The 121,011-nt window shown below is 39.8% G+C and overlaps 3 protein-coding genes across 4 annotated transcripts; 2 read left to right on the top strand and 1 right to left on the bottom strand.

Moving 5' to 3' along the window:
* Positions 1–9,572: 9,572 nt before the first annotated feature.
* On the bottom strand, positions 9,573–114,503 carry MYOM1 (myomesin 1). Its single transcript, XM_077184563.1, has 39 exons — positions 114,228–114,503; positions 111,693–111,774; positions 73,971–74,462; positions 65,837–65,974; positions 61,432–61,642; positions 60,337–60,494; positions 56,691–56,783; positions 55,712–55,800; positions 55,532–55,591; positions 53,961–54,125; positions 53,217–53,378; positions 49,914–50,055; positions 47,535–47,734; positions 45,939–45,995; positions 45,444–45,568; positions 43,642–43,825; positions 42,448–42,622; positions 40,065–40,186; positions 38,879–39,145; positions 37,082–37,278; positions 36,204–36,330; positions 35,312–35,496; positions 34,463–34,577; positions 29,856–30,012; positions 28,799–28,905; positions 28,629–28,673; positions 24,941–25,077; positions 23,961–24,105; positions 23,356–23,415; positions 23,038–23,105; positions 22,347–22,460; positions 21,700–21,787; positions 20,967–21,005; positions 20,768–20,873; positions 18,808–18,971; positions 17,230–17,266; positions 16,892–16,914; positions 15,253–15,308; positions 9,573–10,540 (listed from the first exon to the last, which is right to left on the bottom strand). The coding sequence occupies exons 1-39, from the start codon at positions 114,262–114,264 to the stop codon at positions 10,268–10,270; spliced, it is 5,202 nt and encodes a 1,733-aa protein (XP_077040678.1). The 5' UTR covers positions 114,265–114,503; the 3' UTR covers positions 9,573–10,267.
* Positions 98,045–105,055, top strand: LOC129121802 (myosin regulatory light chain 2, smooth muscle minor isoform). 2 transcript variants are annotated; one of them, XM_054635307.2, is made up of 5 exons: positions 98,079–98,199; positions 99,037–99,072; positions 103,062–103,259; positions 103,426–103,587; positions 104,553–105,055. In XM_054635307.2, the coding sequence occupies exons 3-5, from the start codon at positions 103,076–103,078 to the stop codon at positions 104,723–104,725; spliced, it is 519 nt and encodes a 172-aa protein (XP_054491282.1). In that variant the 5' UTR covers positions 98,079–98,199; positions 99,037–99,072; positions 103,062–103,075; the 3' UTR covers positions 104,726–105,055. The 2 variants fall into 2 exon arrangements, with proteins under 2 accessions (XP_054491291.2, XP_054491282.1); XM_054635316.2 differs by lacking the exon at positions 99,037–99,072 and having other exon boundaries at positions 98,045–98,199.
* A 143-nt stretch (positions 114,504–114,646) lies between the features above and the next one.
* LOC129123956 (myosin regulatory light chain 2, smooth muscle minor isoform-like) lies at positions 114,647–120,119 on the top strand. The gene is made up of 4 exons (XM_054638611.2): positions 114,647–114,789; positions 115,054–115,252; positions 115,445–115,606; positions 119,309–120,119. The coding sequence occupies exons 2-4, from the start codon at positions 115,069–115,071 to the stop codon at positions 119,479–119,481; spliced, it is 519 nt and encodes a 172-aa protein (XP_054494586.1). The 5' UTR covers positions 114,647–114,789; positions 115,054–115,068; the 3' UTR covers positions 119,482–120,119.
* The last annotated feature ends 892 nt before the right edge of the window (positions 120,120–121,011 follow it).

Raw genomic sequence — 121,011 nt, 5'->3', positions numbered from 1 at the left:
CAGCATTTACCACCCCGCGACAGCGCGGCGGAAAAGACGCGCTGCCCTCACGGTGTTTGCCACTTCATACGTCCCTCGCTGCATCCTTCTGAAAGTTACCGGCCCACCCACAGGAGGAGGGAAATTTTAATTTTTTTCGTATACATGTACATATCCTTATACATACATACAGACATAAGTCATATATGCGTTCTGCCGTAGTATATCTATATCTATCTATATCTCTATATCTATATATTTATATCTGTGTCATCTATCTATATCTCATAGTCCCAAGCTGTGCCCGAGGAGGTTTCAGATGGACATTAGAAGGATTTTTTCACAGGAAGGGTGGTTAGACGTTGGAATGTCTAACCCGGGGAGGTGGCAGAGTCACCATCCCTGGAGGTGTTTAAGGAAAGACTGGACAGTGGCACTCATGCCATCCATGGTCTGGTTGAGACAATGATATTTTGGAGGTTGTAGTCGATCTTAGAGGTCTTTTCCAACATAATTTATTTAGTGATTCTGTTTTATATTTATTTTGTAATGAAAGTGTAGAATTGCAAAATCAGAACATGTCCAGCAGGCTGTGTATGCATTTCAGGACAGCAGCTTCATTTGCCCACTGCTTTTATGATTCACACCACTGCTTGCTGCAGTCGGTTTGGTGATGTGTTATTATTTACCTGAGTCACGCTATTGCCCAGAGGCCCCAGATGATGCCGTGACATAATATGTACTAAACCATGGTAAAATTCTCACTTCAAACAACTTGCACCATAAAAAAGGGTAAAGAAAAGGAGAGGCAGCATAATTGGAAATACAATTTGGGTTTCACAAATGTGAATTTTTATCACTATCCATGTTGCTTCTTTATTTTATTCTTCCATTTTTCTACCAACTACTACTTCCTCCACCAGACTGTTGACAAAAGTTTTGTTAAAAGTGGGGCTTTGCCCCACTTGGTGTTAGAGCCATTTTAGGTTTTCACATAGGTTTCATGTCGTTGTCACATAATGAGAAATCAGGCTGGTCAGCAGAGCATTCAGGGCAACTGACAGAAAGGCATCTTAGCATGCAAAGGGATATATAGACAAAATTTATTGTGATAGTCTATGTATCTCATAAAAGATGCCTGACAATCTTTTTTTTATCAGTCCTACACAGAGATAAGATCTGTTTATTCATCTGTACCTCCTGGGACAAGCTGCCTAAAAGATTATAGCCAGTGAGTTTGCTTATTTGTAGATAATATATTTAAATCCATTTGAGCATGAAACTAATACAAATCTATCCTTGCATAATGTGCAGGCTAGGTTTTTGAGGAAACTGGTTCATGGAAGAAGGCACAAACACAGAATTACATGGATAGGGTGACTGTATTATGGATATGTAAAAAGGGAGGTCAGATTTCACACCTGCCCATTTAGATGATGTTATTGTCATGTCAGGAATTCTGAGTCAATCTTGGAACACTTTCCAGGACTCAGGATACATGGAAGCAACAAAGAGTAATGGAGCAATTTGCCACCCTTCAGCACTACCATTTTTCAGCTGCAGCAGTTTTCTGAGAGGCCTCCTGTCTGAGTATAACATTGCAATAATAATTACCTAGCCACATTAGCATAACATCTGTCACAAACACACAGTCTGCAGAGCATTTCCCTGCTTTGCCGAGTTCCTTATTTGGCATCTTTGTTTCACAGTTTGGGAGGGAAACCTCTCCAGCAATTGCTCTAAGAGAGTATTTTCATTTGTATTTCTGTGATCTTATCTTTGCTGGTCGTAACAAGAAGTTATTTTTTTATTGGATGGGATTCTCCTTTTCAACACCAGGCAGCCCTGTTCACAGGGAGATAAGAGGGGACTAAATCTGTTCTATGTCCTCAAATATTGACATTAAGCTAAATGCTATTATAAAAATAAGCCATAAAAATCTTTCCTTGAAAAGGGGTAACAAATGGGTAGTTCATACTTTTCTATTTCAAACCTGGAATAAGTTCTTCTGAGTAAAGAGCATTTATTTGAAAACACAGTGTCTTTCTTCCCTTTAGGTAACATTTATCATTCCAAAATTATCACCTCTGCACAATCAGGACTACTGAAGCAGGCGTCCCTCAGTATTCTCCTTTTGTATTCTTTGCTCTTTTGCACTTACACATAGAAGATTACAATCAAGCTGTATAATGGTTTTCATTTTCCACAGCTGTATCTATAAGTGGGATTGGTTTCTGTTGTGAATGTGTGAAGTGGTGTAGCCAGGAGCTCTCTACATCGAGGCACCATTTGTGCTCCTTGTTGAACCAGCTCACTGCTGGTTAATCCAGGGCCTCCAGGGCACAGGTAACCTGCTACCTCACTTGTGTTCATTTTGCCTTTTCACCACAAATGTCACTATTGTTTCCCCCATCCGGGAGAGGGGAGGGTGTGATGAGAGCAGCTGCTTACTGGTGTGGTTATTTTGGTGGAGGGGAAGCAATTTGAAAGTGCCATATGTAAATCAGTGGCTCTCTGGCTCTTCAGCTGGGGATCCTGTCTGGCAGCAGCAGTGTGTGAGAGGGGTAGCCTGCTGAGGGCTACCTGCCCATAAGGCAGAAAAAGAGCTGGCATTAGTGATGAGTTATAGTTCTGTCATTTTGCCTGTTTGTATGCATACAACACAGAAAGAAACCACTCTCTGGAGCAGTCATTTATTCCATACCCACCATCAGCCCTGCTCATAACTACAGCAGACAGGATGATATCTTACCCTGTAAACCTATGAGAATCCTTATCTTTGCCTCTTAGTCACGACCAACACATGTCCCTCATGATGACATTATGACAGGATGTTATGATTTAGTGAAGTTTAGTTTTATTTTTAAAAAACAAACAAACAAAAAAAAAGGAGGTAAGTTAATAGCAAGGATTCAGGGCTGTAAGGAACTGTATCCTGATGCACCAAAATTTTGAAGCACATCAATAGTCCCAAAAGTTGACGGACTTTTGTGTAGAGTTAACATATTTGGTTAAGCCAGCACACTCAAATCAAGTCTCATATAAGCAATATTTCTCCATTTTTTGTCAACCATTAGCAAGTGTTTTACAAACCACTTTCTGATAATAGATAATGATAGGATTTCAGGCCTTCTGTTAAGAAGTTCCTTATCCTTGCCAAAATCATAGCCTAATTAAGCAGGAGGTTTTATTCTGGTCCTGTTAGGATAAGTGATGAAATGGTGAATGGAAATAACTGTGTCAAATTGGATGGTAGAAGATGCAAGATTGGGAAAGAAGGAAGGAAAGGTGTTTCATTTGAAAGCTTGCAGAAGGAGATTGCAGGAAAGAGCTCTCCCATAATGAAATGGGAAGTGAGACAAGGGCAAAAGTCAGCAGAAGATTGCACCCAAATCTGGGGCCTTCCTTCTTCTCCATCAGCCCCCTATTGTCTCTCCCACAATACCTTTATAAGACTTTACCTTTAGAAGCCCTTGTGAAACTAGAGTTTTTTCTAACGTTTTTCTCTTTACAGCTTTTGTGGCTCTTTTCCCTGGACAACATTTTGCTTCAATTCTTAAAACTTAATGTCCCTTTAGCAAGACCAAAACACACAAACAATCAAACAAAAAATGTGGGGAAAGACTTGTTGCAGGCGTCTGTCCCCTATAAGTGCAGATTAAATGGGATGTCATTAATGCATTTACCTTATAGTAGCTGTTCAAGGGCAAAGAGCAGAAGTGCAGTCTATGCTAGTTTAAGGATGATCTCAGTTTACATCCAGCTGCTTCAAAGATTATGGCTTAATATATTACCAAATTATGTCTGTCAGTCTCAGAGCACAGACAGATCTTCCTCAATAATTGGCTAACAAATCCAGAAGAATTCAAGGGCAGCTGGAATCACAGTGCCTTTACTGCAGTGGAAGTCAAAGCCTATTCTTCTCCTCCTTTTTCATCTTCAAAAATCATCCTTTCTGGTTTTAGAAGGTGACTGGATAATATAGCTTATTGCAACACTTTCCCTTGTTGTTAAATACAGTTATTATTACACGAGAACATAAATTTCTGAAAGAGTTATAAACTTGAATATAAAGAGTAATGTGTGCTGAAAGGGAACGTGTAGTTGAGAAATAAGAAAATAAAGAGAAGTGCACTTCAGATAAACATGGTATCCAGTGCCTGAGTTTAAATGTAGTCAAATGATTCTGTGTATTTGATAAGAGCTCCTGTTGCTACAGAAATAATTTGCACTCTATCGTTGTGTAGTGCACAGAGACTGAAACAATTTTTCATACTTATAATGGAGAATAGAATATAAATAATACATTTAAAATGCAAGAAAGAAATTATTCAACCACAGTAATATAATAAGCTTTAGCATACTCAACAGTTTTGTTAATAATAATTTTGAATATTTTGTTACATAATTGTGAACCACCACCACAGCTTAAATAATCGAAATAAAAAAGGGAGGGTAATCTTTTGTATGTTTATCTCATTACTGTGCATAACTACACTATTCTTCTGGATAGCAAATGTATTCCTGTAGAACAATACTGATGTGATTCCATTTCCAGCTTTATGAGGAACAAAAAAGCCCCTAACTCTAGTGCATTTTAGTTTAAAATTTTAAAGCTATTTCCAGTAGGTTTAATTGAAATATCAGGAAAACGGTGATTTTTCTTGCAGCAAAAAGCTAAGACCTGATTCTGCTACAATGACACAAAAGAGAAATCTGCTATTGGCTTCATGGTGAGAAAAATGGGCTTTGTAATCTGAGATTTGGGACATTTTTAGAACATTCTTCTGAGATCTAGCTAGATTTCTATTAAAGCTAATGCAGAGACCCCTGCGGCATTCTGCAAGAATTGGATCAGGCTCTCAGTGGTACAGTCTGTTCTATTTATAACTTACTCACTGCTGCTGGTGTTCATGGCAGACAGGCTCCCCACCCCAAGGAGCTGTGCGAGGTGATGGATCTTTACAGATGGAAGGCAGCTTGAAATAATTGCCAATGCAAAATGCGTGTGTGAAATTGTGTGAAACAACCTGCAGCTTTGTGCTGCTTTTGAAGGGCCACTCTGTAACTCTGACAGAGTGCTAGAATTGCACATCTCTAGATGTTTATCATTTTGCTGTAATAATTGCATAAGAAACTACATGCATTGGGGTGTCCTGCCATGGAGATGCTCCTTACTGCATTTCTCTGAAGGACCTATGTCCTTCACTGCAGGGCTATAATACATAGATTTAGAAAAAGATGTGATGGAGAACTGAGTCAAGCTCAATGTCAAACACTACCTAAGTGTAGTTGGATGATTTTAGTTGTAGTTCAGCATGCTTTTAAGTTTCTCCCAACACCATTTTGTGTAGATGTCATCATTTTGATTTCTACAATTTTTTTTCTCTGTTGCATCCTGCATCCTTCTGTCACTCACTATGGACCATCCAAGTTATTTAAACCCTTTACATTATTTACAGGAACATTATTACCCTACTTGCCTACATATAAGTGTTCTATCCAGTATTTCAACCAGCCAGAAAATTTCTGTTGGTTTTAAAAAGAGTTGAATAGAATCCTATTGGAATTCTGCTAGAAAGAAATTAATTTCTTCTCATCTGGGATATCAGTGTCCTGACTTCTGTGCATTTACATGCTATTGAGACTCTTCGCTTTCTCATGCTAACAGTTCTGTAAGGATGGATTAGAAACTGGTATTTCTTGTGTTTTCACACAAGAAATGTGTGTTTCTACACACATTTCTATTTCTACATTAGTAATAGATCCAGCACCTAGAAATACCAGTGGAATTCAGTGCCCTTTCATCAATAATCCCTCTGGAAAAAGACAATACAATATGATCGAGTCTTCTTAGAGTTGAAAGCAATATGAATATCTTCCTAGTAATTAAAATATTTTATTTTAATTTCTTAGGTTTTATAACTTCTGGTCACTTTAAAGTGGAACTTATCTTGCATAGCAACAAAATAAATTCTGACCTTTATTTTTATTGGTTTGTTTTTCAGCTTGAACTCTGCTTCTTTCATGGTATCTAAGCATTTGCAAATGAGTCATATTTTCCTATATCCTCAGTACATAAACATGTGAATGAACACAGTAATGAACGTGGATGAGCACAGCAATGATTTAATGCAGAGATTCTTGCCTTGCATTTATTCCTTGCTTACATGACCGTGAAGCTACATTCTCTTATAAGAAACCAGTGGATTTGATGATAGGGAGTGGATGAAGGGATAGTCTTGGGCAGAGCCACTGAGGAAGAGGAGCAGTGGGTTTATCAGAAATCTGAGTGCTGTGGCAAAAATTGTGGAGGAAAATTAGCATTTGGGGGCAGCTGATACTTCATGGGTAAATGATTTATCCACAGTAACTCATGAAGGCTTTAATGGAGAGGACTGGAAAGCAATCATGTGAGTCTTGGTGATAAGAAATGGCCAGATGTGGTCCTGGTCCACCTGATGAAAAAGATTTGCAGGGAAGAAACTTGGATCAAAAGAAAATTACTTATGCTCCCCTGCATTCATAGGAGATAGTTCTGTTTCTGGAGTTCTTCCACTGTGTCCAGACTGGTCATGGGGAAAAGTAGAGCCCCCATGGCATGAAGAGGACTGTATATATCATTTCCTTGAAAAAGTAAGCAGCATCTGCCTCAAGCTGTGATGGCCTATAAATATTGATTAACACATCTGTGTAAATGATACCAATATTCCTTTACACTGTAGTAAATGTGTCAGTTCTAGACAGGATTTGCTGTAATGAACTCTGCTTATAATGGACATTTTTTAGTAATTAAATTCACATTGACAGTACATGAATCATTATTCAGATACTTAGAAATTCCTGCAGTGCAGTGCAGTTGTCTGGTACTGAAACATAAGTGCCCATCTACTATGCATTTAAATTTAAAGTTAGGAAATATTACAAATGCTACACAAAAAACCCTATTATTAAACTTCTGTGTTAAAATATTATGGTTAAGATACCACTCACGAAATCTCAGGTTGAACTTATTATCCTGCTGGTGACAGGATCACATTCTTCATTCAAGTTCAGTGGGGCTTACTCAAGGCTGCTTTTTCTGGTGTTTTCTTTCCCTGCTTATCTAGAATTTCTGTGGGTTGAGGAACCTTTTCTGCTACTCCTGCCTTTCCAGCAGTCTTCTTTGCTGCTTGCTGGTTGCTTTTTGTATCCTTTTCTGTTTCCACAGGGGGTACTTCATTTGGATCAGGTGTCTCTTCTGTAGCAGTAATTTCTTCTACATGTGGCTTAATTAAATCTGATTTAGGAGAAGTAATAAAATTTCTGAGTAATCCTAAGTAACAATATTTACTGTGCTCAGCAACATTTCTTTCACATTGGTTATGACCGTATCATGTTCCTTTCTTCTTTCCCTACCCATATAAAGAGGTTCAGTATCACACACAATATTATTATTTATTTTGGAACCAAAACCAAGCCCAAGTCTTTATGTCTCTAATTAAAACTATTTAGAGGTAGATACTGGAAAACATTTACAGGTACAGAAATAATTGTTTCCTGCTTAAGTCACCTAATTTACAGGACTGCTCAGAACAGCCTACCATACCAGTAAGGCAAGAGAGGAAGGAAATGCTGTAAAATATTTGTTCTTGCCTTAGGAGCAAAAAAGTGGGGGAAATAAAAGTACAAAAATGTTCTGTTAGAAATTATATAACATGTATACACCCTGTATACAAAGAAAAAATACTTAGGCAAAAATATGTAAAAAAAAGTTCTGATATTGTCAGAACTTAAGACTGATTTGGAGCTAAAATGCTGTATATGGGAGAGATGTAATTGTGAAGAATAAATCCTTGTCCAAATAGCAATTCTACAGGTAGATTCTAAAAGTACAGTAAAATAATATACAAGTAATACATGAGAATGCTGAATCATCAGAGAGCTTTTAATTTTCTACTCTTCCTATAAATGAGACCAAAAATGGTCACTTATAACTCCAACTTTACCATTCAATATGGACATAAAATGGGGAGAGAATAATTTATTAATCCCAAGTAGTGGCTAAACAGTCAGGGTTTTCTAAAAGGCTTAGGCACTTAGGGTCCCTGAATCAGCAAGGCCTTATTTTTGGTGAAATATTAAACATCTAGCTGCTGAAATGAGTCTCACTTTGGAAAATAACACCATCTGTGTATGTATACATGCTTACAAAGTCTTTCCTCTGCATCCAGAAATTTAGAAGTGTTTATTATGACTTTAAAATCTTCCATCATCCAGGTTAGTCAAGGTGACAACTTGCAGTGGAAGTAGAAAAGGTAGTTTGAAAATATTGATTTAAATCTCTCTCATTTAGGCCTAACCTGGTAATTCATAATTTGCATCTGTTGTTGATTAAGAGCATCTGTACTGTAACCTGGATTGATTGGGACCTATGAAATATTGATTGGAACAGACAATTAACTCTGTAACAATTTAACAATTTTTTCATTAGAACAGAAGACTCCAACAGTGAAGGCACTCTTACCTTTCTTTCCCCCTTCCTTCTGTTTGCTTGCTGGCATTGCTTTTTTCTTTTTAGATACAGTTTTATTATTTTGATTGTGTCCTTGGACTGTGTCAGTCTGTCCTGACACAGGCATCACAATCACCTGAAGCAAAGCAAGAACAAAACGTGCACAAGCGAGACATGTGGATGCATCACAGATTCAGCCTGAAATCCCTATAACTGAATCCCTGGAAGTGATCCCTTTTGAAGCAACTTATTACTCTAACTTTCAGGGACACATACATCTGCCAAAGCAAAGTAAAATAGAATCCAGCCTATTATCTGGGAGGTGACCCACTTGTATTCTCTGCCTGTTCTGCCAAAAGCAGGGAGGCAGGAGGACAGATTTTTGAAAATGAAGTAGTAGAAAAAAACTGTTGTCAAAATCCAATTGCTATTAAAAATAATACTGAGTAATAAACATTGGTTATTGCAAAGAGCAGGTCATATTCTTGTTTGCACTCTGGAGGATGGAAGAACTGTGACTCTGTTGTTTGTATGTTGTATGTCATGGGACAAAGATGGAGCCACCTGCATATCAAACTTGAATTGGCTTCATGTCCTACTAAGCAAAATTGTAACATAATTTTGCATTAGACCTTCAAACTCAGGAAGCTTGCTCTATTTCAAATTACAGATCTTATCGTGATTATATCTTGAAATTTAAAAATTAATTCTTGTTACTGTTTTGCTGTTTTACTTAGCTGCTGTGACTAGATAATCTGAACTTTTTTTGGTAACAGATGTTGATTTTTCTATCTAACAAAATACTTACATATCACCCTTAAATCACAATTCATGCCCCGGTGCATTGAAAAGCATAGGACTACTCCTGTGACAGGATTTGCAAAAATACCTTGTTGACTTAAGGTGTGAATCAGTGAAGGTCTGGACAGAGAGGTGTGAAGAGATGCCATTGTGGTTTTGTTGCAAACAGCAAAGAGAAGATTAACAGGGATCTAAAGGAAGCTGGAGGTAATTACAGTGGTGAAAGCATTAAGACACTAACATACTGTGCATAACTACATGAGCGGTGACTAATAAAACAAGACACAGTGAAACAAGCTTGTGATTGAAGGAAAGAAGTGAATTCAGTTTATTTGTGAACATAGAGCAGAGTTCATACACTTTTATATAGACACACACACACACACATATTATCATCCTGGCCTCCTAAGCCTTATTTTCATTTATGTTACAGTACTGTTACCCTGTTTGGGCAGATTAAACAATTTTTAGAGCTGTAAATGACACCCATATTAAGGCCTCACTAAATTAACACAGCAATACAAAGGGGCCTTAACAAAGACAAAAGGCAGCACTCATTTCTCTGTGATCTAACATTTATTTAGCTTTACCAAAGCTGGAACAAATCCTAACTCTGCTGCTCAAGTATGCCCCGATCTTTTTGATCTTTCCATCTACCTCATTAGTTGCTTCCACTGAAACAATTCTTGACCCTTTCCTTCCAGATGCTCCAGGAAGAGGATGAAATGGTGAGCATGTGTTTACAGACAGCATGCACTTGGCCTTGCTTAAAATGCTACAATTAGTTTCTGTGAAGTTAGCATTAAGAAAACATTCAGGAAAGGCCCTGTTTTCCCTGGGATAAATAAGTGTATTAGAAGCAAATGTGAAGTGAATGGAAAAATCCAAGGCTGCCTGCTGAAACAGAAAGCCATTTACACACATGGATTATATCAGCCTAACATCCAAAATCTCCTCTGTACTTCTGCCTTCTAGACTTAAATTTGTTTTATCCTACTGCTTTTTCTCTTGCTCAGACTGTCTCTCCTCCTCAGGTATGTACACACTTACAGTGACGTCGCTGGTCTCTGTACCGTACTTGTTCTTCACCACAATGCTGTATTTCCCAGAGTCTTGTGTGGACACAGTAGAAATGGAAAAGCTGACATTTTTTCCAGATTCAAACCTCAGGATGCAATTGGCATCTGATACAAATGACTTTTCATTCTTCAGCCATGAGACCTCTGGGGTGGGATCTCCCCAGACAGTGCAAGAAAGATTAAGTGCCTACAGAAAAAGTACAAAGGAATTATGAGATTATGAGTCAGTGAACATTTGCTGTGGTTTTTGATGCCTGACTCTCCAAATATTCCAGCTGCCCATTTAGCTTCCTGCTTTTAGTAAAGGGATCCATACCATCATCAGTAATCAATCAGTCACTCTTCTCTATCATAAAGGAAAAGAAGGAACTCAGTTAATTCAAGAATGGATCTTCTTCTCAACTCTCATAATCTTAAGTAGAGGTTTCTCCATGCATATTTTTAATATAAAATTGGATATTATCTGCCTTTGTGTGTTAGACATGAAATGAGATTTTAATGAACTCTCAGATGATTTTGTTCACATTAAACTCACCATATATATATATATATATATATATATGTATATATATCCCATAAGTAAAGAAAGTGTGGCTGCCTTTATAGATAACTAAGAACAAAGTAGCCCTGGAATATTTTGTTTCATTTGGGATCTTTTTAAAGTGTGCCCTGACAGCTCTTCTAACAGACTTGAAGTGTTTTATGCACTTCTGTAAAACTATATTTAACTGAAATCAAGACAGGCTTTACTCATTCTTTAGTGTTCATCTAAGTATTTCCCTTGGATGTTAACACTGTTCCTAAGGACTGAATTCAGTCCCATCAGCCTGTAGGAAGTATCTTCACTGCTAGAGAATCATCTTGTTGGAGAGGTCACTGGCAGCTTCTTGTACCTTCAGCAGGCTGCTGAGTCTCTTGAGCACACTCTGTACAGGCCTCCCTTTTTTCTTGTCAGCTAATTCATTTTTGGGAGATATTGATACATGTAAATGATCCCCTCCTCCAGTCACAGTGCTATGGCAATCTTCTCAAAAATATTTGCAAAAGTGAGTCTCATGTAGAGAGTCAAATGTGAAAAAAGTTCACATGACAATTCAGTGGTACATAGGCCTTTCTCTGGAGCTTTATTTAGGAAGGAATTTATTTCTATATATGCCATTTAAAGGGGAATCTAACTGGACTGGAAATTGAAGAACTTTTACTGCAAAGAAAAGTCTTCAGTGCTTCATTAGGAATGGACCAAGTGATAATAAAGGAGTAGACAAGATTTCACTTGACTGGAATCAAGTATCTCTTCCAACCTTCCCTCCAACTCATTGCTTCTTATCCAGTAGTGTGACAGTGGAAGATGGGACAGAAGAGAAATGCCTAGAGGGCTGTTGAAATGAATGGATAGAAAAATTGACACCTCTATAAAAATGAGAGGTGTTGATATCTCTGAGAACAAAAAAAAAAAAAAAGTTCCCCATGTGCCCAACCTGAGGATCCAAATGAGAGCAAAATGGAAGGGGAAATCTTTCCTATATCAGCAACATGCAATTCTTGGTACTGAAGGAGGGCATGTTCCAAGTGAGAGGTGGTTATGGCATGGTGGAAATGGCCTCTATCTGATTTCCTGCAGCACCTACAGCTGGTGGCCATGTGGGGCTGTTGACTCCCTTCTCTCGTAGCCCACTGGTGTGAATGTGGTTTTGGTTGCCATATCAGTCCATCTTTTTTAAAAACAAGTGGGAAATGAGGTTTTATGTTTCCCCCTCTTCCTTCTCACTCTGGATACAAACATGCCCTCAGCCTTAGCCAGGCAATGCATATGGTTCAGGTGCTCAATATTTCATTATTGTCTTCTGATTCTCAGGCAAGCAAGAGCTGAGCACCAAGTGGCTCCAGCTGCCACTCCACCACAGTGCTAATGAGCTGATGTCCATGTCCACACAGCTCCATTAGTGGCATTACTCAAAGCTGGGGTGTTTGAAGTGCTGTCATACTTCATAATTCAAAGAGATTCAAGCTGCAGTGATGATTCTTTTCTTCTTCTAAACCATTCCTTAAAATAGCTGCATTTTCCTTAACCTTGCATCACTCGCTCCTGTTTGATATGAGTGACTCTTTAAATGTTCCCAACTCTTTCTGTTTATTTTCCAGCTACTAATGTGCAGAGATGCATCTTATAACTCACTATATAGATGGTGAGATCTTGGTTTTCTGGAAGGCAATTCCATACCCAAGGAGAAACAACTGCTCACTGTGACTGCACCTATCTGTTTCAGATTTCTGTTCTTTGGGCAAGAGATTGTCTTTGCTTATGTATATATATATATATATATATATATGTATATATATATATACATAAGCATATATATATATATACACATATATATATATATGTATACATAAGCATATATATATATATATATACTCAGCTGAAACACTTGATTATAGTACTGTGTTCAACCTGATATTATTATGGTAAAAAAAGTGTGCCTTGTACTCCTGGGCCCAGGGCACTGAGGAATGTCCACTTGAAGCAACCAGCAGCTGCAAGTCCAGACCCTTTGTGCCCCTCGCTACCTCTTCTGCCTTTAACTGCAGGTTATCATGAGTAGTGTAGTAGAGGTGGCAGAGAGAAGTGTGTCATTGTATTTCTTTGTAATTGAATCTTCTTTCACATTAGCACAGTGTCATAGTTGTGGATGGTTTGGGGCGTGGATTGAAGCAGCTCAGTTAAGGAAATCAGCTCCCTTCCTCCAGCCTATCTGTGAGGATCTACACCCCTGGCAGAAGGGTAGAATAGTGAGTTGGTGGGAAGAAGGATGTTACGTGTTGCTTCTATGTCTGAAAGTGCCTCTCAGAATCCTAAGCCTCTTCACTCATTTACAGGCCTTCATTAAAACAGCCACTTAGGTTAAGTTGCCCAGCTGGACACAAAACTTACGCTAGCATTCTCTGTCAGGTCAGATTCCTCCCTAATGTGAACTGACACTTAGCCTTTTCCAATTATACCACACTGCTGAGGAGCATTTATGTCTATCAGTGGAAGCCTCTTAGGCCATCTGGAATGCTATTTGATTAACACTTGGTAAACACTGGTTCATTCCTTCTCACCCATACCCTTCAGCTCACATATAAAAAGCCAATAAATGGCATTACAGTCACAATGTTAAGTTTAAATTTGAGATATGCATGTGCTTGGAAGTTCAATCTTGGGATACCAATCTGTTCATATAGGTCTGCGGTTATGGTGGCACTAGAATTCACAATCAAAGCTTGCCACACCTCTGCTACCTCATTTGCTGTTTTACAAAATCCTCAATGATTGTGCAATTTGCATGAGTTACACAACAGAGAATTGCATTCTTCTCTCTCCAGCATATATGCAAACAACAGACAGATGAGCCAACACCACCCAAACCAGCTCTGTTTTCCCTGATCACTCTGTGTCCCTCTCAAAACGATCCTCTACTGAATCAAGAAACGTAAGGTCAAGGATATTTGTCTCGAGTTCTGGGAGTATTTCAGCCATGTATTCAAACGTTACAAATGTCCTTGCTGTCAAGGACAACATGAGTCTGGGTAAGATTTTGCAACTCATTTTTACAAACTCGTTTTATAAACACTGCACATTTTGTGTCAGTGAACTCATACACAATTTCATGTCAACTTTCTTTTGTCTGAAAGCTTAAAACTGCTAAAGGTTTACACCCAAGTTTACACCCTGCCAAAGCATCATGAGAATCTCGCCTCCAAGCACTGATTAGCTGAGACTCTGCTAATTCATTCTGTTCCTTTGTCTTCTATCTACAGTTACAATGTTCACATGAGTGCTTCTTACTTTACAGCATTTCTCAAACTGCTATATCTGTTAAAGAATTTTATTTTGTAATGTTAACATACTTGATTTTCCCAGAACTGCTGCAGTGTACTCTCTTGTTGGCTATATCTCATGTTGTTAAGTGGTTCAGAATAAGATTTTAGATTCTTAACACTTCTGCTGAGCTTGTAATCAAATTCTTTTAACCCAGCTGACCTACTGACAGATAAAGCCAGAAATACCAGGGAGCTGCCTTACTGTCGTTGTCACATTGCAGGTTTTCAGTGACATTCACATGCCCTATTTCACTGTTTGAACACACTGTGAAGAGGAACTGGCTGGTGGCAGAGCAGCAGGAAGTGAAGAGCAGGCACTTCTTGGTCTCAGTACTATTAAAAAGCAAGCTGTAGAAGCAGTGTGCTGGGAAAAAGTTGTGAGACTGATAACTCAGTTTCTGGGTCATCTGTTCTGTGCTCAAGCATCAATGTTCCTCTGGGAGTGCCTTACCATAATCTTTCAGCTAAACTCTCCTAATATAATCCAGTATAACACCAGTGACTTATTTTGACTTTCTTCTCCTTTACCCTGAGGAAACAGAGAATTTTTTCTCCTATTGGCTGGATGAGAATTGAGTTATTTTGGTTTACTACTTTTACACCATTTAAAACCCAGCCTCTACAGGTGGCCAGCCTCTACTGGCCACATTGCAAAGAATTTAACTGCAGAAGGCATAAAATGACTGGCTCCCATGTGAAAAAAAGAATTAAACTTTCCTGATACAAGAAAAAAATATCTAACTGTGAAACCTGTGCATGAATTTTTAAAGAGCTGGTTATATAAGGAGTTTTAGTCCCAACTCACATTGTCATTTCACTTTTATCTAATTCTTAAGAAAAGACACTGCCCTGAATACATAAACCCATCTGTGCAAGTCCATTGAATTATGTACAGAAGGAAGAGGATGAATAAATAATGTAGCAGATTTTAAAGATGGCATCTTAAAAAAAAAAAAAAGGGTGAATGTTTTGCCATCATTGAAAGGCATTCAAGCTGTTGGGATGTTTTGTAAAGCTTCGGTTAATTTACTGTACCTTGCCCTCCTGGATGGTGACAACATCGGGCAAACCTCCAAGTACCCGTGCACGATCTGGAAATAAAGAAGATTAATTTTCTTTAGTGTCTCCAAATCAACTGTGTGCCGAATCCTGTTTCTCTTCTAGTTCTTTCCTTTTGTCTTATTTATGTACAACTTGTCTCTGATATCTGTGCTAGCAGAGAACTATCCAGCATTTTTAGCACACCATTTGGACTTTAAAATATGTTTAATTCACAGCAAAAGATGTGTTAATAGTTGGTGTCAATCACTTACACAGACAAATTAAAGTACACGTGCAGTGTCCGGCAGACTTTGATATCAATTGAGTTTTAATTCTGAGTGCACAAAATGATTTACACTTTTGAGATCTGGTGCTCAAAATTTTTACTGTAGTAAACTAAAAACATTGGGTATCCAAAGGGAAATGAATGACACCTGGTAAAGTGCTGGAGACTGGCTTTTAATCTAAATCCAAAGACAGACTTCAGCCTCAGTGGCAACAATGAAGTTCCACCACTTGTGTGTAGCTGTGTGTAAATAAGACTGGTACCTGATTGATCTAGCTTTAAACTCAAGAGTCCCATAGTAGTTTTAGACAAATACAAATAAGCCAATCACACACAGGCTTCAGTGCACTTCTCCTGGAATATGGATTTTGTTCGTTACATGTCTGGGTGGAGCCTGGCGGAGGAAGGAAATGACTGTACAGAATGTTCCCCTCTAGTGTGCTCTGTAAAAGATGTGCTCTGGAGCCCAGAGATAACAGCCTTAGGAGAGCAGGAAAGGCACTGTGCTGTGACAGTTGACGTGCCAGTGCCTTATGGGCAGTTCAGGGTCAGAAATGAAAGGGCAGGGAAATCACTGACCCCTTTGTGCTGTCTCAGCCAGGACTTGTGGGGGTCACTGTTCATATCCAAGCCCTGCTCTATCTCTCTGCACATTTTTCTCAAATAACTTTGCAAATGCCAGTTCTGCCCTCATTTTTATGCAGGTCTGAAAGTAATTTGAGATAAATTTGAACAGTTCATTTTTCCATGGCATCTTCTGTAAGTAGGGAGGATGATGAGTTTAATAATTCAAGCTGAAGGCTAATAACTTACTCCTTAAGTAGTTAATACACACTTCTGTTTTAGTTGTTCTGTTGGAATTGATATACAGGCAAAAGTGTGAGGAGCTTCTAAGCAATTCTGATTGCTTAAAAGCTGCTGCTGATTTCTTACCCATTTCTGTAAGTAATACAGAGCCATTCGACGTTTTAGAGCATTCAAAATTAGCCCAATTATTTTCTCGATCTTTGAAAACAAAGAGACTTTTGTGCAGAGAACATGCATGAGAGATCCCAGCAATAAAGTTTATTTTTAGAGAAGGCTAACTGATACTGAGAACAGGAGCTTGGATGAGAAAAATCAACCTAACCCATAAGAATAATATGATTAGCTGCAAAGTGCATCAATGTTAGATCAACAAAAGGTCACTTACTTCTCCTTGGTGTAAGGACAAACTCGTTTTAGGATGAGCACATGCATATAAACATGCCTATATTCCCTCTCTTTCCCAACACACAACCTTCCTGGAGAGGAAGAAAAGCTTCATAAACAGTTTCTTGCTATCATTGTCAAAGAAGGCCTACTTACTTTTCTCTGCAATCGCAGCTTGCCTGGAGTTGAAAGAAACAAAGGGAAAGTCCAATTTCAGTTAAGGTTTACTTAGAGTGATTAAAAAATAGATTATCTTTTTAACTGCTTTTAATCCATTAAGGAAAATCTCTCTCATAGCTTGGCAATAGAACTTTTTCTTTGCTACCTGACTGTTATATAAGAATTGCACCAAAGAAGTCACATGCCAAACTCCTACGGGCTTCTGTATGACTAGGACTTGTTTCATAAGATAAAGTTATCTCCAGCACAAAACAAACAAATACTGTTATTATTTTATGGCTGCCATTACTGTATTTAGATGGCATAATACTTACTTTAGTCTCTGGAACTCAGCAAAGGCTTCATCAAAGGCTTTGTAAAGAGGAAAAAAGTACATTTAGAGAGAAATAATCACACAAGTTTAAACTTAAAATTAATAAATAAATTTAAAATGTAGATGTAATAAATTTAAAATGTAAAATTTAAAATGCATGCATGTGTACTGTACAAACACTAAAATGCTGAATGGTTTGACTGATAAAGGCCATCTGGTAAATGGCAGCTATTAAATGTACATATGAATGCATAAACACACTTTTTTCTTCCAGAAATCAGGCTTTAAGACAGAGGTCAAGAAAGTAGTAGCTGAAGTAATTTCACAAAAGAGAGAAAGAAATGCACAATACATCACCTAAATGAGGGATTGTGACAGTGACCCTCCAAACTTTTTATATTGTACATCCCTATATAAAATTATTTTGAGCATGCACTCCCTATATATAAATTTATTTATAGATTATGTAGATGTAAACAAGTGAAGTACACTTGGTCATCTTGCGCACACACTTCAGAGACCACTGGGTTATGGAATACAAAAGAGATGATTTTCCAAGGTTTTTTCACATCTGCTTGAAGCATCACACTGATGGCTACGAGCAAAGCAAACAACAAATTGTTGTCTCCTTTGTAAATTCAGGCTAAGCTGCCATCATGGGGGAGGTCAACCTCTCCTACTTTGAAAGGGAAGAAGAAAATGTCTTTTCCTAGAAAGTGGAGATACAGTACAGAAGGAGCAGCATGGAGATGATTAAAATGTTATCACCCTTAAACAGAGCTTGCAAACAAAAAGTGAAGTTTTAGGCATGGGAACAGCTGGGAATGGAAAGAGCAGTTTGGAAGGAGTTAATCTGTTCTCTAGGATCTGAGAGGTCTCTCAGAGTAAAAGCTTCCAACAGTCAATCCAAATTTTTTCCCTAACAGTCCTTCCTCATGCTGATGAGAGGTCTTGGCATCTCTGAAGAATGAGGAGTTTTATTACACCCATCAAAGAAATAGGGTAGGAAAGTATCAGAACAAACTTGTCCCTCACTTCCTCCTGGAAATATTCCTTGGAAGAGAGACACACAGAAGGCATTCAGTGCTACAACTCATATTTAAAACTGCCAATCAATGCCAGCAACACAAGGGGTTTTGTAAAATAGCTCAGAAACTGCGCTGGCATCTCAGTAGGCAGACTGTAAGTGGGTATTTAGATTAGGAAAAAGTGGTTTGTATTTTATTATTTGAGAGCACAGGTTGGGGAAAACAAATGGTGTGGTCTGGGGAGAACAAATCACATAATCACAGAGTAAGCTGAGTTGGAAGGAACCCACAAGGATCATCAAGTCCAACTCCCAATCCCACCCAGCACCATCCCCTAGAGCTGCATTGTATGCCTGAGAGTATTGTCCAAAAATGCTTCTTAACTCTGTCAGGCTTGTTGACACAGTCCCTACAAAAAAAGCCAGACTGGTGGGTGCACACACAGACCCCAAAGGGTGACAGGTCTGTGGCAAGATGCTGCTGTAGATGCTGCCACACTGCCACAGCACACTGCCCACACAGAAATGATGTTAGCAGAGGGAATGGCCTACCTTGTCCAGAAAGATCCACTGTCTTTTTGTGCGTTGTGTTGCCATCAAAGAGTTCCATTATGTATCTGCCTTTGTCCTGTGGAGTTGGCTCATTGATCTGCAACCAGATCTGCTCCCCAGTGACACCAGTCCTCATCCGGTCCGTGAACTTAATCTGGGTATCACTGAAAAGCACAAAACAATGTTACCTTTTGGTTTTACTGCAGTATTAAAGGGTTTGCTCGTGTTGAGCCACTGAGCACACCTGGAGTTACTAAATGATTTCCAAGACACTATGGTGTGCCACCATATTCTGAAACCTTTGAGGTCAAACCCTTGCTAGAGTTGTGAGCCAGCTGTTGAACCTTTCACTGTTCAAGGTCCAGCTATCCTCAGAGCTTGCAGAAGAATTATGCATCTCAGTCTGCAACCTGAGCCATAGAAAAGCTGTACAAGTCTAAAAACCAGATCTCTGAAGGGTAGCCCAGGCATCCACAAATATTGCTGTTCTCTTTTTAGCATTTCTGCTTGGACAAAACAAAAGTATACAGGGCTGTGTCTACAAAAAAATCCCCACTTTTGTCAGAAATGGTGTTTGCCCATCTGGAATGATTTCTGATGCTCTACTATGTTTGGAATTTAAACACACTTTGACATAAGCTTATCTTCTTCCATTAAAAGAACAGAAAACAAAAGAAAAAACAAAAAAACCCAACACCCCCCTCCCTCACCCCCCAAAATCAATTTCTTAGCTTTCTAGCTAAGCAGTTAATTTCCCTGGACGAGGCAAAAGATATTTGCCAAATAAGCTACTAATTTCCTTGTTATCTTTAAACTGATAACTTTGAATGCACTGGAGGGAAAAAAAACCACCTAGATTAATTTGACATGCTTCAAGATGAAACAAGTTTCTAAAAATGAAATGGAGAAAGAGAGAGAGGGGGGGAAAAACCCTACAATACTTCATATTCTCTTGCACTTATTTGAAATACTTGGGACTTTTGATGACACCAGGTCAGAATGAGTGCCAAGAAACAAGAAGGCCTCCAATGGCTTTCATTTCTCTGACAGGGTGCTGGTTAACATCAGTGTCAATAATTACAGCAAGCCTGGTACAGCACATCCTGGGTATTCTGTGCCTCATTTACATGAGTTTTATTGAGAGATCAGTAATTCAGATTCCATCATACAGACTAACTACTACCATGTCCACAGGAAGTGAAACAGCAAAAATAGTAACAATGGATTTGAAGTGATCTAAGTTGTTTACTTCTCTTATTTACTTCTCTAGGTTTTCCAGTGCAAGCTGTTTGTGTGGGCTGAGAACTCAAAGCTGTCTCATAGATTTGGATGAGCAACTCCCATTAATTTTATGGGGAGCTGGGCATTCAAATTCTTTTTTGAAATCTCAGTTCTTCTGTCTGTCTTGGTTACGTTTGTAGTGCCTGCAGGAGGGGCTGTCTGGATTTTACTGCCTCAGGCACATGCTGGAATTTGCTTTGCCTCCTAAAAATGAAGCCATGCATTAAGAGGATATGCCTGCTTGTCCCAGTTCCACTGAATTGTGGCTTCTAGACAAGCAGACCTCCAGGGCAGGTATCTCTGAACCCGTGGTGCTGGCCTCTTTTGAGGCCTGACGGTCTCTTGGGTTATATTTGCATCACTCCATAAAACTGAGTCAGGGAAAGATGCAGCTCCCACTGGGGAGGTGGGAAGTGCTCTGAAGCAGCTCCATCCTGCTGGCATCCTGTGGCATGGGACTGTCTTTCATGAGAGAAACAACAGGAGGGCTTGGAACCACCACACCTGACTCTCATACTGATTTCCTGTGAATGTAATTGACTGAAACAAACTCATATGAGATAAGGACTCATGGGAGAGGAGGGGAAACCTGGGCCTCATCTCTCCTGCAAATCCAGGTTCTTTCTGGATCTATGAAACCAAAATGCCACTGGGTTGTGCAAAGCTCTTGTGTACTTACTTGTGCACCCAGCCTACTCTCAAATCTTCTACATAGTAAGTAACATAGGAGTACAGTCTGATACCCTCAGCTGTGCTCTGGATTTTCAGGTCTGTTGCAGATAAAGCTGAAAGAAGAGCACATGGTTTTATGCAGCCATACAGCCATTCATTGAGTGCCACAATGAGTCATTCATTTGAAAAAAGAATTAAGCGCTTACCAATCCTTCTGCATACTTCATTCATCAGATCAGCAAAAGCTGTGGAAATAAAATCCAGAGACTAAGACTCTGTGTCTGCAGTTCAAGCACAGTCAACAGTAGGACAAGTACTGGCTCTGAAATATTCTCCCCAGAAGGTTTGAAAAACCAGTCTTTGAAAAAGCTACCTTTTCAAGCACATTGGAAATCTGAGTAATGCAGAAATTTAGCCTGTTATTTTACAGTTTCCAGACTTTATTTAAGTGCAGCCTTGATGAATACTGCTGAACAAGACAACGTTCTATTTATTATTTTTTTTTGTAAATGACACTGCTCAGCTGGAATGCTAACCCATTTATATACATTCTAATGGATAGAAGTGGAATGTTTAGAACATAGTAATCACAGCAAGTGGAAAGGCCTCTAAGTAGTTGACAAAATATAATAAAAATATTTTTAAATTATCTAGTTATGTAATTTTTTCTATACTTGTAGGTTTATTTATATAGCCCCCTGAGGAAATCTGTTGTAATTTTGCTTAGTGGTAATCACTGTATGCTCCCAAAATTATACAGAATCCAGAAGCAATAAGCTGTATTCAAATGTTATTTGAACTGAAAAATCTCCGTTTTTCTAATCAGATGGTCTTGTATGCATGAGGAACAAAGCCACAGGAAGGCAACATGTGCAGATGCCTGTATTACCCTGAACCCACTTCAGTCCTGGTATCTGCTGAGCACAGCCAGGCTCTGACCTGTGTCCTTGAGCTTCAGCTCACTGGAGTCCTTTCCTCTGTCGTCCTTCAGAATGACTTCATATGTGCCAGCATCTTTCTTAGAAAACTGCAATATTGTAATGATAAAACCAGTTTTCAGAACCGGTAGAAAAATATAGATTTTACTTGTGAACCCAGCACATATCCTGTCCCTGTCCCCAGCAGGTACCCGGTGCCTGAGGCTGCCCCCTGCCCCCCAGCTGCCCTACCCCTGGCTGGGTTGCTGGGATGGGCTTTGGCAGGAAGGCCTGGTATGCAGGACCTTGTCCTAGCCCAGATCTGCTGCAAGGCTGGGTATGAACCAGACCCCTCTGGTGACTCTGAAAGCCTGAGTGACAAGCACTTTCCAAATGCTATTCAGAATGGAAATGTGGTCTCAATCTGTTGCTAAATTGACATGCAAAGGAAGTGACAAGCTTATTATCTCTTCTGTCATCATTTCCTGAAAATCTGAACAAGCAGTTACAGACAGACATTTGCTTTAGTGAAAACACAGACGCCTTGTGAGCTTTTCCATTTTTAAAACCCACTTCCTTTTTCAATTGTTCTGCTGGAGTACCAGATTAGATCAAATAACTCATCTGAACTCTAATTTCAACTGAAGGCTAGTGAAGACAGTCACTCACCTCTGATATCAGCAGAGTACACACACCATCCTTAAAGTCATGTTCTTCATCTACCATTATCTCCCTGTCATCTTTGTACCACACAATGTGTGTTTCCTTCTTAATATTAGCCACCTAAAATGGATGAAAACCACACTGCAATTATTCACTTCATCTGAGCCAGGGGAGCTCAGTGTGTAATTTGGGTTAGCTTGTTCCATGGGTTAGTGTGTTCAGGTCTCTCACAGAGGAACAGCAAGCTTTACAACCTGATTGCAGTGAGTTACTGCAGGCCTCCATTTTAAAATGTGGGAGGCAAGAGGGAAAACAACATGGATGCAAACAGAGAGAAAAGGAGACCAGGGACTGAGCTGATCCTGCCCAGGGAATTTCTACATGCATAAGCAGGCCAAAAATGAATTAGTCCCTGGATTTACAAAGATTTGTCAATCCTTTTCAGCTGCCTTTCTCTGAGTGGGTAGCTGATAGACCTGAAGAAAGAAATTCAAGCTATTTTCCAACATATTTTGTTACATGCAATGAGCTGTTGCCTCAGCAGGATTAACCTTCAGAGGCTCTGTCACTGTCCAACACACAGCTGGGAGTACAAAAGCAAAGGGCATCTCTTTAGTCCCTTCCCAACCATCTAGGTAGTGGTAGTTCAGTGTGGTGTGCTCTGAATATTGTACTCAGGGTTTTCCTTTCCCCTTACCTTACATTTCAACATCACATTACACTCATCAGTAACTTCCCATCCCAGTTTATCCACAAAATGAGGACCTGTTTGAAATTACAGAAATATTTTTAAAGGTCACATCAATGGTATTCATGATGCAAAATGAAAGATGGATGTGTTTTACTTGACAAGAATTCTGTTGTATTTTATTTGGTTTTATTTTTCCTATTTCTGCTTCAGAAGTACCCATGTAACACAACAAAACCAATGTATTTCAAGTGAACATATATAACTACAAACAAACTCTTAACAGACTAACACATATGTAATACTTATAAGTATTTGTATTATCACCTTGTTTCCTGTGCCACTCTTTTCTCTGGAAATCTGCTTCATCCTGTAGCTTCTTGAATACTAGGAATTAAAACCAGTAAGAAATACAAGGTTAAACTTCATGTGCCATTTGTACAATGCTGAATGTCACTGTAACAGTTCAGTCTAACTCTGTCCTCAACTCTGTCCCTTGGATGCCAGTGAGAAGCTGGCCATAGATCAGGTTTTCACTGGACATTCCAGAGCATCAGAAGCTGATTATGGCTAACTCAACTTCCCTAGATGTGCAATCCCCAATCATGCAGCTCCTGGTAGGAAGGCAAATGAGAGGCATCAGAGTCAGCAGCTGCTTGAGCTCTAACAGGTGCAGCTACTTGTTCCCAGCTGAATGGGCTTTTTATATGGGAAATTTTCATTCCACCCATAGGAAAGCAAACCACGACATGCTGCAGTATTTTACATTTCTGTAACAATTCCTGTTTCTCCCATCACTTTAAAAATTTCAGTTCACACACACGCCCTGTCCTGTAGGAGGCAGGCAAAATTGTGACATAAAAAAACTGAAAGATCCGTTGGTGTTGAAAACTGTGAAAAGCCAGCCCACTGCATAATACAGATTAGCCTACCATCACCAATGAGGACAAGACTAGATTGATTGGTTGCTTTTCCATCCTGCAGCTGGAACGTGTAAGTGCCTTCATCCTTTTCCTCAAGTTTGTCCATAATCATTTCAACAAGGCCAGTATTCTTGTCCACCTTCATTTTATATTTCTGCAGGAGTGGAAAGTAAAGCAACAATTCGTACATGTCAGAGACAGAAAATATTTGTGAAGTGATATAATGGTCTCTTTAGGAGAAACTTTGTTTTCTTTATTTGGAGTCCCACTTCTTCAGATTCCCATTTGTACAGATCACCATCCTATTCTAGACTCACTGTCTCTAGCTCCAGCTCCAAATGTACAACCAAATAAATAAATCTGTTTATTTACTGAGGCTGTACAAGCACATGTCATGCCTGTTGCACAGTGAGTACTATATTCTTTTTCATTAGAAAGGTTTAGATTTGCATCTCTTCAGAATAATGCTTTCTTTGAGGGTGATTATACTGTACAAGGTTGTGTCTGGAATGCTCCATCTCTGCCTTCTATCTGATATCAGTGTTGCAACAAAATCATGCCATGTCCCGTCTTTGGGGTGCAACAAGATCTGCAGCTGGAAACAAACACTTGGGCATTTTTCTGTGATGTAATAAATTCCTTCAAACCACAAACAGAGGTGAGGACAACGGTATTCTAGGGCTATAGATGAAGGAGATGGAGGAGTCTGGGCAATTGCAGTGATCCCTTGAAATCAAAGTTAATAGAACAGGTGGTATTCACAAAAGTGGCAGGAAGGCATATAACTTCCCTTAATAAAATGCATCCAGTAGAATTCATCTGGACCTCAGAACTATGGATAAAATCTTTCTAATCATGCTTTCCATGACATATACTATTTCTCATGAAAGTTCATCAGAGTGGAACACTAGTTGGAAGTATACTAGAGACACTAACCCTCATTGATACTCATGAAAATGCAAACACATGTAAGCAGTGAAAAGCCTTACCTCTCCATTGAAAATCTCCTTATCATTAAACACAAAATTGGCCTTTGCATTGCCAGACAGTTTTTCAGCTTGCAGCCAGAATCTCACTTCTCCTTTTTCCAAGATTTCCACTGCCAACTCAGAGATAAGTGGGACAGCTACAAAGAAGAAAGAAATGAATGATGCCTATTTTGCCTGTGCCCCAACAGCTATTGTCTGCTACAACCAGAAAGCCACTTAATCCTTCCATACTCAAATACTGTATGCAAGGTAACTAGCTCATAACAGATCTTCACATAGACAGAATGCCTCTCCACCCACATATACCCAGAATGACAGATGAGATTTAGTCTTTTGATCCTTCAATCACAAGGTCTGACCAAACTGAAAGTGTTCAAGATTTGATTTATGCTCCATTCTAAAACAAGGCTATTTCAAATGCAAACTGCAAGTATCTGTGCAGCATTATGTGAGTCTGTATGCTGCAAACCCATGTTTAATGAGTTGTCTAATAATATTACTGTAAGACAGTGAAGTGACTCAGAGGGGAAAAAAGCAAAACAAAGCACAAAAAAATCTCCAAGCACAAAGCAAGATCAGAAAGTCAGCTGCTGAGCTGTAGGTTGGGAGATTTTTGAAAACACTCTAATCCTCTCCTGAGTGGAACCTCCATCTCCAGAATTCACTAAATATCCCAACACGTCCTCAGTCTCCCCAGTACATTTTGTTTTCTTATGAGTAACTGAAACCCCCACATATAAACCAAGTGTGTCAACAGGGAAAAAAAAAGTAAAAATCATGTACTATACCATAGGTAACTCTTTTTTAGTTAGCTAGTTCCTGTTAGTAACAGTCCTCAGCTTGGTTTCACTTTAACTTTTCTTTAAGACACCATAATCAGCAACATGAAGCACGAGGTGTTACACTCTGACATTGGAGCATTTTGCTCATCTCACTGACTTCCGTCATGTTATCTGTCTTGGTGGATGTGCAGATTCTCAGTAAAAATCATACTCTCAGCATTATGTGTGCTGCTGTTCGTGAACTCTCCCCCAGGCTCCACTTTCTCAGTAGTGTAAAGTCTGTGTTGCTAGGGTGTAGCACCTGAGGACAGTGCACAAACACATTGCAAAACACATGATGATACAGTCATCATGTGTGTGAAGACACTCCCAGGGCAGGCTGGTTTATTTAGCTCAGTGTATGCAGAGGCTCAGCTGCAGCAGGACAGGACTGGGACCAAAGTCTGGTTTCTCTCATCCTGCTATTTGCTCCATTCTAAATGACTGGGGTGCCTTCTGGAGCACAGCTGCCACCCCACCCCACTGCCAAACAGACTTAGGGGGTGAGGACCCCTCAGCTCTTCCTTTGCCACACTCACTCCTTCTCCCTCCCACACCCCACACCCACGTGTGTGCTCTCAGTGCCTGAGTGGCACGGGGTCTGCCTCTGATAGAAACAAAGCTCCTGGGAGGTAAGGCAACAATCACCAGGAAACAAAGAGAATTATGGAAAAGGCACATGCTTAACCAGAGAGGGAAATGCCTGGAGCCTGGAAGGGCAGCATTGCCATGAGGGAGTGGGGCAAAGACAACCCCATGGAAGTGTGTCCCTGCAGTGCAAATGGTCCATGTGAGCCTTCCTCACCCAGCACATCACTGTGCATGTAAGAAACAGAAAGAATCTCAGGGCTTGCATAATTTCTTAAAACAAAGCAACTGAAATGCTGCAGGAAGCAAGTGGGAGTGTGAATAGACTTCAGGCTGCACTGCTTTTGTCTCACTGTCAGCTCTACAGAAATTTTAAACCCCCACTTGGCTTGCCTGTTATTAACTAAGAATATCTTAGTCTAACATGGAAGAGAGAAAAGTATCTCGGCAGCTGTTAAATAAATGGCTGAAAGGATGCAAAAGGATTCTTTTTTGGAGAAAAGTCTGATCACTTCTCAGCCTAAAGGAACTGGACAAATTCGCTTTAAAGTCTGCCATGAGCAGAAGTCTTATTTAAAATATTTCCATAAGCACTGATAGCTATTTTAGGCATTTTCCAGTGGTTTTACATCCTATTTGTATAGCATTACAAATTACTGGCAGCACTTGACAGGGAGCCCTTGGGCAATTGCTAAATGGAGGAGTTGGAAGAGTTTCTTTTTGCCTTGTACCAACGCACTGTCGCACCCATATGTGGCTGTGTTCTGTAAGGCTCTCATTCAAGCCATCCATTTTCCCATGGAGTTACTGGCTGCATGTGTTTCTAAGCAGAAGTTCCATTAATTGCTGCTCAGAATCACAAACAGCTGAATCTCAAACCCTGGTTGTAATATATACTTTTCTTGAAGTGTACACAAGGGCCCAGAGTGGCCGAAGCATATGAGACAGTTTCCTCCTTAAGGATACTTTCTGCAGTGATCTCCCTTTTCTGCCTGTGCCTTCTGGGAGCTCATGCACAGCTATATCTGTGCTGTTACCTGACACAGTGCAAAAAACATTGATCTGATGTGTGCTCTGAGCAGCTTATTTTGTGGCATTGGTAGTGAACACAAAGCATGGAAGTGTCCTTAAGAAGGGAAGCAAGTAAGGTCATGGGACAGCAGCAAGGTTTTGTGATGACCGACTTGTGGTGTGAAAATATAATTAGGAGAAGATAATTAGGAGGAGCAGGAGTAAACAAAGGTTTGTTTGGGCTGTCATTAAGCTATCAAAAGGTGATACAGATGTTGAGAAGAGTAGAGCTGATGAGAAAAAGATGAAGAAGGAAATGAGAGAGATGATGTAGGCAAAAAGGCCATTTCTGTAGCCAAGGATTGGCTGGGCTGAGAGGTGCAATGTGGGCTGAGTTGGAAGAGGTGCCAGCAGTGCATGCACTCAGCTGAAGATTTTAAAATGCAGGCAAGAGTTTTAGTGCCTGGAATGAAAAAGAAGAGAATATAGTGGGAGATGAGAACAGGTTTAGGTCTCATCTTGTGTGCATTAAGATTCATTATGTAATCCAATATTTTCCCCCCCTTTATTCAAGTAATATTCCAATAAAAATAACCAAATCATGCTATTACCAGGGTATCATAAATGTCTGTGGAAATGACAAAAATATCATCCCAAGAGTAGAAAGCATGTTCAAATTTTGTCAAATGTTCCAGGAAAGAGGGAGAGAATGAATTTCAGCAGGAAAATTCTGTACATATAGATCATTACAGCTGAGTTTACTACACTTGCCAAATTTGTTAACCCTAAATTTAACTTGTGTTAATTTTGGCTGGAGTAAAATTAGAGAATCTTTCAAATTCTGGTTTTCAAATCAGGTCATGCATGCTGAGTAAGTATTAAAGCCTGTTCTGCAGAAGAAGCAAAGCCAGTATGATAGTTATTTTCCAGCTGTTATACAGACTTATTTTATAGACCAATAGCCTGCAATAGTTTGGGAAGAACATCAATAATATACAAATGTACTGAAAGAGGGAGAGAAAAAAAAGAATTTTAATTTTTTCAATGCAAATCCATGTCACTTGAAATTACTGTAGTAACCTCCTTACCTGATGGTGGCAGGAGGTTTGTAACCATAGACTCACAGAATGGTTTGGGTTGGAAGGGGCCTCCAAAGGTCAACTAGTCCAAGCCCCCTGCTATGAGCAAGGACATCTTCAACTAGAGCAGGCTTGTGACACCCCACTGCATGCAAAGCTCTCCCCTACAGACATGATTGGTTCACTTACTTGGGAACTGGCGTTCATGGCTCAGAGCAAGCAGGCGTTTCATTTCTGCAAAAGACATAACAAAGAAGTAATATGAGGTGTGTGCATGCCTTTTGGATCTGAGAGACACACCAGCAGGGAATAACAGATGTGAAAGCAAACTAGGCATGCTTAGTAGGCATTGTGTCTACCTTCCTCATCAATTGTGTAGCTTGATGAAACTCCATCAGTGTCTGTGACAATACAAGAGTAAATTCCCAAATCATCTTCTCCAAGATTCTTAAAGGAAAGTTTTGACCTATAAGGGGGAAAAAAAAACCTATTATGAGGAAAAGGTAAAATCCATCTGAACCAAACCCCTCCTTTCTGTCTATATTATGAGATATGAATAGACTTGTGTTAGCTTTTGCTCTGACTGAACAGACAAATGTTTGGCTCTGTCAACTATAAATCAGAGTAAGTCCTACCATGTGTGGTACAAATGGTGATGGCACCAAAAGAAAAAAAGCATGTTGTGAAGGCTTTGATGACCCTGGAAAGATAATGTAGATACAGGTTGACTCAGATTCCATATGGCAGCACCGTGACTGTGGTGGGCCACTGTTTCTTTCAATATGGCTTCTAGGAGAGCACATAGACCCTCCATGGGCTGAACCTGTGCATCCACCTTGTCTTCCTTGGGGGAAAGCCTGAAGAAACAGAGTAGGCTTGGAGATGTTATATAAGTTACCAAATCAGGCCACGGTGATGCTGACATAAGAAGGCCTTGCTTACTGCAGCAGTTCCAAAGATTGTAGCTGTGTTACAGGGCAAAAGCATTTTTAAGAAGCGAGATAATTTTATTATTTGGAGATTTAAAATAATAGGAATAGCAATAGTGGTAGTAGAAATAATAATAATAATAATAATAATAATAATAATAATAATAATAATAATAATAATAATAATAATAATAATAATAATATCTGCCTTGACTGACAGATTATAAGGTGACAGGGTTCAGATTTTATCTCCTTGTGCCTAAACATCACTAAAGTGCCTACAGAGGAGGTCTGACTCATTCAGTGCAAGCTACAATTTCCAGATAGTCTGGGTATGGATTTACTGGAGAACAGCATTTTCAGGAAGTAAGCATCAAGTAACAGAGGCAGTTTTAACTCTTCCTGAGGTCATACATTAAAAGGATGGATTTCTGTGACAGTCTAGATCTCTCAAATACAAGACTATTGCTACCCCTGAGGGTCTTACTTTCCGCCTTTGGTATCGATGTTCAGTCGAGGATCATCCTCAATTGGTTCATAATTCTTGGACCAAATGAATTTAGAGTCTGGAGACATCTGATCACATTCAAAGTTCAAGGAAATCACTCCATTGTCATCTACATCAACCACCACTTCCTTGGTTCCTTAAAGAGCAGAACAAGGCAATTCCAGTTTCTCAGAGAATTCAGCAAACAAATTTCTATAGATATCATTCAGAGAGTGGATTAAGCAGATCTTTGCCATTTTCTCAGCTGGAACATAAATTGCTGCACTCATTGATATCCCTGGTCTTTGATTTACAAGAATAGTTCTTTTTATAATCCACAGGTTAAAACATCATAAATCATCTGATTTACTTGCATGACTCTAAGCATACACAAGACTTGCAGTATTTGCTATGAAAAAGCCTGAAAGGAGTAAAGAAATCAAGACTCTAAATCCACTAAATGTCTGAGCTATTAAATAGCAATATTTTCCATGGTAAGCAGTAGTTAGAGCTTTCATTATACGGCATGGATTTCCTATTCTCTAATAGGGTAAGTGCTATACAGGGAATAACATGCAAATGTGAGCATTTGAAGAGATGAAGAAGAAGAAGCAGTCAAGTTGTCCCAGCAGCACACATTTGTGACTGAGGCACATTTTTGGTGACACTGGCTTCTCTCAGGGAGGTTGGTTTAATTGTTGTACTTGGCATCCAGCCCTGCTGCCGTCTGCACCATTAATCCTGGGCCCACAAAGGGAGGGAATATTTGCAATTAGCTGCTTAAGTTACTCACCCAGTCTTGCCAGAGCCTTCAGTCATTGAGCTGGATAGGTTGACCCAGTTTGTACTTTAAAAGGCCTTGGGGGTGAATCCTGGGTCAGCAACCTGAAGGCACCTCTATTCTGCTCCCTCACACCCCAGTGGAGCTCAGAATTTCATCTGGGATTTGGGCAACCCAGTGAACTTGTCATCTGTGGCATTAATGTTCATTTCAACAACTTGTCTGAGAATGTCAGGGAGAGCATGTGCACTGAGAGGGGCTGGAGGACGTCCAGCCTTCTTTTCTGAATAGCTCTGAGCTGGATCTCGCATCTGAATAGGGCACTCATGTCCTATTACTTGGGCCAAGACAATTCTGGGCTGCCCAGAATACTAATGACACACTTTCTCCACAAAGTATTGTACTTGAAAGACAAGAGCCTTATCCCTGACACTGAGATTGAATGCTTTATTTTCAGCATAATTCTTAGTGACCCTCAAGCACACTAGGAGGTTTCTGTTTCATCGTCCCAAAACTATACTTGTCTTTTCCAGCACTGCGAGCAGCTCCTGTCATGGCAATCTGTGTACAGACAGCTTTCTTAGTCTTCACACTTTGCCATAAGCATTTAATGAAAGATGAGATTAATATTCCCATTTTGGTACTGTTATGTACCAGCCCTTGCAGCAGTGAAGCATGTTAAGTACCAATATGTGATAAATGAAGTCTGAGACCTACAATTATTTTACTAGGCAACAGTATATTTGCACTTTTTTGTTATAATTTAATTTATTATATGCAAAATTCATCATTTGAAATTTCATTAGTGTTTAGCTTCTTCTAGGTCCTTTGCCCATGAATCTTTTGATGGCACTTTATGTGACATGGAAAGAATTACAGCCATAAGGGTAATTTGAACAATAGAATCTTTTACATTTGTTTCAAAGTATTCTCGTTATGGTAATAATGTATAGCATTTATTTCCAGAAGTGACGATGGCATTTACCTCTAATATTTCTATGGGTAAAAAAAAATGTCTAAATTACTGACCACATTTGAAGAACTCACTCCACCTATCCTGCAAAGTGGAGCCAAAGAAGCAGCCATAGTACTAGCAGTCTTAATTTCCCTCCTCTAGAGAGCTTGGTGGTTTCAACATATCATCCAGAGCTTCTCTTAGAGTCACAGTAAGAAATAAAACACTTTCATGTCATTTCACATCTCCATCTCTAAGCATTTTATTGCATTGAAAGGAAAGAAATAACAGAACATAAAGCAGACATCTTCCACACACTAGAGGTAATGGCATCATTTTGAATACAGCCAGTCAAAGAACTTGAATGGGACAGTGTCCTCATTTTCTGAGGTTCAGGCCTTTCTCAAGTGGCTGATGCAAGCTCATGATCTAATTGTGCTTTGTATCAAGATAAAAAAGGACTAAGGGCAGCAATATGGAAAAGTTGCAGTCTGCTCTTAGATTTTTCTTGTTTCCTGTGAGATCTACATATGCTGAAGTGATTTTGTCAAAAGCCAAAATTATAGATGAAAAGTAGTCTGGATTGGTATTAGTTTACATGGTTGGAATGCTTAATTTAATTTTAGAAGCTAACTGTACAAATTAAACACGGTTTTCAATGAAAAGAAACTGGATGCAAAGTATTGAATAATTATATTTACACATTTCTTTGAATAAAGACAACTGGCACCCTTTGTATGAAAGCAGGTATTTTCATTCAGGATATTATTTGCTTGCATTCTTTGATTAGAAATCTCAGCTGTCTTGCAATTTTACACATTCACCTAAAGTAGCATCCCAGTAGGAACTTTCTAGAGAGACCTGACAATATTTTGTTTCCATCCAAGATGATAATAGAGGCATGATTCATAGGGCAGCACCAAAATATTTGTGGTAATTTTTTTAAAATGGTGTGATTGTTCTCAACATTTTTGTGGTTAGAGTGAGAAAGGTGGAAGTCTGCTCAAGTGGCTGTTTTATTAAATAATTGTTTTTAATAAGTTTTTGTCTTTTCTTAATACCTTTAAGAAGCTTAGTTTGGTGGATTCTGTATCAGCAGATCTCAGCTCAAAAAATGGGTCAAGTAGATTTGTACACATAAGTAATTTTCAGTTTCCCTGAGTGTTCACTGGGCTAAATCCTCACTTTCTGGTGACCCCTCAGACGTCATACCTATGAACTCTCCTTCTCTAATGGTGAGGTCTGTAAACCAAATGTTCTGATCAAGATCACCTCTTTTGAGTGTACACTGTACAATTTTTTTTGGCCTTGTTGGTCATCTTCACAAGAGTTTATTTGTATTTTTTCTCAGTTTTAGTAACATGGTCAATCCTGTATTTAGGACACTTGAAGAGTGATATCATCACAACGTTTTATCAGAAGTACGATGCACAGATCTTAACCCTCAATGAAAATGGATTAGCAAAGCCAAAAGTTTAGTCTTAATAGTGGCTTAATTCTCTTATTAGAAGCAGCTGCTGTATATAGCTGTTTTCAGGAATAAATTTTTAGTGTTTGCCTTACTCCACTTGCAGGTGATAGAAACAGCCCTGATGCTTCAGCAGCTTATAGATCTGAAATTATGTTTCCTATATTTTTCAAAGATCCTGTTTTGAACCCTTCTTATTCATACAATTACTTACCTTCTTTTTGTCCTTGTATCCCAATCTTACATGCTTTCAACTGACCATCTACACCTTCCAGCCTCTTTTTCCCATCCCAGCTCAATAGCAGTCACCCCAGCCTCCCTAGTCTGAGTTTTACATTTCTTTCACACCCCCAGCTTCAGACCTCCTTTTTCAGGCTTTTTTTGACTTACAGCCTCACTGAGGTCTAACTCAACATTTGTTAGAATTTTTGCTGCCCTGGTCATGAGGATTGGGCTGAGCAAGAGAATGTAAAAATTAACCTAGGGGTCAGAAACTGGGAAAGGATCCCAGGGAAATGAAGTCTGCAGGTGTAGGAAGGGAATTGTCAGAGGAGAAGAGGGTGTATGATGGATCCAGGTGGAGTTGTACCCCTGTACCTTCTTACATCATACTAACCTTATACTAGATTTGTTTAAAATGTCTGAGATTTCATTTTTGCACCTTGCAGGACCCTGCACTTCTACAATAGTCTATAGATGAGGAAGCCACAAGTCCATGCTTGGGTTTTCTGCTGGGGGCTTGCTGACAAAAAGGTGTTTGTCTCTGACCAGTCACCTCTGTTACTTGTACAGATAAATAAACCCCAGAGGTTTCCTGAAGTTCCAGGTATGGAGATGCTGCCTTTGCACTGGTTCCTGTGTTTCTTGCTGATCTTATAGACATGGTGGAGCCTGCCTTCAAGGATGCCTCCAACAAAGAACTGCACTACTGAAAGTGATCTTCAAAATTACTTCACTGTGCTTTTCAAGCCTTTATTTTAAAGACCAAGAGAAAAAATGTGTTTTCTTTTATCCTTTCCACATTACATAAGAAAAGGGGATTGATGAAGCATGAAAAACTGATTTAATACAGGAAAGGCAAAATTTAGATCTGTAATATTGTTTTGTTGAGCCGATCTTACTTGGTCCTCTACTTATGCACCTACCTGTAGAGACATGCAAATCTTACAACTTTACTGCATCTTTATATTCCTGAACCTGTAGTTATGATAAGAGAATCTGTTCTGACCTTAAAACATACCAGACAATGAGCTCAAGATATGGCCCTCAACTTGTATCTTGCTTCATAAAAAAGCTTGACCTGAGAAGGATCAGATTCTTGGCATGTAGCCTGCAGGTAAACACATTGCACAAACAGGAACCTGTGTAAATATGATGACAAAGAGGAAGTCTTTCTAACAAACCTGGTCGTGTTTCTGCTATGACAGCATCTGTGACATCTGATGGCTTCCCAACGCCAGCCTGGTTTGCTGCCCGCACACGAAACACGTAGCTCACACCTTGTGTCAGGCCACCAATCTGGAGAAACCAAATATACATAGTGGTGTGTTGCAAAACACTGATTTTGATTTCACACTTATTAAGATCAGTCTGGGTATTTGACAATTCTATTTACTTTCTTGTTTTGTTTCTTTTCCCGTTTTCTTTTTTTTAATATTCAATTCCAGAGTGACATGACTAATCTGTGTGACTTGCTCCTTCCTTGTGTGCATAGTTAATGTTCAGGCAGCATCATTGCTGTCATTGATTTCTTAGCAAAAGGAGGGCTGGTTTTGGAACAGGATGTTTTTAACTCATGTACATTGACCTCTGAAACATCATAGTGTTTTACTGCACATAAATGCTGGCTTTGAAAAATTAAATTATCAGGGTAATAAGCGCCAGCCACACCTATTTAGAAACAAGAAGGAATTTAATAGTACAGATTTAATTGCAGTGCCTTGAGGAATTATACTGAAATTATATCACCTGGGGATACTCCTGTAAAACATATATGAAAGGATCACAATTTAAAATTACTTGTCTTTCAAATATTCTGAAAAGTATAAAAATAGCAAACCTACTTCAGACTTATCTCTAGAACTGTGATACTGCTGATCACTTATTTCAAAGTCATTCCACAAAATTATGTATCATATGTCCTACTGAGTATTCCTTTAGGTGGAGCCATGATCAGCACAGGATGATGCAGTCAAAACTGACTTCCCCAAGGTTATGCTGCTTTGCCAGTATTTGAATCTTCAGCAATTTACCTTCAAGTATTTCTTTTGAAGGGGCTTCTCATTGACACTTCTCCAGCGTTCCTCCTTTGCTTCAGTTTCCTTCATATCAACATAATAACCAACTACAGGAGTACGACCAGAATAAACTGGTTCCTTCCACAGTAAAACCAGAGAGTCTTTCCTAACTTCTGTGCATTTGACATCATGGGGTGGCCCTGAAATGTAAAAGTTGGGGTTGTGGTGTCAAAATAAATCCCAAAAGGACTCCAGAACCAAAACCAGACAGAACCCAGAACAGTACACAGAACTTATATAACATTTAGCTCCTCTGTATCATACCTAGACCCAATGTACAAAATACAGCCCATGCCAATTAAAAAGACTAACCCAAAACACAATCTAATTGGTTGAGATTGGTATCTTGATCGAGTATTCATGAGCCCACAAAATGGACAAATAATCCCCAAACTCTGGGAAATAAGTTAATTATTAAGCTAATGTGCTGCTTCAAGGACTGGTACAAAGTCCACAGAAGTCAGCGGAGGTTGTTTTCATTAATTTCAATGAATGCTAAAAGGTCAGGGGTCTGGCCTTGTAGTGATACATTCAGACAAGGATTACAAGGCCCCATTCTTCTCTGCCTTGTACCTTAGACAGGTATTTATGTCTAGTACTTAAACTAGAAAGCAAAGTCCCAGACACAGTAGAGGAACAAAGAAGGAAAGATAAAGAAACTTAAAGAAGCTGCTCGTAAAATGCTACTAATTAAATAGGGATTATCACTGTAATGGTACGAAATAAAACTGCTGACAATTCAAGCCTGGCCATGAACTTCAGTGTCCCACTGACTCCCGTGCAAAATGCCTGCATTAGATAACCAGTCCCAGAGCACCCCTGGGCTGTGTCCCACTCGGGATCCTACCAGGCACAGCAATGGTCCACTCTTCGCACTTGAAGGACTTGCTGGGTTTGGAGGGTGCCCCAACCCCTGCCAGGTTAGCAGCAGCCACCTGGAACTGGTACACCATGTTTTCCTTCAGGTTTTCGATCTGCAGGATCAATAAGATGGTACTTATTAACTTTGGATTAGGACTTCAAACGAAAGTCACAGTAATAATTGTTGAAAACATGAGCATGCTTTGAAGTGTGCCTGAAGATGGAAGAATTATTGACATCTTAACATGATAATAATCTTGGCTTTTCCTCTCATCAGTGATGGAGCACACATGAGTGATCTTAGCATACTCAAATTGCAAACCCATTTTCCTATTGATAGACACTTTGGTAGGCAGGGAGGAAACAAGGTGTTGTTCAACAATCATCTTAGTCTGTCTCGTGGTATGGAGCAAGTTCACTTAAGGCAAGAGTTGGCCTCACAGTGGGGTGAAACTCAGTCCTGGCATTGCTTTTCATTTCTAAAGTAGCTCAACAAGGTTGTCTCTAAATTGGGTCAAGAACTGATCACAAAAATCAGCTGGCACAGAGCTGGTTTTAGCACTAGCAAGCACTGGGATATGTCCACCAAACCAGCAGGAATTCCATGTATTGTGAGGGCCTACTTACAAAATATCAGACCATGTCAGTGAATTTACAGATGACCAATGGTTCCAGACTAACAAATAAGTGTACAAACAATTTTGTAGAGAAGTTTAATAGGGCTAAATAAATTTACCATCATGGAATTCAAACCCTCTGAACAGTTATCTGTCCACTGAATCATAATTCATCCCAACCCATCTTTGAGATTTGATTTGAAAACACTGCCTGCTCCCCCAGCGACAACTGGAGTTATCCTCTTACCCTGTATGCCCTCTCAGTAACAGCCTTAATGTTGGCCTCCTTCCATTTCCCAGGAACTCCATCAACCACTTCCCTATAGTTCACGTAGTAGCCGGTGATTTCAGTTCCACCAATGGCTTCGGGTTGTTTCCATCCCAGCACCATCGAGTCACGAACACTCTCGAGCACCACGATGTCGTAAGGTGGGGATGGAGCAGCTGTTTTGGTGTCAATAACACGTGAGTAGGAGGCAGAATCTCAGGCTTGCTTTCACTTACCGTGTTCAGGCAGCTCCTACCCTGCGTTTCCTAATTAGGACAGTATTTATGTGCTCAAGGGAAGTTTCTGGAGCTGGAATAAGAAATGCAGGATGAAAGCTTCCACAAACCAAATGCAAAGTCCAAACTGCATAGGAATTAGTTTTCAGGATCCCCTGTTTTTGAAAAGCAGGCTAATACATAGCAAAAGAATGTGTTGCAATTGCAGCTCTGATGCAAGTGATCAGGACTCACTTTACTCTGTGAAAAATGAGGAACTAAAACTAGCATTGCAGGAAAAGCAAAAAAATTTGAGATGCAATGATTTGTTTTCTTTTGCAGAAAGCAAACCCCTTTTCACAACACAATATTCATTGTAGATTCCTTTTTTTAAAAAAAAAATTAGTTTCATATTCTTTCCCCTCAAGAATTGCCTTTATGTGTTTCTTTTTTTCTTTTAAATTTATATACTGTGCAAATTTTATCATTGCACCCATCATGTGGTCTTACCTTAATGGAAGGCAGAGTGATCATAGGCACTGCAGTATGACCAGAAATGGAACATGGCTGTTACTCGAACTTACATTAAAAAATATGTGGCATAATCCTCCTTCTTAGATTTTTTTTTAAACAATACAGAAATAATTCAGTTCATTCCAAAGCACTTTCTTATATTTCTTCTGTATCTAGTAGGAAAATGCTTGCCCACATCCAATATGTAACGTACCAGTGAAAAGCCTTACTTGTGCCCCTGAAGTCATACTTTGGATGGAAATCCCACATAATATATGTTTCCTTTTGTGTGTAATGTTTTGCATTGGTGTCAGTTAGGCCCAGGTGTCTCACTTCAGAGGCCTAGGGAGGAGCTTTGTTCCCTAGCCAGGTATCAGGACTCAAATGATATTCAAGCCCCACATATCATGGGCAAAATGGGTGTTTAGGCACTGAAATTTAAAACTTGATTTTGTGCATGTGCCTATAACTTGATAGGTTTTCCTCCTTACAAATCACTATTAGTCAGAGACACTACACAACACTCATTAGCACAGCAGGTAAGATGTAGCTTAGGATAAAATCCATGAAGGATCTTCATATTTCCTAACAGAACACAGATTTTCATGCTTACCATCATAAACAGATTTTGTTTCCTTCCCACATATATAACCCAGAGAACCAGGTAACCAGATTCCTAACAAATTACTGAAGTGATTTACAAATAATATATCACCTTGGATACATTAATATGCAGTCAAACAAGCCATTAAATTACTAACCATATTGATTTTTTTCACTTTCATTAACCACTAAGTTTGTAAAGTGATCTCCAATACCAGTACATGCATAATGATCTTAATGGAGAGTTGAGCACAGAATTAATAGGTTTGATAGAAGATACATCACTGTAGAGCACGTCCACTTGTGGCACAGTTGAACAGAAGTTACATCAGTCTGAAGTGGACCAACCAAAGCAGCAAAATCTATTTATTTCATTACTTCTCACCTGTATCTTTCTTCTTTGTAACTTTTTCCACTGTCAAAAGATCCCCGGGTTGAGACTTACTTGCCTGCTTAGCAGCAACTTTTTGAGGTGCAGATGTGACAGCGTCCTTAACCACTCCTCTCGTGTTACTGTCTCCTGTACTCCCCAATTTGCCACAGCTACTGGGCAGTGTCTCTCTATTAAATTTAGCATTGCATTTTAGCAAAGCATCTGTGTCAAAGATAGGCTGGGAGGACTCATGCATGCCTTCCCAGCTGGTAGTGCGGTCTGTTAGTCCAGCAGCTTTACCACTCTGTTCAGGACACACACCAGGAAGCAATCCTCCCCCTACAATTGCCAGAAAACAGCAAAGACATTTGGATTTAGAACATATTTTTTTTCCTTCATTTAGGCAACAGAGTTAAGAAATGCATGCAATGAACAATGCAGCTGAAGTATGACAAGTCATTGTGTTTATGCACAAAATGTTAAGCTTGAATTTGAGAAAATTTGAAATGCATAGAATACCTCTCAGCCTGTTCACAAAGAATGCATTTTTAAATAATGTCTAGTATTCAGAGCAGAAAAAAATTTGTAAAGTTAATAGTATTACTTTGCTTCAGTTATTTTAGTCTTAGGTCTTCCAGGTCAAGTTTCTGTTCCTATGAAGATGATGTCACAAAATTGCCCTAGGCCACATGTCTCTGCTCTAAGGTTGAGAGGTATGCAGCTTCAATACAAATGAGAGTGAGGGTGCTGCAGACACACAATTCATTCTAGTCCAATGATCTCATTAATCTTTATGGATTAGTTCAGGCAGTGGCAAACAGAAACAATCCATCAGCAGAGGAAGAACACATAGGGTTATAGAAGGTTTACAGAAAACACATTGCACTATTAGGTTTAGTCATGGAAACAAATTTCTTAGGAACTGACTGTATATAGGATGGTGTGGATTAGAGGTGATATACCAGATTACAGAATCAGAATGACATTCCCATTTTCCAGGATACCTATTAAGTGAACTTGGTAGTGCTGTCATACAGTGGTTCAAAAGAAACACCCGAAGAAAACTGGATGGTGAAGGTGAACAGTCTAAAGAGGGCAGTGAGTGTGAAACTATGTCTGTGAGACTAGAGGATCTATGGATAAATTATTATTTGTGAACAACATTGTGAATCAAAGCAATTAATTATTCACTAATAATTGCTGAGAACATATTTACTTAATTAATTACTATTGAAAAGGGCAATGGAAAATAGCTTACCAATGGCTGCTTTCACCTCTATAGGCTCTGATTCCTGTGAAAATTCACTGAGTCCTGCTGCATTAACAGCTCTGACTCTGAAAATGTACTTCTCACCAGTGCTGAGCCCATGGCAAACGAATCTGAAACACACCAGTCAAGGAATACTTAGAAAGTATTATAGAGAAAAGAAAAGTTTTAAGGGGGAAAAGAAAGCATTTCTTCCATGATATTTATTCTGGTTTCTAAAAACCAAGGACAAACCATGACCCCAGTCACTAATATGAAGGTCAGAGAATGCAGAATCTGGTCACCTCATTCACACAACAAAGTCTAAACTCATCGCTTTTAAGACACACTGTTTCAACACTCTTTCCTTCTTGAGACTACACAAGTTTCTGTGTTACCACAGGGTCTATCTTACTTCTACTGGTGTATAAAATCCATACTTCCTAGTAGAAAAATGTGAAAATCTGCACAGGTAAGGTCTATATTTGCTTCTTGTGGGATATTTTCATGACACAATTAAAAACCACATGTAACACAGGTTCCCAGAAATCCCTTCCAATAATAAATGAAAAATTGCAGCATTCAAAAAAATTACAGGGCATTGTATAGGAGATAAATTATTTTTGTACTTCACTTTCTTGCTTCAGTACATGACAATAATCCAAGTCAGACAAATTCTTTTATTTGAAGACCTTTACTTGATGATCTAATTGTCACATAAAAAAACCCCTCATACATTTTCTCTGTCATCCACCCTGAAAACACAAAATTTCTGAAGACAGGAATCATTTATGTAGGAATAGATTGTGGTATGAAAATTTAATTTTTTTTTTTAAATCCCATTTCTTTTTCACAGGTATTTTAAATGTATTTTATTCCATGTTACTTTGATTTTGTTCTACTTTATAATGTAGTAATAATTGCACTACCAATGCTGATCTCATGCAATGGCATATGAAGCAACTACATTGTGGAAAACAAAATCAAAGTTTTATTTTGGGGTAAGAAAAAAAAAAACCTGAATCAAAATTTCCAAAGTGGAATTTTCCCTACCCATTCTATCAGACTCTTGCAAATAATTTGCTTTCACCAGGATGTGTGCAGAATTGCAAAAGAACAAAATATACTGCACAAGGCAGGCTATGAACTACAGAGAATGCTTTAAGATTGACCTAACCAGAAAATCCAAGAGTTGACAGACAGCCTGTGCCTGTATCATATATTATATCACACTGATTAAAAATGCAGTGATAGAAACCTATGCAGTGTACTTGTATCACAATATATAGTAACTCAGAACAATACTTTTATTTCTACAGTGGTTAAAGGTCACATATATTTTAAAACAAGCAGAGAGCACAAAACTTCTCTCACTTTCAATATAACTGTGATATAACTCGCAGAAATAAATATGAAAGGATGTAATATTGGCATGCATAAATATAAACACAATATAAATGCACTAAAGAATATAAAGGACATTGTTGTATCTGTGTTCAGCCAAGTGAGGTTTTAGGTACTTCTGATATACTAAGCATTAACAAGGCCCTTCTAAACAGCAAAGATGGTCCAGGAGTATTTAGCTGAGTTTTACTTATTGTAATAAGGGTTGTCATGGATAGCAAGTACAAATAAGCAGAATCAGTCATAACAAGCAGGGACTACTTCTGTATTGGCATCAATCCCCTTGAGGGAAAAGTTCTGCATTTACTGTTTCAGACTCTGGAGATTACGTACTTATTCAAACAAAACCAAATCTGATTTATCACAGGAATCAACTCAACTCAGGAAGTTTTAAGTCCTGATTATTTTTTCTGACTGGAGACCAAGCTTCATATCGGTAAGAAATGTGGGTTTGTACCCAATATGTAAGAGTGTTAATTAATTTCTTGATGATTACAAGTGAAAGAGCAGTCAGAAAGTAATATTTTTAGTGGGATATAGTCCACATGTCCTCCTGACAGTCCAGATACACAGTCCAGAAATGTTTGGAGCAGTATTCCAAAACAAAGCACTTTGCTTCCAAACATTATGCAGCTTAGTTCTCCACATTTGTAACTTCAGCCATTCCTCAATGTCCTGCTTTTCATCAAGCTGCTAGGCTGTAAAATGGCTAGAAGTAGCAAGCTGCTTCTCTTTTCTTCATTAGCAAAGTCCATATTTCTTCCCCCTTGACTAACTGTTTCTAATATAAGGTTGATTATAATTCCTCTTTGGACAAAACTCACTGTTTGAAATACATTTTTACAACTTAGGAGCTTCACACGCAAGAGAGATTCCAGCCTGCTGTGTACCACAGAGAGATTAGCTCTACTACTACTAATGCCTGGAAAGCACATATAACCAGTAAATCAGACATTGGTGACCATAATTTCCATGGTTTAAGGTTAATTACCTTGTGCCTTTCACTGGATTGTTGTTACATGGTTCCCAACGACCAGATCCTTCCACACTTGACTCAATGTAGTACCCAACCAGCTCCTTGGCATCTGGGGGCTCTGTCCAAGTGACAACAACTGAAGTATCTGTATTCCTAGTTGGCATAATTCGGCCAGGAGCTTTGGGAATATCTTTGGGAGAGAAGCAGAAATAAATGAGTGGCCTGCCAGTTAAAACTTACAAATAAAATAAACATTAAATTCTATTCTTGATTATACTAGCATGACTAGTACAGATTTAATCTTCAAAAAACTGCTCTGATTTAAATTCAGTAATCTGTCAGGACAGGACAAGACAGAATCAGAGGGCTCAAGGCTTTGGTGGTAGGGTTCCTCACTTCTGTATTGCCTAGGATTCAGTGTGTTTCCTTAAAATCATGTTTAGTTTATCCCCTTGTGATAAATATTTGCACCAGAGATGTGATTTGGAGCTTTCTAAAAGAAAAAATGAGCTAGTGCACATTGAAGATCTTGTGCAGCCCACAGGATAAGCCAGAAACCAAGGCTCCTGTTAAGTAGCAAAGGGTATCTACAGTGCCTTTTAAGAAGAGATGTCTTGCTCTCCTTAAAAAATTTAATCCATGGGCATCCAAATGCTGTGAGAAGTCAATATGAAGTGAACAGAGATTATTTGGGAACTGGACTGAAATCTGCATTGCTGTTTGGAAACAAATTGGTTATGTAGGTGTAGCTACTGATGACTTTCTGTATTGAACATCGTGGCTTCTCTTCCAGTGAAAATAGTCTCTGCTTTCAATGTAAGTATTAAATTTTTCACTTTTGTTTAATTTGGCAAACAAGGAAGGTTATACTCTGCTGATGTCTGGGCTTATTTTCAAAAAAGACTCTAAGTAAAACAAAACATTTTTGTACTTCCTTGAGTTTTCATTTTCTTTTGCTATTTGCAGTCTTTGCAGTTCTTGGCATCATTATTTGCAGCTTAATTTCCTTGCCTTGCATCTGTTATTTGACTACATTAAAGGTTGAACAACCCAAACAAAAATTATTTTAGCTAAAGGGAATAAATCACTGACTGCTTTTCATACACTTGAATTATTTTCTGGGCAGCTACCTGCCTGCAGACAAAACAATTACATCACAAACTGGAAAGTTACCATGGAGGTAATTTAATACACTCAACCACAGCTTACCGAGTTTGTCATCCACTACAGTGGCTTCAGTTGCTTCTGAGGGTTCACCAATCCCAGCTGAATTGCAGCAGCGAACTCGGAAGCAGTAGGATTTGCCTTCAGACAAATCAAAAACTGCAAAGCGAGGGGACTTCACAGGGATCTCGGTGTTCACCCTTTGCCAGTCCTCCGTGCCAGCAACACACTGCAGTCAAACCCAGAAACACATTTAGAACAGAAGCATCTGAAGGCTGAGCATCCTACACAACAGGACTTTCTCCCTGGACCACCAAATTCATGTCTGCTGTGGAGAACAGGGAGACACATCCCTTCTTTGGGGCTTTCCACAGAAGGAGCATATTTCAAAGCTTATTATTCTGCCAAATGTTCACTTTCTCCAGAAAACATACATAAAAGTTTACTGGTTTTAATATACCAGAGCTAAACCCTCTCCACTGCATGGAAGTGATGTTATTAACTGTGCCCAGTCTGGACCACTTTCAAAATGAGTTCTGCAGACATTCAGCATTATGCTAAGAGCAAAACCCTAACATTACCACTTTGCTTCTAGATGCTCTTGTGGCATTCTTGGTGTTTTTGGGGTGGCTTTCAGAATTAATAATGATTTGATCCTCATTTTCCAGAAAAAAAAAATTGCAATTAATTTGTGAATTGTTTTTACTTCCGTGGCTAGATCATGATCACTTGTACCACTAATACTAGTGATTAGTTTTTGCTTTGATTTACATTAAATATAATTTCAAGTAAATGGTTCTGGTTTCAGAGGGATTCAAATTCTCATCTGACTATGTGACATTAGTGCTGAGTACTCAGCATGCAATCGATTATTAAAAAGCTTTCTTATATGGAAACTCAAAATTCATATATTCACCCTCTCTAAGGCTGTTGCTAAGTGAAACTCATCTATTTAGACCAGATTTTGTATGAGAGATGGAAAACACATAATGGGAAGATATTTATGTCTCCCTTGATGACACCTCTAGACTGATAGGAAAAAACATTGATAAAAAAGTTTATGAGCCAAGAGATGCTAGAAGGAAGGGTGATGGTGTGAATAATTTTCTAGGCTAGCAGCCATGCAAAAACACCTCAGGAAAGCAGGTGAAATTAAAACTGATTCTGAAAAATTAATTAAAAATTAAAACTGAGATTAAAACTGATTCTGTTCAAATAGATCAGAACGGAAATTTTGTGATCTTTGTTGAGTTGGTGGAGCAAATGTAAAGCTAATGCAGAGGATAAACATGAAAAGGCATCTGGAATAGAAAGTGCTGATGACAAGAAACTCTTGCAAAATTCTTCCATCCAAAATGTTAACAATCTGTCCTGCCAGACAAGCTTAATTTATACAAATTTTATATATATCATTATATATATGATATTATATATTTAATATAATATATGTCTATGATATATATTTATGAGATACTTATATTAAAATAAACATGCATTTTTTACATATATATATATACATACACATATATATATAAAAAGCATGTGACTTTGCTCTGTGCTTTCACATCATAGAAGGAGTTTTATTCTCTCTACTCCAGGTAGGTCAATGACACAATTCAAGAAGAATATTATTGGGTGTGACACATTCTTAATCTACTTTCCTATTTTCCATCTTTCTTTTATTCCTAGTCTATCTTAATCTACAGTTGACAGTTATCTTGATGAACTTCCTATCCTTGCCCTAATTTGCAGATCTCAGAAATGAGAGTTAACCAAAGGTCCAGAAGAGATGACAAAACAAATGTAAACTATTGCCACAGCATGATCCTGATTTTGCCTAATTTTACCTTTTCCACAAAGTACATGATACCCTCATGGCCCCGCTGTCCAGGAGGTTTCCAGCTAAGCACAACATAGTTCTTGGTGGCCTCAATAACTTGGAGGTCTGTGGGGGGACCAGGAACAACACCCTCTGAAGGACAGGGAAGAATAGGAAAGGGAACTTGATTTTAGTTATTCTGGTTTTGTCTCAGAATTAGCATCATAGTTAAAAATAGGACTATCAATATACCTCAGCACTTAATCTTTTTTTTTTTAATGTAAATTTAAAAGTATTTTAAATATTTGGTTTAAATTTCCTTCTTTTAATTCTAGGCATGATTTTGTTAGGTTCTGAAGATTGAAACTTCACCTCAAAAACAAAGTTGTTGAGTTATTCAAGGTCAAGTGACTCTCAGAACAACAAACTTTGGGTGTGTGCCAAAGTCCACTGAACTCAGGGCTTTCCTAATTACTGAACCAGCTTCACATTAGACATTTGTAGGCAAAAGGGCTGTGTTTACCTGCAGGTTCTTCCTCAGTCACAATAATCTGTCCCGTCCAAGGAGCAGAAGGGTGACCTAAAACAAATGTCAGAGATAACACAATGAGAACAATGAGAAAACTGACTCTCTTGGTTCAAAACTAACAATTGCAAGATCCCCGTGAGCTCCATTTTTGGTGAATGCCGTGGCTGTTGCTCATGTACCAAGCTAGTTACCCAAGCTAGCTGTAGGTTTACCAGCTTGAATATTGAGAGCAGCTCAGCTTTTAACATATCTAGAAAATCCACTGAAACATCTATTCCTTCCTGAAATGTCACTGAAATCTCCTAGGTGACAAGCGGAGGTATTTGGTTCACTCAGCTCATAATTTTCAGAGAATTAGTTTCAGCTTTATTTTCCATCCTCTATTCCTTTGGTTTAACAGTTCACTTATTAAAGGAACAGCCAAATTCCTGCAGGCTGCATCTTGTCTCTTTTTTAACCACTTTCTCTCATATTACCAGCTTGTAAATCATGGGTCACAGTCACAAACAGTAACAGCTCAGCCTGACTCAGCATGTCCACTTGATGAACTTGGGTGTCTCTCTGAGGAACCAATATGTTAACACACTATTGCAGTTATGCAGCTTTCAACCAGGTCAGTGCACTTTCAGAGATAATTTTTGCAAATGCTGCTCTCCACCTTCACATCCTTCACCTTCCATTGGCTGATCTGATTTGGAGATGAAAGAAGAGAAGAAGCAAGTGGGGAGAAAAATTATGAGGGATGAGAGGAGGAGATATAGCAGAAGAACTCTCTGCCCTCCCCAGGCAGGGTTTCACATGTCTGCCTGAGTGCAATGTTTCTTGGCAATGCCAAGTCTCTTCCCTCTGGCCTTGTGTTTTATCTTGAATGGAAACCTAGATCATCTGGCCGCAGCACTACACACAGTAGCTCATACAAGCGATGGGAGCGCTGTAGCTTTGTGTACAATGCCCCTTCACATTGGACCATTTTAAATTGTAAAACTTCAGAAACATGTAGAAATAGATTTTGAATAGAAGTAGAAATTTATTTTAAGGATATGATTGTGCCATATGCATAGAGAGGTGGGTTTGGAAGCAAAATGTCTGAGACATTGTGAGGCCACAGGAGAAACATCCTTGACTTGTAAATGCTAACCTTGAAGCAGAGAGACTGGGATCTGTTGGGCTGTCCTGGGGTCATTCTGATGTTATTGCAAGACTTAGATTGTCACACAAGAACAGCATCAGCCACCCTTGTCTGTGGCTCAGAGAGAGACTATTCACAGGATCTGTTCAGCTGTTTTGTTGGCTGAACAAAAGCAAGTCTCTCCAGGCAATTAAACTCTCCTGTGTCTTTCCCCCCCTTCCTGCAAGTTTGGAGCATAGCACTGCAGTCAGCCAAAGTAATTTCAGCAGATAGAACACTTAGTGCAAAAAGCACTGAGATGATTTCTTCTTGGCAAAGCTGTCTCCAAAGGATATTTTAGCTTTGCATTGCTCCCTCTGGTGGGACTTTGAAGGCTTATGAGTTGATAGTCTTAATTTTTTTTTTTTAATGAGTTGAGACTTCTTAAACCTCTCATGCAACCTGTAAAAAGCACATCTTACTTCTAAGCCTGGCTCTGTCTGCAGGATCCAGAGCAGCCACAGGCTCTGACACCCGGGATGGCAGGCTGACACCAGCCTTGTTCACAGCTCGGACTCGGAAAATATAGGAACGGCCTTCGATCAGACCAGTGACAGGAAAACGAGCAAACTTCACGGGATTCTCGTTGCACTGGGTCCAGTGGGAGGTGCCAACCTCACACCTGAAAAACACAAACAGCGAGAGCAGTGCTGGGAAGGGAAAAACATGAACTCAGGGTACCCCCACGCCTTTGCAGCTTCACCATCTGTTCGTGCTCATTGCCTGGTCCGCACCAGTTCCTCAGCAGAATTATATACTGGTGACATCAAAGCAGCTGCACCAGGGTGTCAGGCTGAAGCACCAGCTGGGCATGCACTAAATCCCTCACAGCTGCATCCCTTCTTTCCTGAACTGAAAAAGGGATAAGAGCAGACTCACTTCACTGTTTAAACCCTCCAAAGTACGCTTAGGGAGTGTCAGCTTTGGCTCACTTGCAGGGACAGGAAATATGCGTCCCTTGCAGCTGCCAGAAGGACACTGCTTCATCCTTCCTGCACAATGCTGCACTGTACATCCCACAAGATGCTGGGCTTCATGGGGTGCAGAGACCCCCACTGTGAGTTCTGGAACCAGCCCAGCACAGAGATAGCTGTGAATGGGGTTAAAGTGGGGCACTCGGTCAGGCCCTGCTTCAGAGACCAGACCACTGGGGCTGCCAAGGGAGCCTGTGATGCACAATCCCTACAGTGACAGGGCCCGGTGTGGTGCTGCTGGTCCCACACCTGTGAAGCCTCACACCCATCAGGAAGATGGTCTATAGCAGAAGGAAGATATGAGAGTAGCCACTTCACTGAGGGAGGCAGAAGAAGCCTGTGGTGATGGCTTCCCTGTATCCAGCAACATGGTCAACAGAAACGTGACCTTTCAGCTTGGAAGAGACTATCTGGTGAGATATCTGCCAAAGAGAAGGGTACAGCTCCTACCCAGATTTCTTGGTACATGCAAGAATCTCTCCTGAGAATTGTTACCATCCCACTCAGGGTGGTTTCGTGGTTCTTATGTCTGCTTGGGGTGAGGGATGCCCAAGCTTTGCTTCTACCATTAGCAGACCATTAGCTTCTACCATCCTACAGACCAGTCCTACTGGCTCGCCCACAAGGCAGTTAGGGGCTACCCTGGCTGAATATTTGGGTCCTTAAATACCTTTAGTGGGATCCAACACTGGAGAGCAGTAACACAGCTTTGAATTTGGGAGCAAATGCAGAATAAACAAGGTGAGCACAACAGAAAAAGCAAAATGCCATTTCTCTTGCAGTTACCTCAGTGCTAATATTCCTCAATAGCCTAGTTTTAAAATGAGGTATTCTTGTTCAGAGTCTAGTCCTGGCTTTTGTTTAGGATTTTTCAATGAACGTTAAAGAGCCATAGCTTAGATCTAGCAGAGCATTGTTACAGCAGTGACTGGCACTCAAAAGTTATCAAAACAGTAAATGTAACACTCAAATACAACTTTTGTTGTATTTGAGTGTTACATTTATTTCACAAAGCAATACCCTCTTTTTACAGAGATATACTTTATGCATATTCAGAGGCATAATATAATGGCATATACACACACACACACACACACACACACACACACACATATATATATATATATATATTTGAGTGTTTTTTACATGCATTTGAATAAGCCCAGAGGAACCTCATATGAGGGACTCTATTACTGAAATTCAAACAAATATTACCAGCACTGAAAATCACTTCAGGTCTCAAAATGCTGACCTAATTTCTAAAATCATAGGCTTCTAGGATCCTGCCACCTCCATGTGTAACACATGGGGGTTTCATATGGATCATTTCCATGAAGCTTGTGAATCTAAGGGCTGCAATACCAACAGCATTTGGGAAAGAAATCCAAGTCCCTTTGAGATAATATTTTGCTTTGTGATGCATAGTAACTATTAGGAGAAAGGCAAGAGAGCCTTCATACTGCAGGGGCCACAGCTGCCTGATGCAGAACTCTCCAACACTACGAAATCCTGAAGGCTCTCATGCTTCAGAGGAAGCAGTGAGGGCTGAGCCTTGCAGATCAGGCAGAATCCTTTCTATGCAATTAAATGAAGCAAGATGTGATTATTTCCATGAAAGTTAGATCAGGGCCAGCCAATCAAAAACAAAAACAAAAACAAACAAACAAAAAACCCCAACAACAACAACAAAAAAATCAGTTTTCTTCTGGCCAGCAACAAGAATGAAAATAACAAACTTGTTTTATCTCATGTTTTTCAATGTGCCTTTAGTTTTTTGAGTTGGAATGAGCAGCAATATGAATTCTCCAGTCCAGCACAGCCACTCACCTGTCAATGAAATATCCAAGGATGGGGTTTCCTCCATCGACAGCAGGTTGCTTCCAGGAGACAATGACATAATCTTTGTTGGCATCTAAGCACTGCACATCTAGTGGTGCACCAGGGGCTCCAGGGATTTCAGCATCAGCATCTATGAGGATGGAGAAATATGTTTGCAAATGTGAATCACAGTTCTTTCATAATTATTAATCTTTAAGGATTAAATTGTGTTCCTAGTGACTTTAAAAAAGTATTTTCTTTTATACTGCTAGTGTTTTTCTAGGTTTTGGCCTTCCTTTGTAACATTTACAAATGTTACAGCATACTGCAAATGTAATTCACCTAGACATTTTAAATCAAATTAGTACCATGCATTCTGGTTAAGGAGCTGCAAGAGACACTGTTGAACTAAAAACTTAGCAGCCAGGCAATAGTTGAATTAAAAGTATTCATGCACTGAATATAACAACACTGAATTAAATGTCTCCACTTATAGTCCTTTATTGTTTGATTTTGGTTGGCCGTGAACAGCAAAGGTACCAAAACCTTTTGAAGGTTAATTATATTACATGTACATTATCACTGTGGAATAGAACCTTCATAAGGATAAGTGTAGTGTTCCTTTCAAGTGTTTACCACAAATCTGGGACTGCTGGTGCCACAGGGCCTTGACTCCTGCATCAGCTTCTGGACATGTCTTATCTAAAGCTTTGAAAAATAGAGCATAATGCTGGGTACTGGGGAATTTTTACTGTTTACAAAGAGTGTAATTTATAACATGGTGCAATCTTTGTGTAGAGAAAAATAACCTTTGCAGCAAGATTCTGTGAAAGACTTTCAAATAAGAGATGTTGTTTCTCTGCAGAATAACATCAGTTTGTACAATTGAGAGCTTCTTCAAAAGAAGACCTAAGAGTTATATACCTGAATAAAAAAATTTTGCTAATAAATACTATTCATACATTCCATATAAACCTGAGTTCTCAAAAAGGTCTAATGTTTCAAGGCATTATAGGGTTTTGGTTTACAGTATACAGTAATCCAGATTTTTCATGATTTTGACTTTCATGAAAAAATGCTTTATTAGAGAATTTAATATGCTTCATTAAGTAAAACACTAGTCTTCCTAAAAAAAAAGAAAATCCCAGCAACACTTTGGGGAGTTTTCTCTTTTAGCCAGAGTAACATCACATGGAGCTTTTGAAGCTGTGCCAAAGTTGCTGTGTCCAGGTTCTAATTACAGATACCTTGATGCATTTTTTAAAATGGTAACATACAGAGTAAACCATCCAGTTAACATCACAGAATACTAGGAACATTAATAGTAATAACAAAATGTCTTCAGTGACCTCTTTATGACAGGTTTTAATTGCCTGTATTTACTACTGGACAGAACGTGAGACAACAGTTTATTTCCAAGACAGACTGGGAAACAGCTGGGAGAACCAGCACTGCTGATCAGCTTCTAGGAGGCTAAGATTTCATCCCTGATGGCTTGCTGACAAACGATGACCTGTAGCCATGGCAGAGGAGTCACACATGCTCTGGAAGCTCATCTGAACGTGTGACATTATGAGCCTCCCTTCCATTGATACACTGATTTCTGTGTGTGACACACAAAGACAACTGCCCCAGCTTAAATACCAGAGCTGCCGTTTAAATAAAAGTTGGCAATGAGGAATACAGTAGCCAACCAAGATTGTGGGGACCATCTAAACAGGAATGCAGAATATAATTAATGTAGATAGAATTTGGTAAACACACCCATTGGCTAGGAAGATACTCTACTGAAAGGGGTGGTGGGTTCAGTCAGGTCACACCTGTGTTGCCAGAAGATGTAATAGGATTGAGGGTGATCACTTATTTATATGGCAGCACAATGTAAAACAAATAAAGAAGGACAAGTCCTACTTCTTGTCGCAGAAGCTCATTTCAATAGGCTCTTCCTTCAGGTGATGAAAATGTCTGCTTCAGTTGTATTTTCTGGGCAGGTTGTCATCTCACACAGTTTTACTGGACTTGGCAACAAGGAGCCATTCTGGGCATAGTCTCAGAGCCAAGAATTTCCAGAGCCTTTTGAATTAGCATTGCACAGTTCAGCTGCTTTTAGCAGCTGGGACAGATATAGAATCAGCACCACAACGTGATAGCTGTGGCTCCTTTTAAAGAAATAATTTTCAATGGCTATTCAATTAAGTTTTTGATGATACAAGCAAAAAACATTCACAAAAATTACATTTTAATTCTACTCTTCACTGCATAACTTCAGAGAATCACACAGTGGCTGAGGTTGGCAGACAGGTCCAGGTACTGTCTAGTTGAGCCCGTGGCTCAAAGCAGAGTCAGCCAGACTAGGGCTGATTTGACATGGCCCTAGGTTGCCCAGGGCCATGTCAAATCAGGTTTTGGGTGTCTTCAAGGATTCGGACTGCACAGCCTGTCTGGGTAACCTCTTCCAGTGTCTTCTATACTCCTCTCCAACAGGTACACATAGATGAACTCCTCTCATGATCTCTCTTTTCCAGGCTGAACAGTCACAGCTTTCTCAACCTTTCCTCATATGAAAGATGTTCCAAGCCATAAATCACCTTCACATCCCTTCAGTGGCCTCACTTCAGTGAGCCCATGTCGCTTTTGTATGGGGAATCTCAGAACTGGATCTAGCATTCTAGATGAGCCCCACCAGTGCTGAGCAGATGGCAAGGATCCCCTCCTCAGCCTGCTGGCAATGCTTTTCCTAATGCAGCCCCGGATGCCACTGTCCTTGTGACAAAGGCCCATGTTCACCTTGGTCCACCAGGATCCTTCCTGAAAAGCACCTCTGCAGACAGACGCGAGCCTGTTCTGCTGCACGAGATTATGCTCCTCCAGCTGCAGATCTTTGCATATCCATTCCACTGTATTTTTTTCCTGCAGTGTGCATTAGAGAGAACCCCTCCAACTGAGCAGAAAATCTTGATAAAAATAGTGCAGTTTAGCTTGCAGTGGTATGGTTACAAAAAATCATTTGGAAATTATTACGTGCATTTTTCTTCAGCACTCTGAACATAACACCCTAAATTTCCTCCTCAGAACGTCAATGGAGTTTAGAAGTCTTCAGGCAGATGACACCAAAGCCTAACACATGCATGGATTTTTTTCCAGAGATAGCAACTAGAATGTACATTGCTAGAATCTATCAATAGAAAATAATTATTCTGTTGTGATGGGGGGGTGAGAAGGGGCGGGGGGGGAAGCACCTCAAATATGTGATTTTGGCAAGACGTTTTCCTCAGCTCTGCAGTGAGTTTTGTGCCCAAGAGAGTGGCCTACCTCGAACAAAGACATAACCACTGTACTCTTCATAGTACTCTCCCATCGCCACTCGGAGCGTGTAGAGACCTTCATCTTCCTTGTTTGCATGAGTCAGTGTCAGAGAAGCTCGCTCCCCACTCCACTGCATCTGGACCCATTTGGATGGTGTAATAAGAACACCTAGGAATCAGAGAACTTCATGATAAGCACCAGCAGGATCTACCGAGGAATAGATTCTGAATACAGAGAACATATTGGGATAGATTGGAAATACAAAGGAGACCACTCTTATTACACAACATTCTGTCCTTGAAAACAGGCATAAATAACATCTAATTCTGCCCTTATGACAACTTTGTCTTTGATTTCAAAGCGTTACTTCAGGAAGCAATAGTTTTTTATATTTTATCAGCTGTTACAGAACATTGTGCAACTACTTAAAAAGTATCTTGGCGTACAAACAAATAAATAAATAGTAAAAGCTATATGAGCTTTAAAAATGGGCCACATAGATGTTGGCTCTGATAAAAATGCTTCCAAATTAGATTTTTTTAAGAAATAAAAAATCCATAGAAGACATTTTCACAGTGATTTGTTAGTTTTCTGTGGTTTCACATCAAAACGCTAAGTTATGAAACAATTCTTGAATTGTTGAAAACGAGAAAATATTTTCATTGGAAAACCTGAGAAAGGCATGACCAAATCATAACAATAAGATGTACATGAAAGAAATTTCTATTTCTTCTTGTCAAACATTCTCACCATTTCTGTACCACTCAATGTCTGGTTTGAAGCGCTTGATATCAGGATTGATGACAACTGTGCAGCCCAGACTCATTGTTTCGCCTTCTCTCCCAAAGGCTACATCAAACTTGTCGACAAAGCTGATTTCAAACCTGGAAGCATAGCCATGAGGGGTAACGGCAACTGTACAAGAGAAAAAAAGTATCTGGTTTTCTTTCCTTCTGTGACAAGAGTAGGAAGAAAAATTACTCAGGGATTATGAATACATTCACAGGTAAAGTTCAAGGTATAAATAGGAACAATATGTATATTAAGTCATCATCTTCAGAGGCAATTGCAGCATTGAATAATCCAAGTCCTTTCTATTGCAGAGAATTGACTATTTCTTCATTTGTACAGCTCTAGTTCACACAGCTACTTCTTTTTAGCAGGGAGAGGTTTCTACAGAATTTAATTTCAGAATTTTCAAAATTTCTAATCCAATGTTTTATCATAAGGTTTGTTTTATAACTGAAAAATATTTCTATTTGTGATTAATTATTTGTTCAGGTCAAGTTGATCTTTAGTTTATATAGTTCTTTTCTTTCCCCATTTTAACTCTTTGCTCTATCTCAGAGCAGTCATGTGTTCACTCAGCCTTTGTTTTTGGAAGATAATAAGCCTTTGTGGGGGCTACTGTTAACAAAAAAGGGTAGCCCTTCTTTCTTTCTTGTTTCTACCCTTGTTCCTGAATTTATCTTTTTGGATGCTGTGTCCCCCAAGTGGTGCAGTTTTTCAGACAGAATATCCTAAATGCCTTTCACTTGTACTGCACATACACAGCACAGGTGCTTCCATGTTTGTTTTGAAAACAGCTCAGTTGATAAAAAATAAGGTCACACTTTACTCAACTACTCAACTAGCCTACAGTGATAACTTTCCCTCTTCCTGTGATCAATGAATATATGCAAATCGTGATCTTTCTTTCCCATAAAGAAGTGATAGAGCCCAAATTTTATTGGAAATATATGGAAGTGTCATCTGTCAGACGTTTCATAGGTTTCCTGAGGCACCTTCATCCACATGGCATATGTGGGTGGATTGTCTTACCATCATGGAAGCATGGATGCCATATTGTTAAAATGTGAGGTTCTCAGGTTAAACAAACTACAATTTTTACTTTGATACATACTAAAATTGTCTAATTGGGTTCTGGATATTTAATCCTTTCTATGCATTTTCTGTTCATTTTCATAGCTTATGAAACCACATAAGCAGCAGATCACAATTAAGTCACCCACTCTGTGTATGGCACATGCTTCCTCATGCCATGTTTTACATATTGCAAAGGAGGAAGTGGTTCTCTCTTTGACAGATTCTATTTCATAGTGAAGTGCAATATTAACAGGATATTTCTTATATAATCCAACAGACCTAGAAGGCAAGGCCATTTCCCCCCACTAATGAGGCTAACGCCATCCCAAATTGTAGAGATTTACACCCTTGTAAATCAGACCTGCTTCTTTTTAAAATAATGTTACTAAGTACTCTGCTTAGTCATGATGTCACAACTATAAATGGAAGTGTCAAAGAAACATATTGTGACTTACATGGAGAGAGGGAAAGATTTCTACTGTGCAAAAGACTTGCATCAATTTCTCCTTTGTACCCTACACAGAAAAAGACAAAATGTCACTACCGCGAAGAGGCAAAGGCTCTGTGAGCCACAAAACCAAAACTGGTAATGTGCATTTTAATAAAAACCTTGAAGGAAATATTTTGCAACCTACTCTTTACCACAAGGGAAGCATAAACTGAAACTTCTCCTTTAACATTCATAGCAGAGGCATGATACTGGGCAGTGTCGTCAAATTCACATCTGAAATGATAAAAATGATTAGGCAGAGCACCCAAGCACTCCTTGGCATAGCCTCTCTGGTGTTTTAGATTAAGAAAACCCTCATAAATCTGGGTAAAATCTATAAAGTAAAACCTTGGGAGACAGACACACTAGACACTGGATTGATTGTAGCCAATAGGTTTTTCTCAATGTTAAACCCCAGTGTTTGAAATAAATGTCTCTTTCCAAATATCACTTACAGGTTTGAAATTGAGAATACAGCATAAGTAGGAAAAATTATCTGATAATATTCATTGTTAATTTACTGTCTTCTATGAAGAGATGCCTAATATGGAACTTGTAGGAATGGTAGGTTCCATAAAATATTTTCAAAGGACACCTTCCAGTAAAAAATCATCAAATCCAGGTTGTTGTTGATTAGGACTTATGTTTTCAATATTTTAATGCAAAGGAAGTGCAAAAATTTCCCACTTGGAAGATGAGTACTGTTAAAGATCTTTCTTGTACATAAGTGAGGACATCTCTGTTCTATTCCTCATTTCAATAAGAATTGTGAACTTTGCTATATTTGAAAAACAGTTAATTCACATATTTTACATGTTTAATTGTACTCATCAAGCAGATGGAAAAAGTAATCATAGATGTCCCACTTTTCTGACTCTGCCATAAACAGAATATCCAGATAAATAATCCAGATAAATAACTCAGGTAAATTGCATGTCCTCTACTGAGGTAAACCAGAACTGCTTCAACATTTAGAAGACAGCATTCACCACAGTTGATATCTCTGATATTACCTGACTTGATATCTCTTACATCCCCAAGAGGTATATTCACATTTTGCAGCTCTCATTCTATTGCAACATTTCAGGTAAAGTTGTTTGTTAAATTATTTAATATTTCCTTACTCTGTAATCTCCAGGGAGTGCAGCCCATACCGACTTTGAATAATATACTTGCCAGGGTGAGCCTGCACATCAATGGGCACATTATTCTTGTACCTATGGAAAAGCAAAGAAGAAGTATGTCACAGAGACAAGTCATTCTATACTTTAAAAGGTCAACTGCTTGATATTTAAAGTAGAACATCAGTAGAGCATCATCATTTCTCCTTGATAAACTGTAGTCTAACTCCCTGGGAAGACATGACATATCTTTGGAAGTGTAACTTTTCTCTCTTTTTCTTTGACATGCCCCAGGTAGATTTTATTCTCAAATTGAAAGAAGAAAATAGTCTTGAGTGGGATGAAAATCAGCTCATATTACCATGAACTTCATATTGCCACTTGTAAAAGAAAGGAGGAGTCACATGAGCAACACCTCAGAGTTTTGTAAATGGCAAATAAAAATTTTGTAGCCTCCTTACTTACTAGCTATCATAAAAATTTTGTTTGGTTTGCTTATTTTACCTACTTTAAAAACTTTTATATACACAAAAAAAGTCAGGTAAAAAGTTAACTTTTTTCTTTACTTGCAACTTAACAGGGTTAGACTGGAATACACTATGAGTGTTTTTGGCACAGGTGTATCTTCAGGTAGGAAAGGTTTACTGTTCAAAATTCCCAGTTGTTCCAGTTTGAAGGAATGAATGAACCAGTGCTGATCATTGGTGAACTAGTACTGCTAATTTCAGAATTTATACAAACACCTTGAGACTCATAGTGGAAGAACAGTGGTGCATGATAAATTATTCCTCTTCAATTGCTGCATAAAATGTCACTCATTCTGGATAATACACAGTGTAACCAAGTAAATGTTTGTCTGAATCCTCTCTTAAGCAGGCACTGGAAATATGGATAAAACTGGCAATAGAATTCTAATAAATAAATTGCACTCTGAATTGTATTCAGTACATTTGGCACTGATTTGAGGTCCATAAAGAAAAAATGCTTCCCAAGAGAGTGTCATACTTTACATAGCTTTCTCTCTTCATAAGGTGTATTATATAAACAAAATGAAATTATAAAAGATGATAGATAAAAGCATCTTTTACTCTGATGTAGCTTAAATAAATCTTTATTCTCACAACAGATAGCCAGACAAAGAAGTTTGCTTTTTCATTTCAGATTTTATATTTTAAACCTTTCATGATTTTCAGTCAGAAAAGGGAACTGGTCTCATGTCTGTGGCTTGCCCCACTTCACCAAACAAATCAGTAATTAACGATTTTATTTTCACCAAGAATATGATCAGTTAAATATGTCTCAAGCTGAAGCTATATCCACAATAAATCTGAAGAATGTCTTTCAGCACCATCAGTGTTGTACAATAAAGAATATTTCCCTGACTACAAATATTTGGGCATAGTAATACACTGAGGGTTTTCCAAGTGCTTAAGTGAGTAAGGACCGTAAACCCTAATGCTTTTTATCCTCATCTTCCTCTCAGTAAAATGCCTATGAAAAGGGACTCAGTGCAGGGCAGTACTCTCTATTCTGCACATCAATCATTTGCAGAGATGCCTGACCTCATTACTCTATTATCCTGGGTTAGGCAATGAATAATACATGAACCCAGCAAGAGTAATACATTCCCACTCTTCACCTCATCTGTGAGCTGGTGCCCCCCAGACTGAACTGCCTGGGAACATCAGGGCATCTTTATATTACTTCTAGTGTGTAAAATATTTTAGAAAATAGAATAATGCCATCAGTTCTTAATATTTTCCAGGGCATATGAAATTATGTAAACAGGACTTAGCTCCACAGTATCTTTAAATTTTCTCCAAAGGGCTGGGCAACTTTTGGATCCTATGGCAGCAAAGTTATTTGGTGGCATGGGGTGCTGTGCAGAATCAAGCTTTTACTGGGTCATGCCAGCAGCAAGAAGACTTTCACTTCTTTTGTCTTCATTATCAGGTTAGTAAAAAGTAATTGATCCAATTTTTGTTTATTTATATTCATCTATAGAAAGAATAGGACTCATGTTAGAAGGACCACTTGTTATTTCTGGAAATGCAAATTCCAGAGCAGCCAAGTCATTAGCTAATGTGGGACTGCAACCTCTCACTGTCATTAGGCACTGATAATTTATGCTTTCTGCTACTGGTTTCAAATGTCCTGGGCTTTCCATATGCTTTTTTTTTCCAGGGGAGTAAGAACAGCTGCATCAGGCAGGTTTTCTTTAGAGAGAGACCATAAAGCTTTATAGATTTTCAGGCACAGCATGAAAAGGTCTTCATTACTTATAGAAAGAATGACTGTTTGCAATATTCTACTGACATTTTGTTAGAAAGGCTGAATGAAAGCTGACAGATCCAGGTCAGCACTGTTCTATATCTTAGAGCAAAAACACCTGCTGAAAAGGATGTGATCTCTTTTTCTTTTTATTTTTTTTTCCATTAGTAGCCTGTGGCAAACTGAAATCCCTTTGGAATTCAGATGTACAGTAAAATGATGTATTAATTTCCACCATCCACATTTAGCACTTAGATGAAAGGCTGGTTCACAGCTGAAGGCTCAGTTTAACCATGTCAGGTTTTGGGGATAAAGTGAATCTCAACCAAAGTGAAAATGACCCAGCTCTTGAATTCTTGGGTAGGATTCATGTTACAGAGCTGGATTACAGCCATGAGCATAGCTGACCATTGCTTATATTCAGCTGAGACCAGATCTGAAGGGTTTGTCTGGAATCCTCTCCAGCTGGAATGTGAACACAGGGCACTTGTAGTCCTTACAGGATAGGAAAGATGTGTCCATGCAGAGCCTGGCTGTCAGAGTCCCAGGAGAGAGATCAGTGACTTTGTGGACTCAGCTCTGGCCTATAAATATACCTCTTAATAGCAATTTTTGACAGGCCCTGAGATTAAGGGTTTTAATACCTAAATAAATGTAGAGTCCCTTACACAATTCAAGTAGCAAATTGCAATATATGATTATTACATAACCTTATGATATAGTAGATGTTCCCCTTCCAACTCAGCATATTCTGCAAAATTTTCCAATACTTCCAAAGTTTTCATTTTATTTGGATGGTTTCAGATCTACCTGAAGTCACTGACTCCAAACACTGACAATGTGTCTGCTATGAACACATCATCATTACTGAGATTTCACAGCATCATCAGGATGGAGATTCACCACTATGACTGCTCAGCTGCCAAAAAGTTTGCTCTTGACCAAAGCTTCAAGGATGTTAGTGTCATTTGCAGAACTAAACTCAAGTATTTGGAAAACATTTTCAAAGATAGTATGATAAATTAAACTGCTATTTTTCCTCATCATTGACAGAAGGAATATATTTGATGTCTCTACCAAATAAAAAAAAGTTCATTTATTCCTAGTGCTGTTACACAAATATTTTAAATATTATCCTATTAGTTGATTTATTATAATAATTATATAAGTATTTGTGTTGTTATTATTATTACTTCATTTTAATATTTTGCTCTTTTTCTGTACAATGTGACGTGAAAGGTCTTTGACAGGCCTGCCATCAGTACCTGATTTTTTTCTTAGTTTAACTTATATCTTTCCAGAAAAATTACTACATTTACTGAGATAACTTCAGATTCTGGTTAAGTAGTGACTTTCAGTGCCAGAGATACAAACTTACCACGTAACACGGGGTTCTGGCCAGCCAGCCACTGAACAATTAAATCTAACATTTTCCTTTTCCCAGATGGTGTGGGATCGAGGCTCAATGATAAACTCAGGAGCATGTAAGAGTTTATCTTGATTCAGCTTTCTATGGAATGCCTGAGTCTCTTCTAGCTGGAAAAGAAACACTTTATTATACACTTGATTATAGCAGCAGTTAGAAGTGCAAATTATTAATACCAAACCAAACCAAACAAAACAAAAAACCCCAAAAAACAAACAAACAAACAAAAAAAAACCCAAAAAAAACCAAAAAAAAAAAAAAAAGAAAAAGGCAAAACCCCCTGAAATTTTTATTTAAACATTCAGGCACACTTAATGTGTTTATTTCACCTGGACACAGAAAATAAAGTTTTCATTTTCCAGAAGTTCTCCGTCCAAACTAAGTAGATTTGATTTTAAAGGGCTTTTCCTCTCAAAACTATTCTAACTAAAATTATATTCCACATTTAATTACTTATTGTTTTAAATACAGAGTGGAAGGTGAAATAGGCCTGAAATTCAGATGTTTTCTGTACTTGTGCTGTAATGCACAAGATCTAGGCTCTAAAGGCTAGATCAAGGACCCTAGGCACCAGGCTTTAGATCTAAAGGTCTAGACTCTCTATGCCTAGATAATCTCTGACAGAACTACTTTCAAACCTTTTCTCCTGACAGGATCTTTCATCCTCCTAAGGTAACTGCTTCAACTGCTTGACTATCCACAGAGCTGGGAAAAACTCCTAATATGGTATAAATCTTCCTTTCTGCAAAAATAATTATTTCTTTTCTGCCCTAACTTTCAAATATATGGAGAATTCCAGGTCCCTGTATTCATATTATTAAAAGAAGATTTTTATAAACAGGGCAATACCAGTTTTCCTTAGAATGGTTTCTCAGTACTGGACAGGTTCAAGAGATTTCCATTGAAAATACTTAGGTTAATTACTACCATTATTGTGATTGCCCATGGATTATATCAGGGCAGTGGTGTGCTAGGCACTTTACAAACACCAAACAAAAAAAGACTAATTTTCTTTTCCAGCTTAAGTATTAATTTCTAATCTTTTACCGTTTTCTTCATGGCCACACGTTCAGCAGACTCCCGGATCGCCACTTTCCTTGACTTTTTTTCATGATGTTCCTCTTCAGAAGTTGTCTTGGCCACCTTGCTGACACTAACTCCTTCCCCTGTGGCAAAAAGGTTCCTCTTGGCAACATATGCAGCACTTTCCTTAATTCTCTCTTCTTCAGTGTCTGTGATACCACTGATATTCACTTGTCTGAAAGAATTTTTAGAAATTGGAAAATGCTGAGAACATGTTCCACATGTTTCTACTTGCTACCACATCAGCCACTACAGTGGCCAACACCCTTCTTCTACACCACTCTCCTATGTATTCAAAGCAGAAACATGGAAGGGATTCTGCAGAAAGACTGTCCAAAGTCATGGCCATGTTCAGGGCCTCTCCCTCTAAATATGCCACACACATTTTCAGTTTAAACATTATCCTGCTGTGGCTTTTTAGCTCCATCACTATAAAGATGAGTGTAAGGCACAACCACAGATCTTCAAGGTATTAACTTACAGCTGCAGTGTTTGTAACAGCACTGCCAAAGGGGCAACAGATAATTGTAGCTTTATAGCCATCAATATCCTCATTCATGAATTATTAACCCCCCATCCCACCCTATTCAACTGTAGACAGCAAAAAGTTCTCTTCGTTCACAGAAAGTTCCATCCAATATTGCTATATATGCTACATAATTTGTATATGCTATATAAATTCCATTCTGTATTATCTTTCAGGAAGATAACTATGGATTTTCTTGCAGTCTCCTCTTCAGGCTCTGTACAGAGGTGAGACACAAAGAGCTCTCAGTGGGTGCAATCCTGTTTCCACACTCACATGTAGATGTACTTTTGAAACCATACTGGTTTGGCACTGCCAGGACATTACAGCTGCTGTAGTGGTGCATGCACAATGAGAGTTCCTTGACTTAAGAAGAAGCATCAATATCCTCCTGCTAAATTTAGTTACTGTAAGGGAACATTAGATAGCACACTGAAAACAAACTCTGTTTAAGTTCTCATTAAGTGCCATCTTGCAAGCACTATAGAAACATCACCTCTGTTTCTAGAGTGTACTAAAGCATAGACTCTCTTTTATCATGAAACACTTACTACTACAAAGCAAAAAATAGAAGGAAGAAATTTTTTTTCTGCTTTTTTTTTTTTTTAAGATAGCCAATATTATGCATCTGACAGCACATCTCAATACTAAAAAAAAATTGAATTTCAGCTCAGAATCAAGTGTCCAGCCCCTTACATATGAAGTCAATTGTGTGAGATGCAAGACAGTCAAGCAGTGGAATGCTGTTAACTTAATTACATTTAACAGCTGCTGAAAGGACTAAAAATCTTACTTAACAGCAGAGAGCTTTGACCACCCTCAAACCCAGCTTCCTGTGTTTTAGTCTGCTTTAAGAGGATGATCCTTAAAAAATCAGTGGAATGATAGATTCCTTACACTTAGGCACATCAGATGTCTCCACAAATATCACCTGAAGCTGCAGATTTATGGAAGAGATTTTTTAAAACACTTTTGAAAAAATCAGTATAATGAATATGAATATAGCTTCCTACATTCATTTTAAATGAATCCATGGCATTTTTCTTCAAAGGCAAACTGATACTATTCCCTCCTTAATTACATTAGTTAAGATCTCAGCAACTTCACAGTGTGGACTGGTTCCTCAAGACATTAAGCATCTTTTGGGAGCTGATGAATATCCTCTGACTAAAATAGAACTCATCCTAGTCATCTGCAGTTGTAATCCCCAGATGCTTTTGATCAACAGTATTAAATATTTAGCTTTTCTAATAATTTCTCCCGGTTATAATCTTCCCAGATCAAAGAGAAACATGTTTCCTTAAATGACAAATGCAAAAACCAGCAAATGGTATAATTTAAGAGTGGATTTCACAGTTAAGTTTTACAGTCAAGTCTCAAGGGTTTTCAGTAGAAAATAATTTTCAACTAGATCCAACCAGATCCAACCCCAAATGGCATAGGCAAAATATCACTTTAAGGGTATCTGCCATCTGCATTCCTTTGGCATAGGCTTATTAGTAATTGCAAATAGTTCATGAGCCACATTCAGCAACTTCAGCACTTCTGGCATTACATCAAGCTCTGGGTGTTTTACTGTCTAAAATACTGTCTGCCTGCCCACAATTTTTTCTTGCAAGGATTAGCCCAGGTGTTTAAAAGGTGTTTAAAAGGATCAGTTGCTAAGTGAATAATCTGGGCAAACTATTCTTTCTACAGCAGAACCTGAGGGTTCTGAAGCAGAACCAAATAATGGAAATGGTGACACATCGCTGAAGGTCACCCAGCTCCAACAAACCCACAGAGAGATGACCTTTATAAATAACTATTCCTTTTAACAGCTCTCTGCCTATGGGAAACAACACATCAATTTCACTGGGGAATTTGGGAATGACATATAGCATGCACATGCTTCAATGGGCTTCAGCTGTTATCTTTCAAACAAAAATAAATATCTGAGAGGAATGTGGCATGCAACTTCCACAGTCTTGGCATGTGGTCATGAGCATGATTCCAACAGTGAAAAGCCTAAACCAGATACCATTTCATGTCATGTTGAGTTGAGCACTTGACAGTCATCATATGCTCTTTTTAACTAATTTTAAAAAAAATTTAAAAATCCCAAACCAAAATTTAAAATGTTTGGGTCATTTCAGCGGCAGAAAAGCACACACAGCTTTCTGAATTGCCATAAGCAAAAAGTAAAATTGACACACACAAAAAAAAATCCCCAAAAAACCACCACCACCAAAAAAAATTTAATAGTACCTTTTAATGTAGAATCCTAAACAGGACCCCAAAATATTTTACAGACACAAATAAATGAAGCTACACACCATCACATTGAGTTAGATATTACTGTATGCATTAAAAAATGAAATAAATGAAGTAATTTCTTAATATTTGTTAAGATGTTAACATGATGTGCTAAGATCACAGAGATTTGTAAAAAAGCTAAGTACTAATCAACAGTTGTGTTTTTCGACTATTGCCCAATACTATAAATTTTACTTGTGTAGACTCAACATACAATAAAAAGGAAGGATATTTGTGCTTGAGGGCATGGGAGACAGATGATGGTGAGCTCCAAAACTGCTACATAAGTATAAACACTGGCTGAGAGGCAAAAGTAGTGAGAAGCCTTGAGAATATGTTATCTCAAGTTTTGTGTGAGACTGCCACATTTTTATGTGTTTCTATCACAAAAGATACAGATGAAACTCCAAAGCAATTTTTTAAAAAGGCAGCAGTGTGGTTTTTAATGCTGTTTGGATCAAAGAGCACTGAAACCAACACAGGAATGTACAAGGGGTGAGAAAAAATTACTCTGAGACAGTGGGAGTTAATAAAAAACAAAGCTACTGTTCTCATCACAAAAGCACCACAAATGCTCAGAAGTCCAGAGCAATAACATCCTCCACAGACAAGCTGGAACTCAGGTCACGTGAAACCACAAGTTTGGATATAAAGCAGAACTGCCTTTGGGTGTTGGTGAAGCAGTAGACAGAGAAGCACTGGCTCCCAGAGCAACTTGGATGTGTCCCCTGAAAAAAATGCTGTGCTGCAGAGGAAAGACAGGTTGAAGGGAGGTTTCTCTTCAACCGCAGGTGGGCAAGAAAATTTTTTCCTGGCCTCTAACCAGGAATAATTCTCCACACTACACCCCAGTATGTATTAATCTGAACAAATGACTATGCTGGAACTGCTGGAGACTCCTACTAAAATCACTATGCCATACCCCAAAAAGGGCAGGGGAGCCTCTTTGCTGCTGTTGGTTCTGGCTTCCACATAAAGTTCACATTCAGCTTTACTGAGAACACTGCTGCAGTAAGATGTATTACATCAGTAGTAACCATGCAATAAATACCACCAACACGTGAGATCAGGATGAATCATTACAATGGATTAGAGAAAGCATTTGGTTTTATTCCAGGTTTTCCCTGTGCCAGGACAAGATATTAGCACATTGTTTCATTGTTTCTATGTTTAATGCTTGGTAGGACAGATTTGATTACAGAACAAGTCTTCAAACCAAAAGAATAAGCTGAATAATGTGGACAACATGCTTGCCAGGTTCCCAATAGGCAGGGTTCTAATCATATTTTCATTTCATAGAAAGTGGCCCTGACAATGTGTTCAAAACAAAGTCCAGACACGTAGGGTCCTTTGTCCTGGCTCTGGATGAACAATGTCCAATTTTCTGCCAGTCAGTTGACTTCTCTTTTTCTTTTTATCACTCATATGAAGTGCAAACTATCACCATAAGATCCATGAGTGTAAAGACAGATTAATGGATTTGTTATTTTATAATTTGTCAATAAAATGTCAGAAATAAGATACCAAACAAAATGAAAATGAACATACCTTCCTGTGAATATGGGCACTGAGTAGTCTAAGGCTTCGTTCTCTTTGTCCTCTGATATCAAACTCTGTTTTGCCCTCTTTGCTTTGGGACTCATCTTATAGGATTGATCTTCTATCATTAAGTTGGAATTTTTCAGTCTGAAATAAAAATTATATTGTTAAAATCAGGAAAAAAGCTGCTAAGAAGCACTCAAAAATGCAATTAAAGTACTACAACTTTTTGCTGTCTTGTTTTGTAATCAAGAATTTATAATTTTTAATAGCCACAGTTTCAGAGTTATTAAACACATAACTAAGCGTACTTTTGACAACCCCATCATTACAAACATACCACTTATGCTCCTTGGTATTAAATCTGAATAGATAGAGTAAGCAATATACCTGGTAGCAATGTACTTTTAATAGCTTCAGGGTTGGGACTTGGGAAGATTGTTCAAGTCTCTCTACAGAAATTGTAGGGCACTGCATTGCTCAGAAAGCAGTGTTGCCATTCTCACTGCTCTCCCATACCACTCCAATGGGAAGGGAAGAGTTGACATAGCACAGATAAATGGAGGATGACTGAAAAGGAGGAAGAGCTTCCCCCCCGCCCTGTCCTCACCAGCCTGGGAGGGATTCTGGAGAGCATGAAGCGCATTTGAGGCAATCACTTTAGGTTAATTTTTAGCATAGTTACAAATTGTGTAAACAAAGCTTGAAACACCTGGTCCTCCTTTGCCAAAGCACCACATATCTAATTGCCACATCTATTGAATGTGCTAATTATTTGTCAGCCTTTAAAAAATCCCCAAAGTGTCTATTCACCTGTCTTGCAACATCACCACAGAAAATCACATGTGAGTCTGCTTCTGGTCTGAGGATTTGTCTACACAGTCTGAGCTCCCTGCTTATATGTGCAGATACAGGAGCAGAATGATGGTTTCTTAGCAAGGCTCGTTAGCCCTGACATGTGCCTCTGTCAGGGATAACCTGCTTCCCACACCCTGGATACCTTACACTGGTTACACATACATCAAAACCCATGCTAACACTGGGCCCCTGGGAATGCTTCACATGCATAATGTAATATAATATTATATCCTTGGGCTAATGTTTTCCTTAGGCTGTATCCCTGCAAAAGTACCACCACCAACACAAGAAGAGTGCTTAGTTTCCAAAATACGTGCTAGTAATCTATCCACTGAGACTGTGTGTGAGATGACAAGGATCACTTTCATTCTCCCATCTTTCCTTCCTTCATTTCTTTGTGTCCATCCCTTTGCCCAGACTGAGTTCTCTCCCTGCCCAGTTCCTGTTAAATCAGTCTCCCATTCTCTAGCTCTCTGTCTTAATGTAATTCCTCTGTGCTCCCCAGGTGCCACCATCACCAAGCCTGCAGCACTTCTGCCAAGAGACCCTCAGTACAGGGGGTAGAAGAACCATGCACTGCTTCTCCTTCCTTCCTCCTCTCCCTGTAACCTGCTTTCCACACAAAAGAAGGCACAGCCCGTGAGGGACTGTGGCACACACTGCAGGACTGGGGCCAAGGGTTTTCCATGTCAGGCACCACTGGGTCAGCTCAGGCACAGACCACATCTACAGGAGAGAGATGCTGTGGGCTCTGGGTTTTGACACCAGGCACCAGACCCAGGACAGCCAGGACTCCCTGATTTAACAGGGAGTACAAGGGAGGCAGATCCAGCTTTAGGGACAAAAATCCAAGCAGAAAACGCTTGGGAACAGTCCAGGCAAAGTAAAATAAAAAAGGAAGAGAGAGACACATTGAAATGGGGTGTGCAATGGCCTTACTCCTGGGCTGGACAATGATGTGGTGCAATCACTATAGCAAACCACAAATGCACTGGGAGAACTCATCAAATAAGGGATAAGAAACATGAAAGGCAAATTATTTTCATTACTTTTCTTAATTGAACTAGAGTCTGTAAGGAGCTGCAGATCTTTACTTAGCAGGTGACTTTTATTCCTGTCCTATTTAAAAATGGGTCAAACCTGGAATTTTGACTCTGACAGCCATTAGATTTCCTCAGAGCTTTAGGCTGAACCTGTTAGGAGGCCACTTCATTCCTAGTTGTTTTTAGATCATGAAGGATCACACTACCAATTGAACTTCAATTAAAATGTCTAGAAGTTTTTATTTTCATAAATGTAGTTGAAATGTGGTGAAAATTTCAGCCCAGGCATTTACAACACTGTTAAATCCAGACAAACACATTATTCCTAAAGGAGGGATTGGTCTTGCAGTCAGTTTAGTTTTCATTTAAGGTCCAGATTACACATTCATGCAGGGAATTAATGGGAAGCATATACAGCAGTTCCCATCACTCCTTGCTAGGCATTTTGTTGATATCTTTCCTGTATGGCAGTGGGGATTTTCTATCTTTCCTTTATATCTCTCTAAAACTATTTGAAAAGGCAAGAATAAATTGCTACAGGTTCTGTTTGTTTGGAGACTGTTTTTTCACTCAAACACTCCACATGTTTGAAGTTGAATATCTCACCTTCATGACCATACCACAGCACCCAGCTGATGTTTTCAGAGGGATACCATGAGTCACTCCAAAATGTTCTTTAGAATTACACTGCATAAACCAAGAGATTAGAAAAATAAATTTGAAGCAGCAGAAAATGTTTCTGCTTTCTAAATTCTATCATTTGCTTCTGTTCTGGCAGAGCTAGATGAAGGCTAGGAGAAACATATTCAAATGGAGCTCTTTGCTTGAGAGAATAGGTTAAACACTATTCTGTTATAAGGTTTATTTCCCTGTTTTCCTGTGTTCTTAGTATTTCTTCCTGTGCAACACAAAAACAAAATCCTGCCTAAAACCATTATTTAGGTGGCCCAAAGGAGGACTCTGTTTCTTGAACCAGATTCTAAAATCTTGCCCTTTATATTAAAACGTTCCAACCTTTTACCTGATATGTGGAACAGAATCTCCCCAGAGGAGCAAGAGCAGGGTATCAGTGCTCTCTAGTTTCATAGGGAGGAACAGTACCATGACCTTTTAACATCTTTCAGCCTCATCTGATATGCCCAGCTAGCATATGTATATTTTTTTCCCAGGTCAGATATTATCTGTACAGGTTTATCAAGGTTGGTGACCGAAGCCTACTGTCCTTACTTCAGGGTGGTTTCCAGCATGTTAAAATGTCAATGCCAGCATTTTCCTGGTTTTTCATTAGAGTTGTAAAAGGCACAGGCATTGTTCTGTAGAGATGTAAGAAAGAGAGGCTATTAACTTTTCCCTCTAGCCTAAAGAGGAGCTAAAGAAAACATTGTGCAGGGCATCTGCAACTCCCAAACAGATTTTTTGTTCTCTCTTGATGTCTTATCCTCAGACAGAGAATATGTTGGCACTACCCTTGTTTCTGTGCCTGAAGGGGCAAGTCTGCAACACTGCCCAAAGAGAGTCTGCACCCAGTGGATGCAGAAATGTATTCTGGAAGCAGACCACAACACCTTATTCTTTAGTCATGTCACTCCTGCATGAAAAGGCACATATAAGCTCTTTTACACCTCTAAAAAACCATGTATCTTGTCCTAAACAGAAAGAGAGAGTGGTATACACAATGGTTGCACCGGCTGTACCTGCTGGAAAAGCTCCATTAGCTACAAAGCCTTGTCCAGGCTCTCTTTTTAGCAGCTGGTTTTTTCCTAATGTGCAGTATTTTCATTTACTGTAAATAGGAGATAGAGGATTGGCAAACCCAGTTATAGGAAAGGAAAAAGAAATTATTTTCAGCAAAGAACTCTTTAAATTCAGCCTCTAAAAATGAGAAATGCTCTCTGGTGACTTTTAAGTTGCTGACAGGTTTGTCACAAGCCCAGGCAATATTGCTGGCAATATTCCCTGACACAGCTTCCACAACAATTTCATTTGAAGGGGAATTGTTTCCACATAGCAGGTCTCATTAAAACAATTTCCATGCTTGAGTATGACATCTGGAATCCAGCTTCTTAACCCTCACCTATAATAAACCAAAGGATGAGCAGTGCCAGGATCATGGTCTTCTAATGTTTCTGGAAGTGTACTATTTACTCAGCCTTGTCCAGATCCTGGTTACAGTGTTGTTCAGGAGAGCATTAGCTCTCACTGGCAGCCCAATTAATGGCAAGTTGGAAAGGCATTTTTCCTCTCTTTGCTTGGTACACCTGAATTACACCATGTCCTCTTTGCTGCTTTGCCTGACCTGCAAAATACATGCAAACACCTGAGCCACACCAGTAACTTCTGCTTTCCCTCTAAGCAGGTATCTGGCCCTTCTGGTGGCAGATAATCTGTGACACAATGGGCACAATGGGATTATTGATACTGCTAGACAGGAGACAATACTGCCAGACACATGGAAAAGCAGTGAAAGTTTGAGCAAAGGCAAATCACTGAGCTTCCACAAAAAGGAGTTAAATGAGTTTAATCCAGCAGCCCTGTTTGACAGCCCTGCCGTTCTATAAGAAGCTTTGGCAGATCTGACTAAAATCTCAGAAGCACACAGAGGATGGAGCACTGCTGTGGAAGAAGGAGCCAGGAGCCAGGTTTCCCACAGGAGCAACCTGCCCATGCTGGCAGCCCCCAAGGGCTGGATGGGGAAGAGGATGTGTGGCCACAACATCGGCTTGTGGGAGACATGCACCCCTCACCTGAACAGAGCCTCAAGAGAAGCAGCACATGTCACTTTTCCTGCCTCTGCTGAAGCCAAAGAAGAAGTGCTTGGCTAGAGACAGCCCCATAAGCTGGTGGGGAGGGCTGGGTGTGAAAAGGCAAGCTCTACATGGTGAGATGCCCTTTCTTTTGGGAGCCCAGAGGTTTGCACCTTTGGCCAACTGCAACCAGCAGAGCTGCAAGCTTTCACACTTGCTCTTGATTTTGCCAGTTTTCATTTTGCTCCCTGTAGACCTTCAAGCTCTTGTGGTGTGAAGAAGACTTGAAAAGTGGAGGACAGGCCACTTGCACAGTGAAAATTTTTCATCATCCTGAAAAATCAAGCTGTGGCTCCTTCAAACTGCCTGTATTCACACCCTGGGAGTGTTTTCCACTCAAGCGAGGCTTCAATGTCACAGAACTTGGGAGATAAGACCAGGTCAAGGTCTTGCAGGTTACCTAGTTCCTAGTCCTTCTCCACTGCTTTCCTCATGATAAATTCCTCACATAGCACTAGCTGCATGTCAACACCAATGCTTCATGAAATCTTTCCTGTACTGTGACTACAAAAAAGGATGAGACCTAAATTTTGCATAAATATTAATTTACCAGAAGCTACTTTAGATAAAAAAAAAAGAAGTAACTTGAATAAAAACTTAATATTTGAGTTTTCCTGTTGGGATTAATGGTGTTTATCTTCAAAACTATATCCATTATGCATAAATCTATATTTGATGCTAATATTCACTGATATGCAATCAACAATTCTTGGCTGAAAAATTTTGTGTGGATTTGGATTTGTGTGTCCATTCTGGTTTTAAGCAAACACTCTACTGTTCAGGTCATTTAGATACAGCATTTCAATTCAACGTTTTCTACTTCTAGAAAATTGAAAGAATTTGAAGTCTCTTTTTTTTTTTCTACACCATTCTTTTCATATGGATGAAAACAGAAAGTCTTTGATTTTCCTAATTTATTTGAGTAACACTTGTTGTCTCCACATTACCCCTTGAAGTATTTTGGCTTATTGGGAAAGACAGTACCAATTTGGTAAGAATTTCTTCAAATTTGAACTACATTTAATTGTAGAATTGCATTATTTTTTCCACTTTACCTCTTGCAAATTGCAGAAATAGGGGCTGCAAAAAAGAAATACCAACATAGAGGCTATATTAACCATAAACCCAAGTTAAATACTGAGATTTTCATTCAGAAATATTGTCTCCTGTGTTAATTAAGTTTTGTGTAAGAGAGCTTGGAATCCCATGTATCTAATCTCCAGAGTCCTTGTCTTAGGCAGCAGCAATGAATTTTCTCCAATACAATAATAGGATCACAGAAATAAAGAAGTTGCAGCTGAGACATTCTTATCTGTGAATTATCTATTGGCAAGTCTTGTAATACAGAGTATTATATATGCAAATATGCTACTTTAAACCAAAAACTTTTACCTCAAGCAAAACCTCAGTAAATGTTTTAAATTCTCTCTCAACTAAGAAATTTCATTTCCTTCAATATTATACCGTTGACATTAGAGTTATTCTTAATGAGAACACACAGGTTTCAGAAGAAACTTGTGTTACAGCTGAAGTGTTTGCAAACAGGACTCAGAAACAGGTTTTTTTAACAATCATTTTTTATAACTTGAAGTTCTTTTTTTATGAGAACCTTTTCTTCAAGAAGAAGGAAGCTTTGAGTTAGCGTCAGCAACAGAGTGCAGGCACAGCTGCATTGCTGCAGAAATTTGGGATATCTTCCCTTACCCAGCACCCTTTGGAAGCACAACCCTCAGTCCCAGCACCTCCAGTTTTCTTCCCTTCACCAGCAGACTATAAATGAGATTCTCACTGCTTTCTTAGTGGTAAATTATCTGAACAAGTAAAAGTGTTTCAACAGCAAAGCCTGGATATGACCCAGTCTAAGACAATCAGCTACAGAATCATAAAATCATTACAACCTCTAAGATCATCAGGTTCAACCAGTAACCCAGCATGGCCAAGCCCACCCTTAAACCATGTCCTTAAGTGTGTGTGTCCACACATTTTTTGAACACTTCCAAGAATTATGATTCCAGCATTTCCCTGGTCAGCCTATTCCAATACCTGACTACCCTTTCAGTGAAGAAATATTTCCTAATATCCAATCTAAACCTTCTCTAGTGCAACTTGAGGCCATTTCTTCTCATCCTGTCTCATTACCTGGGAAATAAGACCAAGCCCTGCGTGGTTACCTTCTCAGACAGCTGTAGAGAGTGATAAGGCCTCCCCTGAGTGTCCCTTTCTCCCAGCTAAATAACTGTATTTCCCTCAGGTGCTCCTCATAAGACTTGTGCTCCAGAACCTTCATCAGCTTTGTTGCCCCTCTTTGGACACACTCCAGCAACTCAAGGCCTTTCTTGCAGTAAGGAGTTAAGTCAAGTCATTCACCTTGACTGTAACAGCCTGAGGATCAAATTCCTGAACAAACTCTGGCAAATAGAGATCGGACCCTGAGTTTTCTGAAAGCCAAGATTTCAGTGAAGGCTGAAATCACAAGGTGTTGTTTACTGTGGTACATGTAGTCCTTCTTTCATTGGTTTTGGCCAAGATTTCACCATTATCCACAATCCTGGGAGCATATTCAGTTTTCAAAATTTAAATTTTCTGCTGGACAAGTTTTGATCAGCTCTGCTAATGATACTCTTAATTTTACATTAATATAACAGCAAGCAGATGTTTTGAGCTATAATTTGTTGATTGTTTCCTCTATTGCTAACAGCTGCTCTAATCTTACTTTAATACTTCTCTAATTTCTGTAAATCTCTGAGATATATGCATACAAATAATATGAGGCTATTATAGCAAAAATATTATGCTAATGTAATTGCTTGAGCAATATTTATTACCTTAAATATTAAAAAAAGCTATACAAGCTGAGCATAACTACTCTTCTCTTGTAAGATGGGACAGGTTTGGAAACAGTATGCCTTAACCAATATACTGTGTGACAATTACAGTTTCTTGAATCACTCAGCACAAAAGGGAAACTATTAGGCCAAAGAAGAATTAATCATATATGGTCACATGAACTGAAATTTGCATGAAGAGCTTTGAGTTCTTGTACTACTCCAACCTCCAGCCAGATAAGAGACAGCCTCAATCCAAAGCTATCGCAACTCTTCACATTAAGTTCAGCTGTATTAATGTGGCTAAACAACTTGGACGGAGAAGTAGCTCATGCCTAAGCAGTTTGGAGTCAGCACTCAGCCACATCAGCATTGCCAGTGCTATTCGTATGACAGTCCAAGCATCACACATAGATTAGTTCAACAAACTAAGCTGACCATGGTCCTTCCCATTGCCAAAGCCAAGGGAAAACACTGGACCAGGAAAATACATTAATGCCAAGTTATAGAGAAACTTTATGTGGAGGAGGAGAAGAGTTTTGCCATTGTTTTCAATGGGAAGTGGTTGGACATTTTTCTACCAGGATGCTGTTTCGAAGATGAATTATCTTACCCAAAGCTGTAGGCTTCAGATCCCAGCCTGTAGGCTGCAGCCAGCTTGTTGATGGACTCAGATGCATGGCTGTAGGCAGCTGAGCTGGTGCTGAGGGACTCAGAGTCAAGGCTGTAGGCAGCAGACCTCTTGCTTTGCGCGGCAGAGCTGTCGTAAGCTGTGGATCCATGGCTGTAGGCTGCCGACTCCAGGCCGTAGGCTGCAGAGCCATGGCTGTAAGCTGCTGAGGAGTCAAGGCTGAAGCCAGCTGCAGACGAGTGGCGATAGGCTGCGGAGCCCCTGGCGTAAGCTGCGGATCCTTGGGCATACACGGCAGATTTGCTCTTTGTCTCCTTTTGGTACTGGCTCACAGTGGATGACAGCGCTTTGTGGCGGTACGCACGGTCATAGTGCTCGTGGTGTCTTTGGTAGAACGGTAAAGACATCATGGGTGCTGCCTTTGAATTTTGGGTTCCACTGCACTTTTCTGAGTGTAAATAAACAGGATAATGTCTGAAAAAGAACAGGTCAAACATAAGGACTACTGTCAAGGAAACTCCTGAGTTAGCACACAAATAATACCCAACTTCACACAAACTAACACTGAACTTGAAAAATCAACTGCAATGATTTTAGAGTTATATTTTTGTGATGTGATTTAGACTTTCAGACAGGTTCATATTCAGGTTTCAAGATGCTCACATGTCACCCATCATGACCTTTGCACTCATGCGTCTGTTCATTTGTAGTTGGCTCCCTGCTACTGCTAACTACTCAAGTTTTATGTGCTCATTTATTACTGCAAACTAATGAAACTCTGTGTGCCTGGCTTCTTCAGAGACAGTATAAATAATTTTGTTCAATTACAATAGAGATAATAAAGTAATAAATTACTTTTAAAGGCATGAGCAAATTCAACAAAGCTATAAAAGCTGAAATAAAAATATAAGAACATTTCATTTATTTTTGTAATCCAATTTTCAGATTGAATTTAATCTTCCATTTATTATTACAACAGTGAATAAAAACACTAAGATTGAGAAGGAAGTCAGTTTTTCTCTAAATGTGCATTACAGTGATTGTTTTGTATGTGATACCAGGGTTCAATTTAAAAGGGGTTATTGTGAATTATACTTTTACAGTTGAATCAGGGATTCAGTCTATATGCAATGGGTAAAATAATATCATGCTCCGCAATGCAAATCCTTTTCTTTTAACCTAAATATCATGTTCAAGATTGCCAAGACCCTTCCTCCAGATAATAGGTCCATTTAATTTTAATTTACATGTCATCAGTTGATTGTTTTGTAGTCACTTGTAATGCAAATTTTGATCAGGTGAAAGGTAGTTCCCCTCTCAAAATGGGATGAAAGTTGAGTGCAGAAAGTATTTCCCTTGTCTGCTTGTTTGTTTTAAAACCAGCTGTTCTGTCATTATTTTGCTTTTTAATTTTGCTGTTGTTAGAACTTTTTCTACTTTGACATGCAAGTTTGCCTCAAATAATCCATATGATAACCTTTCTTTCTTTTTCTTTTAGGCTCACATGACTACTAGGATTGTCCCTGAAAAGGTCCCTGATTAGGCGACCTTTTGTAGCTCATAGAAATGAGCTACAATAAGGAAATGTTAACAAGGATTTAAAGAAGATCCAAAAACAAGGGTGAGAGGTGTTTGTTATTGTTTTGGGAGGTTTTTTTTAGTATCGATCACAAGAGTAGGAAAATTGTTCTGCTTCGTGATTTCTTCATATTAATGAAAAACTATTTAATGTTTGGACTTAAAATACACTTCCAGAACTGGAAGACAATCATGACTTCATTAAAGTCTAGATATACAATTTGGGCTGTCCTGTGCAGGGTCAGGAGTTGGTCTTTGACGATCCTTGTGGGTCCCTTTCAACTCAGAATATTCTGTGATTCTGTGATTTTTTTTCCCCCGGTCTTTATGCCCCCTAGACTTCAATCCTTGGCTTTTTCTTTAGTATTTGGTTCTGATAGCAAGTCAACAAATTTCAAACTATTCTCTTTGACAACTGCAGAGGTATTTGCCCTAACCAAGGCAAATTATGAGAAAGAAACCCAGAAACAACCAGAAACCAAACCCAAACCCAAAAAAAAACAGAAACAAGGAGGAAAATTTTCTTCTATTTCAGGCATTTCACAAGGGAAATGCTCCTTGTAGGATAACTTGATTATTTAGTTGCAGGAAGTCAACAAGGAAGAAATTTATTCAGAAACTTTTTATGTAAAAGAAGTTGCTGATATCCTCACCACAGCAAAACTGTGACTTCAAGGAGACCAGATTATACATTTACTTTATTTTTATCTGAGGAAGAAGGAGAAATGGGAAAGAGCGTTAGCCCATTGGTCTCTATGTCAAAATATTTATGCTCCTTTTTAACTCTCTTATTCCTAATGCTGGCTATATTTTCATATCAGTCTAAAATAATACAATTTTTAGAAAAAAGAATGTCTAGCATTCTTTTTTTCTAATACCTGTCAGTATTTTGTGTTGTTACTTATTTATTAGCCACCAGTAGTATGTAGTTCCTCTGTATTTCCCTAGTTTCAGAAGACTTTTTTCTTCATTTTTATCCATTGCCTCCCTCTTCTACCTCTGCAGAGCTGGGTTTGGACTTGTAAGTCATTGTGATCACTGCCTAGGAAGGTTAAGGCATACAGAAGAATATTGTCTTGCACACTGAAAGGGAAGGAACATGAGAACATCCTGTTTTCCTTCTACAGAGTACTATGGTTTGTCTTCACCAGCTTTATTTGAAGTGTTGGCTGGCTTCACCATTCATACAACAGCCACAATGCTAGCAGGCATTCAGCTCAGGCATTCCCACAGCCTTCCAGGCTTCAAAGTATGGAAGGCGATCCACAAGTATGAAGCACTGCATGTGTTGCCCATTAAGAAGTTAAACGAGGCATTTCATTTATATTTTGTCAAACCAGAAGAACAAATTAAAATGTACAAAGGAAACATTTTTCTTCCAAACAGGAAAGGTCTGGATCTTGCTGTCCTCAGGAGTAAAAGTCTGTGATAGGAGTAAGGACTGTGATAGCAAGGCAGGCACTGAGCACTAAGTCAGCTCTCCTGGTTCAAATCAAAGACCAGCACTGACTCGCATCACGTAAAGGGAAACTCCTTTCATAGGTATTTTATCACACCATGAGTTATGTTTTGTATTTCCTCTGAAACATCACGGATTGCTCACAGGCCAGGGTAAGTTGGTTACATTAGTCTGATCAGATACAGTAGGGTGTTGCTATCAGAGATGACAAGTAACTCAGAAACTTCCAATGACTTTGCTCCTACCTGGAGCACTGCCTGATTATCAGACTGACTGCCATCTCTTAAGTTTTATCTATGCTACCTGCACCCACTTGGTCTGTGTGCACCAACCAGCCCCCTGCAGTGTGAGGGCAACCACTCCCTCTCAAGATCAGTGTAGCACTTCAGAGCTTTGCCTAAAAGTATTAGTGGCCATAGTCAGATGAATTCACAGTTTTTGGAGCTATATTTTAGCAGCTGTTGAACTGAGTATTTAAAATTACTGAGCGGACAGAGTTCTGTACTTGTCCATAGTTCATAGCTACACATTAGAGGAAGTGATTCTGCTGGCATAAGCTCTTGTGCTGTTTATCAGTCTGTGTAATTCTTTAAAGATCTGCTCCATCAATCAATGAAAACAGTGAAATAGATTTTAAAAAAAGAAATTCTTGTAAGCAGAGAAAAGATAACATCCTATGCAACGAGAAAATATTTAAGTTATTTAAACATTCTCTAAGCCCACAGGAGAGTACATGACAAACTCCTCCTATATCTCAGTAACCCAGGCTTCATTTGAGAGTACTGTGACAATATGCAAAGATAGCTGAGTGAAAATAAAAGAGCCACTGCACTACTTTCTTTTGTTTCACAGCTGAACGTTCAGATGTCTCCAATTCACATCCACAAATCCCTCAACTGCTGAGCTATGAAGAATAAAGGGAGCTACAATCAGCTTGGCATTACAGATTCAGATTAAAAATAATTGAACACATAAAACCTTCCGGCATAAAAAAACCACTTACCAGGATCCAAATGAATGGCAGCAAATGGAAGAGCTCCCAAGTGGATGAATAGCACAAAAATACAGCAACAATGAAGCCAGCAAAGAAAGGAGGTAGTTAGGACGAGGGGTAAGGACTGGACTTCAAGGTCCAGAACAAAAATAATGCCTGCAGTCAGTGGAATGTCAGAGCCCCAGTCCAGACCTTTTATGGCCAGGGGGATGCTATAAATATAGCATGGAAGAGGGAGAGAGACAGAGACAGATACCGATACCCTGTACTATCTCTGTGCAAAGACATGATGACGGCAGCCTCAAACTAAAGGAGATACAGAGTTCTCCCTTTAAAATATCCTCACTAAAATCTGCATAAAATCAGCATTCCAATTAAAAATTATTTCTAGGATTTCTTTTCCTTAGTTAAATCAGATATAGGAAGAGAGGAAAAAAAATTGCATCATGAACCAGAAACTAGGAAAGACCAATCCCTATGTTGACCTTTGCTATGGTACAAGAATTTGAACATTTTATTGGTTCTTTTTTCAATGCCAAGCCACAGCACATGTAACATAAATATTTCAGCTTAATGACAGACAATCTATCAAGACTCTCTAAAGCCATATGAGTTACATTTCAACAGAAATGTATTTTCTTTGTTCTGTTGACACAGTTACTTTTTTATCTTCTTCGTTAAGATAAAATGCTAAATTAAGAACATGACCTCATGAGGCATTTAAGTAGATATAAACAATGCAGCTCTAAAATCCAACTTTTTGTTTCTAAATTAAACAGTATTACCTCTAGGAATAATTAAATGGGCTTGGCTTCTTTCATTTTGGTCCCAGCATTCTGGCATAAAAATGAGTAATCAGTGTGGCTGAATATTACATCAGAACAAGCTCTGTTGTAATCTAGATCTCATCTGAGATCTAACAGGTGGAATGCAGTGTGACCTCATTGTAAATACAATTTACCTCTGCACTGTAAATTTAGCTTTCAATAAAAGCGATTAGTGCATTTTATTTTGCTAATTTGCATCGACAGAAATATTAACCCTCTCAGTTCTGCTATAGCTTCTTTTCACACTTGACATGCAACACAACCAAGAACTTGCCAGATTCTCCTGCTCTGCTAGCACATCCCCTTTATGGGTGTAACCACCAGAAAAAGGTCTGGACAAGGCCAGAGGATCCCAGGCTTTTCTCTACAATAGTTCATCAACATCTTCACCTCACCACCTTGATTCTACATTAAATCCCTTCATTGTCCCCACTAGCTACTTGTTCCCTGGGGAGCCACTGCCTCCTTCCTGGTGCTCCACCATGTAGTAAGTTCAGAAGCCTCCTCACCTCCCACACCAGGAGCTGCTCAGGTGCACCACACGTTTGGGCTTTTGGTTTTTGCTCATGAGGACAGAAACTATGGCCAGCAAAAAGTTGTGCAGTCATAGAAACTGTATTGTGGCTCAGGAAACTGGCCAAATCTGGAGCAGGCAGAATGAAAACCAGGCACCTTAATACAAGCTTTTCTTCCCCCAGAATGCTGTGCTAGTGGCAGTGCCATTGTTCTATAGGCTCTGGGCTATAATGTATATTTTTAGTTATAGTAGATGGAGTCTCAGTGGACAGACTCCTGGACTGCATTACAACTCCTGATCAACTCCTTTGCCATGGGTCATTTTCACTGACATCGTAAAAGTCTTAATGACAGGGAAATTGCTTTTTAAGAAGACAGGAAGATGTAGAGAAATGAAAACAATTAAACATCACATTTCTCTGCTTTAATTGCAAGACAATCTGTATAGCTTACACGCGGGGGATAAAAATCTGAACAACATTTGTAAGGCATAATGGCACTATGAAGTTCAATACAGTTTTCAATATCTGTGCTGCCTCCGTTCATTCTGTAAATAGAATGGGAGATACAAAGTGTAACAGCAAAATATTATTTTGCCCCTTAAATTTACACAATTTCAGATCTAGCTTTATTATGGCAAAATATCCACAGCTAATTTCAAATCACTGAACTCCTATTTGAATATCAAAGTACATATTTTAAATCATTTGGAGCTAGACCAGCCTCAGAATCCCTGCAGCACTCTGCATCCAAATGTATTTAGTCACATTGGGCCTGGGAGAGACACCCTTAGGGAATATTAGTTCTGTCTTCTCCTAATTAGAACTACATAGTGCTGGAGACCAGTTTGTTTTTCTGAATGGGAAAGCTGGAATATTAATTTAGAACCTGACATGACAGAACAAAAAGCTTTCCAGACTGTCCACTGAAGATTTGAGAGCTACAGCATCCTGTAGCTGGGGGCATAAGTCAAATTCCACAGCATCCTGGTCCATCTCTTTCATTTGAGTATAATCTTAAATAAATCTAGCAAAACAATTTTTGGAGAGCAGAGGCTTTGAGCATGTGTGTTGTCTTCTGGAGTTTGCTTTCAAGCTTGGGCCCAGTTTTCTGAATTGATTTTTATCAAGGAAAAAAATCACTTTAGGAAGATGTGCTATTGTCCATTATACTCCAACTAGCCATCTTCATATCCCACTGAAGGGAAGGGAGTTCGGTGTTCCCTGCCTTCACTCATAAGAAGGTATTAATATCCAGGTTTCTGTTGATTCTCTGCATCACTCAGATCATATATTTAACAAGGAGTCAACCTTTTAACAGAAGGGTCTGGGTGCAGCCTACAACAGCTTGAGTGTCTGGCCTCACATCTGAAGAACCAAGTACAAGACAACTGTCTCCTTAATACAGATAGAAAATTTTCCAAAAGCCTCAAGCTATTGACTGTTGGTGCCTAGATCAATTTTTCATCATACAGAAATATTTGCCTTACCATTATTAGCAACATTTATTCTACAGTGTCTCTCTGGAACTGGAAATGTCACATAAAAATGTTGCTGAGAGCATTTATTTTCCTTTGTAACATTGTAAAGATTTCTGTCCATAATAAAACCTTACCCCAAGAGCGTATAGCAGATTCCTGGAGCTATTCCAAAAGAAAATTCTTTTAATTTCTTTAAATAAGTGCTTTTGGCACTTAGGTTTTTTTAATCCATAGTATCTCCTGTCATTTTAAATTCCATATCAAAACAGATGGTTGTAAAATGTCGTCCCGCATTTTATCATTCTTTCCTAAACATCTCAGATTTTTCAATACCTTTGTTCCAATAATGATGGATAGTTTCTAATATCATTGCTGTGTTTAGCTTTGTACCTTGGAAAGGCTGGCCAAAACACCTTGACACACGACTGCTGAAGGACCAGAGTAGTACCTGGTAACTGTTATCTGCAACTGCAGATAACCCAAACCCAGAAAACTTGACTGAGGTACAATATCTGAGCTGCTGCCACTTCGGTATGCAGCTTTTAGAAGCAGGTAATATGCTTCAACATTTGAGTTAAATAGTTTAGGCAGGATATTGGCCAAACAGAGGTGCCCAATGTCTGTGACTGGGGCAGTGGGATGAGCACTGGCTGTCCTGATAGAGGCTGTGAGGAGCTCCAATGGCCCCTGGGGAGCACTAAAAACAGTGACTCTGCACTGATTGTCACTCCCTTTTCTGTTATCCACAGACCATATAACTGAACTATGTCATTACAAAGAAAACAATCTGTAGATATCATCTTAGTGAAGTGCAAGCTACTATTGCAATAATACAAAGCAATTGCCTCAGGTATTATAATAATCATTTCCACAATCACTCAGGCACAGCTAACACAAATGTACCCAGTACACAAGAACACCTTCCATTTTTTTGTCCTCATATTAATTGATTTAATACTTTTGAATCAATCAAATGTTTCTTTTAAAAGAAAGGATAGTGGCTATGTCTTAACAGAAGAAACAAAAAATGTTTGTAGCTCTTTAGCCATCACCCTTTGAAATAATGTCCAATATAACAATTAGGTTCAAAAAATTAGAACTAAGTTTTGAGGGAAATTTGCATCAGAAATTCATATATTGCTTTATTCAACACTCCCTGCAGGACAGACCTTCAAATTTCAAACATCAATCATGAATAAGAAAATCTTCCAGAAATTGGGGGTGAATGCAAAAAGACCTGGTGAATACAAAGAGGTGAACATTAGACTGTTTAGTATTTAAAGAAAAGAACAGAAGGAACTAATATTAGGATCTGATGGGTGAACATGCAAATCGGAGACAATTTTTGGTGATTATTTCCCAGGTGTGATTTAACTTTAAATGAAGTAGTTCAAACATCAACAGCATAAGCTGTAGCACCAAATGATTATGAAACAATTGCCAAACCCACCAGGACATTTCACAAATATTCAGAGGGTTAATCAAATTATTTGAATAGTTTTTTTCAGTAACTTAAAATATCTGCTATAGCTAGTGACTTCAGATTCAAGTGCACTTATATTCCACAAAAGCAGCAGTATGTTTAACTCTGAAATGGATTAATCCTGATTTTTATCTGATGGGCCAATACTCTGGTTTCTCCATCCATGCTGTAGGATGTTCTTTTCATTTCTAAGAAACTTTAAGTTTGGATACTCAACAAAAGGGACTGGCATGAACTAAAATAAGGTGCTTCAAAGACTCGAGGGCAAGATCAGTTTTCTGTCTGATCATGGTCAGTATTGGATGGTTCAGGAAAACATGCAAGAAATCAAAGTGGGCAGGTTTGCAGAATCCTTTCCAGGGGATGTTTCACCTTAACATTTGTAACTTACCTATGATCTTATAGCTCAAGTGACTTATAGGAGAAGTTGCAGTGGCTTAACAAAGCCCTTTATTAAAAAAAAATAATAAAGAGCTGTTTACAGTAAAATTCTAGAATTCAGTATAACACTAGTCCTACAGATGAGAGCTCAGCCTTTACTGACTTTCTGAATATCAACTGGGATTTGGTTATTTTATAAGCTGTTGAATGTTTCTAGTCCCTCATCTGTCTTTTCCTTGCTAAAGCTTGTTTCTGGCTTTCTAGCAGAAACTGTCAATGTCTTGTTAGCATCTTCCTGCCTCTTCCACTGAACATCCCCTCAGCTGGACACACCTGCAAAGTGGCAGCAGCCTTCTCCCCTCAGTGACTGGAAGGCAGTAGAGGACCCCTGCCTCATTTCTCATGACTGCCATAGACAACCCAGCATCTTTATACCCAAAGAAATCCTCATAATTCAGTGTAAGGTTAAACAACAGCAGCAAAATATGAATCCTAAACTTGCAAATCCATCTCATCCAGGTCATTTAGCCACAATGAATTTTTGAAGTGCTCCTCCAAAATACTGTGCCTGTGTATTCCACCAGTGAAAAGCAATGACTTCTGGGGGAGTGATTTACACCTCCACTAAGCAAACTGCAGGGATGTTGAGAGGAGCACATATACCAAATGGGCACCACGTGTGCCCAAAACCCCACTGACTGCTGGGGCTCCCAGGGAAAAGCAACTGTGGGTTCATTGCCAGAGTGAGAAATCTCTGTGACTGCAGGTAGTGGAACTAGAAAGAAGTACCAAGGGCAACTTACAGGGCAGGGAAGGGCCAGGTGGGGGTGACTGACAGCTATTAAAATATCCTTCTCTACCTACTCAAGCAGCTGGCTCAGACAACAGAGCATTATTTTTTTTTCCCTGATAACAGGTATAACAGGGAGATTTATCCAGGAGAGATTTCATTTACTAAATCCAACGTTAGTGATGGTGTAGCTCTTAAAATCTAAAGCTCAGCAAAGGACTCTTCCACCTGCTATTTACTGAGCTAATCAATTTGGGGTGAGTTTTTCAGCCAGCCCTGATCTTGGCACTATATAGCTAGTCCAAATGAGCTAGTTAATTTAAATCTCCTCCAGATATATCTCTAGACAATGTCTGTGTGGGCATTACATTTATTATTTTTTCATCACAAGAGCTCTGTTAAAACCCAGATGATGCTTTAAAATGAGGCATAATGGGCATAATGAGAAAGCCCAGCCTCCTAATGAAAACACTTACTTATGAAACACATATGGCACTATTAAGTCAAGGTTGTGCTTATGCAGCCTTATTTCTGTCCCTGTGTCTGATTATTTCTCTTGTGTTTGTATTTCAACCACTTCTCACAGTAAAGAGCATGACCACATCACTTTGATGTGGAGGCACATTGATCACCTGCTCTCTTGCTCCTGTGCTATTTTTAAAAACTCTCCTCTTGCTTAGTTTTCATCAACAAATTTTCAATTCAAAACATCACACTGCATGCTGATGTTGCTCTCCAGTTTCTCTATTTGAGAAAAAAAATACATGGAAAAAATATCCATGATATTTGGCATGTCTTATGTGGTCATATATATATAAAGTTCATATTCTCTGCTCTATGAGACTTGGAGTGCTGCATCCAGCTCTGAGGCCCCAAACATAAGAAGGACATGGACATGTGGCCCAGAACAAGGGACAAAGATGATGAGAGGTCAGGAGCACCTCTCCTATGAAGACAGACTGAGAGCTGGGGAGGTTCAGCCTGGAGAAGATAAGGGTCTGGGGAGACCTTAGAGCAGCCTTCCAGTACCTAAAGGGGATCTACAACTCAGCTGTAGAGGAACTTTTTACCAGGGACTTGTACTGGCAGGACAAGGGGGAATGGCTTTAAAGTGAAAGAGGGCAAGTTTAAGTTGGGAATTAGGAAGAAATTCTTCACTGTGAGGGTGGTGAGACACCAGAACACGTTGCCCAGGGAAATTGTGGCTGCCCCATTGCTTGGAGTGCTCAAGGACAGGTTGGATGGGACTTTGAGTAAACTGGTCTAGTGGAAAGTTGTCCCTGCCCACGGCAGGGGTGTTGGAATGAGATGACCTGTAAGGTCCCTTCCAGCCCAAGACATGCTATGATTCTATCCCAGAAGCTCAATTTCTGAGACCTTTCATAAGAACTTAAAGGCCAAGATATGCCATAACATGGCAGAAACAAGTGATATAGGGACCATTTTGCTGTGCAAAGCAGTGGCTGTAGCACTGCTGAGTGTAGAGCCCAGCCATTTCTGAATGCTCAGCTTCTCACTACAGTATTTTTCATTTGGCACTTGACTGAATAATTTGAAATGGATGTTGAAAACAAATCATTGCCCAGTTGACCTAAAAATCCTTCTATTACAAATCTTTGTACTATTTCACACCAGCTACTTTGAATCTCTTCCACACTTTGTCAGTACTTGATCTCTGCTTAAACTGCACAAAGATTTTATATGTACTTGTAAGTTTGACAGGCATATGTAACAGAAATTTATTCAGAATATGCAAATCAAGTGGGGAAAACATTCTCTTGCTCTCTTTTTTCCCCTGACTCTGGTGATGATTGCTGCTGCTTTGCAGAAATCATAGCAGAGCTGTGGGAGCTAGAGAGCTACAAGATTCAAGCTTCCAGTCTAAAGTAATTTGTCAAAAATCTTCCATATGCTGATGTGCTTTCAAAGGAATTAAGATATTGTATTCATATCTTCCAGTTGTTTTATATTTTAAACATTAGTTTATCTAACTGTTACTTATAACCTTGGATTTTTCATCAGATCTAATTTTTTTGCGTCACAACTTTTCTATGTAGTACCTGTCATGGCCATCTCAGCTGAACTTCTTTCCTTATACGTTTTAAATTGGAGCTCTTTCTGTTTGAAAGAGAAGCTGTTTGTTTAGTTGGGTTTTTTAGCCACGTAATGAATATTTAAAGAAAAAAGTTCTTGATTTTGCCCCATGACAAATTATTTTCTTACCATATTGAGAAAAAGGCAGGGAGTTTGCAAATAAAAATTAAATTAATTTTAAACAAATAGCTCTTTCTTCAAAGCCGTCAAAGATCAGTCTAACAGACAAAGAATTTAATGTGGACTCTTAATAGAAACCCATCTTCAATATAATGGTTTGCAAAAGAAAAAACTGCTTTTCTTCATGCCAGTGGGTCCTTTTCTTGCAGCTATTGGCTCTTCTGAAGTATTAAGTAAATGTGAACTGGAAAAACCCTGCTGGAGGCTCTCATAGATCAGTAATTGTCAAGCATGGAAAGTAGGTTGAGACAAAAATATCCTCCAAATGAAAAATTAAAAATAAAAAAATAAACCTTGAGAGTGTGATTAATTTCCCATTCTTTTCTGGTTTCCAAGGAAAGCCTTCACCCAATGTTTGTGGCAAAACACCCCCATTTTGCTGGCCAGCTTGGTAATTTGGTACTGCCCCCTTTATAAACCATAGGAATCTGGGAGATTTTCCCAGTCTGTAACCACCACAGCTGCATGGCTCCCATGGCACAAGAATCAGAAGGTTTTGGTTCATCTCTCTTTTATATAACTTTTGGTCTTATTATTCTGTGTTCTCCCATTCATTTTTTTCTCTTTTTCTTCTCTTTTCCAAGAGTGCTTTGCTCTTCAAAGGATCTTGCTTGACTGTACAAAGCACTGACTTCTAAATTTTCTTTACACCATGGGGAATTACTATTTCAAAGAGTGCAGCACCAGCAGAACTTCTAAATCTAGCTGTACTTCAATTGTGATTTATAGTCACACTTCTTTCCAATGAGTTTGCATTGTGTGCAGCAGTGTAAGGCCAACCTTTTCAGCTACTCTGGTTGGTATGTCTGCAGTAAAATAAAAGAGGGATTATTAATTTAATTGGTTTGCATTTACGCACTTGGAACAATTTTCAGTTGCCGAGAAATTCATTATTGATCTTAAGCAGAAAAAATCCCTCTAGGAAAATGATTAAGCAATTAAGCCTCTGCATAAGTGAAAGACTTCTGAAACTGGCTATATATTTTCACTGATAGGATTGCTGGTGACAGAGAAAAAGTGTCCCATCATTTTACTGTCATCACTCTATTTGCAATTACTTCTGTTTAAATAGCCTTTCATTTGTGGAAATTTGCATACTGTTTTACATTTCCATTTTCATACTGCTAGTCCATCTAACAATTTCTAGTAATTACTATCAACAGACAGTACAGCACATCTAAAAGGCAATTTGGATCTATAATGAGAATCACAAAAATCACAAAATAATTAAGGTTGTAAGGGACATAGGTGGTCTTTTGTTGACCCTCTAATTGAAAGCAGGGTCAACTGTGAGACTGTTCACAGCTTTGTTGAGTTGGGTCTTCAAAACCTCCAGCAATGGAGAGTGCACACTCCCCCTGGGCAACCTGTGCTAGCCCTCACCTTGTTTAACTGTGGAGAGACAGGAGTATCATCCATACATCCTCACAAACCTAGGGGCTCTCCTCCAGAATCCTACTTTGATTTTTCATTTTTCTTTTTAAAAAACTGTGACATGTTTGTGGCTCTACAATCTAGTGTTTAAACTCCTCCAGATACTCCAATGCCCACAGGTTGTCTGTCAGCACTCTGAAAGTTGTGGAAGAGTAACAGCAGACCATTTGGAGATCTGATGACAGATTTGTTTTAAAAATCTCTGCAGTTTAAGCAGTGCAGTTTCAGATGTATTTTACTATTCTCTTTATTGTTTCAGAACTGTTAGCATCAGACCCACCCCTGGAGTCAGTAGTTTATCAATGACACAAAGCAAATTGTTTTTGCTCCATTGCACAAGTTTCCAGTGTCTAACTGTGGTTGCAAAGCTTTCTTTCAATTCAAGGGCTGATTTTTGACAGTGACAGGCTCTAAAGAAGATTTAAAAGGTATTTTGACATTGCAACCTACTTGCTCAATTTTCCATCTCCCATCCTTATATTCCCATATCCTGCTTCTCAAACTTTGTCTTACCCAGGAAAATTAGGGCAGAGGTGGTCAGTGGGCTGGCAGCCTTGAAGGAATACAGCTGGTGAAAGCTGCTGAGGGGAACAGGTTTCCCTGCAGTCAGCTGTGGGCTGTCACCAAAGAGGGGGTTTTTCCTAAGAGGTCAAACCTTGACATCTGGATGATCTCTGGACATACCTCATGAAAGGGTTAGTGCTACATCACTGCTAGATTGTCATGAGGGCTTACAGAGCTACAAAAATTTGATATGATCATGAATATGTCATGAGGGCTTACAGAGCTACAAACATTTGATATGATCGCGAATATGATGTCCAGGAACATGGTTAAGTCTTTAGCTGCATGTCCAGATAAAGGATGTGGGCCTCAGAAGAAGGAAATTATCTTTCCAAAGGTTCTGAAAGAGCTGCATATGAAGCTGAAGTGGTTTCAGAAGTTAAATAACCCCCATGAAAGGAGATGATCTTTTTCACAGTGGACAGTGGCAAGGAAAAGCCACTGATAACACTCGACAATGTTAGAGACAGGCAATCTGTATTTGCCTTATTCAACACTGAAAGCCCTGAGCTGGACAGATATTGCACACTGTGAAAATGCAGAGCTGTTGCAAAACCAGGCATTTTATAATTTCTATCTGTTCGCTAAAATTGCTGAAGAACATTAATTTTCTGAGCACTGCATCTCTGAATTATGTGTATAACTAATGGATCATAGTTCAGTATTCTGAATGCAAGCTCAGACTAGCTAATCAACCACATGGTTATTTGCATAGATCAGTAAAAACTGCTGAAAGCAATATTGATATTCACAATCTCTAGCAAACATGGTAATGCTTTATTTGTTTTTAGTTTTTTCTTTCTAGGTGTCAGATACAAGCATAATATTATTTCACTGAAAATAGAGTAATGAGCTGAAACCAGCTGTACAATTCACAAAGCTCTCTAGTTTCAATCCCTTCTCAGCACAAGTTCTTAAAACAAATTTGTAATAACAATTCGATTTTGCAATTCAAATAATTTTACTTAGGAAAAGCAATTGCCTGGGAAAAACATATTTGAGAATCCCAAAATAATTCAAGGAAGAAAGACCTGCATATCAGGGCATTACTGTTCTAGATGTAGTACTCAGGGTGTTTAGGACTGCACTCACTGGGTGAGCTGCACATACACTTAATTAACAGCTACGTTTTAATTATGGCAGACCTAAAGTTCATGGGAAGCTAAAGGTTCATTCATGATTGTTCCAACTTGGGCAAGCAGATGGAGGGCTAACAAATCTGAGTAGTCTCAAGGAATGGTCTGGCATTTGCATCAGTCTGAGCACAGGAGGGGTTATACTCTCACTTGTCTTTTTTTACTCTGTGATCCCCGGCTTTTCAGTCTGCCCATGGAGGTGAAGCAACAAGGGAATACAACATAAGAACCGAATATGTGCAAGGCTGACCCGAGAATATAGTTCTGGAAATGTGTTTCAGACTCCAGTCATCTGAGTCAAATTTTCAAACACAAAAATCCTGATGCACAATTGCCTTTGCATTTTCTTTTGTAACTGGCTCATACTTTCCCTGTAGTACAATGAATAGAGACCTGTTTCCAAAACACACTTGCAAACTATTTGGTATTTAAAGGTTTTGAGTCATGATCACTTTGCTGCTGCATGCCTATGTCTTGGTTTGAAAATGGTTTCTCTCAGACTTTGCTCAGTAGGGCAGGTACCACCCCTATGAAGCACCAGTATTGACTTTGCTGTCTAAGGAAGATGTTGCAACCAGATTTTCTGCAATAACTGGAAAGCTACTGCCCTCAAGCTTTGCCCAGGTTTCTCCTGCTCACCTTGTAAATGTAGCAGCCATTTGAAACCTGCTTGGGATCTGGGATAAATAATTCCACACTTCTGTCACAGAATGTCTTTAGTTCTAGTATCCTCAAACACAAATAATCCCGTGATTAACATTAGCTGCTCCTGTTCAAGAAGACACAGTGATACCAGTGTCTTGAGTTTTATCTTTCCATGGGTCTTTAATTGTTCTGGAAAATGTATTATAAAATCCTTGTCAACATGTGTTCTTACTAGCTGATCTCACTGTTGCTGGTAAGAAGCTGACAGTGGAGCAGAAAAGTCTCTTTTGTCCGGGTATTCTCTGCTTCTGAACTGCTTGTAGTCATGCTTCCTCCAGCATCCATCCTCTGTGTGTTAAACTGGGCTAGATGATTTATTCAGAAAACTACACACAGAGGTCTGCATTCCTTAGGGGTAGGCACACACAGCACAGGATCCTAAAATGCCTGCCAGCATAATGGCAGTACAATCTCTTTATCACAAGAGGTGCTGCTCTGCATGGCCCATGACACTGCTAACACCAACACATATGATTCCTAATCTTCAGCAAGACAAAAACAGTGCCAGGGAGATAGCCTCTAGAATTATCTTCTCTACAGACACCCACACTTTGGATTAATTAGAAACATTCCTATAGATAAGAGCATAATCTTTGTAGGAATACTTAGAACAGAGATACGGACCCACAACATTCAGACTTACCAGATAAAGTTAAAAGCACGTGGAGCCTGGAGTTCGTGTGATTCGCTGTCTTAAAAAGCTGACACCAACCCAAGGACTAAATGTGCACAGCAAAATATATAAGGCATATCTTTGTTTACTATTTATAGCCACATGCAAAACCAGAGGGGAAGCATTTGTTTACTAGATGGGTCTTATTTTCTATGAGATGGTCCAAATGGAGCCTGTCTGATGTCCATTTATCACCTCCTGGCAGTTTTTTGAAGTCTTGCCACACTTCCGCAGAGAAAAAAACATTTATTTAAACATCACTTTTCCTCTGGCCAAAGCCCAAAGAAATTTGAAAGTCAGCTACCTGGGAGAGATCAACCTGAACAGTTGAAGCATATTTTCACATTCTGTCATTTTATGAATTAAAGTTTTAGTATACTTAGCTTGCAGAGGCTAAACTTCTTCAAAGTTCCAGATTCCAATGGAATTTTGTGAAAAATCCTTGTGATTTCCACAGTGGGGGGAAATGGCAAAAAATTGGGGTCAGAAACACATAATTTTAAAATATTTCACTAGTATTTTATTGTACTTTTTTACATATGATGGAGAAACAATTTTCATCAAACCAGACAGAAACACCTTGAAACTTTTAATACATGTATTTGTCATTACTTTTGCAAGTCTCAAGTGTAACTAAAAGAAAATACACTATGGAAATTTTTTCAGCTGATATCTGATTTCTCTCATTTTGCTTGTATAATGTTACCTTATTAAGTATATACCACAGTACTGACATTTCCTATGAATGAAAAAGTCCCATGTTTCAGGTTTTGGAGGAGAGGGATGTGTGCTGCTCCGACATCTATGGTGGGCAGACAGCTGAATCCTCAGCCAGGGTCTGGGAGCGTGTTTGAGTACAATCCTGAAAAACTGTATTACTGCTTTCCTGAAGAAGGGCTGATTTCCTGCTTACTCATCTGTAAATTCTTACTGTTTCATTAGGGTTCTCCAGAGGCTGTTACAGTAGCTGGCAGGGTAAATAGAGGAAATCTGTCCCTTCCTTCTGCTCATGCCAGCAGGGACTCAGGACCAAGTGCAGCTGCATAATGACTGCTGGAGGCTTAAAAACAGCTGCTGATCAGCTCCAGAAATTCCTGGTGGAGCAGTTAGGGCTTTCTTTTGGTGTTGGGTTGTTCACGAAGAGAGGAAGAAGCCTGGTTGCTGGAAAAGCTCAAGTGAGCAGCGTCTGGCCCTGTTCATGGGCTTTCTGTCCTAGCAAGGGGGTAACCTTCCAGGAGGGTGCAGGAGCATGGGAAATCAGTAGCAGTAAAGAAGCCAGGGTCCCCTGTTCAACCCTGCAGCAGCTCCAGAGAAAGCAGGGAGGGCTTGACAAGCAGGATCTGGTGGGAGGAGGGCTGGCTGGACAAGGGCTTCAGAACTTCCAGTCAGAAAAGTGGGAACTTGTCCTTTTCCTTCCTTGAAATTGATATGAGGGGAGGAAACCAGGGAAAAAAAGGATTTTATTACATCTGTCACACACCCCAAGGAAGCCTTTCTGGGGTGCAGTCACAGGGGAGCACGGTCTGTCAGCAGCTATTCTGCAGTATGAGACAGAAGGAGCCCACCTTTAAAATGGGAGTATCTAGAGGGACTGAAAACAACTTTTTTTTTTTTCCCCCTATCTTTTGCAATCAGCTAATTTTCACTATTACCACAAAGCTGTGGGTCAAATTATAGTTTTGAGTGGAGCATTTGGAAAATTATTTTCCTCTCCCTTATTCCCAGATGAAGAAGTTGAGTCAAGTTACATATGCCTTTTCACATTACTGTCTGGTTTTTGGTCTCAAGGCTGCTTTAATGTGTAAAATGGCCAGAGTCTTAATACTTTTCTTTCAAAAGTGAGATTTATTTTTAAAAAGCACAAAATCTTTCTCTCTAAACAAGGGTTTTTGAGATGCCTTCCTGGATCATCAACAGAATAAAATCATATATCCTTCCATAGCTGGCAAAAGGGAGTCAATAGAGTACTGGGTGACTGAGACCAGTTACATAATGCTCATTTAATTGGAGAGGCATGTAGATAGGAAAAATTCCAAATATTTTATTTTAAAAGCATTTATGCCTTTCATGGATTTTTTGCAATCCTCATTACTTTTCCTTTGCTACGCAAAGGAGCAAACATGTTCTAAACATTAACGTCAAAACTACCATGTTCTTGTGGGATATCCAGGCATACTTGAATCAGGAAGAATGGCTAGACAAGGAAGGTGTATCAGAGCTTTGTGAAGCTCAGTTTAATTTCTTTTGTTAATTAAGTCATTTTTCCGTTGCAATTTGTGTGTTTTTTCACTGCTGTCCTTAGCTCATTTCATCAATTCTCACCAAAAAGGGCTCATAAACTATGAGTTCTCTACCGCCTTCCAGGTTTGAAGGACTGCTTTTCTTTTCCAGCTCTTGACCTACTTTAGAATATTTGTTTTCATATACTTTCATATACTTTCCACTTGGATATTTTGATTAATTCATATTTATTCAAAAATTCCTTCTAAATTCAGCCTAGATCCAGAGGAAGATTTTCAAACCTCGCTCAAGTGGTAGGTCAGCTCTGGCTCATCACATTCACACAGAATGTTTTTCTGCTGCAAACAAGGAGAGAACAATTTTGTTATACAAATGGAAAACATACTTGCCATAGGTGTTGTTGATCACTATGATGCTGTATCTATTATTGCATTTGTAACTGTGATTGGAACAGAATGCTTTCCATCTTAGAAAAATATCTGAGTTTTCCATAAAATGGATGCTCTGCTTCACTGCTGTTAATTGCTTTTTCCCGGTCATTGGAAACTTCAGAGAAGTGTCCCCAAGCTCTGGATGCTTCAGAAGCTTTCCTGTGAGCTGGGTGTATCACAGCTGTTAAAACTTTATGAAACCTGACATTGCAGTTTTACATGTGATGAAACCCTGAGCAGTCTCTCTGGTTTTGGTACATGTAAAACTGCAATGTCAGGTTTCATAAAGTTTTAACAGCTATGATACACCCAGCTCACAGGAAAGCTTCTGAAGCAACCAGAGCTTGGGGACACTTCTCTGAAGTTTCCAATGACTGGGAAAAAGCAATTAACAGCAATGAAGCAGAGCAAAGAGGGGCAGCTATAACAAGGCAGGCCTTCACTTTGTAAAATACCAAGAAATTTCCCGTGGTAGAGGCAGGCAGATGCTTGCTACAGGCAATGCTCTATGGCCCTCAGCACAGGAAAGGCAAAGTGCAGATCCAGAGATCCCCAGAAAATGATCTGAGGACTGGGACACCTCTCCTTTGAAGACAGGCTGAGAGAGTTGGAACTGTTCAGCTTGGAGAAGGCTCTGGGGACAACTTATAGCAGCCTTCCAGCTCCTAGAGGGAGAAGAGAGAGCTGGAGAGGAACTTTTGGCATGGGCATGTGGTGATAGGACAAAGGGAGATGGCTTCAAACTGAGAGGGCAGATAATAAGAAGATATTAGATATTAGGATAAATTCTTTCCTGTGGGGGTGGTGAAGCACTGGAACAGGTTGCCCAGAGAATTTGTGGATGCCCCATCCCTGCCAGGGATCAAAGCCAGGCTGTACAGGGGTTTGAGCAACCTGATCTAGCAGGACGTGTCCCTGCCCATGGCAAGAGGGTTGGAACTAGATGATTAACTTTCAAGGTGCCTTCCGACCCAAATCATCCTACAATTCAGTAATTCTATTCTATGATTTGCGGAACTCAAAAGTGCCCCAAGCGTCACCGCAGAGCTCGCGGCACGGATCGGGTCTTTTCCCTTCCCTCCGCAGCCTACAGCAGCACTTATCCCCACACCGACTGATGGCACTTCACAACGTCCCCCCTCTCCTGTCCGTGGCGATAGCGGAGCCGGGCTGTCTCTCGGGTCTACCCAAATGCGGAGCTCCCCTTGCTGGTGGCAGCCGGAATGGGACCGGCTCCCCGCTCCCGGCTCCGAGCGCTGCGCAGCGACACAAGCGTGTGTCCAGGTCAAGGCGGGAATCCGAAATCGAGGTGAGTGAATCATCCTCAGTCTCCCCAGAACCTGTAAGCAGGAGGCTGCCGGGTTCCGGTGCGGGTGCAAGTAACAGCACCTCTTCTTTACAGACACACAGTCACGTTAGTGAAGCACAAGGACAAATTCCCACCCTAGGAATGCTTTATGAAGGGCACCACCAAGACCATGATGTGGTACCCACTTTCCGCATGCCGAAATAAGTTGGAATTGCACTGTTTAATCACTCTGGTAATCATTTCACTTCTTCAAAAAACAAATAATTTTTGATTATTTCAAAAGTATTAGACAAATTGCTAAATATTACTTATGGTTAGAGTAGGTAAAATATTTATTTGAGTATGGTGCTTTGCTTTTATTCTTTGAATACCCTGGGTCCCACTGAGTTGTCTGGGGATTTGTACGACACATGAACTTAATTGAAATATCCAGTTCACTAAAGGAGCCTTCTCCCAGTAAAATGCATCCTCACAGGAGACACACCTGAAGAGGTGTGACATCATGGCTCTTTATATCCCCATGGCCAGGATTTTGGTGGCTGCAGACTCTTCTTGGTAAATTGATCTAATTCATTTTAGGCTGCCCCTGCCAGCCTGAGTTACTTTATTATCATTTCCATGGAGAGAAATTGTATTCAATGTATGTGGGAAATAACAATCTACATGCACAGAGTAAAGTGCTGAGACTGAGAAGTTCCCAAGCAGTGCATAGAACACAGCAGTGGAGAGCATGACAGAGCATGAAAAGACACGGAAGATGCAAAATGCAGATGCCAGAGGCCAGGAGAGCCCAGGATGGCTGATCCTTCCTCAGACACGCCTTTTTCTGGAAACAGGACTGCTCTTCATGAGCCAGTATTACTGCAGTATTTCTTAAAGATTCCTGAAATCTACTGAGTCAGTTTCTCCCTACTTCTTAAAATAAAAGCTTGCTCATCTTTTCCCACTAAGAAATTATTCAGAAAAAAAAAATTGTAAAAGGTGAATCAACTATGGTGATTTAGAGTGTAGGCCAAAGTCCTCTGAGGTTAGTCAATATATTAAGTATTACTCATTATGTTAAATATTAAACCCAACAGCTGCTCATATCCAGGACTCTCCATACACAGATCTCAAGTATGAAGGATTATTCTGACAGGTCTTCCGACATATTCCTTACTGACATTTTAGGCTTTGCTTGTTATTTCTGTTTTTCCAATTTCACATAAGCTAAAATATTATTTTAGTATAGGTCAAAAAATGAACACTGAGTTAGCATTGTACCAATTTTTGAAGAAAAACATTAGAAAATCATTGTCATTGTATTATTTATTTAATTGTTGAATAAGAATACCTTTAAATAGACAAATATTCTGATTTCTGCTCATATCAAGGCTAACTTGGATAAATCACGCATCAATTTTGCCACTGACTCCAGCTGTGGAAGCCATGGACTCTAGAAACATCAGAAACAAAGATGTTCTTTGTACACAGCATGAGGAATGACCTGTTTCTGGATGAAGAGAGGAAATCCTGTCTCAGCTTCCATGCTGGAGCTACTCTACAGCAGGAACTCACATCTTCAGGATCAGGAGCTGCCTGCTATACACAACAGGCTCATCCCAAGTGGGCAGCCTGCAGCATCCTCCCAGTGCCCAGGGAAAGGTGGGACATGTGACAGCAACCACCACAATTCCCTGTAGGTAAAAAATACTGCCAGCAGTAGCAGGGACAGGGAAAACTGCAAGAGGCTTGTTTTGACTCTGCAGCTGCTGGGCACAGAACATGTTCCCCCAGAGTTGTGCTCTCTGCCAGGGGAGCCCATGGCCAGTTCAGGGGCCACACCTCCCAGATACTCAGTTAATTTCCCTCAAAAAAAAGTCAGAAATATGGGTAATCTCTTACTGCTGTCACAGACTATGTAACTTCATATACAGTTGCAAAATCTGTAAAAATTAAGTAGAACCGGATGCAAAATTATAAATCAGGCCACATAGGTAGTGGTTGTGATATCTATTTGTTATATGATGCTGTTTGTGTCTTTGACCTGTGGTCACCGTTTTTTTGGGTGATGTTTCTGTTCGTCCCATATTACTCTTCACCTTGGCTTAAAAACAGTATTATTTACTAGGAAAAGTTAAAAAAAAGTAAAAAAGTTCTTCTTCCAGAGGATGGTTGGGCACTGGAACAGTCTCCCTAGGGAAGTGGTCACAGCACCATGCCTGACAGAGCTCAAGGAGTGTTTGAAAAATGCTTCTAGGCACACGGTGTGATCCTTGGGGTGTCCTGTGCAGGGCCAGGAGCTGGACTTTTATGACCCCTGTAGGTCCCTTCCAAATCAGGATAATCTGTGATCTTTGGTGAATCTTCCAGACACAGCAGCAGCAGCAGTTGCTGAGCATGCAGGGCAGTGCCATACCATGTGTTGGGCTGTTTAGAGTGCAAACTTAATCAAGGGACTAGAGCACCTCTCCTAAGAGGAAAGGCTGAGGGAATTGGGCCTGTTCAGCCTCAAGATGACTGAGAGGGGACCTTTTAAATGTAAGTGTGAGAAATGAAACCCTGGAGATGAGAGCTCTTTTTCAGAGTGGCAAATTGCTAGTTGATGAAGTTGATAGGGTCTTAATTTGAAGTGTTGGTCTGTTGTTGAATATTGAATGTTAGAGTTCTGGGACTTGCCTTTAGTTGCAGCTGTTAAGTGTTACTATTTTACCCTGTATTTGTATCCCTTTCCATCGGGAACCACTTCCCCTGCTCCTAGAAGGACTTGCATCCGGACTGAATTGAGAGGCTGTTGTACCATATGAACCCTCTCAAAAACAACAAACCAGCACATAAACTATGATTTTAACCGAGCAGAACCAGACAAAATCACCCACCACTGACCAGAGCTGGATTCCTTCCTGCCACCATAACTTAAATAGTACTCAGCTTGGATGATACCTCTAAGCTACGAGGCAGCATCGTCTTCCTAAGGACTCTCGTGAGGACAGAAGCCCCAGCTCTGCCGAGAGCCAAACTTGCACCCCTTCTTCTCAGCGTCCTCCTGTGGGAGCAGCGCCGGCAGTGTGCGCGACCCCTCGGGTTCCCCACCCAGAGCTGTTTTTAATAAAGGCATTTTTAAAAGAGCAGGTCTCCTAGCTCTATTTATCTCATCAGAATTTGAAAGGGGGGTCAAAAGGATGGAGCCAGGCTCTTCTCGGTGGTGCCAAGGAGTCAGATGCCCAGGAAGTGCCACCTGAACATGAGGAGGAAGTGCTATACTGTGTGGGTGACCACACACTGAAACAGGCAGCCCAAACAGGGTGTGGCATCTCCCTCACTGGGGATGTTCAAGAACCGTCTGGATGCAATCCTGTGCCACATGCTTGAGCAGAGAGGCTGCACCAGATGGCGGTCCCTGCGTCCCTCCCGACCGGACCCACCCCGTGGCTCTGTGGCTCCGGGTTCCCGGCTCCCGCCCTCACACCCCACAGAACCCCCGGCTAGCCCCGAGCCGGAGCGGGGCGGGGCAGGGGCGGGGCGGGGCAGGGGCGGGGCGAGCGGGCAAGGCCCCGCCCGCCGGCGCGAGCAGGAAACTCCCGCCGTTGCCTTACAAGGGCAGGCGCGCGGCTCCCTCCGCCCCTCGCCCGTGGAATGTGGTGACCACACCGCGCTGCACCAACGCGTCGCCGGGGGAGGACACACGCACAGGGTGGAGGGGCTGAGCTCTTGGCTCTGGCTTTCTCCTTCAAGGAAAGCAGAGCATCCAGGATAAAACCACGAAACACGCGTGTCCTCTCCTCGACACGGCTCGCGGCGCCCGGCCGCCGAAGCGATGAGCCAAGCCGCCACCTCCCCCTCATGCGCGGATGGTCTCGCCCACAGCTTCCTTCCGGCCCGGCGGGGCGGTGGCCGCTCCGCTCTCCGGAAGTGTTGCTCCAGCTGCTCCCTGCCGGTGCCGTCTCCCGCCGCCAGGTGAGTCGGGGGGCTCCGCCCGCTGCCCGCGGGGTCTGGGCCGGCCACCGGTGAGGGATGGGCGGTGCCGGCTCGGGGGTCGCTTGCGGCGTCGCCCCCCCGCAGCTCCCCTTGGGCCTCGGCTCAGTGCTGCTGCTCTTGACGGGGATCCGCCCTGCGGGCTGGAGCTGGGAGAGACCCCGGCTCCGGGCCCCGCGACCCCGCCCTGTGAGCCCTACGGGGACGGTGCCCGCGGGGACTGTGCATCATTTCAGGGAACTGGTGTTAAAAGGTGTTTGTGTCCCTGTCGGAAGGGCTCGGCTGCCTCCCGGCCACATCGGGCCCTCTGAGGTGTTTCCTCGGCTTTGTCGGAGCATGGGAGGGGCAGGGCTGGGAGCTGCTGCGGTCGGGAGAGGGTGAGGTAGTGGGCCTGGGTCTGTTCCTTCCTGCTCACGTTCTGGAGTAACCAGAGCCGCACAGGGGACTGCGTGCGATGGTTCCCCGGCTCTCAGAATCAATTAGGTTAGAAAAGATCTCCGAAGTCATCGAGTCCAACTGTGACCGACCACCATGGAACTGGACCATGGCGCTGAGTTCCACGTCCGGTCTTCATTGAACACCTCCAGGGACGGTGATTCCACCACCTCCCTGGGCAGCCCGTTCCAATGTCTAATCACCCTGTCTGTGAGGGAGTTCTTCCTAATGACCAGCCTAAACCTGGGACACGTTCAGACTGTCCTCTCATCCTGTCGCTTACTGACTGGGAGAAGAGGCCGATCCCCATTTGGCTACACCCTACTTTCAGGTGGTTGTAGATAGTGATAAGGCCACCTCTGAGCTTTATTTTCCCTTTTGCAGACAGGCTGTGTTGACTCACTGGCGCTGGATTTTGAGGCAAGTGTAACTCCTGTACAAGGGTTTTGGGAAACTTATTAGTGAGAAGTGTGTTAAAGTGGCTTTTAAGACTGGGTGGGACAGTGTAGGGTTTGGGTTTTGCTAGTTTGCTTTCATAAAGTGTAATCTGCTCTTTATTGAGCCTTGACACAGATCTGCTGGAGAGCACCTTGCTCTTATCTCTTCCTGTTGCCGCCCAGATTGTGATGGATGTGTGACTGTATGTGATGCTGCAGTTGAGTATGTGGACGAAATTTGGAATTTAGCTTTGAGGCTGACTTTTGAGTTTGATGTTCTGTCTTAGTTCATGAAGAGACTTTCTTGGCTATGGGTTTGGGGATTTATTGTGTGGTAGTTTGGTTTTTTTCAGTAATAGATTTTGCAGCTATTACAATAGTCACAATTTTGAAACATGGGAGCGTTTTCTAAAGCATAATTTTTGGTCACTGCCTCTGAGCAGGTCCAGCTTGCACCACTGTTAGTGGCTGTAAATTTTCACAGCTTACTGAGTGGCTCAAAATTTTTAGTTGCTTGGGTTTTTTTTTTCCCTCAAGGGTTTGTCAGTTTCCCAGAGGAAGGGACCACAACATGATTCTCTGTGCTTCTGTGGTTTGATATCCACTGTGGCTGAACAAATGGCAATACAGGCAGCACAAAGGAGCACAGTGCTGCTACTACCTATTTATTGGGTTTTTTTTAAATATGTGATGTGGGAATTTATAAAATTAGACGATTTCTTAAAGTGCAACCTTAAGAAAGGTTGCACTTTAAGAAATACTTTATGATGTTTCTCATAGGTAATGTCTTACATTTGAAGTTTCTTGGACAGCTTCCAAAACAGGGCCCAGACCATTCAGTGCAGCATAGTATTAAACAACAGGGACTAAACCTGCATGTCATGACTTGCACTATCTAATGTGAAGTATTCCCAGTTTTTATCTACTGAAATTCTATTTCCAGCGTATACTAACCCTATTTCAGTTACAAAAGTGTTGGCATAAATGTGGATCTTTTTCTTGGGTAACACAAAGTACAAACACTTCTGGAACTTTTAAAACATAAATTGGTCTCTTTGGCTAACTGGGTTGATGCCTTTGGCTTTCTGAACGTGTTCCAAAAAGTACCACCCTCTTTTCTAACAGACATTCCTGGAGCTGAGTCCAGCATTTCAGGCATAGCTGCAGCAAACCTGCGCTGAAGGGCGCTGCAGTCCTGCGAGATCTGATGTTTCTCTGTAGCTAGGCTGACAGCTCTTTTGGACTGGAGGAGTTCCCAAGTCTGGTTCAGAGAAACTTAGACAATAGTAATACCAGCATTGGCACTTTTTTCGGTTTTTCTAGTAAAATATATGCTGACAGGTCAATCTTCTCAACAGAATTAAAAAGAATGTGCTGACAGCCTGCTTTTGTTACCTCCTCTTGCTTAGGATTGAATTGTAGGTGAGAGAATTGCATGTAGGGGCTTGCTGGGAGCACTGCCTTTGCAGCACTTATGCCTTTTTACTGATCCTAGAATTACAAGCCAGACACAATTAGGTGATAAAAAGGGATTACCATATAAGGATCCTTATGGTACACAACATGCAGGATGAAAAAGCACTGAAGATGCATACTGTAACAAGTGGATACAATTTTACAGGTTCAGCAAATTAGCATAACTCGCAGGAATCCCCAGTTAGAAATAATTCGCCCCTGGTTCTCCCCTTTTCTGAACACCCCCCCACCCCCTTAGATACAAACTAAACTTTATGAAATGTTAGGAAGCCATTTTGACCTGAGATCCCAAAGAATGTAACCTTGAGGCCTTAGAGCCGCTGGGGAATGTATTTTGTCTTTCTAATAGAGTAGGTAAAATGCTAGCTATGAATACAATAATAGGCTACAGAGCTGCAAATATACATGTAAAGAATATGGAGATATGTAAAAGTAAAAAAGCAAAAATTAATTTGGTCGGCATCAGCACATGCAGAGTAAACTTTTTTGTTTACTTTGAACAAGCCATATCCTGAAAGCTTCAGAGAAGAGTAATTAAAAGATACAGTTTGGCTCTATTTTGAGTAGTGAACTTCTCATCAATAACCCAGAGTTAAATGCCAGCTTGCCTGGGATTTTTTACAGTGGTAAGAAAACCACCAAAGTTATGCACAACCCTTGGCTGCAGCTTGAAAGCAAACTACCTTTGTTGTCAGCTGTCAGCATAAGTATCTGGAAGTCAAGAGTTCATGTTTATTTGTTGCAGTGTTGTGGAGGCCAGACATCTCGGGTAGCTGGTGGTTAGTGAGGGCAGTGGAGAGAGAGAACGTCTGCGTTGTTGAGCGATGCGCGGTTGCATTTCAGGGGCTATTTTTAGTTCGGGACATAATGGTTTGTTTTGTACGTCAGAAGAACGTTGTGGATGCACGTAGGATTTAAAAGTGTGGAATTAGCAGGGGACATCAGTAGCTGTCTGTGTGGACAGACTGAGAAGGACGTAACCATGGAATTTCCTTTTATGATCCAGATGCTTGGTACACCCTGTCAGGTATCTAATACAAAGCAAGGTAAAATATCTTTCCTTTTAGTTAGAAAAAACCCCAAAAATAACTGCTTTGTGTCTGCATATTGGTTTGATTGTATAAGGGAGTTACTTTGCTTAATTTTACTCCCTTTTTGTTTAAGGATGAATCCCAGTTAGTGACTTCAGTCTTGCTTTTCAGGACTCTAACAGAAAATATTCTGTCTTTGAGAAAACTGTTTGAGAAACAGTTAGAACTGTGCTATGTCTCCAATTAGCATTGCTGTTCTGACCAGATGGTTTTTTTCTAAGTTACAAAATTAATACTTAGTGTAGATTTCAGAATATTGATATTCTTGCAATTACAAGCGAAGCTTAAATTTTCTTCTTTCAGGAGACACTTGCTACAGGTGCTTTCTGTAAAATTCAGAGTCAAGGATGGAAGGAATTTGGTTTGCATAACACTTTGAGCATTATGAAGGATTTTAGCAGTACAGATTACACTTTAGTTTCAGCTAATGGAAGCAGAGGTTATGAGACTTTTGGAAACAACATTAAAAAGGGTCTAACTTCTGATCCAAAAGCAGTGTTGAGGACTTTGCCTTTCGGTGAATGACTCAGCTTTTCTAGTTTGTGCTGTCATACATTTAGTTGGAACACTACGTGTATCTTTCCAGATAAAGAGATGCAGTTAATTTAAAAGCCTCACTTGTAGCCTGAATGTACTAGTGTTATAATATATAATAAAATCTACCATGTTTATTTCTTCATATGACAGCTTCAAGGGAAACAATAACATTAGTATACCTGTGATATGTGAAAATTTATAAAAACATATAAATGTTTCTAAGGGTTGGTAGCTTAAAAGTAACAGTCTTCACATTTTTGTAGCTATCATACCTTTTAATTAATTCTAAAAAGAGTGTGTTGGCGTTTGCATGTGTTGTGTAGTACTTCCACTGTGTAAGGGAATAGCACTGTAGAACTTTTGAACTAAGTCGGTGCTCTCTCTCTCTCTCAACGGTAGCTAGTCTAACAAAATGCTATTTAGAGCCTAAAATACATTTTTTTTCCTCCAAAATGTTAGTTTAGTATACTGTCTCATCTATTTAACCACTGTGCTAGTTTAGCAGCACATATCCTTCTATGTCAACAGGGCCTCCCAAATTCCTGCATATGTAGTTGTATTAATTTGTGGAAGATGCAGGTGGAGTATTGAATCAGCAACACAAGCATTGTGTGAGTTTCAAGAGCTATGATTTGATTTGGCCTTTTGATATAGCCTCCTATTGGCCTACTGTGCTGGTCCCTCAATCCTCAAAGGCTTTATGCTTTCACAGCAAGTGAAGTATGAAGGAAAATGGAGCAGGAGATACTGAAATAAATGTGTACTTCAGGGTATATGCCCATAACATGAAGCCTGATGTTCCTCTACCCCAGGGACTTGCAATGTGATTTAATAAGGCTAAATCTTGGATATATTTCTGTCTCCTTAGAACCAACAGCCACCATGTCTAGCAAAAGAGCAAAGACGAAGACCACCAAGAAGCGCCCTCAGCGTGCCACTTCCAATGTGTTTGCGATGTTCGATCAGTCGCAGATCCAGGAATTCAAGGAGGCCTTCAACATGATCGACCAGAACAGGGATGGCTTCATTGACAAAGAGGACCTGCACGACATGCTCGCCTCCCTTGGTAATATCCCTTTCCTCTGTTCATGCTTGCCAGGCAAATTTGTGCTGCAAAAATCAAAATAATGAGTTTGGGATATGAGAGGTGTCTCAGTTTGTGTTAACACTACTGACATTACTTGTTCACTTTGAAAGCTTAACAGAGTATAAATCCCTTTATTTATTTGCAGGAAAGAATCCAACGGATGAATACCTAGATGCCATGATGAATGAGGCTCCGGGCCCCATCAACTTCACCATGTTCCTCACCATGTTTGGTGAGAAGTTAAATGGCACCGACCCGGAGGATGTAATCAGGAATGCTTTTGCTTGCTTTGATGAAGAAGCAACAGGTATGTGGGTGAAACAACAGTGTACATGTATTCTGCTTACTTCTGTAACAACAAATGCTTGTGTTCATAGAAGTGGTGATCAGTTTTTTTAACTCTGAAAATTTTAATTTCTGCAAACTGAAAATCATGACTGTATCCTCATGTGCTAAATTTGCCTTTTCAGTCTCTGTAGAAATTTCAAATTTCTGGCAGTTCATTCTGTTCAAGACAAAAGAAAGTATAAAAGATGTTGATCGGGAACCAGGGTCTTAATTTATTCCTAACTTAAAATTCACCTTTGGGGCTGCTTTTATGAGGGGAATCACTGTTTTCAAAGCTGTTGTGCTTTTATGAAGAACTTTTCTGTCAGCAACATATATCCACCATCCCTCTGTTAAGGTGCACTAAAAGGAGAAGAAAATGAATGCAAGAAAATTCTTGTGTGACTCACAGGAGTGATGATAAAAGCAATCACAAGTTAGACAAGCCAGTGATTTAAGATCAATTTGAAATGTTGTAAACTTTTCCATGTTTCGTGCACTTGTTGAGTGTTAATAGTCAAGTTCCATGACTTTTTTTTGGTGTTTTTTTAATAGGAATGCTCAAGGTAAACTGATCCCCTTTGTGATTTTTAAAATACTGAGTTAGAAGGTTCTTGGTATTATTGGGAGTAGCCCTGCTGTTGGGAAGAAGGTCCAATATGAATGCTAATAAATTTTTATATTCTTTGGCACACCACAGGCAAAGCATATAATGGTCTTTATTTGAAGTAGTGGGATCTTTCAAACTAAGATGCGTGATTTGACTGAATCCTTGTAATTATTTGGCATTTTTAATGATAAGGTTTAATGGCATTGTTTTCATTTGGCAGACAAAGACTGTAGGTATCTTTAATTGAGGGAAAGAACTCCAAGAAAGAAATTATCACCCATGTATTTGCAGATAAATTAAAAACTCCTCTTCTGTCCTCCTACACTGTGCTCCAGGGTTCATCCAAGAAGACTACCTGCGGGAGCTGCTGACCACCATGGGAGACAGGTTCACGGATGAAGAGGTGGATGAGCTGTACAGAGAGGCCCCCATTGACAAAAAGGGCAACTTCAACTACATCGAGTTCACACGCATCCTCAAACATGGAGCGAAGGACAAGGACGACTGAGCCAATCCCTGGATACCTGCACATTATCTCTACATTTATGTTTATTTTTAATGGTTTCTTCCTGATAGAACTTGTTGCATGCATTTAGCTCCAAAGCTTTTGTCTTTTTCAATATATTTATCTACTCCAGGCCATTTAGGCACATTTGCACCTGTAATCAGACTGGAAGCAGGGAAAATATTTAGAGGGAAAGGCTACAGGAAAAACATTCCCTAGAGGTGATAGTCCAGGAAAATAATCTCAATGTTTCTGGTTTTGCTGGATTTTTACATTTTTGTAATAAATGCCATTTTGAAATAAAGATTGCTATATAGATAAAATACCTCAAAATCTTTTGTGAAGAATGACATTTCTACTACACATTTACAAATGCAGGTGTGTTCATTGTATTTTTCTTGCAGTTGCAAGTCAAGCTGGAAAACTCATTTTCATGGTGCTTTGTTCAATGTCACAGAGTTCTGAAATGCTCCTAGCAGCATCTGCTGGCATCTTTAAAAATGCAACTGCAGAAGTCTTTCATCTCAGGTTTTTGAAGTGGGATCTGACTACTGTGTAAGTAGTTAACCAAATAAATGGTTGGGGAAGACTGTTAAAATTGCCTCATGGCCAGCAGAGAACATCTGATTCTTGAGCAGACACCATGCCCAGCTTTTGCTTCCTTTTAATATTGATGGGTTTTCTAGCAGTACTTTCATGTCAAAGTGTGCATTCTTCTTTGCTAAGTAAGGGGGAATTAGGCATATTTTTCTGCTGAAGGAAGCTTGTGCAAAGGAGTCTGTGCTGGCACTAATTAACAGCAATACATGGCCAGAAAACTTACACAAAGCTTTATTTTTCTACAGCTAATTCATTCACATGTGAGAATGTGAGCCAAGTCATTCTGAGAATTACCTTGGTAAAACTTATAGGTGCTGAAATTGCTCTCTTTTTAAAATACCATACACATTCCTCAGTAATATTGGTAAGATGGCTTTTAACCAAGCACAGTCAGTCATTCAGAACTGGCTGTGCTGATGCTGTCTCAAACACAAAGAAAAGAGGAGGATTGTTCTGTTAGTTCTTAGTATGACCATGCTTTTCTGTCTGCCTCATTCTCTTGGCTACTGCAAGTTATAAAGCAGGAGGAGAATTTATTTTGCCTATGTATTTATCAATTAAAACAATGACCTGTTACCCAGAAAGCTTGCCCTTAGCTATATCACACAACTTAAGACCCCAAGGAGGAGGAATTCAGCACAAGGGATTGTAAAGGCTCTGACAGCTTATCCTGTAAGGTGGGTTTGTCTCATTTTGTGTGTGATAGCATGAAGGCTTGGTTACTTAATCTTGCTTGTGTTCCCATGTGGCAACTCTGGAAGATATTCTGACTTCAGGTTTGTAAATAACTTGACAAAGTATACTCAGTTGGCATACATGGACTATTTTTTTATTCCAGGGTCACTTTTTCCACTTATGGGCTTAATTAAAATTGAGTTTTCAACCATTCTTTTCCCAGTTTTGTGTTTTATCTGCTAACAAACTTAGCCTCAGTTTTTCTCCTACCCACATTATGTTCTACACTATTTTAGGTTGGCACAGGTGCTTCATTTTTTGAAAGTTTGCTTTTTAACTATCCTGGTGCTCTTCAGTAATGGCTGCTGAGTTATTTCTCCATGTGACACCTGCAAGGCTCTAGGAAGTAGTTTACAAGTATGTGTGGAAGTTTTCACCAGCAGTGCCCTTGTGACAAAGGCAAGAGAATGGTGATTTAGGAAACTGTCTTGTTGAAATGTTGCTATGTAACATTAGGCTGGAGAACAAGTTATGCTGTCACTTTTTTAGACTGATCTTGTCACTGCTGCAATTCAGTACTGTGTGCATACACGCCTGCTCGAAGGACAGATGTAAGATATTATTTTTTCCCTTGGTGTGTCTAAATGGCATTAAGAGAGCAGTTTACTTTTTTTAGGAACCATGCATCCCTAAAACCTTTTCCTGATCTTGTTTTCCCTCTGAATGTTAGGTGCTAGTGTGTTACACTGAGAAAGCAGCAGGTGTGCCAGCTGGATTTTTCTTGCTGGAAGTAGTGATTTTAAAATCATAAATATGAACTACATAAAAGAGAACCTGGTATCCTCCTTGAGAGGAAATTGTCCACTTCAAAAATATTCTGTACTGCTGCTTTTGTTTTCCGAACAGCCAGCTGAAATGTGGGGTGTAGCTGTTTTGTTCCTTGCATGCTCCCTCTGAGTAGAGGGTGAGACAGAACTGTGCAGAGGTGAAGAAACCTGCTCAGGAAGATGTGTGACTGAGAAAGAATATCCAAGGGCATGTGAGTATAATGACAACCTCCCAAGTTCCACTTTCCCTGGTTTTTTACTTTGTAGGAGACGAGTTAACCTGCAAGTGGATGCAAACCCCTTAACTGCTGAGAGGCTACAAGGCCAACAGCCCCAGCCAAGATACCATATAAGAGCATCAGATGCATTTTGTAGCTAGGCAGGGAGGAATGTGACAGCTGAGGTTGCGTGCCGAGGGCCGTGGGGATGTGTCATCAATAATTCACTTCCAAAAATAAAAATAACTTTGGTCACTGAAACAGCTTAAAATTCTGATGACTTAGCCTTAGCATTTTGCAGCCAAAATCTTGGAACCTAATCTTTTCTCCCTCAGGGTTCATATATAACAGTCTCCAAGCTCCACACCAGATTAAGCTTATGATGATAAACTATTTTCATAGGCTCATGCACACATTTGATAGTCTTACATCTACAGTGATCTATAATGTCCTGTGAAGCACTACTGAAAAGCAGTGATTTATTTTACATGACCCACTTACCCTGTTCTAAGGCTACAAATGCAGAGGTCAAAATGAAGCCAAAGAGCTACTGAGGCTGCACGAGAAACCTCCAAAGAGGACCATGTTTGTGTTGAGTGCTGCCAGGGGATGTTTGCCTACTACCTTTTTGTCCCTACTCTGTTGCTGGAGATAAAGCTAATGTGCAACATTTTACCCTTGTTTCTGCTCTTCATTTAGGCACATAAACCCATCCTTGCGGCACAGTGATCAGCTGACTGAAGCATTTCACAACACGAAGGCAGCCTGTTACACTAGCTCAGCAGCTCGGGGATGTCACAGGGGTGCTGTCCCTACACTCCAGAGCAAGGATCTGTTTCACTGCTGACCTAAGGACTATCTTTGGATCGCTTGTTTCTAGGATCCCTGTGGTATCTGGAGGGGTGAATGCAGCACAGCGGCCCCATCCTGGCACAGGGCATCAGTGGCTGCATGCCTTTGTGTCCTGACACCTGCATTCCATCCAAAAGCTGGAAAACATCTGAAATCTTGTCATCACATATTTTTTGTGGCCTTTTCTAGTCTGGAATATTACTAACCTACTATTTGGGATGTTCCTGGGGAATTTCAAACAACAACAAATGCAAAGATATTACGACAATGTAAATCCAAATAACGGGTGAGTAACAAATAGAGTCAGGAACATTTTACATATCAGCAGTTAATCCTCCCTTGGTGTTGCTTATGCATCCATGCTCCTATTTTGGCTTCTTACTTAATTTTGCAAAACCCTACTGTCATTTTTAGATAACTATATCCTTTGGAAAAATGATTTATGATTGCAGTACCTCAGAAACAGTACTACAGAAACTAGGAACAATACAAAGGGAAAAAGAACTCAGTAAATGCCTCTTAAAATGCAGCTTAAAATTAAGTTACCATGAAATACTGAAAAGTAATACTGGGGGGAAAAACTGTCCACGCAGCTCTGGTTTTTTGGTTTTTTTTTGTGCTCTGAGCAGCAACTCCACAGAGATCACTGTTTCCCCAAACTTTTGATATACTAGATAGAAAACTTTCCATCTTAAAAAAAATAAACTAAAAAGGTGGCAGCACGTGGCTCCTTTTCCTACTTTTCTCAGCAGCTCATGGGTAAAAACACTGCCAAGGAATGTTTTCAGACCAGCAGTGTGATATTCCCTAGAGGCCATACATAATAGGCCCTGCATCACGGGACTTAAGGGGTCAGGCAGTTCATATCAATGTAATAAATCCAAGGGCAGATGTTTACATGTCTCCACTTAACAGGAGAGTGAGAAATCAAACTGGCCTCCTGGAAAATCCCAACTGTTTGCTGCATGCAGACTTTTCTTCCATGCAGCTGTGATTCAGTCCCTCAGTGAAGCAGTGCTGCACTTTGATAAAGCTTGAAAGTCAGCCACAAATACTACAGCATTAGGCAAGCTGAGACTGACTTTGCTGCTGCCACTCTCTGCTTGTTTAGGCACCTGTATTAATCATTTTACTGTTCTTGTAAATTGCTTTGTTTTGCAAGGTTTATTTAATTTTAAATCCTCACTTTGACTATTTTAGGGTATCACTGAGTACAACCTCACTAAATACTGAAATAGGCTTTGGTTTGTTTTTTAACTATGAATAGTCCTTGGGAGTTAAAAGACAGCATTTCACAATACTTTCCAGCCTGTGCCAAGCATATTCAAGTGAGTGGGTGTAAATTGAGGCCTGTAAGCCTTGTCTTAGAATGTGCTAAAATAGACCTGGCATCAGACATGAGTTATTTGAACCTTGACTTAGCTTTGTATCTAACAGACACTGGGGTTTTTCCCTCTTTTGAGTTCTTCCTCAATTGTGAGCTAACCATCTAAAGCAAAAGGTAGTGGCAAGTTATTCCCACCCTGTAAGAAGTATGTTGATTTTGAAATTGCTCCACCAGCCAACCAGACTTGCACAGGCATCACCTGATAAGAAAACTGATAACAGCTTACTTCTCATGTGAAACACCTGACTAAATATGCTGCTTCTTGTTTTCTGTGTATGTTTTAAAAAACTATTTTAGACCTATGGCCAAGCATTGAGCACATTTCATTTTCTTCCATATTTGTACATACACATTGGCAGACAGGTACAAACTCTAACACACAAGGAGAGAGCACATATACACATCCTTAGGTTTAGCAGAATTAATTTGTTTTAAAGATGGGAGGCCTTCAGCTCTCCTTACTAAGAATACCTAATGCTTATTTTTGCATTTCAGTTCTCCACTTTATGGAACCACAGTTTCTGGCAACACTCCTCATTAAAACTCGTGCAAGAGCTGAAAACCCCACAAAGACTTGGCTAGAATTGTTGCAACTTACAAGCTAGGATAAAAAACAAGGGATGGACATACAGCACAAGAGGCAGAACAGTGACTTTGATCATAGAGAACAGGGAACAAAAACAGCCAAACAGCCAAAGATTACTTTTCAAAGGTTAGTTGGGGTTTTTAACTTGTGTTCTTTAGGTATAAAGGACTTGGGATCTGGGAATGCAAGGAGTACTGTGTCTGCTGAGTAAAGTCCCTCAATATTCTGTCAAACACATGTCAGTGCCCATTCATATAGTCACTGAGACGCAGTTTTAAAAAAATATATTGAAGTTTGTTTTCTCCTGTTTACAACATTTCATAGACTGACTGCATTTTACTTATGTTCTATTAAATATCTCTGCTTTATCCTTTGACCTGCCTTATCATTGTCATACCATGCTCTAGAGAACTCAGGTTCTTGCCTCTTCCTCAGCCATGTAACACTGGAAGTTACTAGAAAGTCAAAACTGTGCTATTTTTAAGTATGGAGAAAGAATATGTGTTTCTTCTACAGGCTCCACTACATTTTCTGAGAGCCTTTATTTTTCACGCTTCAGCATTGACCCTGTGGGAGGGACCACCTGGGAAAGCAGTAACCATTTTTATTCATGAGGTCATTGAATGAAAACAGAAAATAACCTGCAGTCTGAGGCCCCCCAAGAGACTCAAGTGAAGACGCATTTCAGAATCCCTTCTTTAACTCATGACTCCTCAAATGTTTTTTCCCTTGGATCACAGCACTGGAGTTATTTTTGGAGAAATTCCAGAAAACTTTGTGACTCTTTCAGCATCTCAGAAAGAGTGACTGTGACTCTGACTGTCACTGCACTGCACTTGGTATAGCTAGACAGAGGCAACAGATGCCAGCTGGAATCAGGGATGAAGGGATGGAAAGGCAGAGGGATAAGCCAAAATACCAGGTGAAGCAACTGGCAGAAAAAATGCTCTTGTTAAATGATAGTTTAGACCTAGAATTTAGATGGATATGTTTAACTTAGACTCTGCTGTCAATACTTAATCTCTGTAATTAACATTTGTTGAACAGTGATAATATGCGCAGAAAAAATCTCCCAACTGCAAAACCTTCCACTCCACTTTCAAACAATTTTAATTCTTAATGTGGAAATTACACATCTGCTTTTTCATCTAGTCTCTCTTTTCAGACCCCTTTGTTTCTTATGCACATCCTCAGTCCTACTTCTGTGATGACCAACAGTGTGGAATTGCTTCTGTACAAGAAAAAACTACCCAAGTGGGACTCTGCTACAGCTGATACAAGAACTTTCTAGAAGCAAAAGTAACACAAAAGAAGTGGACACACAATTCAGCCTTAGTATTTCTTCCAATACAAAGTCTAGAGCACAGAGTAAACATTGCAATAGGTACGTTCAGGGTTAGTAAGGTGCAGTTTTTCATGTAACAAATAGCAGCCTTGCAAAGGGTTCCAAAAACACCAGCAAAGCACATTGTGGATGCTAGACTTACATCAAGTCAAGGATTCCATAACAGGCAAGTTCATGAAAGCAGCTAATTGTGGGTTACTCAATATCACATCTGGCTTAGGGTAGCTTATCCCTCCATGAAACTAAAAATAGCAGATATTGGGAGAGCATTCTGGGAAGATATCATAGAGTACCTTGATTCTTATTCTTCCCAAAGTACCTGCATATGGCCACTGCTGCTGCCCTCCCCTAAAGAACTGGCTAAAAATACCCTGTATGCTCTCTCTCTCCTCAAAAAAGCCCCTACAAGTATAGAGAAAGAGATTTTTTTTTTCCATGTTTTGGGTAAAAAAATCCAAAGCAATAAAACTCTCCACTGACCTGGCAGGAAAGACCTCATAGCAGCTATTATTTCTCGAAGGCATCCAAGAAAACAGTAGGTCCATCCTGGTGGTGCTCCAGCCTAAAAATGGAAAAAAGCAACTGCTGGGCTTCCCCATCCCCAGTCTCAAGGCTGTTTTTGCCAAGACTTTGCTCCCTGCCTTCCACATCCAGAATCCACATCTCTTTGCAGCTGGGGGGCACTGGTCAAGGCAGACTTTTACAGCGAGCCAGTGCAGCCATTCCTGTCACATTCATTAGATTCCTAAAGAAACATCATATGACACAAACTGATTCTGCTTCATCAAGCAACCAAGTTGATGACAAATATTTGCATTGTCACTGTAACTCAGCAAAGGTGGGGAAATTGAATCATAGAATTGTTAGAAGTTGGAAATTACCTCTAAGTTCAACTGTTAACAGAAAGAATTCAATGAAAGGAGGGAAAAGGTTTACTGTAAATTGCTCACAGTCTGATGCAGCCTTAAAACTTAAGTATGAAACAGATAATTTTGAAGGTTTTTTGACAATTCAAAGAAAATAAGCATTTCAGTGGCACAAAATCATTGAGTATTTTAGACAGAAAGGATAGGAACAATTAATTAATCTTGCTTAAAATGTTTTTTTCTTAAACAAGACTGAAATAAATGAGAAAGAAGAAGGGAGTAATGAAAGAAAGAAGTAGAAAGAAGAAAAATAAAAGAGTTAAGAGCTCAGCATTTTTTTAAACCATCTTTTCAGAAAGGATCATTTCTGTTCTGAATGTTTGATGCACAGCTCTTGGGAAGCCCCACACTCACAAAAAAGAGCATCCTTACTTTTTCTCCTTTTCAACATTTATGTCAACAAGTTAAAAAAAATATCCTCCAAATATTATAAAAGGCAAAACAAATCTTTCTTTTCCCTTTAAATTTCTTTATTGCTACGATGAATGCTGTAATCAAGTCAAATTGAACCATTTCTAAAAGCATTACTAAGATTTATATCAAACAGAAAATGGTCTGCCTGCAGGAACTGCTTCTCATTCCACCATGATGCAACAAATTGGAGACAAAAGCTTTAAGAGACACACACTGACATGCAATTTTGTCATTAAGAACTGATCTCACACTAGGCAAATAATATTAGTGTACCTATCCCCACATCTGCAGAAGTTATACGTGGTGACAGGTATCATGTAACACCCTTTTAATAGCATGAAAAACAATACAAGACAGAGTGGCATGTTTGCAGTAGTGGTTCAATTTAAAGTAACTGATGAAAGAAGTTTAAATTAAGAGATCAGATAACTTTTCATAATTAAATTTCAACACACTGTTCAGTTGTTCAACATTATCATGAAGTATTTTATTAACTCTCTTAACATCTTAATATTTCTACTGCCTTTCTGCCCACTCATAGTTTGCATATAATTATCTTGAAACTTTGTGCCACCTCTAGTAAGCAGAGAATTTTTTACCCAAAACTTTTTCTGTTAATAGACTTTCAATTTAGCAAAGTTTAGACTTAGTTCTATTGCACTTTGAGGCAAACTTTAGAAGAGTGATATTAAAATTAATTGGGGAAGTATTATAAGCTAATTAGGCCAAATTCTCGGCCCTCATGAAATAACTTCTGATTTGAGCAGAGAGCAGGGAAAGAAAGTTGGGCCTCTTGGCAATTAAAATGTCTTCCTTCAAATTTGGGATTGCAACTTATAGATTACATATTAGATTACATGTTCATTTCAGTAGCTCCAGTGGCTAAAATGTAGTTCATTTACATTTATAAATACAATTGATAATTTCAGAAAAAGCTTGTATGTCTATTTTTTCCTTTCACAGAATGACCAAGGTTGGAAGAGACCTTTAAGATAATCTAGTCCAACCATGAACCCAGCACCACCATAGTCCCCAAGGGCCACATTCAGACACTTCTTGAACACTTCCAGAGATGGTGACTCCACCACCCTCCTCGGGCAACTTACTCCAATGCCTGGCCAATGCCTTCCCCCCTAAAGAGTTCTTGTTTTCCAAGACACAGACTGTACACCAACAAAGCCAACAGCAGGGAGGAGGGGGATGCACAGAATGATGATCTGGCAGTGCAGCTTTCCCATCTGACTACTTCAGGACCTTTCGGGCACTAAACAACAGTTTGCTTGAAGCCTAAGCTATTTATGTGGGACTTCAGCAAGCAACAAGGGGAACAAGCATTCCCTTTGGAAAATTTAAAAAATGTACAAGTGGGCTGAAAGCGAGCTGCTTCTGAAGCAATTTCAGACACCATCCCCCTACGCTAAAAACAGCTTGTACCTCAATTTATTTGAGATCCTACATCAAATGATGAATGGAAAAATATGTGTCATCCTTTTCCATTAAGAAAATATATGCAAAAATAAATCCTCCAAGTGGCCTTACAATCTATGGCTGCGGGAGGCATTAAGCTCGCTCCTGCGGGAACACCCACTTAGAAGACTTTAAGATGCAATCTGGAATTTTCTGATCCCTCGAGCGAAACACGAGGAAGACTGAAGGTAAGGATAACACCTCACACCTGCTGATCTGATCCGCGCAGGACGTCCCCGCGGCATGAGGAGGCTTCCTTCACCTCCCGGCTGTGGCACCACCGTGTGAACCTGGGCACGCCGCGGCTCCAGCAGCACGGAGCGACGCTCCACCTTCAGCGTGCGGAGGTTTTGTGTATGCAAAGGAAAATCCCCCCGGGAAGCTCCCGCTGCTCGCAGAGGCCCTCCGGAGCTCCATCCCCACAGGCTGCCTCCATCCTCCCCTGCAGGCGGCGCCCGGGGCCCAGCGCCGCCGGCGGCCGCTTCCCCCGGGATGCTCCAACGCGGCCGAGGCGGGGGGCGCAGGGAAGCGGCCGCGGGGCCGTGCCGAGCCGGCCGCCAACCAGGGAAGCCGGGATGGGCTGAGATCCCTAAGGGGAACCCCCGGCTGCCGTCTCGCTGCCCTCCCACCGCCTCTCCTGGCGCTCGTCTCCACCTGCGGCCCGGCACGGCGATGGTTTCTCCAGGAAGCGCTGGAGCATCCGCCGGCGCCAGTGCTGCTTCCTCCCTTCCGCGTCTGCTCCGTACCTGGTCCCCGCAGCTGCCGCTGAGGTGAGGGTCTTTTCAAGACTAAAATTCAAGTTTATTTACGTCTTCTAAAAATGACTATTTTCCTGGTTTATTAGACTATCTTTCCTTTATCCATATTTTCTGCTTCTCTTTTTCCCTTCTTGAAAATACTTGGGAAATACGTTCTGATGAGAGGAAATAAGAGTGCGTTAGAGGCGCGCTGTAACATTGAACTGTAAAACTTTTTCCTTTTTTAAATCCTAACTCTGATCTTACTGCATTTACTGTATTTCTTCCTCTCCCTAGTGTCCAAAAGTCGACATGTCTAGCAAAAAGGCAAAGACGAAGACCACCAAGAAGCGCCCTCAGCGCGCCACTTCCAATGTGTTTGCGATGTTCGATCAGTCGCAGATCCAGGAATTCAAGGAGGCCTTCAACATGATCGACCAGAACAGGGATGGCTTCATTGACAAAGAGGACCTGCACGACATGCTTGCCTCCCTTGGTAATATCCCTTTCCTCTGTTCATGCTTGCCAGGCAAATTTGTGCTGCAAAAATCAAAATAGTGAGTTTGGGAAATGCAAGGTGTGGTGTCTCAGATTTGTGTTACACTCAGTTTGTGTTACCACTCTGTTTGTATGGCAATTACTTGTTCAGTTTGAAAGCTAAACAGAGTGTAAATCCCTTTATTTGCAGGAAAGAATCCAACGGATGAATACCTAGATGCCATGATGAATGAGGCTCCGGGCCCCATCAACTTCACCATGTTCCTCACCATGTTTGGTGAGAAGTTAAATGGCACTGACCCGGAGGATGTAATCAGGAATGCTTTTGCTTGCTTTGATGAAGAAGCAACAGGTACGTGGGTGCAACTCGGCTGCTTGGCAGGGGTATGGCTGGGTTTTTATGTTTGTTATTTAGGTTTCTGAACAGTGTGCTGATTTTTGCACCCTTATAAATTAAATATGATATGGTAATCCTAGGTGGCATATTCTGCTAAATTGCTGTGTGTGAGTAAAATCTGTCTGGCTGTTCTGTGTCAGTACTGAGGACTAGTAGGACTGTTCTTCTGTGAGGCTTTGAACAAGAGTTTAATTGGGCAGTGTGTATGTTCCTCAAAGTGTAAAATAAGATGTATTTGCTCTAAGATGAGGAACTTAAATCAGTAATGTGTGATATTTTTATGGTGTTAAAAGGTAATGATAGGAAATACAACTGAGTTTGTCCCCCTCTGCAGTAGGTCTGGAATGCATCTAAATTCTTCAGATGTTTAATATTTCAAGACACGCTGTCCAGACTTCATAAAGTCTTACAAACCCTCTCTGACTGAGCACTCTTTATGGCCCTGAGGACAAATGTCATGCTCTCACCTGCAGCTCAGTTTGCTTTCAGATTGCAGGAAAGTCTGCAGTCTTAGTGGTCTAAAGGTAAAAACCAGGTGGGGTGTAGAAGGCAGAAATGACAGCTTGGACTGACTTGGAAAGCAAGATAAAGGGAAAGATTAAAACACAGAACTCAGTTTTGCTATATTGGACTTCCAAGGTTGTGCCTGTAATCTTGAGGTTAGAGTTTATGCTTTTTGTATTTATTCACCTAGGCTAAGATTCCTGAGAAGTGTGTAGTAACTGAGGATGAATCCATAAGGCAGTTCAATGGAATTATCCGTGGTTTGATAAGTTGTGAACTTGTCTTACTAGCTCATACTGAAATTATGTAACCGCCGTACTAGAAATGACACTGCATCTACACCTTTCTTCACAACTGTCCACCGCAATATTTTAATCTAACCAGCTGATCTGTGCTCTGCACCTTTTGAAGGATATCCTTCCGTTTCAACAGCTATTTTCAGTCTGTGTATTTTTAGCACCTTTTTCAAAGTGCATCGCCTTCCTGCTGAGGTGTAGGTAAACAGGCTTTCAGTTGGTAAGGCCTTTTCAAATGTTAATCGACTTCCTCCCTCTCAAGGGCAATCTCTTTACCATTTCCTATAGAAGGAAGTTTGTTAGTAGGTTAATTATTTTCTCTCCACAGGTAGTCTCACTCACTGTGCTAGGGTTTTTTTTGTGTGCACCAAAACAAGAGCCTGTGAATTACAATATAAAGAAAATGGTTGTGCTACCAGTTCTTTGGAACATAAACTTCTGTGTCTATCTAACCAATAAGTTACTAGTATGGGCACCCATATACTGATAAGATTGATTTTAATATCTCTTAGCTCTGTGTGGTAAATATTTTAGTCTAGTCCTACAATAATTTGAGGATACTAGTTTGTTCTACAGTCTGTTTTGTGTCTTATGCCACCTTCAAATTTTAACCAGGAGACATGTCAGATAGTTTTATTGAGCAGCACTGTTTTATTGAGTTTTGATTCATAACAGTCAATGAAGTCTTCAAAACAGCATGTGATGTGTTTGTAGAACCCATGTCATGTTAATCCTTTATTAATTTTGTCCTCTTATTTGGCTTCTGATCAGTTTGTTCCTTTCAAAAATGTACAAGAGCATTTCCAGCTACATCAAACTCTTTTACTCTTTTTCTCATTTCATGGTCTCCACTTGTGTGTTTGTTATGGGCCTGATTTTCTAGCTCTACATCAGTGTAGGTCTTTTGAAAGGGAGTAATACAAATCAGATCCTATAGATGACGATAAGGTAGTCATACTTGTTAGGTTTTACTTACATTTCCTATATTGCCAGCCCAGTTGGACATGTTGCTTCAGCATTACTGTCATGTGTAGTGCTATGAAATTGGTATTAAAGTTGTATCTGTCTGCATTTGGAGTATTTTTAATCTGGTCTTTGATCCAGTCATCTGCTGTGTGCTGCTTGCAACAGGCTGAATCTTAAGTTTTGCTTCATTTATTTATTGCTCCCCATCTATGCTGAAGCTGTGTGGGAGGGACAGGAGCCCTGTTTGCTTTACAATTTGTTGCTGATAAAACTTGTGGCTTATTCCTGGTCTGGCAGCCCAGTTCAGTGTTTAAACAACTACCTATTCAGTCAGGAGCAATTAAGTCCTTGAGGCTAAACTTGCAGCACCAAAGGCCTTGCATTCTTTGAATACTAATCCTTATGTCATCTCTCATCACTGCTTGGTCTCTGTAGGACAGAGAGTCTCATCTATTTAGCTGCCTTTTCCCTCTTCTTTATGGCCATCTTCAAAGACAGAACTCCAAGGTTTGACCCATTAGGATGGCTTGGCTAACTGAACAGTCTCCCTGTTTCTGAAGTAGAAGATTGCTGCTAGCCTTCTTCATTTGCAGTCAGTATCCAAGGGCTGGTCTGCACTGGGATATGGTGCTGTTTTCATTAGCATATGTTGAAACACATTATTTTTTTTTTCCCTTCCCCCAGCATATACCACCCCCGTGCTAATTTGTCATGCTCATTGACTGCTTTTTGGTCCCCTGATTCCCTGTTTGGTTTTGTCTCTTTAATGAACTCTGTTTGCTTAACTTATGCAACTCTCTTTCCAAAGCAGCACTTTTCTTATCACATTCTAATTGAATCTACATTAGTTGATGTGGGTGCCTACATATGATTTCCAGCTGTTCCACAGAGTTTACTTTCTTACTCTTCTTTTTGGAGCCTACTTCTATCTCTTCTGTTCTGTTACTGACATTTCTTCAACTAAAGTTCAATAACCAATTTCTTTCTCAAATGAAGCAACTATTGTGCTGTTAAAGGTATGGTTAGTTGTATATCAGCATTTAGCAGTTTCTGCATTCTACAGTCTACCCTTTGTTATGCATGGTTCTTTTTTCATCTCTAAATTTTCCTGGAATTACTTGGCAACTGGTGGTTCTGCCCATCTCTTGAAATAGAATTAGCAGAAGATACCTAGAAACTGCTCCTTTTTATATCTTTGTTAACTTCCTCAAAAATCTTCTGCTCTTTTAGCATATAATAAATAATACATCCTACTCTTTTTTTTTTTACTGGGTTCTTTACCTTTAGCTCTCCACCATAAACATTCTTCCTGCCTCCTGAGCTAACTTGCTCAGTCCTGTCTGAAAGTCTCTTCTGTTATAAACTACTTCCCTGGACACTTGCCAGGAGTTCACAGTATCCACATAAACTGCCTCCAGCAACAGCGTTGTGCAGCACTGAAGAACCAGAGTGGTTATTTAGTCCCCAGGGGAAACTAGTTTATAGAGGATGTTCAAATATATCTAATTAAGGCAAGAAAAATATAGTTCATTTAAGAGAACTGCTTGTATAATGAAAACTAGCAGTCACAGGAACTTGTTTTTCCACTTTGAGCCGTTGAAGATGAGTAGATGGAAATAAGTGTTATTATACCACTACAGGTCAGGCCCTGTCTTCAAAAATCTGTATGAAATGCATTAAAACTTCCTTTCCTTTTGCACTCAAGGAATTTCTTTAGAATTCAGTTAAGGAAATTTGCTGGGGCTCTGTGCAAATGCAGATGTGATATATGTAATATAACCAGGCACTGGTTAATTGCCTGCCCATGTGCACATCTGTGCTGCTGCTTTTGGAGACCCAGCTCAGAGGCCCGGCCTCCCTTTCGTGTTTCTCTCTGCGTGCCTCATTCCAGGGTTCATCCAAGAAGACTACCTGCGGGAGCTGCTGACCACCATGGGAGACAGGTTCACGGATGAAGAGGTGGATGAGCTGTACAGAGAGGCCCCCATTGACAAAAAGGGCAACTTCAACTACATCGAGTTCACACGCATCCTCAAACATGGAGCGAAGGACAAGGACGACTGAGCCAATCCCTGGATACATGCAGATAGCACCTTTAATTTTTAATTTTTTTTTCTTCTCACTTAATTTTATTTCTCAGGATCTGGTTTTTCCTTTTTTTTTCTGGTTTTCTGGGACCATTGCATACATTTTTAGCACTGCAGCTTCTTCCTCTGTGGATCTTAAGGCTGCTCAGGCACACCTGCACCTTTGTAATAAGACTGGAAAGTGGCAGGGAGAGAGAGAACAGCTTACAGTGTTAGATGTTGAAGGACAAAGATCAGAGAATGTGGAGGCCCGGGTAAAAATGTCAGTGCTACTCATCCTAGCTAGATTAATTTTACATTTTTAATGATAATTTTTCAAATAAATCACTGTCTACTAAGTGCAAAAATAAAATTTTCAAGCTAGAAGTATAATGTTTCTGTAATGATACTGTAAATATTTTTGCAGCTGTATGCAGTCATGTTGTTACCTATTTTTGCCTTAAAAATGATGCATTAGTCACTTAAGCATACTGATGTTTGTACTTCAGCAACTGAGTATTTCACCTGCTACTGTGAGCATACACATGAAGAAGAAATTCCTATCCTTCAAATTTTAGTGTATTGTAAATTAATCATTTCTGTCAGAGACTTGCACATTAAACATTTTAAATCTTATGTAGTTGAGCATGTATTTTACCACCTCAGTCCCTCCATTTCTCAACATTGAGTACTATATTAATACCACTTTTAAAATACTTAAAATGTAAATCCTAATGTCTTTTTTTAAAACAAGATATCATATATGGGTAGAGTTGCTTGAGTGATACTTCTTACCAGATGTGTGGGCTGCTGATACTGAATTAATGACATTTCATTGCAACCATTTATTTCTTTCTTTTTCTTTCTGTTTTTTTCAAAGCACAGTAGGAAGAGGTCTGGATGAAGAAAGGTGTGCTGTCTCTGTCCTTTTCATTTTCTGTTTGAAAATATTATTCTTGGTTTTTAAATGAAACAATATACACTATATTTTTATGACCTCCTGCTGTGAGTGGTGTTTTGGACGTGTGAGACTTGAGGCGTTCTGTTTTGTTCCATTTGTCATAGTTGTATTTTCTATAGTTTTTGTGGTATGGAAGGCATGGCAGATTTGCTACAGTGTTCTGAAGCAATTTTGCCATAACTGGAATGCTTGTGGTTCTGCGGTTTTTGTGTCTTGAGAGAAAGGATGATCAGAGCTGCTTCTGACACTTCCAGGAAATGCATTGTGAATCCCTTCAGAATTTACGTTACAAAATTAAGAAAAATCATTTGGCTGAGAGCATTTTGCTGTTTCTTGGTAGGCTGCTGTTGCAAAGTGAACTTTCAAGAAATGCCACCAGAAGACAGTGGTGAAAGCTCTGAAGCTCCTGCTCTACCTCAGTCCCAGGGAGCTTTGGTGAGGCATGGGAGGTGTGCATGCAGGGATGACCTGATCCCTCTGACTGTGGGCCCGTAGGAAACACATGGAAAAGCAGAGGGGAAAAAGGAGCGGAACAGAATCAGCAGAAACCCAAACGCTTCACAAATG

Source organism: Agelaius phoeniceus, chromosome 1, assembly GCF_051311805.1.
Source record: "Agelaius phoeniceus isolate bAgePho1 chromosome 1, bAgePho1.hap1, whole genome shotgun sequence".
NCBI lineage: Eukaryota > Metazoa > Chordata > Aves > Passeriformes > Icteridae > Agelaius > Agelaius phoeniceus.
Note: the sequence above shows the minus strand (reverse complement) of the source record. Positions and strands in the feature narration are given on the sequence as shown.

Excerpts from the sequence above, each read along its gene's own strand:
- LOC129121802 (XM_054635316.2), top strand. The coding sequence starts at position 98,094 with ATGGTCTCGCCCACAGCTTCCTTCCGGCCCGGCGGGGCGGTGGCCGCT. Across the intron at positions 98,200-103,061 it reads GTGCCGTCTCCCGCCGCCAG|AACCAACAGCCACCATGTCT; the intron begins GTGAGTCGGGGG and ends CTGTCTCCTTAG. Across the intron at positions 103,588-104,552 it reads CTTTGATGAAGAAGCAACAG|GGTTCATCCAAGAAGACTAC; the intron begins GTATGTGGGTGA and ends ACTGTGCTCCAG.
- MYOM1 (XM_077184563.1), bottom strand. The coding sequence starts at position 114,264 with ATGCCGCGGGGACGTCCTGCGCGGATCAGATCAGCAG. Across the intron at positions 54,126-55,531 it reads AAATCTTTCCCTCTCTCCAT|TTGCCGTTACCCCTCATGGC; the intron begins GTAAGTCACAAT and ends TCTCTTGTACAG. Across the intron at positions 39,146-40,064 it reads AGAGGTGAAAGCAGCCATTG|GGGGAGGATTGCTTCCTGGT; the intron begins GTAAGCTATTTT and ends TGGCAATTGTAG.
- LOC129123956 (XM_054638611.2), top strand. The coding sequence starts at position 115,069 with ATGTCTAGCAAAAAGGCAAAGACGAAGACCACCAAGAAGCGCCCTCAG. Across the intron at positions 115,253-115,444 it reads CGACATGCTTGCCTCCCTTG|GAAAGAATCCAACGGATGAA; the intron begins GTAATATCCCTT and ends CTTTATTTGCAG. Across the intron at positions 115,607-119,308 it reads CTTTGATGAAGAAGCAACAG|GGTTCATCCAAGAAGACTAC; the intron begins GTACGTGGGTGC and ends GCCTCATTCCAG.